At 35.6% G+C, this 144179-nt stretch overlaps 1 protein-coding gene and 1 non-coding gene across 6 annotated transcripts; one reads left to right on the top strand and one right to left on the bottom strand.

The window, feature by feature from the left end:
- Positions 1-43019: 43019 nt before the first annotated feature.
- Positions 43020-123354, bottom strand: PTBP2 (polypyrimidine tract binding protein 2). Of its 5 annotated transcripts, none has more exons than XM_068540383.1 (14): positions 123175-123354; positions 121471-121501; positions 101778-101853; positions 83571-83743; positions 82467-82610; positions 76176-76340; positions 75974-76084; positions 67924-68119; positions 54094-54248; positions 52591-52624; positions 52082-52174; positions 44854-45070; positions 44671-44748; positions 43020-44500 (listed from the first exon to the last, which is right to left on the bottom strand). In XM_068540383.1, the coding sequence occupies exons 1-14, from the start codon at positions 123180-123182 to the stop codon at positions 44368-44370; spliced, it is 1614 nt and encodes a 537-aa protein (XP_068396484.1). In that variant the 5' UTR covers positions 123183-123354; the 3' UTR covers positions 43020-44367. The 5 variants fall into 5 exon arrangements, with proteins under 5 accessions (XP_068396484.1, XP_068396480.1, XP_068396481.1 ...); XM_068540379.1 differs by having other exon boundaries at positions 43020-44497; positions 123175-123274; XM_068540380.1 differs by having other exon boundaries at positions 54094-54233; positions 123175-123274.
- On the top strand, positions 77398-77499 carry LOC137763146 (U6 spliceosomal RNA). Its single transcript, XR_011073710.1, has one exon. It is a non-coding gene; the product is annotated as a U6 spliceosomal RNA (small nuclear RNA).
- Positions 123355-144179: the final 20825 nt, after the last annotated feature.

Raw genomic sequence — 144179 nt, 5'->3', positions numbered from 1 at the left:
ATGGTAATGATGGGCTCAGGCTCACACCCTAATGGAGCACACAGGACCCACATCCCAATCCTGTGATACCCTGATGATAACCACCCCCTTTGTATCCTCTTTGTAAGCCATTCCAATTTATCCACCAACTCTCATTGTTCTCCAGACAATACTTATCTAATCTCTCAGTGAGTTGTGTGTGATCCGGAGTCAAGTGCCCTGGGAAAAAGAGAAAAGCATCAGGACTATTGTAAGCACCAAGGTGGAAAGGGCAAAGTGGAATACAGTGTCCAAACTTTTTTTTAACCTCTCAAATACAGATATTATAAGGATGAACAGCATTTATTTAAGAGCTGAGGCTGCTTTAGCCACCATTTCATGTGTAGGGTGTTTTAACCCTACTCGTCTGTTTTTTAACCCAACAACTGTACTTTCTTTTCTTAGAGTCCCTCATAGGACTTACTTGAAGCTGAATATTATTTATATGTCATTTCCAAATGTGTTTACCTGTTGTCACCACTTTACCTCAGGTTTATTTCAAATTGTTTATTAAATTTTCAAACCCGGCCCAAATGCTCCTCCCCTGTTGTGTTTGGACTCGCCTGTTTGTATTTTCGGAGAGTAGCAGCTGATGTGTGATTCGGAATTCCTTGAATGGGAAGCAGAGCTCTAGTCTGGGGTCAGTGGCCCGAGGGGCTAAAGATAATGGGCTGTGATTATATACTGCTGTGGCCTCAATTCAATTCATCTTTATCCTTACTTCTTCCCTGCCATGGGGACAACTTATGTTATTTGTCATTAAGGTGGATTTTGCAGTATTTTTTACATTTTATTTTTATTTAATTTTATTTTTCCCTTTCTGGCTTATTGAGATATAATTGACATACAGCACTGTATAAGTTTAAGTTGTACAACATAATGAATGACTTGACTTACATATAGGTACAAGAAAATGTTTTTTCTTATGATAAGAACTTTTAGGATTTACTCTCTTAGAAACTTTCAAATATACCATGCAGCAGTGTTAACTAGAGTCATTCTGTTGTTCATCACATCCTCAGTACTTATTTATCTCATAACTGAAAGTTTGTGCATTTTGACCACCTTCATCCAATTTCCTCACCTCCTACCTCTACCTAATGGTAACCACAAATCCGATTGCTTTATCTGTGAGTTTGGGGTTTTTTTTTTTTTTGCCAGGGGGCTGGAGGGTTTTATTTTAGATTTCACATATAAGTGAGATCATACAGTATTTGTCTTTCTCTGTCTGACTTATTTCACTCAGCATAATGCTCTCAAGGTCCATTGATGTTGTCCCAAATGGCAAGATTTCCTTTTTTTATGACTAAATAGTATTCCATGGTGTGTGTGTGTGTGTGTGTGTGTGTGTGTGTGTGTGTGTACACCACATTTTCTTTATGCATTTATCTGTTGATAAACGCTTAGGTTGTTTCCATGCCTTGGCTATTGTTAATAATGCTGCAATGAACATGAGGGGTGCAAATATCTCTTCAACATAGTGATTTCATTTGCTTTGGATATATACATGGAAGTAGAATTTGTAGTTCTATTTTTAACTTTTTGTGCAACTTCCATACTGTTTTCTATAGTGGCTACCCCAATTTACAATCCCACAGGGTTTGTAACACAAGGTTCCCTTTTCTCTACATCCTCATCAGCACTTGTTAATCTCTTGTCTTTATTGATGATAGCCATTCTAATAGGTGTGAGGGTGATGTCTCATTGTGGTTTTGATTTGCATTTCCCAGATGATTAGTGATGTTGAGCACATTTTCACATACCTGTTGTCCATTTGAATATCTTCTTTGGAAAAATGACTATTCAGTTTGTCAGCTCATTTTTTAATTGGATTTTTTTTGTTTTTGCTATACTGACTTTTTAGTACTTTTAGTATTTTGTAGTATTTTAATCTGTATGGATTTTAATATCTTTATAATTTTTGCCAAAAGAAATGAAATGGCTCTTAATTCTATCTTTATTCCCCCTTTAATAACTACCTCTCTGGCATCTCCACAAACACTCTTTTTCTTTAGACATTTTAAAGAACTGTTTTAGATAGAACTGCATCCCCAAGTGAAAGCTATCAGTGTACCCGCTATACCCAGAGAAGTCGAGTAATTTCTCAACAGGTGACATAAAATTTCAATCCCTCCTACTCTGGAAACTGGAACACCTGGAATCAGTGTCAGTTCACTATCAGAAAGTTTTCTGCTCCATTTTAGACCCCAGAAATCACAGGGCTAACAACATCAGTCTACCCTCTGAAGCAGTGGTTCTCAACCATGGGGAATTTTTCTTTCCAGGGGTCGTGTGGCAATGTCTGCAAGCATTTTTGGTTGTCACAGCCTGAGAGAGTGCTAATGGTATCTAGTAGGTAGAGACCAGCAATGCTGCTCAACGTCTTACAACACATACACAGGACAGGCCCACATCTCAAAATGTCAATAATGTCAGGGATGAGAAACCCTGGTTTAATATCTTTACAACACCACACACACAAAAAATACTCCAAAAAGAGAAAGCAGCCAGGAAGACAAGTGAAGTGACTCTACACATCACGGCTTCCTGGGTGTCAGTGCCTCGCAGTAAAGTTGAGGTGTTTTCCCCAATACAAGTTTCCCTCTCCATCCGACTCTAGTCGGTCTATAGACCCCTGTTCTGATCTCAGTGGAAACCACTCTACAGGGTCACAATCCTTTCTTAGCACTACAGCCTCATGAAGAGTCCCTTAATTTCCATTTCTCTAGATGTAGGACCTCTTACGGAAGTCATTTCTTTCCTTCTCTCCCTTCTGGCTCCCATGGAAGGTTTGGGGTTTTTACGTCCTCCTTGGACAAAAGTTCCCTAACCTGTGGCTGCTGTTTGGGGCGGAGGAGGCTGGTTGGTGAGAAAAAGAGGGAGGAGGAAGAGAATGAAGAGAGGGCAGAGGGTGGGGAGAAAAGAAAGAGTAGGACTGCTGGGTCAGACAGAGCATTTCATTTCCTTCTCATCTGGCAATTAATTTACAGAATTTCTTTTTTCTAGCCATGTGCAGCGTGCATCGAGTCACCCCGTTGGTCGTCTCACACCTTCATGGTGGGTCTGTTCCCCGATTAATTTTCAACCTCATGCGGATAGACACTTACCAGGTATCTGATTAGTGGTGGGAGTGTCACTTTCCTTAATGCCGCCGAGCAGTCACAGCCACCGACCTTTCCAGGGAGCCCAGCATCCTGCGCTGATGTCCCAGTGGCACGCCCAGTAGGTAGGGCGACCTGGGATTCAGAGCCAGAAGGCGTGGCTGCTCCCTCCTCATGTGAACAGCAGTCTTCCGTTTCCTTTCTCCTGTAGAAAGAAAACTTTTGCTTCCTGTCGTCTTGTAACAGCCCCTGACATCTCCTACTGTGATATAGCCCTGCGTTTCTCAGTGGTCTCTCTAGGTATTATTTTCAAATGTAACCAAATGCCGTAAAGATAAAGAATTTTGATGGGTGTCTAGATCCATGTGTGGACTGAGTAGCACTGAGAGTAATTGTACATTCACTAAGCTTGAATCAAGGCCAAAATTTGCAATGGTCCAAGAGATGAAGATAATTGATCTCATATTCCGGATAATGGTGTCTGATTTCTTTCTTGTTCCCTGCTGTTCAGATTTGAGGAAGCTTGACAATTAACAAGAGTGATCTCTTCCTCTATTCTGTACCATTACTGCATGAATAGGTTATGTACCACTCTACAAATATAGAAAGAGTGGTATGTAATCTATAAATAAACATATTTCGTATGTGCCAATCTTTTCTATTAACTAGATTGTAGAGCATGGTGCGATTCACTGAGCACATATGAGTGTCTGTTTTGTGCCAGGCACCACCAAACAAAGGTGAACCAGACAAATTAGAATATAATCCATCGAATATTGAGGGCTGTCAATGAATCAGGCACTATGCTGAGCCTTTTATAAACGTGATGTCATCAATCCTTATAATAACCTTGTAAAGAAGGAATTTTTCCTTCTGTTTTTAAAAAGAAAGAGCTCCTCCCTTTCCCAAGGAGAGTTATCATATGTTTCATAAGAGTGATGTCAAAGCTGAGTTAAGGACTTGTATGAGTTGGAATCTCTGTCTGTAAATTCTGATGTGGAATACATCTGATTTGATTTGATTTTTTCATTCAACTTAGTTTTTATCTTGAATGCCCATTCTGCCAGATGGTGAAATCTTCATCTCAGTCAGTTTGGGGTAGCAGCCATCTTTTAGGAATGTTTGTAATGCCTAGGGGTTGTGAGGCTGGGAGTGCTGGCAGCTATAGGGACATCCATTCTCCTATCTGCTCCAAAGGGCTGGTCCATGCAGGTCACACCCAGCTCATCCCTCATATCCAGTAAAAGACCACTTCCCATCTAGCAGATCCCTCCAGCAGCTTTCTTCCTGCTGCTACTGCTGCTATACTTTGGGAAACTATGGTGCTAAAATTCTGTGGCACTTTCATGACATCATTCGAAGATGCCACAGCTCCCTGGACTGGGGCTGCTGCATGGGGCTCCAGGGCTGTCTGCTGACTTGGACGATATCCCACTCTCTCTCTGTGCCTCTCTTCCCAGGGGTGGGGGGGGGGGATATAGCCCCCTGTGCTCTCAGTCACACACACCTCTCAAGATCTTCTTCTCCTGTTCATCTCCCCTGATGCCTTCTCATTCCTCATTTCTGCTCCAACTCCTTCCTCCTCAAATAGTAGAGAATTCATCTCTGGTGGCTTCATCTGTATGGAGGAAAACTGCTTTTATGCTTTATTATTTTCTCAAACCTATGGCCTCTCTTCCCCTGAGGGCCTGAGGCTTTTAAAAATCAAAAGGCAAGGATGGACCTTTTTTGGTCTTTTGTTTTCTGCTTTACCTGAGAAAATAGTGCCTGAGACAACTTATTGCTGAGAATAAATGCCAGCTGACTGAATAAGGAAAAGTCATAGGGTAAAAAGGGGGAGAGGAGAAAGGCTACACTTGCTATTTTAAAAGAATAGGAATTATTCAGGTAGACAAGTTAAGGAAGGGATTCCAGGCCAATGGAACATAATAGAAAATAATTCATCAGAAAAACACATGGCAGGTGGTTTGGAATAGGTGAGGGGCAGCCTGTAAGGTGAGGGATGAAAGCTGGGTTGCGGGGGCAGTGGGGAGGCAGGGAGCGGTGTGTGAAAAGGTTTCTAATTCAAGATGGGAGATACTTCCGAGGACTTTTAAGTGAGGAGGTTGTTATCGACTGAATGTTTGTATCTCCCCAAAATTCTTATCTTGAAGCGCTAAGCCCTTATATGAAGGTATTTAGAGGTGGGGCCTTTGGGAGGTAATTAGGTTTAGATGAGGTCATGAGGGTGGGGACCCCATGAAGGGACTAGTGCCCTTATAGGAAGAGAACAGAGCTTCCTCTCTCTGCCAGGTGAGGATGAGGCAAGAAGGCAGCTGTCTGCAGGCCAGGAAGAGAGCTCTCACCAGAACCAACCAGGCTGGCCCCTCAGACTGCATGACCTCAGACTTCCAGCCCCCAGAACTGCTGTTTAACCCACCCAGTCTGTGGTATTTTATTCTAGCATCCTGAGCTAAGACAGAGGTAATGAATAAATCTATGTTTAGGAAGCTTGTCCTGGCACCATGAGAACAGAAACCAGGCCTCAGCATCTTCTGGGATCCCCACAGGCTCAAGGCTGAAGCGCAGAGAAGGTGGCCCATAACTTCATTAAAGAGAGAAAGAGGAGAGTTTCCAGATTAGAAACACTGCCAGTAAAACAATCCTGATATTTATGTTAATGGGATTGTAACTCGAGCCTGTGGGCTTGAGAGTAACACACCAGAAGGGAAACTTTGATCCCTACTACTTAAAACCATGCTGTGTTTATCGTCTTCGCAAATGTCTGTGGTAGTTTTTAGACTCTTTTATTTTAAATGATGATTATTATCCCCAATTTGACTTTTCAAATTAAAGAAAGTGAAATGTAGCAAATACCTAATCAGAATATGGTTTATTTAAGCTGAATTTGAGGGCCTAAGTGCTTGGATTAGTCAATGGAAGATTTTTCCCAGTATCGTGCCCTAATTTTTAATTAAGAAACAAAACCCTGATTAGTTGCTTACCACATGTACTTAACTAATTTAGAGACGGTGTAGGTAGAATTACAAAAGAATTGCTGAGGAGGGATCCTAAGTCTCTGTATGGGTTATAGTTGATATAAAGCCTTGATTTTCTTTCTCTTTGAGATTTAGTTTTATTATCCAATTTATAATACTCTTATCTGAAAGAGTTAGTCTGTGAAAATGGGCTGAATCAAACTGTTCTTCCTATAAAGAGGGGCAATTTAAAAATTTCAATGAAATGGACCTTATTAAGAGATTGCTGCAGAGCGGAGAGGAATGGCCGATGGAGGCCAGCAAACTCTGAAAACGCCTGGCAGAGGAGGCTGGGAATCAGTGTTGCCTTTCTTGGTAGCTGCCTATTTTCTACGATTTCAAAAAGGGATAACTCCAGACTGAAGCTGCAAACTCTCTGATTTTAAGGCAGGTACTTAAAATGACAACCGTTGAATAGAAGCAATTTTAATTCTACAGTTGAAATAAGGCAGAAAATGCAAACCATATTCCTTTACTGGAAAAACAAAGAACATTGAAATTTATATGACGGTGTTCATGAATTGATGTCTGACCTTTTGATGAGTGTAGATTTTGATAGAAGGAAGGAAAATGGAGCAAAGTTATTGGGTACTTAAAGTAGGATAAGTCCATAGATGAAGGGTTTCGTTGTTTGTTTAAATCTCAAAAACAATTAGCTGAAACATGGAAGACAAAGACTTAACATTTTTCACCAGTCTGCTGGGAACATGTCAATCATTAGAAGCACAAAGGTCTTCAGGAACTGTATTTTCCCCCACATAATAAATCATTTCTGTTGACATTTTAAACTGTTGACTGTATCACTGTCTCTAATCCAGTTCTTAGTCCTAGAGTCACAACTCACTTGTGTGATGCAGTTACGAGCTGTTGTAATTTGTCACCTTTAATAAATACCAAGATATAGGGACAATTGGGTTTTTCATAAACATTAGACAAGAATCAAGATTATACCCCTGTAGGGCTTCCCTGGTGGCGCAGTGGTTAAGAATCCGCCTGCCAATGCAGGAGACAGGGGTTCAAGCCCTGGTCCGGGAAGATCCCACATGCCGTGGAGCAACTAAGCCCGTGTGCCACAACTACTGAGTCTGCACTCTAGAGCCCGTGAGCCACAACTACTGAAGCCCGTGCGCCTAGAGCCCGTGCTCCACAACAAAGAGAAGCCACTGCAATGAGAAGCCTGCGCACCACAATGAAAGAGTAGCCTCCACTCGCCACAACTAGAGAAAGCCCACGCTCAGCAACGAAGACCCAACACAGCCAAAGTAAATAAATAAATAAAAATTAAAAAAAAAAATTATACCACTGTAATAACATGAATTTCCCTCACAACTCAATGTGTTCTCCTGAGTAAAAAAGAAAAAGATGGACTTAGAACTAGGCTGCCAAGAATTGCATGTAAAATGCACCCAGTCTGATCCTTGCCAAACCCTATAATCTGGGGATAACCATGAGAGTGCGGTGCACTTGTAAAAGCCATCTCTAATATGAGACATGGAAAAAATTGGGAAGCCATTGATCTAGTGTCACCCAAATCAAAAACAATCTATACTCAGTCCAGGTTGTTTTTCTCAAGGCAGCCAGGCCCCTATCAAGGTCAAACGGAGACCCTCAGGGGCCATGTCCACTTCCTGACCTAGTTAATAAATGTAGAGACAAAGCAAAAGGTGGCATTATACTTAAAACTTCAAAGACCACTTGGCTTTTCCTCTGGCTTTGATGAATTGCATAGATATTTTCCTTAATCAGTTCCAGGGTCTGAGAAAAGCAACTTAGAGCAAACAGAATCTGAAGACAGGCTAACAGATTAATGGAAAGGTTGAAGAGTTGAAAGAGAGTATAGTATGAGATAAAGTGAATAAATAACTAAAGTACCCGCCAGGCTCTCTCTAATAGCCTCCCTAGGACACTGCAAATACATGGGAATTTAATTACACCTGAAGGATGGGCTCTAATGGGCTCTGTTCTGAGAATTTTTAATGTTCTTGTAAATTCTTTGGAATCATGGTTCTAAAGTCACATATGTTGTTCCCAAATAAATTGGATACACGATGTCTACTGCGTTTTCCTGATGCATCAGTGCTGTGGCTGTATCAAAAAGAGAAGTGGGGGTGAGTTTGGCATGATTCACTCTTCATTAACAAGCTTGATTCCTGTTAATTGTGCTTCCTCTTCTAAGTATTTGTAAGCATGTTTTAAAAAGGGAATTCAGTCTAGAACATTGCCTTCCATTGCCATTACGCTCATCTGCTTGTACAATAGTTTGAAAGACTTAACCCTTCTCCCCCGACCTTTTTTTTGAAAACCAAGACTATTGCTTCAGTTTGGGGTGCCTCTCCAGGACTCCCCATTTCCTCAAAAATCACTAAGCAGCATTTGAGGGTTGTACCCTTAAGTTAAGAGAGTAATCTGAGATGAAGTCCTTCCACACCAGGACACCTCAGCTTTCCCTTCTCTCAGGTCTTAATTCCCTCTTACATATGTCTCATGTAGTATTTTCTGCTAAAGATAATTTTACTTGAGAGGAAAGGAAAATGTGAGTTTAATGGTTCTTCCCTGTATGTCTCTCACAGTTAGACCCAAAGCACTGGCTCCTCTCTTTGCTTTCTTAACCTTTTGAGAGAGAAAGTTGTACAGAACAAGTCAAGGATTTATGTCATCACATTTTCTTTCAATATGTATTTCTTCTTCTAGGCCAGAAGCAACCTAAAGTTTAGACTATACATTGTAATTTCCCTTCCTGTCTCTAAAAGCCATGGTACTTAGCACAGTTCCTGGTACAGAAGAGATTCTCAATAAATGTTAAATTGGTGTATTTTATAGAGTTGAATGTGAGTGCAAAATGTCAAGGGAGATTGTCCTAGTTATTCAGATTCTGATTCCAATTTCTCCCTGACCTTGTCCAGGAGGGTCAAGGATATCACAGGCTACTGAGGATTTCTGGCTCAGAGCGCTGAGGGGAAGAAGGGTAGCTTTTTCCCAGATAAAGTCATCTATTCATGACATGGTTCAGAAAGTATGTGCTTTCTTGATTCTTATTCACACATGAATAAAGTAGGCTCAGAATTAGTGCAGAGAAGGACCTCATAATCCGTAGCACTCTGTATTAGGGGCAGAAGAAATCCTTGTTTGGTCAGTCATTTTTTCTTCTAAGGGTGCACAAAGCTTGCGGCTAAGGTCAGACAAATCTGCAAAATTAGGCTAGATGTTGTTCTCTAAAGGTGCTTCCATTCCTAAAAGTCTATGCATCCATAGGAACCTGAAAAAGTTTGCTGCTGCTCAGGAAATGCTAAGACTCTCTGCTAATGGGAAATTGCCCTGCTAGAGCCTGGCAATTACTCTGTCTGCAGCTGGGTCTGGGGAACACACAGGCGAGGAGGATGTCATTTCTATCTGGGTGACTTACAGGCACCTCAAAGGCGAAACGTCCAAAACCACACTCATTTCCTCCCCAACAAGCCCAATCCCTCTCCTGTATTCCCATCTTGATGACTGGCACCTTCATCCACCAAGACGCTCAGAAGGGAAATTTGACAGCTAGTTCTAATGTTTCCATCTCTCTCGCTACCAACCCCACTTCCTCTCCAAGGCTGTGAGTCATCAGGTCCTGTATATTTTTTCTACTTAATTGCTGTAATCTGTCCACTTGGTTGACTTTCTCACCTGATAACTGTAACAGTCTCCTATGTACAGTCTTACCTGCAGTTACCTTTTATCCTCCAAAACTCAGCTTGAGTATCACTTCCTCCAGGCAGGCTTCCTGAACTCAACAGTCTGATTTTGGTGCCCTTTACGGATATATCTGTCAGGGCCCTCACCTTCTGTATTGTGAGTGTTGGCTACCCATGTCTCCTCTACCACCTCCTGAGTTCCTTTGGTGTAGGCATGGTGGCTTTTTAGTCCCAACATCCATGAGAATATTTTTACACTGAAGAAAGGAGGTGTTTCTTGTTTTGCGATTCTTCTTTCTATAGATTCTTGCCAGTAAAGGAAATCTTTTCTGTTCAAAAACCTCCCCTTCCTTTAACGACAAGAGTCTGTGGCCTTAGGGGATGCTAGAACGCCAGTCTGTGAGTCAGCTCCTGGCCTGCAAACTGGGGGCAGCCTATCCACAAGGCACACACTTGAATTCTCAGTGGGAGCAGCAAGGCCACAAAAAAGAGACTCTCTCAAGTGGGAAAAATGAGAGAGTGCACGAGAGTTGGGGAAAAGCCCAGGCCATAAAGGGGGCCCTCATCCAGCAGTCCTCACAAGAGTTGCCTCAAAGAGGAAAGGAAGCGTCCTGGCGGCACCTTTGCCAGGGAGGGCAGGAGGGAGCAGGAAAGCAAAGTTGTCAGTATTAACCCATGGGAATGCAAAAAAAAAAAAAAGGGCTGGGGAAAAAAAATCACTGGACAGGAAATGGAGTGCACATAGCCTGCCTCTCTGTACTTAACGGAGGTGATGCAGCTAGTTCCTATCTTGACAGAGAAAGAACTGGATGAGGGGGGAAGGCAAAGCTGACCCCCTCCACCCCCGTTCACACACATACACACACACTATCACACTCAACTGGCATCTTGAGGCTACAGTTAAGGTACACAAGACTGCCAGCAGCTATAGAGACCTCACCTGTGGAAGCAGGGAGCAAAGATGGCCCTTTCTGGAGAAACAGTAGAAGCAGGCACTGGGAGGCCCTAGTTGGCACCTGGCCCCCAGACGGTTACTCTTCTTAATTACAAATCCTTTGCTCAGAGTCGTACCGCCATGTCTGGCTGCCATCAGATAAGCATCCAATCCCTACCAGCCAGGGGATGAGTGCTTCCTTAACGCAAAGTTGATCCCCCCCCCACCCCACCCCGGGACAAATCTCTTTGATCAGAAATTTTGTTTTGTTTCAGCTCCCGGAGACAGATCACAGTGAGGCTTCTGAGAGTCAATAAGGAAATGTTAATACTCTCACTGGAGAGGCCCAGACCAGTGTTTTAATCATCTCGTGGCTGCTTAATTAACATTTGTTGGCATTATTTCTGCTACTGTTAGCAAAATGTAAATATTTAAGTGGCATGTATTTCTCATGGAGAGGGAGAGCTGTGAGCAGGGAACCTGAGGCAAAGATCTGGCAGCATCTTAACCTCAGCTCTCATCAAGCACCCTCTCCAGCTTTTGGGGAAATGCCTCAACCTCCTGACTTTTCCACCTGGGTTTCTTCACCCATACTAGAGAGAGAATGCAAACACTTCTAAAGGGGGTTATGTATAGTAATCACCAACCATCCAGAAAAATTCTTTGAAGATGAAAATGGGCAAAGGTAGCATTTCCTCCTCTGAGTGAGACGGCTCAGCAGAGAGAAGACGCGAAGAGACGCGGAATCACACACGGAAATGTTTCTCCGTCCTTTGCATTCACTCCGTTTTAGCTGCTCAGGAAGCCGCATATTAAGGATAAGCGCCCATAGGCCATGATGAGCCACAGGATATTCAAGAGGATAAGATAGATAACTCTAAAAATAAAGTTGTTCACCGAGAAGCTGTTTATTTCAAACCGCAGCAAATGCCCAGATGAATCCATTAAATCTATTCATATCCCAGCTTTTGGGCTTCAACTTCTAGATTCGAACTGTCTATAAGTCAGGTAAAGAGAAACTGCAGAAATAAGGGTTTTAAGTGTCACAGAGCAAGCAGTCCTCAAGGGGAAACGTTATCGTTCATGTCAGCTTATGAGAAGAGAGTTTTTAACGTCTCAGCCGGACTGCATGGAGACTGGTCCATCTTCAGGGGGTGCTGGCCCTTACTCAGAGCTCATATGATGCGGGAGTTTACGTGAGCAGGGCCCCACGACCAAAAGCTGTGGGAAGGTGAAAGGGGGTGGAGAGTGAAGTCTGGAACTTCCTACACTGTCTTTAATAGTGAAAAATTACCTTCATCCTAAGTCCATTTTCATCCTCTCTTCCAGGTTAAACAAAGCAGATTCCTGAGGGCTTCCATTTTGAATTTAGCCAAAAAGTGCTAGGTTTTAAAAGGGAGGTTGTAGGAGGTGGAAAGACCACTAAAATAGGAATTATATTTCTAGCCCCACCACTGAGGTGGAGCCTCTGTTTCCAAACCCGTGAAACAGGGACCCTATAGAGGCTTACAGCAGAGTGGGGAATGTGCAGGCTTCAGATCTTCTGGGGTGAATTCCCATACAGCTAACATACCTGGGATGAGTTACTGAACTTCTCTCTGTGTTTCCTAACCAGTAAAGCAGGAATGTGATCATCACAGGGGATTCTGTGAAGATGAAATGATAACAGATATCAGTCACTTAGAACTGACAGGGACCCATAGTTAGTGGTCCATTAAAGGTTAGCTGCTCTGATCATCACCATCGTCCTCATCCCCTAGACTACCTTGGGCCTGTGTAAAGCGCAAATGATTGAAGAAATTCATTGCAAACTACAGAGAACCACATGAACGTAAGTTGTAATTATTTTAAATAAAAAGTCCTGACCTGAGAATCTGAGGTATCCCTGACAAGGTAAAAGCCATAGTAAACAGCTCTCAGAGCGAGGTAGCACATACCACACACAACTTGGGAGAGATGGGAGCTAGGTGTCAGGAGAGCTCAGCTGCTTATCGCAGCCCTAATGTTGTGTGCTGGGAAATTCTTTCACCAGTCTGTGCCTCGGTCTCCTCTTGTCTCCAGAGTGCCCTGGCTTCAGCTGCCTCGCCCACTGGTCTGCACAGGCAAGGAGGCTACTTGTGCCCTGGGAGAGAGGAGTGTTTCCTGTGTAGAAAGCCTGCAGGAAGTTCAGGAAGTGAAGGAGGAGAGTCAGGCATGGTGAAATGTGAAGGAGAAACACGGGGTCTGCAAGCCCAGAGCTGCTTTTCCAGCAGGAGACCTGAGGCAGGTACGATATACCCAGAAGAAAGATCAACAGTTGAGGCAATACAGAGAATCCCAAGTAGGAAGGGAAGGAAAGAAAGAAATGGCAGGTTGGCTTTTTTATGCTAGAAGAGGTATAAATCTCAGTCTGTCAACTCAGGTGAGGAAGAAATGCAACTGTATTTTTCTCTTGCTGAACTAATTATTGAGCCCCTATTTTGAAAGTGGTAGAGATGCTCTCAAGCCATCCCCAGCCCAGCCTTTGTGACTCTCTCTCACACACACTGCAGGAACTGCTCGAATGAGCCCTTATTAAGGACGCCTCTCCTGATCACATTCTACAGAATAGCACTCACAGCCCTATTCCAATCTCTCTCTACTTTGTTCGGCTTTATTATTTTCTCCATTGCACTTGTCACATTTGATTTATACAGAATTTGTTTATTGTCTGTCTTCCCCAGCCAGAATGGAAGCCCCATGAGGACTTGGTTGAGAATGGAGACCACCTGTGGCTATATGACTTCGATGAGTGTAGCCCACTTACGTCAGCCTGACTTAGTTGTTTGTTACAGAAAACCTTTGCCCAGAAAAGGCATGGCTGTAAGCCAATAAATAACTTCACTGCTTACTTCAGGAAATTCCCTCAGAACAATTTATCAAAGACGATGACCTGCTCCCCTGGACAAACTCTTTGCTCATCAACCATGGTTTACTTAGCAAGACTCATTTCAAGACTCTCACTTGTCTCTGTTGGCCAGTCCTGACAGATTATGTCACATTCTCTGTCCAACTCCATTTGGAAGACCCTCCTTAAACTACTTGAGTTCAGACCCCAAAGTCCTATAACGTTTTACTTTCGGCTTCTTTCTGAGACACTCTTAACACATTTTTGACCTGAGACATATTATGGCCACAGGCCTTAGTTTCTGCAAAAATCCCCTGGTCAATAATGTGTTAAAACTCCTTCAAGGTGGTGTTCTCCCTTACCTCAGCAAGTTCTAATAAATTTACCTTTGCTTTATTAACAGGTTGTCTGGTGATATTTTTGGGAGAATCAACATTGTTGTTTATTTCTGTGTTTCCCAGGCCTAGATCAATAATAGAAAACGAACAGGTACTCTGTGAGAATTTGTGGAATGGATGAATGAACAAAAGAATGGATGTAGGATCTCCATCCTCTGGTTCCTGAAGTTTGTGGAAGGGGATTATGCATTGGCACCTGGTCTGTAGTGCAGGTTCACTGTTCAGACTGACATCTGTTACATCAGTCATCCCTTGGGGTCCTTGGCCATTGGGTCCTGAAGGATGCTAACGGGTCATTTCTTTGTTCTTGTCTGTGCTGGCTCCTCCAAGCCCTGATGGCATTCTTGGTTATTTCTGTATAGTCACCATTCTGCTGCTTCCACACCACACAAAAGTTGCAAAAAACTCACTAGGACTATCTCAGCCTTTTATCCATCTTTTTGCCACTTTGAGTGCATGGGAAACTGTCAGATGCATTTGACTTTTATGTGCCATGCTGGTTGTTTGTTTTAAGCCTATCCGCCTAAGCACGCTAGCCATTCATTGTACTCCCAGACAACACTCCACACTTCTACCTGGGGAACTGGAATTTGCCAATGCCCTAGGCCAAGTGTTGGCAAATGTTTTCTGTGAAGGACAAGGTAGTAAATATTTTTGGCTATGCAAGCCATAAGGTCTCTGTTGCAATGATTCAGCTCTGCCATAATAACATCAAAGCAGCCATAGGCAGTACATAAATGCATGGGTTTGTATTTATAAAAACAGACAGCTGGCACGTGGGACAGTCAGAGTTTGCTGACCCTGCCCTCAGCTTCCCTAGAGAATAAAATATAGACCTTTCCTACTCTTGGATTCATAAATTTATCAAAGTTTAATCAGTTCCCCTCAAGTCTCAGCCCACTTTTGGGGGGCAGGATATATGACTTCTACTCAGCCCTTCCAACATTCTAAGCTCTTTACTTTTCCTTTAATCATTTCTTTCTCCCAAGATAAAGTCTTGAGGACAAGAAAAAGCTGGCTTTGACAAATGACTTTTTCTTCCAAATCTATTACTTTATTTTTATACCTCAGCTTGAAGAAATGCCAGGAATTTGATTCTCTTACCTATTCTTCTTAAGGAAATGATGTGTTATTGGTCCAGTTGGGAGAAAGTAAAAACATAATAGGATATTCCAGGAGGAAATAGTAGCTAATGTTTCAAACGATCATTAGCTTTTTATTATAACATGGTTCCTGGGGAGACAGGGAAGGAAAGGAAAGAAGGCTCAGGCAGCCCATCAGTGGAGTAGCTGGGGGAGTACACTGTGACAGTGGGGTCCCCAGGAGGTCTTGCTTCACCTGGGCTGAAAGCTCTGTGAACCATGACGTGGAGGCCTTTCACTAACTCAGGTTGGGGCCAACTGGTACGTTGCCTGCCATTCAAACTGAAGAAAGAATTTAGGTGTGGACTACAGACCAGAAGAGAAATTTGACTCTTTCTGGGGGTGGTATCAGAAGAAAAGAGGCAGGTAGAAACTCTAAAATGATATCACCTAGACACTCTGCCCATTTTCTTCATGATTGGAAACTGGATAGTGATGAATTAACAGTTCAGTAAAATCAGCAGAGTGTGGTTTAGCCTGGAAAAAATGATTGTGAATTAAACCATGGCAGAGGGAGTCTTGCCACGGTTCTCAGACAGGTATAACCAAAGTTACATTATACATGTGGCTGAAGATATCGCATGAGTTTAATGTTACATATCACAGAGAGTGGCCCCTATTTAGAAATGGGCACAGTAGTTCCTTCTCTAAAAATGATTGGGTTCCTGTCTGGGGGTAAAGAAACTATCTTGCATTTATATAGTGTCTTATTATTTCCAGTGTGCTTCCTTATCTATGCCCCTGCACAAAAGTATCTCAGAATAGGAGACAGAGACACATAAAAATGGGTCAAAGGTCTGGGATGAAAAAAAAAAAAAAGGGACTTCCCTGGTGGTCCAGTGGTTAAGACTTCCACTGCAGGGCGCATGGGTTCAATCCCTGGTCGAGGAACTAAAATGCCTCATGCCAAGCTGTGTGGCCAAAACAAACAAGCAAACAAAAAACCCCAATATTAAATTGGGTAATATTTTCCCAAATGAATGTTACAGAAGCTGCTTTGGACAGTGGGGGACACTGTAAGAAGAGGAAGCTGGAAAGGGGAACTTTAGAAAGAGGTAACAAAGGAGATGGATTTCAGGGGGATGACGACAGCAAAGGCAAAGGAAAAGTTAACTTGACTCAATCAATAGGACAATTAGAAAAGAAAAAGAATACAATTTTAGATTAAGGAATAAATCCAAACCCTAGAGGAGATAGACATGGGGCTTGCATTTTTATGTGTGAGAATTTACGTATGAGAAATGAGATAGTGACACGTAAAATGGACAATGTGGCTTTTAATCCTACTTCTACTTTGTCCTCATCTTTGATTTTATTTTCCTTCACTTTTCCTTATGCTATCTGTCATGTAATATATCTTTATACTCTGCCTTTAAAACTTTCTGGGGCAAGATGTGGCAAAAATAAACAGCATGTGCTCTGTTCTGATAATAACCAACACTCACTGCCTCATTTGCTTTGAATCCTTTTGGAAGTGGGTATACCAGAATTCAGTGCTTCTCACCCTGAGTCCCACAGAGTCCTGGTGGTTATTATAAAAGGTCTGCAAACTTTGATATTATACAAACATTGTATAGGTGTGTTTGTATAGGTGTGAAATTATACAAGCATTGTGAGGTGTACTGAAATATTTTTAGTTACATGTGGTTTAAAAAGTAGCAGATCCATTTAAAATCATAGTTTTCTACTACTACGTACTCTATCAATCAAAAGGTACTAACAGTAAGAGTTTTCATGAAATCATGATTGTTTTTTGACACAATGAAAGGTCCTCAAACACAAAAAGACTGGAGAAATTTTATAGAAATAGATAGCCCTGTTAGAATAGCACAGTTTGTTTGGTTTTTTTTTTTTTTCCTATTTATGGATGTTCAGAGAATAGAATATCGAAATAGATTAGTATATTGAAGGTCCCAGTGGAAATTTCTATAGAAAATAATTTTAGAACTTTAATTTAGTGGGTGGGGTGCTATTTGGTGTATGTGGGACTCAGAAAATAAACGGAGTGACAAAGGCATCAGTTTTATTAGGATCACATGAGTATAAGATCTTTCAAGACAGGATATAAACACTCCTGGTGTGCAAAGACTTTCCAGGGGCTAAGGAGCATGAATGGCCTTAAGGAAATCAGTCTGTGCCCTCATCTTCCATAGTACTCTTTTGCCTAAGGACCTGCCTTAGGTTTGCCTAAGGACCTGCCTGGGTTCATAAAAGACCTTCTTCCCTTTACCAAGTAATGCATACCTCTCCCACACATTAAATATTACTATGATTTATTGCTGGAGGTTTGAAAATCTGTTGCCAAAAGAAGGGGAGACATACCTTTCAATAGTTAATCAAGATGCCATAGGTCCATAAAAATTCTTCTATTTTCCTATCATTATATATTCTACTTGGGATAAGCTTGTGTTAGAAATGTGGAATTTTGGTCCATGTTGGGATATCCTGAATCCAGACATTTGTTTCTTCTGTCTTCCAGTTGTTTTCATAGAAGTGGGGAAGGTCTCAAGGAAGCAAAGCAAAGAGAGTTATTGGTAGAAGTAGTGAAATGTAGATGTGGCAGACAGACCCTAAGGTGAACCCCAATGGTTTTGTTCCTCTTGGTGCCCTGTCCTTTGAGTGTGGGCACCACTTGGGACTACTTCAAACTAACAGATTATGGCACATGTGGTGGCATGTCACTTCCATGACTACTCACTCCTCCTTAGAAGACAGAGAGAGATTCTCTTTGCTAACATGATACAGTAAGCAGGCATATTGAGGAAACCCACATGGCAAGGAAGTGCAAAAGGCCTCTAGAAGCCATAGGCAGCCTCTAGGACATTCCAGAGGACTCCAGCCCACAAGCAGCAGAAAGCTAGACCCTTTAGTCATAAAGCTGCAAGGAAATAAATTCTGCCAATGGTCCGAATGAGCTTGGAAGCAGATTCTTCCTCCGCTGAGCTTTCAGATGAGAACCTGTCTCAACCTCAGTTACATCCTTGTGAGAACCTAAACAGAGAACTCAGCTAGGCCAGGCCTGGATTCTTGGTTCACAGAAACTGAGATAATTAATATGGGTTGTTTTAAGCTGCTAATCTTGTGGTAATTTTTTACACAACAATAAAAAATGAATACTGTTGATATTTTCATTTTTATAAATATTTTGGTTGCATATGATGATGTAAGGATAATCAGTAAAAAGGACAGAAATATTTGGAAAAAGGAATAAAAACTCAAAGTGAGGGAGTAAAAGGAAAATTTTTAATTTTTGAATGTCAATGAAAAGCTGTTACAAATAGATTTTAGGGACTTCCCTGGCAGTCCAGTGGTTAATACTCCGTGCTGCCAATGCAGGGAGCACGGGTTCAATCCCTGGTCGGGGAACTAAGATCATACATGCTGTGCAGTGCGGCCAAAAAATTAAAAAAAAAAAAAAAAGTTTTTAGATGGAAGATGGTGGGTATCAAATGATTATGGGTTTTAAATACCATTAGTATTATTTTAAAGAAGCACACAGTTTTATTCTTAAAAAAACATTTATAATATTCTGGAAATCAAATCATTTATTTAAATTTATTATTCAAATTTATAACAAAAATTTTTGATGTCAGTTTAAGGTATACCAAGGGGTACACACATTTTCAAAATTGTTTTAAGAGGTACATGAGCATAAAATACTAATGACCACAGTTACATGTTATAAGCTCTTTTATAGTAAGGGCTATGTATGTCTTATTTGTATACTGTACTCCTAGGATCTAATGCCATGCCTAAGACATAGCATAAGTTTCATATGTTTTTGGAATTAAGGAATATTATTTTTACAGAGTTTCTGCTACTATTTAAAAGAAAAGCAGAAAATACCTTTTTGGTAGAAAAAAATTCATAGAATACAAAAACCATAACACATAAACATAAAGGTGGTAGAATTTCCTTTAGGAAAGCACCTTTTCCCTATTCTTAGTTTATGTGCTCAAGGACTCCAGGGATGGAGCAAGTGATTCAATCTCAGCCAATCAAAGCATCCAATTCCCCTGGCTACCATGATTGGTTCAGAGGTAGGCACTCAACCCCAACTTGCCTAGTCAGAGAAATTTTGTAGTGATGATCTCATCAATTGGTACGTGACTCAAGCTGATCCTATCAGGCTAACTTTTGAAACTTGAAGAATTATAGGAAGTGGATTTCTTCATCTGCAAAACTGGGATAAGAATATACACTTGATAGGATGTTAGCAAATTAAATGCTGTGACATGTGGAAACTATTTGCTTAGTAAATTGGCAGTTAGAAGGTCATTAATGATGGACATTAATGATTTGATGAGAGAAATTTCTGTGGAATATTGGTGGCAGAAGTCAGACTGCAGTTGACTGGAGTGGATTAAGTCTTGTGAAATAGTAAGTATAGACTACCCCTGTAAAAGTGTGAATGTGAAGGGGAAGTGAGATTAAATAATAGAAGGGGACATGAGATCAGAGGTGTGTGTTTTATGCAATGTGAATATGTTTATAGACTGAGACAGAATCTGTTTTCCCTTATATGTTAAGCTTCAGTTTTAAATCTAAAAATTTTTCATGATAGAATAAACATTTTCTAGATGAAAAAATACAGTTGAACTAAATAAATGTAGTAAATTGGGGGCTACAAACTCTTCACGTTGTATAAATAGACCAGTATAAACAAATGTCTAAATAAATAAATTTTTATTTTTATTTAGGAAGTGTTTATTAACTTATAAGTTCAGTTGATCATTTTGAACTATATCTTATCTAATCAATTGAAAGAAAAGGCTTAGTTTAATACAACTATCTCTGGGAAAAAATGCACTGCATTTTTACTCTAGGTAGGATCCTTCCAGTTCATCCTTTCTTCCACATTGACTTCAGAAATGAAATGTTCAATTTAATCGCTAATATTGTATTATTTCAAACAAGTAGTCTTTTTAGGCCTCAAAAAGTCTTGCTAGATCAAATGTAAATGGAATGGAAATAACCTGTACTTCATAAGGAAAGGTTTAGAATTTAGCAAAAAAACTTAGACATGCCTCTAGGTGCAAAAACAACTCAACATTTAGATGAATATGCAAAAAGAAATCCTATATTATTTGCAATATATTGGTGTATATCTTCTGGAATTTTGAAACATGTTAGATTCCAGCTTCCCCCATTTAAGAATAAAATACTTTAAATGTAACAGATATCAGCACACAAATTGTTTATATAATTATGCTTTTTTTAAAAAAGTAGTTATAGTTTGAGAAATTAAAAGAAATGAAGAGTTTTTGTTCCCACAAAAGGGTATTTTTTGAAACAAAACAGTGTATAAGTATTTGAGCTACATGTGAACAGCTTTAAGAGATATGTATTTGTTCTTGTTTTAGTAAATGATTTGTCCTAACTTTTTCATGGATATATCAAGTATTAGATTTGCATCAGTAAATCATGGTTGTTATGAAAATTACAGCAGCCAAAATTACTTCACAGTAAAGTTAATTCCAAAGTGGAAATGATCTTATATAGCACATAGTACAGTCTCTTATCTCTGTTAAATAGATAGCTGAAAATCAGCCATAATCACAGATTTTTTTAGTTAATATGTATTGTACTCAAATCCTTTTACTATCACTACACATCTAAAATCTGTGCTATGTAGAGCATGGTAAGCTTCCTGATGTATGTATAGTTAAATAAATGAAGATACACACGTGATGAAAGTAGCAATACACAGAGTACTTACCCTCAGAGAATGCTAAATTGAAATTTATATTAAAAAATAAATATAATAGGCAATAAAACTTCTGTGATTGACAGATAGGCATTCCTCAAGAGATATATGAATAAATTTGAACCTCAGAGTCAAAGCAGTATTTTAGCACTGACTTATTTCCTATGATAAAATAGGTTTCCTGAGATTTAACGTGAGAATAAATGAAATTTCTAGCAGCTTCATTACAGCAATGAGACGACTTTAAGACAGTGCTTCTTGAAATTACAATCACGATTGTGAATTTTAAACAAAGCTCAAGTTTGAAATGACTCAATGTCATGACTATATCTTTTCCTTTAAAATACTTTTAAAGAATGGATAAAAACCTGAAAGTCTTGTTTTGGTGCCATAATATATATTTGAAAATATAGCACCCTGGGGAACAAAATAGTGTTGAGTAGGACCAATGCAAAGCTTTCAAATATTTTATAAATCAGATCATTAATAATATCAACTAACACTGTAAGTAGTCAATAGCTATAAGAAATATACAGTTACTGCCCTCTATTACTGGCTTGAAAAGTATAGAGTAATGATGTGAAGTGCTTATTACAGACTTGATAGTTATACAGATTTATATTAAGAACTGGCACAAAAATGATAAACTGAACCGCAGAAAAGAGATTTTGAAGCAATTACTAATCAGGAAAAGATTCTAATAAATCAATCAGCATTAAGGTTGCTCTTCATCAGCTAGATTCATGGTATTGCAAATTATTTACATTTTTAAATGGCTCACCTGGCTTAGCAATGATATTCAAATAATTTCCATAATGTTGCCTGACAAGGACATCTTAGAAAATTGCTTATTTAACTCTGAGAATCTAATGGAACAAGGAAGGGGGGCAGGCAGGAGGGAGTAAAGGAGGAGAGGAAAAAAACCTCACTAAGCCAGGTAAATGAAAATATAAAGAAAAAAAAAAATGCCAAATTTAATGGAGTAAAATTTTATCAAGTATCAACAAATATAGATTCAGCCTATCTACATAGAGTGTATATGTAGACCTAGCATTGTGTAAATATTCTGTGATAGTGTATCTAAAAGTAACTTATATCATTACGGAATAAGCATTGATATTCTAGGCTCTTTTTCATATATTTTGTGAAAACCATACAGTACATAGGCCTATTTGTATGTTGTAGCCTTTCAGATTAGCATATTTTTAAACTTCAAAGCAGAACAATAGAAGTAACAATATATCATTAACATTACTTTCCAAAAAAAAAAATAATAACTTTTCTATGTTCTTAAAAAGCCTCTAAGGTGAAACTGTGTCTGGAGTTATATGGCAAGTTCCACAGAACATTCAAATTTTTCCCTATGGTGGTATTTCATTATATTATACACCTCACCAGAAATTACTTTCCAAATTACTCTCTGTGCTGAATTGAACAGAGAGTGCATAAGCAAAGAAGGAAAAGTGCTTTGAAGATAAGAAAGCATAGAGGGAAAAAAAATTCTTTAGCAAATACTCATTCCTGTTGAAAGTATCATTTTCTTGTGCTGGACTCTTAGAAGCATATAAAATTTGAATCAATCCTAGCCCTCATTGAGCACACAGTCTACTTGGGCAGAGAGGACTGATAGAATAGGAAATAGATAAAAATAAAAATCTTTATCCACTCTCTATAGATGACCTTACCCACTCCTATTGCTTAAACTATTATCTATATGGTATGGCCCAAAGACTCCCTGGACATTATCTCCACTCCCACCTCTTTTACAATCTAATTGAATGTTCCAACAGTCCTTTAAACTGTTGCTCTAAAACTACACTACAAGAGCTACTTCTTTTTCTACCTTAAAAAAAATAATAATAGCATAACACTCTGGTCATCAAATCTTCCTTTTCCTTCACATCCTCTCATTTAATTAGTTTCCCAGCCCATCTCTGAAATAGTCCTCAAATTTTCTCCCTTTCCACTGCCTGAATTCATAGCATTATCTTTGGCTTGCTCTGTTCCAAGAATTTCCCCAACTAATCTTAATTACTCCAGGGTCTCTTCCTGCATGCAGTCCATCCTCATCATTCCTACCAGTTATCTAATACAAATCTGATCACATAGAGCCCTTATTTAAGTATTCACAATTTCTATCTATAGGGAAGACTAAAATCCTCAGCATGACAGACAAGACTTACCAACTTTTTTAGTCTTATCTCTCTGCACTCCCACCTCCCATACTATATTCCATCAATATTGAACTATTCATATGAGCTGAAAATAATGTCTTTCCATTACTCTGTGCCTCTGCACATATCTTTTATTGCATTAAGATACCTTCCTTATCCATTTCTCTTTCTGGCAAGTGCTTACTTAGCCTTTAGTACTCTAGTCAAATCTCACTTCCTCTGTGGCATTAGTTTATCCTTCCCATGTGCTCTCATAGCACAATTTTATATACATCTCTATTATAACCATGGCAATATGGTTGTTTTATGTTTTCTTTGCTAGACTGTGAGTCATTTTTGCAATTTTTTGCTTGAATTGAATGGATTTGGCAAGTGCAGTGATTCAGATAAACAGTTTGTTAAGGGAGGCAATTTACCAAGTCTAGGCTGAGAAATCAGGGAAGGATTCCAGTAACACAATTCACTCTTAAGAATAAGTACAAAACGGCAGGCTAGGAAAGAGAGAAGTAAGAACATTATAGGCAGAAGGACAAACATGTACAAAAAGTAATGTTATGTACATTTATCCCTAAGTATTTGCTAGTGGTAAAGTTGGAAATACGTATATATAGGCTAAGGGAAATATAAAAAGGGAATTGACCTTGGTCCTTAAAATAATTTTAAGATGGTGCAAAGTACTCAGATGAGTTGAGCTAATTTGCAAGGATGTAATTTGCAAGGATGTTCAACTGTACTTAGCAATTCAAGCAAAGAACATGGATTTTGATATTGATCTGGGTTGAGATTTGTTGGCCAGGTGTGGCATAAATGACAGATATAAGGGAAATGAAGATTTTAGTGAGAGTGGTTCAGATGACAATTCTTAGCTCCAGACTAGGTAGAAAAACTGGGAAGAATCAAGGAACATAGGCTCTCTGTTTTCAAAAACCAGATATACTGAGATTGAAACATTGAAAGTTGTAATTTATGGGATCAAACAGGTCTTTATTAAGCACTTACTATGTGCCAAATACTGTTTTAGGAACTGGGGATACAGCAGAAGAAAAAAGACAAAAATCCCCATAACGTTTGTTGAAGTTCAAATTTTCAGGGGTAAAACAGTTCTGGAAGATACAAAGAGCATACGTTGACATGGGAAGGGATGACTGAAGTGTTGTGAAGGTATGGGTCACTGGAGTTTAGAAGACCAAGAAACTCTCAGGAGAATATATTCCATAAGTCATAAACATGGGTAGGAAATCAGTCAAGACATTTGTCAGCACTTGGGTGATAAGACAAAAAGCCAGGTGCAAAAGTCTTCAATGAATGTGAAGGAGTGAACAGGGGGTTGCTATGTTGTAGAGATGAAACTGGGCGAAGGAAGGTGTGGTCAGATGCAAAAGTATCACTGGAGTAGGAATGTTTACTTGAAAGTAGAGGGAGAGAAGCAGTAGTTGAGAGAAAAAAGCTTGCCCTACCTTCTAATCCCATGGGATATATGTAAAATGAGAAGAATCAGGGTTTAGTTAAGGAAGTGGGAAAGGCATTATGTGAACACTCTAAGGGCTTTGTTCACCATGGAGTGATGAGTGAGGGTTCCACAAACAGTGTGAAAAGGTCAAGGAGAAAGAGTAGCAGTGGGGAGTTTGTTCAGAAAGAGAAAGCACAGAAAATTATGAGGATGAGTATATGGCAGACAATAAAGGACTTGAATTACATTTTGGGCAGCAATCAAGGAGTGAATTTAGTCGACTCAAATGTTACAAAAAAGCATGGGTGCAACAGTTGAGTCCAGATTCTAGAAAGACTTCCTAAGTTAGATTTCCAGCTTTACCACTTATAGACTCTACGACTTTGGAAATTATATAAAATACTTCGTGTAGAGCTTGCACATAGCAATTCTTAATTATTAGTTATTATTAATGTGCTGAAGCCCAGGGAAGTGTTGGAAGTTGAATGGAGCTAGTTAGTAAGTATAGGCTGACACGCTGGGAAATCAGAGGTCTGATCTGTTGATGTTGAAGCCAGGGCAAGAATAGGTCCTTGGTGGAAATGGAGGGCCAGTATATTGAGAAACTCAGAGTGGATTGAGATCTCAGTACATTGATGTCAGTAAAAACAGAAATGCCCAACTTAAAGACTCAAGAGCAAAGAATACCATCACCTGGTCTCTGATAACACACTCCCACCAGAAAGTGAACCTAGTTTTGTGTTTATTTGTCCCATCACTTGGCTCTAAACCCTAGAGCCTGAGGAAGGCAGTAAGACAGGATAAAGAATAAATGTGTCAAAAGCAAACTACGCATATTTATGGAGGTGTATGATAAAACGTTATCACTAAAGGTCTGTAGGCTGAGATGATAGTGGAAGGATTGGTGTTTAAAACATGGGCTCAGAGGACCTGCAAGATGGCAGAGGAGTAAGACACGGACATCACCTTCCTCCCCACAAGTACATCAAAAATACATCTACATGTGGAACAACTCCTACAGAACACCTGCTGAACGCTGGCAGAAGACCTCAGACCTCCCAAAAGGCAAGAAACTCCCCACGTACCTGGGTAGGGCCAAAGAAGAAAGAAAAAACAGGGACAAAAGAATAGGGACGGGACCTGCACCAGTGGGAGGGAGCTGTGAAGGAGGAAAGGTTTCCACGCACTAGGAAGCCCCTTCGCGGGCGGAGACTGCGGGTGGCGGAGGGGGGAAGCTTCCGACCACGGAGGAGAGCGCAGCCACAGGGGTGCGGAGGGCAAAGCGGAGAGATTCCCGCACGGAGGATCAGTGCTGACCAGCACTCACCAGCCCGAGAGGCTTGTCTGCTCACCCGCCAGGGCGGGCGGGGGCTGGGAGCTGAGACTCGGGCTTCGGTCGGATCCCAGGGAGAGGACTGGGGTTGGCTGCGTGAACACAGCCTGAAGGGGCTAGTGCGCCACGGCCAGCCGGGAGGGAGTCTGGGAAAAAGTCTGGAGCTGCCAAAGAGGCAAGAGACCATTGTTTCTGGGTGCATTAGGAGAAGAGATTCAGAACACCGCCTAAACGAGCCTCACAGACGGGCGTGAGTTGTGGCTGCTACTGCAGCCACCAAGAATCTTGTGTGCAAGCACAGGTCACTATCCACACCTCCCCTCCCGGGAACCTGTGCAGCTCGTCACTTCCAGGGTCCCGTGATCCAGGGATGACATTCCTGGGAGAACACACGGTGCATCTCAGGCTGTTGCAATGTCACGCCGGCCTCTGCCTCCACAGGCTCGCCCCACTTTCCGTACCCCTCCCTCCCCGCTGCCTGAGTGAGCCAGAGCCCCCGAATCAGCCTCTCCTTTAACCCCCTCCTGTCTGGGTGAAGAACAGACGCCAGAGAGCGACCTACATGCAGAGGCAGGGCCAAAACCAAAGCTGAACCCCGGGAGCTGCGCGAACAAAGAAGAGAAAGGGGAATCTCTCCCAGCAGCCTCAGGAGCAGCGGATTAAATCTCCACAATCAACTTGATAAACCCTGCATCTGTGGAATACCTGAATAGACAATGAATCATCCCAAAATTGAGGCCATGGACTTTGGGAGCAACTGTAGACTAGGGGTTTGCTGTATGCAACAGACTAGTCTCTGATTCTTATGTTTATCTTAGTATAGCTTTTAGCACTTGTTATCATTGGTGGATTTGTTTACTGGTTTGGTTGTCTCTTTTTTTTTATTACTTTTAAAATTTTTTTATTTTAATATTTTAATATTTTTTATTTTAATAGCTTTATTTTTCTTTCTTTTTTTTTCTTTCTTTTTTTTTTCTCCCTTTTCTTCTGAGCTGTGTGGCTGACAGGGTCTCGGTGCTCTGGCCAGGTGTCAGGCCTGAGCCTCTGAGGTGGGAGAGCCGAGTTCAGGACATTGGACCACCAGAGACCTCCCGGATGCATGTAATATCAATGGGCGAGAGCTCTCCCAGAGATCTCCGTCTCAATGCTAAGACCCAGCTCCACTCAATGACCAGCAAGCTCCAGTGTTGGACATCACATGCCAAACAACTAGCAAGATAGGAACAAAACCCCATCCATTAGCAGAGAGGCTGCCTAAAATAATACTAAGTTCACAGACCTCAAAACACACCACCGGACACGGTTCTGCCCACCAGAAAGATAAAATCCAGCCTCATCCACCAGAACACAGGCACCAGTTCCCTCCACCAGGAAGCCTACACAACCCACTGAACCAACCTTACCCACTGGGGGCAGACACCAAGAACAATGGGAACTATGAACCTGCAGCCTATGAAAAGGAGACCCCAAACACAGTAAGTTAAGGAAAATGAGAAGACAGAGAAACACACAGCAGATGAAGAAGCAAGGTAAAAACCCACCAGACCAAACAAATGAAGAGGAAATAGGCAGTCTACCTGAAAAAGAATTCAGAGTAATGACAGGAAAGTTGATCCAAAATCTTGGAAATAGAATGGAGAAAATACAAGAAACATTTAACAAGGACCTAGAAGAACTAAAGAGCAAACAAACAATGATGAACAGCACAATAAATGAAATTAAAAATTCTCTAGAAGGAAGCAATAGCAGAATAACTGAGGCAGAAGAATGTATAAGTGACCTGGAAGATAAAATAATGGAAATAACTACTGCAGAGCAGAAAAAAAGAAAAAGGAATGAAAAGAATTGAGGACAGTCTCAGAGACTTCTGGGACAACATTAAACGTACCAACATTCGAATTATAGGGGTCCCAGAAGAAGAAGAGAAAAAGAAAGGGACTGAGGAAATATTTGAAGAGATTATAGTTGAAAACTTCCCTAATACGGGAAAGGAAATAGTCAATCAAGTCCAGGAAGTGCAGAGAGTCCCATAGAGGATAAATCCAAGGAGAAGCATGCCAAGACACATATTAATCAAACTATCAAAAATTAAATACAAAGAAAACATATTAAAAGCAGCAAGGGAAAAACAACAAATAACATACAAGGGAATCCCCATAAGGTCAACAGCTGATCTCTCAGCAGAAACTCTGCAAGCCAGAAGGGAGTGGACCATTATATTTAAAGTGATGAAAGGGAAGAACCTACAGCCAAGATTATTCTACCTAGCAAGGATCTCATTCAGATTCGACAGAGAAATCAAAAGCTTTACAGACAAGCAAAAGCTAAGAGAATTCAGCACCACCAAACCAGCTCTACAACAAATGCTAAAGGAACTTCTCTAGGGAGGAAACACCAGAGAAGGAAAAGGCCTACAATAATAAACCCAAAACAATTAAGAAAATGGTAATAGGAACATACATATCTATAACTACCTTAAATGTAAATGGATTAAATACTCCAACCAAAAGACACAGACTGGCTGAATGGATACAAACACAACACCTGTATATATGCTGTCTACAAGAGACCCACTTCAGAACTAGGGACACATACAGACTGAAAGTGAGGGGATGGAAAAAGATATTCCATGCAAATGGAAATCAAAAGAAAGCTGGAGTAGCAATTCTCATATCAGACAAAATAGACTTTAAAATAAAGACTATTACAAGAGACAAAGAAGGACACTACATAATGATCAAGGGATCAATCCAAGAAGAAGATATAACAATTGTAAATATTTATGCACCCAACATAGGAGCACCTCAATACATAAGGCAAATGCTAACAGCCATAACAGGGGAAATCAACAGTAACACAATCATAGTAGGGGACTTTAACACCCCACTTTCACCATGGACAGATCAACCAAAATGGAAATAAATAAGGAAACACAAGCTTTAAATGACACATTAAACAAGATGGACTTAGTTGATATTTATAGGACATTCCATCCAAAAACAACAGAATACACTTTCTTCTCAAGTGCTCATGAAACATTCTCCAGGATAGATCATATCTTGGGTCACAAATCAAACCTTGGTAAATTTAAGAAAATTGAAATCATGTCAAGTATCTTTTCCGACGACAATGCTATGAGACTAGATATCAATTACAAGAAAAACGACTGCAAAAAATACAAACACATGGAGGCTAAACAATACACTACTAAATAACCGAGAGATCACTGAAGAAATCAAGAGGAAATCAAAAAATACCTAGATACAAATGACAATGAAAACACGACGACCCAAAGCCTATGGGATGCAGCAAAAGCAGTTCTAAGAGGGAAGTTTATAGCAATATAATCCTACTTCAAGAAACAAGAAAAATCTCAAATAAACAACCTAACCTTACAACGAAAGCAATTAGAGAAAGAAGAACAAAAAAACCCCAAAGTTAGCAGAAGGAAAGAAATCATAAAAATCAGATTAGAAATAAATGGAAAAGAAATGAAGGAAACAACAGCAAAGATCAATAAAACTAAGAGCTGGTTCTTTGAGAAGATAAAAAAATTGATAGACCATTAGCCAGACTCATCAAGAAATAAAGGGAAAAGACTCAAGTCAACAGAATTAGAAATGAAAAAGGAGAAGTAACAACTGACACTGCAGAAATACAAAGGATCATGAGAGATTACTACAAGCAACTGTATGCCAGTAAAATGGACAACCTGGAAGAAATGGAAAAATTCTTAGAAAAGCACAACCTTCAGAGACTGAACCAGGAAGAAATAGAAAATATAAACAGACCAGTCATAAGCACTGAAATTGAAACTGAGATTTAAAATCTTCCAATAAACAAAAGTCCAGGACCAGATGGCTTCACAGGAAAATTCTATCAAACAGTTAGAGAAGAGCTAACACCTATCCTTCTCAAACTCTTCCAAAATATAGCAGCGGGAGGAACACTCCCAAACTCATTCTACGAGGCCACCATCACCCTGATACCAAAACCAGACAAAGATGTCACAAAAAAAGGAAACTACAGACCAATATCACTGATGAACATAGATGCAAAAATCCTCAACAAAATACTAGGAAACAGAATCCAATAGCACATTAAAAGGATCATACACCATGATCAAGTGGGGTTTATCCCAGGAATGCAAGGATTCTTCAATATAAGCAAATCAATCAATGTGATACACCATATTAACAAATTGAAGGAGAAAAACCATATGATAATCTCAACAGATGCAGAAAGAGCTTTCGACAAAATTCAACAACCATTTATCATGAAAACTCTCCAGAAGGTAGGCATAGAGGGAACTTACCTCAACATAATAAAGGCCATATATGACAAACCCACAGCCAACATCGTTCTCAATGGTGAAAAACTGAAACCATTTCCGCTAAGATCAGGAACAAGACAGGGTTGCCCACTCTCATCACTATTATTCAACATAGTTTTGGAAGTTTTAGCCACAGCAATCAGAGTAGAAAAAGAAAATGAATCCAAATTGGAAAAGAAGTAAAACTGTCACTGTTTGCAGATGACATAATACTATACATAGAGAATCATAAAGATGCTACCAGAAAACTATTAGAGCTAATCAATTAATTTGGTAAAGTAGCAGGATACAAAACTAATGCAGAGAAATCTCTTGCATTCCTGTACACTAATGATGAAAAATCTGAAAGAGAAATTAAGGAAATACTCCTATTTGCCATTGCAACAAAAAGAATAAAATACCTAGGAATAAACCTACTTAAGGAGACAAAAGACCTGTATGCAGAAAACTATAAGACACTGATGAAAGAAATTAAAGATGATGCCAACACATGGAGAGATATACCATGTTCCTGGATTGGAAGAATCAACATTGTGAAAATGAGTATACTACCCAAAGCAATCTACAGATTCAGTGCAATCCCTGTCAAACTACCAATGGCATTTTTCACAGAACTAGAACAAAAAATTTCACAACTTGTATGGAAACACAAAAGACCCCAAACAGCCACAGCAATCTTGAGACAGAAAAACGGAGCTGGAGGAATCAGGCTCCCGGACTTCAGACTATACTACAAAGCTACAGTAATCAAGAGAGTATGGTACTGGCACAAAAACAGAAATATAGATCAATGGAACAGGATAGAAAGCCCAGAAATAAACCCACACACATATGGTCACCTTATCTTTGATAAAGGAGGCAAGAATATACAATGGGGAGAAGACAGCCTCTTCAATAAGTGGTGCCGGGAAAACTGGACAGCTGCATGTAAAAGAATGAAATTAGAACACTCCCTAACACCATACACAAAAATAAACTCAAAATGGATTAAAGACCTAAATGTAAGGCCAGACACTATAAAACTCTGAGAGGAAAACATAGGCAGAACACTCTATGACATAAATCACAGCAAGATCCTTTTTGACCCACCTCCTAGAGAAATGGAAATAAAAACAAAAATAAACAAATGGGACCTAATGAAACTTAAAAGCTTTTGCACAGCAAAGGAAACCATAAACAAGATGAAAAGACAACCCTCAGAATGGGAGAGAATATTTGCAAATGAAGCAACTGACAAAGGATTAATCTCCAAAGTATACAAGCAGCTCATGCAGCTCAATATCAAAAAAACAAACAACCCAATCCAAAAATGGGCAGAAGAGCTAAATAGACATTTCTCCAAAGAAGATATACAGATTGCCAACAAACACACGAAAGGATGCTCAACATCACTAATCATTAGAGAAATGCAAATCAAAACTACAATGACGTATCACCTCACACCAGTCAGAATGGCCATCATCAAAAAATCTACAAACAATAAATGCTGGAGAGGGTGTGGAGAAAAGGGAACCCTCTTGCACTGTTGGTGGGAATGTAAATTGATACAGCCACTATGGAGAATAGTATGGAGGTTCCTTAAAAAGTAAAAATAGAACTACCATATGACCCAGCAATCCCACTACTGGGCATATAACCTGAGAAAACCATAATTCAAAAAGAGTCATGTACCACAATATTCACTGCAGCACTATTTACAATAACCAGGACATGGAAGCAACCTAAGTGTCCATTGACAGATGAATGGATAAAGAAGGTGTGGCGCATATATACAATGGAATATTACTCAGCCATAAAAAGAAACGAAATTGAGTTATTTGTAGTGAGGTGGATGGACCTAGAGTCTATCATACAGAGTGAAGTAAGTCAGAAAGAGAAAAACAAATACCATATGCTAACACACATATATGGAGTCTAAAAAAAAAAAGAAGATTCTGAAGAACCTAGGGGCAGGACAGGAATAAAGACACAGAAGTAGGGAATGGACTTGAGGACACGGGGAGGAGGAAGGGTAAGCTGGGACGAAGTGAGAGAGTGGCATTGACATATATACACTACCAAACGTAAAATAGCTAGTGGGAAGCAGCTGCATAGCACAGGGAGATCAGCTGGGTGCTTTGTGACCACCTAGAGGGTGGGAGGGAGATGCAAGAGGGAGGGGATATGGGGATATATGTATATGTATAGCTGACTCACTTTGTTATACAGTAGAAAGTAACACACCATTGTAAAGCAATTATACTCCAATAAAGATGTTTAAAAAACAAAACAAAACATGGGCTCAGTCTTTGTTGTTTACTGTGTGACTTTGGTAGTAACATCTACTGAGCCTCATTTTCTCTAATATGGAAGTAATATATATTTGCCTTATAGTGTTGCCACAGGAATTAAATGTACAAATATATACAGGGTTCAGCATTGTAAGTATTACTATCAAATACTCTTTAAATTCTATCTCTTACCTACTACAGGACCACAACTGCAAATCCAGACCTACAGCACATGAGATTTGTGTTTCCTGTTGCCACTGCTCCAACATGTGTGTCATTTCCTGAAGTTTTATCAAGCCCTCCCCCCCCCCCACCTCCATTATCTGAAAAAGGAAAACAGATGTTTTCATGATCATCCTGTAGGAGAAAAAAGACAGCAAAGAGAAAGTTCTGGCTCTCTAGTGCAAAAATGCACTAAAAAGTAAAGATCTTATGATAAAAATGTACAAGATTTATATCCAAAGGACAGAAGAAATGTTATGTAATGTAAAATTGTGTCAGGGATAAAAGGTATATAGATAAGCAACCAGGACCAAGAAGAATCAGATTCAAAAAAGATCTTTTCTTCATCTTCCTTTGACTGAAGGGCTACCATGTGGATAGTTTGCTTTTAGTGTTGGTTGTATAGACAAATTAAAAGAGTATGTCTCCTTCTGGCACTACAAATCTAACAAAGCTAGATTAGGTCCATGATTGATTTTGATCATCTTTATGATAGCATGTAAAAGTATAAATTTAGGTTCTTAGAGAACACATAATACTTTTTTCCCCCTGAAGGAAGACAGGGAAAGAAAAGGGTACACTGTGACTACAGATCTCCATACAACAAGTGTTCATTGTTGAGTATAAATACAAAAGAGGAAAAGGACACACTTAACCATGTTTGCGTTCTTTCAGAAATCCTGTTAAATGTTATATGACTCTGCTGCTTTCTGTGTCTTGTTTTACCATCTGAATTGTCTCCTATCACTTGCTTCAACAAATCTACAAAGACCCACATACTTAAACTCTCCTACCCTAACAGAAGACAACATCCTAACTACTCTTGAAGAAACAAATCAAACTCTCATGTACTAGTATACTAGTACCTGTGTATATCATGTTCACATTTAGAATTTCGCAAAAATAGGTGACAAATGAAAACAAAATTTGGATTAATTTTGCCAATTATTTTGCATTTATTACTCCATAAGTTAGACCAAGATAGTATGATACTTATGCAGTAAATGTATTAAATACAGAATGAATGAGAGTTCTTTGATCTCCTTAGGTCAAACACTATTAAACTAATTAAAACTAAATTACATCTGTTTAATAACAATTCATTTAATGTGTCAAAAAATTTGACAGTCTTTGGAGTTTCTAAAGTGGGATCTGACCTAAATTATCAACTCCATACATCATCGCAGTTAAGAATGATGAATAAAGAAGAGAGACACAGAAAGAAAATATACTTAAGGGAGACAATATATTGGTAAGGAACTTCTAGAGTTCTAGGTTAGGTATAGTGATTCAGTGATCAGAAAGAAAGCAAATGCTAACAGAAATATTTCTGGCAGTTCTATTTATCTAATATAAAGCACAGTTATTCCCAAAGATATCTTACTTGTCTACTTGATTTCAAGTAATTCTCATTAAACTCGAACACATATGACTTTTGTATACAAAATGATAAGCTAAGGTAGATAGCAAATTTAGAGGCACAGATGGTGAAGAAAAATATGTTGAATTTTCAGTCAAACTGCTTTTGAGTGTGGTTGTAAACTCAAGAATATATTGCATGTATAATTCTGCTTGAATTAGCTGAAAGACAAATCATGGTTAACATACTACTTATTAGCAAGTAATAAAGAGTTAAGCTTACTGTGGGACTTGAAACTTTTTTTAAAGGGGTTTTGCTCAACTACATTGTCTTTTGACTCAACAAAACTGATATTTCAGATTTAAAATTTCTATATTACTTAAAAATAGGGATTCTAGAATTCTCAAGCCAAAACGGCAGCATGAACAGCTTAGGAGGTTGAGGCAATATTCCTATGGGACTTTGAATCACAGCCTAAAATGGTCCTAAAAGTACAGTGGCTAAAATGGCTTTGAAATTTCATTTTAAATCTTCTGTTGTCACTTACGTGCTTTATGTTTTGCATTCTTCTGATATGTCCATGTTTGTTTTCATGGGAAAATATTTTAAAATTACCACAAAAAAAGACAATGCCAAAACCATGCATCATGTTTGTTTCATGGATTTCTCTAATCCTTATCATGTAATTAGAAAAGTATGGTCATGGGGTTTAAGTCGTCAGAGGAATGACGCAGCATTAGAGTAAGGATCTTCCTTTTAATGGCACTCAACGAGATACCTTTGGAAGTCTTAATTTTATATTCTTTAGGAGAATCTAGTATCAAGTTTTATTTGAGGTTCTTGTATACAGATTTAAACAAACTTAATACTTGTGTGATTTTTTTAGAATTAGGAAAAAAAAAATCCTCTATATTTAAAAGGGATATTTTAATGAGCAGGGTTAATTTATCAGTTTTGTCACTCCAACCCTGACCCTTCTCTTAAATCCATTTTACCAATAATTGTGTTTAAAAACACGGATCTTGAATAGAGTCCAAATGTTTTAGCGTGACCCATGATTTGACCTTTTCATACCCGAACACATTTCTCTACTGCTTCCTTGTCTCATAATTGATGACCTAGCCATGTTAAACTTTTAGTTTCTCCAGGGTGCCATAATCTTGACTCAGTACTATTTTTTTTTTTTTAAACGAACTGTTCTGTCTTCAACACTTCCCTTCCTCATCCCTCCGACCCAGCTCTCAACTGTAACTACAGTTGACCCTTGAACAACACAGGTTTGAACTACACGAGTACACCTAAACATGGATTTTTTTTTTCAATAAATACATACGTACTGCAGTACTACAGGATCCTCAGTTGAATCCCCAGATGCAGAACCAAGGGTACAAAGGGAGGACTATAAAGTTATAAGCCCTAACCCCCACGTTGTTCGAGGTTCAACTGTACCTCCAAGAATCCTTTTCTAACGGGTAAAGGTTGAGTATACTACAATAGCGCCCAGTAGTTTCTGCATAAAACTTACCAAACTATACAACTGCTATTATTTCACACCAGACTGAAAGCCCCTTGATAAGAAGGAACTGTGTTTCATGCTGATTCACAGCTTCTACTTAGCATGTAGTAGTATTTGCTGAATGAAGATGTTAGCGAGTAAGTATAGTTTATGTTTCTAGTTCGTAGAAATCCAGTTTGAGGAGTTAGTGGTTCATTTGAAAGCATAATACTGGATGTTTTATACTGACAGTCTTTTAAAACCGAAATCTACCTCTTCATGTGCTCTCCTGTCATTTTTTTTAACATCTTTATTAGCGTATAATTGCTTTACAATGGTTTCTGCTTTATAACAAAGCGAATCAGTTATACATGTACATGTTCCCATTATCTCTTCCCTCTTGCGTCTCCCTCCCTCCCACCCTCCCTATCTCACCCCTCTAGGTGGTCACAAAGCACCAAGTCCATTCTCTAGTAGGTCTGTGTCTTTATTCCCGTCTTGCCTTCTCTGTATCATTCCAATTTTAGTATATGTGCTGCCGAAGCAAGCACTCTCCTGTAATTTTTATAAATAAATTCAATTATTATCTAACAAAACAAAAATGGAAAGGGAAAAAACTAACCACAAATAATTTATATCATTTTGTTATTGTGGTGTAGAGAGAAAAGAGCCATGGGCTTTGAGGTCGAAAAATACCTCCATTCGTTCAGAAAATTGTTAAAATAATCTCACCTTAAAAAATTGGTTCAAAAGGTGATTCTTTTTTCTATCACTACAGACATTCCCAAACTGTATTTCTACAGCAGTTGATATTTTGTGAAGTGCTTGCATATTTTGTTTGAAACTAAATCATTATTTTGAAAATATTTTAATATTTGGCATTTTTTGTTGCCTATGCTATTAATCTATACATTAATTAGCAATAAATATACTATGATTACATAGAGTGCAATATTTTTAGTATTCATGACTGGTTGAAATTAATACTATTATCATCTCAGGAAAGGAATAAATACCATGCCCAGATTACAAACTAATGCTCAAGAGATTATGATAAACAAAAACTAGAAAATAAACATCTTGGGCATTATCTTTTTAAGCATGATTCCTGTAATAGCATAGACAAGATGGAAAGGCCATAGACGAGAAAATGGGCTCAGACTAACATGGCTTGTTCAAGCTGCCATGATCTATAAATGGTGATGCCCAGCCTCAAACCCTGTTTTCTCATGTCCAGCATCACAATTTGCTATATACCGTCTGTCATAATGTGAATTGGCCTAGAAGCTCCTTGAGAGTAGACAACTCTACTATAACAAAGCATAAGCATTTCCAGACACTGCCACATTATGCAAAATCACACAATAAAAACCACAGGGCTTATGGGACACAACACTCAAACACTTCATCACACAAAAACAAACAATAAAAAAAATGGCAGCACAGTTTTGCATGTTAAATGTTTAAGAAATATATAAATACTGCTATAAATATGCCTTATTTTAAAAAAGATTGAAAGCTTGCTTGTGGAAGTGGGTGTTGGAAGTGTTGTAGCTTGTGAGTCATCGTGAAGTGTTGGAAGGATTGTATGAAATTGGACGGCAAGTTGTTAACACCAGATGTGGGTAAGTGTGCCCCCTAACACGTGAAGAGCTGAGGTAGGTAGCTGACAGATGTCTGAGGTGTATACGTGTGCGCACCTGGTGTATTTCTGAACAGCCTGGATTAGCTGGGTGCAGTTTTCTGTTTTCCACGTTTCTCGTGATGAAATCGCACATTAAATGCGAAATGCATGTAACACTTAAATTCTTCCTTAATATATCAAATATGTTGGAACAAATGTGCATTTTCAAAAATCAAAGAAAAGAGCTGAGTGTACTGTGGTTCCATTTATCTTTGAATTCCCTACAATGCAAATAGCAAATTCCAACAAACGTCTTTTGAAAACGTATAAATTAACACTTAGGGGAAAAAAACTTCCATAAACGGAATGCCAAGAATCTTCCCCAAGCAAGAGGAGAAAGAAAAACTACCAATGGAATGAATCTGTATTTCACATAATCCTCACAGTGAACATATGAGGCAGGTATTATCTCTATTTTACAGATGAGAAAATTAAGGCTTTGAAAGGTCTCATCACTACTGGGTAGCAGAATAAGGTCTTTGAATACAGTTCAGTCTAATGTCAATGCCTATACTTTTTCCAGAACAAAAAATATTTATAATTTAAAATATACATTATAAAATTCCAAACTCAGGGAAGAGACAACTACTGCAATGTTACTATGGTCTCCCTGGGGCTGTTTTACTTACATCTTTAAAAAAACAGCAGTAATTATTCCTTTGAACATATATATGTACTTTAACTTCTATGAATCATTACTAAGTGAATTGGAACCACCTTTTACAACTTTATAGGTGTCAGCATAAGGAGCTTTTTAACCACAATTCTTTGACTAATTCTCCACTAGCGTTGAACACACTAGTGATAAATACATTAATACTTCAGGTTTCTGGAGCCTTTTAGTGATTTCTACCGTCTGGAATTGTTACAATACCAGGAATTAAGAAAATTTTTAAAAAGGGAGGATTTTAAGCTAACCAGACAAAAATAGAAAAACATCTGAATATTACAATTTGTACCATCATTCATCAGTTCACTAACCAGTTGAAAGGATTCATCTGACTGGTTGGTTGTGGTTATAAAAATGTAAGTCACAGGAGCAAGAAATTAACTGCAAAGAGAAGATGGATGAAAAGTAAAAACAATTTAAGTGATAGCTAAAGCAGCAACAAGGTTTAGAGACAGCAATGGGAGTGGTAAACAGGAAATACTCAGCAAGACAGGACAACAGAGAAAACTGCTAGCCACAAGAACATGAACAACCATGCTAAGGATATGGGTAATAAGTCACTGAAGGCATAGTATGGCACAGCTAAATCTGTATTTTTATCACAGCTCTAACGCAGAGAGCTATCAGCAGCATCACTAGTAAAGTTTAGGTACTGCAACTTTAGAACTGTGCTGTCCAATTGGAGTTGGGAAAGGAACTGATGCAGCATTCAGTGAATAGGAAAGCTTTCTATCTACCAAAGTGACCCAAGGGTCATTTTATTATAAAGTATGATGTAACAGAGACAGGGCTTAAGACTGTTAATTTCCAGTCATTTAACAATATCAATTCACGTGGAAGTCCTTTCCCTGTCAGGCGAAACTTGATGTTTATTACTAAATAAAACAATCGTATTGATTTCTGTTATTAGCTATTTACCTATTATCTTGTACATTAAATTCCAGTAATTTTAATTTATGAATAACAGCAGGCCTCTACTTCCTTTAATTAGTTTAACACATTGCAGGACTGAACTGGAAAGCCAGGTACCTGTAATCTAATTACAGGTAAGTCAATACAAATATGTTGCTAAACTGTTCATTTGACCCATCTAGAACAGTTTAAAATGAGGTTAAAACTATACATAAGGTCCTTTTCAGCTCTACAGTTATTCCTTAGTGTTAACAGTACATATCTCTCGAATAACTTGAAATTACCAAGAAAATGTAACAATGTTCACACTCAGCAAAAAAATAAGAAAAAACTTCTAAGCCGATTTTCACTGAACTGAAAAAAAAAATTCTACTAGCATAGAACTTGAGTGCCCAAATGGGTCACACCTACCAATCTTGTCAAAATGTAGTTCAGCAGGTCAGAGGCGGAGCTAGAGATTATGAGTTTCTAATAAGCTCCCAGGTGATAACTGCTGTTGGTCTGGGGACTTGACTTTTGAGTAGCAAGGTTCTATGATCTGAACAAACTGTAATGCTGACAAGCTAGGCTAGCCCAGATATCGTTGCAGAATAGTGACTATGACCAGGAATAAAACACTGTAAGGAAAACATTCCAGAAAACCTGATGATGAAATACGTCTGGGAGGTGATAATATGGGAGGAACAAGAAAGATCGTTAAGTTTGTAACTGAAGCGGAATGAGGGAGGTTTGTTATTTTCTAAGCACTAACACCAATTAAGGGGAATACTCTTTCTGTCCACTGAAATGGGAAGGAGGCATTAAGCTGTACGAACAGCGGCTATAATGTGAAGCTGGAAAGGATGTCTTTGTATTTGAGGATCTCACACATAATTTCAGCTTTTAAAATACTAACGATAGCTCCTTGTTTACTTTTTACATCTTTGCCTTAGGAAAAACTTGAGACTCAAACAACTCATACAGTATTTATTGAAAAGGAATTGATTTAATAACCTTAAAATTGGTTAAATGTCATGAGATTTGATAAGGGGATTATTAATGTCCAGACATCCTAATCTTAACAAAATTTTAAAGTGTGTTGAACAAAATATCATACCATTTAATAAACGTCATAAATATTTGCAGTATTTTTTTAGGTACAAAAAGCAACTTAGACTACAGAATACAGACCAAATTCTCTTTGAAAAACCACCACTGAATTTAAAACATACTAAATTCAATGTAACGATTACCTGTGGAGAAGGGATATACAGGGGCTAAGATCAGGGAGAGTACATAAAGGAGATCAGTTCAATCTGCAATGTTTTTTTTTAAGTCATATATTACAATTACACAAAGTATGGGAAGTATTAGGTGGTGAAATAGTAAGTGCATAGCTGTTTATGTTCTTTGTATTTTTCTGCGTATCTGAACACTTCATTTTGTCCTTAATGTGGGCAATCTGACACTTAACTTCATTAATACTTTATTTGCAAAATCTAAAACAAAAAAAGATAAAGGGAATAAGTATACTTAGGAGAATAAAGAGTAACTCCAAAATTAAGGGTTTTGATAACTGGTACACATATCCTAATACTGTGGCTTAAAATTGAGATTTTCTACTGAATTCTTACCAACAGATTTTCTTGAAACAAATATTTAGCCAAAATAGAAACCTATGTATGTTCAATTTCACTGAACAGTTCCATACCCTTTTCTCCTGAATGAAAAAACATTTTCAGATTTTTGCTCTATTTAAAAATATTAAGGCAGTGAGGAAATCTTGTTTGAAGTCCCAAGCTACTCATGAGAACGTCTTTTCTTTTCATATTCTCCAAAGACTGTGTTAAAATTACCTCTCAGTTTCACAGCAACCTTAAAAGGTATATACACAGAAAATCTCATTTTTAAATGGAGTCCATAATTAAATATGTATCTGTGTTGTGTTACTAGGCTATCATCAAATAGTTCAAACAGAAAATACAAGGCTAAATCCAGATTCTCCTTTCATTTGGCTTTGGGATGCATTATAGACTTGCTTTCTACATCTTTTTGCTTTAGCAGATGCTAACACTTAAAAACATAAAAAAAAAATCCTCTGTAGCAAAGCGACATCAGGGTATTATTTATTGTAGGTAACTAAGATCTGGCAGACATGAAACTGGCATTGCAACTTTTCCTCCTACGTAGCAATTTATCAATTGCATAGCGTTTCTGCATTCCTACTATTTGAGTTTCACAGTACCCTGTGAGGTGGGAAGAGCAGTACTGCCTACATTTCCCATACACAAGGGATACTGAGGCTTAGAAACGTTAACTTGTCCTTTTCTGCTAACTATATGTTGATCCAAAAATAGAAATAACCAATTACCACAATTTGATTATACTAACCTTATATTTTGAACTTTAAATTTCTCAAGTGTTAATATATCCCTAATGTAACTAAATATGATTCCTTATCATTCCTGGTTAAGCCAGGGTGTTCTTAGCTGCTTTCAAATATTAAATTAGATTTCTAACATTAAATGTAAACTTTATGAATCCATTCCTTAAGTAGGTATTTTGAAACCCATTTTCCAAAATAAATCTTAATGTCAAAAAATCAGTTTCTCTTCTCAGTTGTAGGAAAAAATACAGTTATCTTTCTTAATATTCAAGGTAAGACCTCTATTAACAAGCAGCTGCATCTTACGAACACTTGAGTTAGCTAGTTCACTTGAGAGATAAGACTGAGGCATATGGTGGTAATAATAATGATGACAAAGCTATTATTTTCACCTAATTAAACAATTTACTATATGCTGAGGACTGGGTTAAAATAATGTATGAAAATTAAAGCACTCCAAAATGTCAAAATTCTCACTTCACTGACTTGTGCTTTGGAGGGAAGGTTGCACTGGAGTGCACTCTAAAAGACTGAGGAATCTGCCACTCCCTAGGCAGGAAAAACTTGGGTTTCTGGTCACTCCCCCATCAGAAATACTGGGAACTCTTCTTAGCTCAGTAATTGGAGCAACCCCAGTTCCCACAGACATCTCAGAACTTCTGTTTCTTCTTCCAAGCCAATCCCACCCACAAGGAACTACCTGAAAAACAGATAGCACCTACTTTCAGATATTTCAACTACCACCCAATACTGAGAAAAACTTCACTTAGAGAAAACTGTTCGATTACTATTCATTCATGTTATGGGTTTTTTACAGACTTTTTAGGCTCATGTGCTGTTGCTAGAGTTCTTCTGTACTACAATGCTATTTTAAGAAAAAAAAAAAAATTTGAGATAACTTTTAGCTTCCAAATCACCCCCATTGTCGACCCAAATGTAAACAATTATTTACTATATTCTTTCTTTCTTGGAAGTGACTGAATTATTAATATAGCACACTTAAATGAATTGCATACCCCTTCATTTGTTTTTAACTTTCCTAATGTATGAGTTTTGCATAATTGTCAGTTATTTTATAACAGAACAAACTTACTTAAGGAACATGTATAACTGCAAAGTTAGTTATCAGACACCCAAAATGCCTGTATAAAAAAAGGTGACCCCCCCCAAAAATATTGAGTACAAATAGCACCCTAATCGAAACCCTTTAAAGAGTGAAAATCGTAACATCACAAATTACCCTTAAACTTTTAAATAAATACCTGAATGTGTATCTTCCTTCCCACCCAAGGCAAAAGCAGATGGTATGATACTGTTTCTTCCCAGTAACATCAAGTACCCTTTGTTAAAACTCACAAGGTAGGAAATCTTTAGCAGACACAAAAGATGAAAGATGAAACTGCAGCAAGAGAGCATGGCAAATCCAAAAGATCTATTAGTGCATAAATCTACTGGAAAAAAAACAACAACAACAAAAGAGATAGAAAGAATTAACAAGATACAATAAAAGTTATGTCTTTAAAGCAGTAGATTATAACAGGGTGGGAAATGTTTAATATGTGTCCTCCTGAAAAGCAGTTACCATCTTTCAAATTAAAAAAAAACCAGCTGGTATATTTTCACAGCATCTAGATTTATTTATGGTATAAAGCCATAGAATTGTAATATTATTATTCCTTTCCCACCCTGGCAGAGAATAAACATGAATTCAGAAGCACAGTGGAGTGAAAACAAAGAAGAGAGAGAAAAGGCAGCAGAGAAAGACAGAAAAGGTGAATACAGAGCTACAGAAGTGTTTATTGAGCATGCTACAGAGGTAAGCAGAGTACACACAAAAGGAAATTAAACAACCATCAAACCTCCCAACTTTGTTAGAAAATTAATTTTTAATTGTGCCGCTTTCAAACTATACTGAATTTTACATTTCTAAAGATGTAAAAACTCAACTAATAGAAAATATACATGACCATTCTGTCTACATAGATAACAGAATCTATGAACCTTGAAACTAAGTACATCAATTTGAAAAAGTATTGGTCATTTAAACAGAATCAACAATTCAGATTGACAAGAACTGTTCAAATTAATTTGACCTGTAGATTCTGAGCCATGTTTTTATTAAAGTCAAAGTCAGATCTATTCCTAAATACAAAATATTTTGAAGATTTATTAAAACTGAATATTACAATGCAAGGTAAATTAAGACTAAAGGCACATAAACTTTGGTCCCACCTGGTTGTCAGTTTTAGAAAACTGCCACAAAATTAATCTTCCTGCAAATTTTCGCAGTACACTTTCTTTTATCTTTGAAAAACACATGCACCAGTTCCTGAACTAGCTAGACCAGTCTGCACATGCTCAGAAATCCACAACCGTATTCCAAATCTTAATTACAAACTAAGGATGGCAATATATATTTAAATGCACATAAATCATGTCAACTTCAAAAACATCTACGAAAAATATTCAGCCACAAACAAGACGTTACTTAGTGCTGACATTTATATGATACGTCCCACAAGAGTGTGTACAAAAAGGTTAAGATTCCACAATGCTTTCCACATAGGGCTCAAACTTACAGAAATCACTTTGTTGTCTTAAGAAATTAATACTCTGCATCTTGTTAATTTTAACTAATGCCTACATTCATAACTGAATCTAGACCAGAATTGTGAGATACAAAAGGCCAATGTTTTTTCCAAAGCAATAAAGCCTAAGGTAGTAAAAACTAAAAAAATGCTGCTTTATTCTTTCAGTATCATGTATCTTATCTGATTAAATATAAAGAAATGTGACAAGCCAATAATTCAAAATAAGTTCCAAGCAGGAGAAACAAAAACTTAACCTTTTTACACACCCCTGCCTAAACATATTGTTAATTCCCATTTAACAATGTGCCCTAGACAACCAATTCCTTTCTTCTAGTAAATGCACAATAGCAACACTAGTTTTCCTTTTTAAGGCACGTATGTCAACTAAGTTGAAAAAGGAAAGTAAAATTAAAATTTTAAACAGACAATAAAAATGGCTTCTCTACAGAACAGATGAAAGAGAGCAGTTAATAACTCTGCCTTTACATATGCCATTTCATTTTATAACCAAGGAATGATAACAGCATGGGAAAAAAGAAGAAAAAAAAAGAAAGAAAACAACAAAAAAAATCAAACTCTGGTCCCCACTTTTCTGAACAGTCAATAGGTGTTGACACCAAACAATGTGATTCACCGCCAATCTTCATCTCCCCTTTTTTAAATTGTTGACTTGGAGAAAGACACTCTCAGATGATGGTTTTCACCAAGGTTATAATTATGAAGATCAATCAAGGCCTGAATAGCTTCTTCCACTGTTGCCATCTGAAGAAGAGCCATTTTGTGATCTCTTCTGAAACAAAATTATGAAATTAGATACTTCATAAAAATTAGGAAGGGCTTAAATACTTAACTTTTGCCCATTCCAGAATCAAAGATGTCTAGAAACAAAAAGAACAACTACTTGAAGAAAACTTTTACTTCTATCAAGTCACTAATTTAAAGACAAGAAAGCTTGCTTACTGAAAAAACTTAAATGCTTTCACAGTGCCCCCAGTGTTAGCAAACAGTGTTCGTAGATCCTCTTCTGCTACTGAAGGACTGGGAAAATTAGACGGAAAAAAAGAGTAACAATTAATAAAAAATGTTTATATTTTATTCCTAAAATGTATATCCTTAATAAACTACTCCAGCTTTAATACTTACGGGATATTGGATAGGTGAAGGGTTGCAGAAGGAGGAAAAATGTTCTGAAAATTTTTGGATCCAGGTTTCTTAAAACGATGCAGTGGGGAATTACCAAAATCTTTTGTTAGCCCTTGATCATCAAGTCCCTCTCGAGGTAGTTGTACAGTCTGATGCTTAGACAGAGTAACACGAATAATTTTTCCATACATCTTCTGTCCATTAAGATGATTCATGGCTATAAAGGGGAAGAATGCCTATTAAAAAACAATATCAAGGTTCAAAGCAAAAATAATTCTCATTTTAGAATAGTTGAAATATCTGAATTCTGTTATGATTTTAAAATAAATCATGAATTTACAATAGCCACTGGTGACAAAACAAGTTCATTTGCACTAGACAAGGCGTTGAGGCAAAAAAGCCAGCTTCTTTCATAGAACGAAAATCCAAAATGTGAGTCTCTCTCTTCCTTGACAGTCCTGCTAAATGCCCAAGAAAGAAACTTAGTACTCATCTGTAACATTTTCTCCCTGCTGATCCATATCCTAACTGCCAAGTCCTACCATACCCATCCTCTTAATTACTCTCAAATTCATCTTCTATTTCTACACTTTTCACTGCCATTATTTTTTTATCTGGATAACTCAATCAGTCTCCTAATTTGTCTTGTTGGATTTTTCTCTACTTTTCTCCAATCCATTCTATACAAATCTATGTCACTACCTGCTTAAAAGCCTTAGGGATAAACTCTAAAATTACTCTTTCTTTAACATGGCTTATGCCTTTCTCAGTCTGACCCTACCATCTCTCTCAAGCCTCCCTGAATAAACATTTATTGATGATATAGAATACTAACCACTTTGCTAATGCTGAGAATCAAGTGGTAAGACAAGAACCATCCTAGCCCTCCTCATGGAACCTACAGTATCTTAGTACCGTACTCCTTGTACTTAATGTTCCAGGTGTACAAAACGTATTTTCTTAAACACTAGTTTTTTTACCTTTAGCCCAGTGTGCATGCTTTTCTATTTATAACAGTTTCCTATCTCCTTCACTATCCCTCCTAATCTATTTATCCTTTAGTGTTACTTCCTCAAGAGGGCCTTTTCTTCATCCTCTAGAAAACGTTCAGAACCTCACTAGATATTCCCCCATGCAGTACCCTTTATTTATTTTTATAAATTCATTACATTTTAATTATTTATATCCTCCTTCAGACTGTAAGATACATGAAAGCAGGAACCAGTGTCTCTCCCCACAGCACACAGCACAGTGCCTAAACACAGAACATCACATAGCTACTTCTTGAGGCAGCAGTTGGGTTACTTTTCAACTAAAAGAACTGGTCTGAGATTAGAGAACAGTTATACGTTTTATGTTTTATTCACTAGTCACAACTGAAGAAAACCATGTCGCAAGTCAAATAGTTTAGCTAAACTGAAGGTCTATTTGACTACTCAAATCAAAGTATTAGAGTATTAAACAGAGATGTAAAGGCAATATGGAAGAGCAGGGAATTGAGAATAAAATCCTTACTCTCAAATGTTTTTAATTTGATTAGTATACTACAGTACACAGTCTGACACAGGAGATACCCAGAATTTGTTAAATCCATGCATCTTGTCATACTTACTTGTATAGAATAAACCAGTTAAATATAAAACAGGTCTGAAAAGGAAAATGCTATAAAAGTATAAGGTACCATTCCAAAAAATCTTTTTCATTTATAGCTTCCCTAATTTGTAAAAATAAGTTTACTATTCCAGCTATAAGATAAATACTAAGGATGTAGCGTACAACATGATAAATATAATTAACACTGCTGTATGTTATACATGAAAGTTGTTAAGAGAGTAAACCCTAGGAGTTCTCATAACACAAAAAATTTTTCTATTTCTTTAATTTTATAACTCTATGAGATGATGGATGTTCACTAAACTTACTGTGATAATCAATTCATGATGTATACAAATCAAATCATTATGCTGTACCTCTTAAACTTACACAGTGCTGTATGTCAATTATATCTCAAAACCGGAAGGAAAAAAAAGTTTACTCTTCCTGATTTACTGCAGTGTTATACATTTGTAATAGTTTTTTCTCAGATTTTCAACTGAGGCTAATAAAAAAAAATAAGCTCTCAGGCCTTAACTTTCTTACACTGTATTTCACATATACTTATAAAACCAACTCAATTATCCATAGTGATGGTATGTAAACTCCTTTTATAATAAAGCTTACTTGAATTATAAAATATTTTTAAGGTTCTATTAATTCTGTTGTTTTAAGTGAACAGAACTGTGCTTATGATAAAGTGCTATTATTACCTCATACAAAATGTGTTGTAAGGAATGAGTTTTGGGAACAAAGTGGCATAAAGAAGTAGACTAAGGTTGTCATAAGAAAAGGTGTTTTAGTGCAGCTTTGAGAAGTTATAAAAATACTGCACAGTTGAGCTTTGAGATACTGAAGGGCACAAATAACAAAACAACAAGAGGTTCTAAGCATAGTAACTGCACCGAAAGGAGATGGATAATAGAGAAATGGGGTTACAAATAAAGCAAAATAACCAAACAGCTAACTCAGAAAGTAACCAGGTAATAAGGGAGATTCTAGTCAGCTGATTGCTGATAAAAGGATGTGAATAAATTTAAAGTGGATGGGGGTTAAGGAGAGGGGTAATTAGAATACCGGGGCTTTTAAGGGTATTAAAAAATAAAAAGCGTGTCAAAAATGGAGGTATATATATTGATTAAACAAAGCAGAAGGAAATGATTAGAATAATTTTAAATGAATCAAGTTTAAATAACAGGACTCTAATATCTTGAAATCTGTTCCAAGAAATATGGCATCAATGAACAAAGCAATCAATGATCAAGAAGAAAAAAGTCAATGCTGCATAGTGGAAACGTCATTTTTGGTTTAGTATTATTTTCTACCTCTCCCTTTATCTCTGAAGATAGTAATGAATAATGAAAAGTTAAAAGATGGTAAAAAAAAAAAAAAAAAAAACATACAGGAGTTTACATAATGTGGAACTGGAGCTATATCAATAATTATCCCCTTTATAATTAAAAATATTGTTGCCTCTCCCATTTAAAAAAAAATGAATCTTGACATCCACTTATTAGTCTTGTCAAAGGACCCAACTTTTAGCTTTTTTTTTTTTCTCTCAACTGTCTTCTATACCATTATTTCTAGATTTCTAGTCTTGTCTTTATTATCTCTTTTCCTTGGGTTTATGCCATATTCTTTTTTTTTTCTAAATTTTATTTATTTACTTATTGGCTGTGTTGGGTCTTCGTTGCCGTGTGCGGGCTTTCTCAAGTTGCGGCAAGCAGGGGGCTACTCTTTGTTGCGGTGTGCAGGCTTCTCATTGTGGTGGCTTCTTGCAGAGCGTGGACTCTAGGCGTGCAGGCTTCAGTTGTGGCACGTGGGCTCAGTAGTTGTGGCACGTGGGCTCAGTAGTTGTGGCTCACGTGCTCTAGAGCGCAGGCTCAGTAGTTGTGGCTCATGGGCTTAGATGCTCCACAGCACGTGGGATCTTCCCGGACCAGGGCCTGAACCTGTGTCTCCGGAATTGGCAGGCAGATTCTTAACCACTGCGCCACCAGGGAAGCCCAGGAAGGCGGATTCTTAACCACTGCGCCAGCAGGGAAGTCCCTATACCATTATTCTTTAACAGTTAAAACATTCTGTAAAACATCACTTTCACTGCACCACACATACTAATATGTATAGTACTTTTATTATCATTTAGTTTTACATATTTTAAAATTCCCATTAAAATAACTTCTTTGAGACATGACATATTGGAATTATTTTTCAATTTCCAGATACCTGGAGATTTTAAATGTATCTTTCTGTTATTAACTCTTTAACTTAATTGCGCAGTAGTCAGAGAATTTGGTCTGTATGATACTTACTCTTTGAAATTTACCGACGCTTGCTTTATAGTTTAGTTTGTGATCAATTTCTGTAAGCATTCCCTGTGTACTTAAAAAGAATGTGTTGGATGTATAACTATTAGATGCCTAATTCTATACATGTGTAATTCTGTTAATGTAATTGTGCTGTATCATTTGCGTCCTGCTGATTTTTTTTTTGGGGGGGTCTGCCTGACATAATTCAGCAAGGTGTATAAAAACCTCCATTATCGTGGTGAATTTGCTCAATTCTCCCTGCAGTTCTATCCATTTATAATTTATGTATTTTGAAGCTATTTCATTAGGCACACATAAACATAAAACTGTTGTCATCTTGGTGAACTAATAAATCTTTTATCACTAATCTTTATCTGAAATGAATACAGCTACCTAAGTTTTCTTTTGCTTATTACCTGTCAATTATCCTTTTTATATCCCTTTACTTTCAATCTTTCTACATCTTTGCACCTCACATCTCTTGTAAACAATAGGTGGCTTTTAAAAAATCAAATCTGTCTTTTAATTGATGAATTTATTCCTTTACATCTGTTGTTATTATTGATACATCTGGACTTGATTCTATCATTACTTTCAAATTTCTATTTTCCCCCATTTTCTCCATATCATTTGCCATTTTTCCCTCTTTTATTTTGACTTTTTTTTTGGGGGGGGAAGGTCTATTGAGAGCTCCCTTCTATCAGACCAGCAATACCTCAAAGTGCAACTCAGAGTTCTCCACTACTCACAGTAATGAAGAAGTGAAAGCCAATATATACACATACTTAAAAATTGCTCGAATATCGCAACACCAGAGTTACATGATTCCTACTCCCTTTACAGCACACTTCGCTAGATATAATTTAGTAGTTAAAGAAGAAGTAAGTTTACTTTTGAGATGGCAGCTACATATTAAATAAAAAGTTGAGGCTTTCTTGTAAGTAGTTCTTGAAAATATGAATTGGAGAAACAAGATAATTATTTTAACAAGGAACTACTCTTTTGACATTTCCTTAGAATTAATTTACTTTAATTGTTGAAGATCAGTATACTACTTCAAAACATAATTTACAAATTATATTATTCCTAAAATATCCAATTTAAGAAAATTCCAGTATCAATTAAATAGGTTATGGTAGAAACTGAAACATCTTAATGTTTGCAAATTTTAAAACTCTGGTCTAAAATGATTTAACATGGCCTCTAAGATTTGCAACAATCCCATTCACACTTGTATACTACTGACTATACCTTGTCGTTTATTTCTCCCATACTACTTCCTAAGCATAAAAACATCTGCCTATATTATAAAACAATGAGTATTTCCAAACAGAGACCCATGAAAACCCAAAAGAATGAGAACAGAGCCCATAAAAAAAGCATACTACATTTTTAAAAATTTCACTTATTTTTTTCAATAGCACACCCTAGTTTTGTATAGGATTTGTGTGTTTGTGTGTGTGCTATAAAGGCATTAAGGGTCCAATTACGTATTGTTACGGACACATACTTCAAGAAAGCAAAATCTAACCTGGCAGCAATGAGAAATAATAAATTATTTGCCACTACATACAGTTTGAAACCTATAAATCATGCTATTAGTAAGTCAAAGCTTTAGTAAAAAAAATCTTATAAAAATTAGGGGTAAAAGATTTATAAATGTACTGTTAGGCACTGAATTGTATTCTCCCAAAAGTGATATACTGAAGCTTTAATCCCTCAATGTGACTACCTGGAGGCAGGGCCTTTAAGGAGGTAATGTAGGTTAAATGAGGTCACATGGGTGAGGCCCTAATCCAGTAAGACTGGTGTCCTTATAAGTACAGGAAGAGAAATCAGAGCCTCAGAGGCTGAGAAAAGGCTCAGAGGAAAGGCCATGTGAGGACATATGGAGAATGGAGCTCTCTGAAAGCCAGGAAGAAAGTCCTCACCAGAAACCAAATCTACTGGCACCTAACTACTGGCCTCCAGAACTATAAGAAAATAAATTTCTGTTGTTTTAGCCACTCAGTCTGTGGTATTTTGTTATGGCAGCCCAAGCAGACTAATACAAGTATAGCAAAAATTAAAGTATCACTTATCTAAACAGTCCTTACATAAAACAAAACCAAAAATATCGTGAAAAATTTGGTTAAATTCTACCTCAGGTACTTCTCAACTGTAATGACTGTGTATCCTTTATTTACATGAGGGTAATGCCACCCACAGCTCACACAATGAGGAAAAAAACCAAACATTTAAGAATGCTTTGTCAACTATGAAACAAAAACTGTAAAATGCTACTTACAAAGTTTATAAAAACAATGGCAATGACTACGCCCACCAAAGTACAGAGGTGTACACAAGCAGAGGAAGAAGAAAAGATTTAATGAGCATCTATGACATAATTAGCACTTTTATATAACTTCCACTAAAGATGGATAATAGCTGATAAGAAACACTGAATTTCAAACTTACTTCTGATTCCAAAGGCTAAAAGGTCTAGTTCATCACGTTCTTAGTTTGTGAGTCTCACTGGATATAACAGCAAAAATACACTAGTTTTTACACCAAAAATGGCAAATTTCAAAATTAATAATGTGAGTACACCCAGTCTGAAGTACCATCATCCCCGAATCTCAACTAACAGAATTATAAGCTAAGAACATATTGACATTTACAGTCAATCACACCGTGCATATGCAGCTACATTCTAGATTTATGTGATTTGGCTTTGTGCATGAAGTCAAACGAGATGTTAATTAAGTCATCAATTATTTAATAGTATAAGTGTAACTTGTCTGAAGTACATTTTAAGATTTCAAAAAGGATTAACAGTGGGGTATTTGGTATAAGTTTTTCATTCTGTAAGAACCTGGTATCTCTGAAATATGTTTCCCATGTGACTCTTTCCTTTACTAAGTTTAGTTAAATACTTGCAAATGACTTTAGAAGAATTAAAATAACACGGCGTTAATCAGGATTCCATGGACTATATGAACTGTTAGCTTTGATTACAAGGACTATCCAGGAATGAAAAACACTAAGGATCTTTAATATGTATGTCATAATTCTTATGTGAAATTGTTATTGTAATTTTGAAGCCAAAACATTTCTTCCTTAGACTCCACACAAGAAATGGTTAAGAGGACAGCAGGAAAATACAAATATGTTCATCATGTACAACTATTCATGTTAAAATATGAAAATTAACATGACATTTTGAACCCTGGCTATTAATAAATGGCTTCTTACTAATATAAAGACTTTGTTTTTATTCACAGGTTTAGATTATATATTTGAAATCAGATTTGAAGATGTATAGATAACATATAATTTAATCTTACCCAGTTGTGATTGGTTTCCATCAGCCATCTGTATTAGAGCACTGTCTTTCTTATTGTACAAAATCTTCACACGCTGCACATCTCCATAAACACCTTTTTTTGGAGCCACAGAGAGGTAATCCAAAAATGGAATTAATTTTACGTGCAAGTCAGCTAAAGATTATCTTTCTGACATATTAATGAAACATTCAGACATCAACATGATCACTCATTCAAACTCATCATTCTCACAAATGAATAAAGAAGATCAAGATTTTGAACAGTGAATTTTGAAAAGAATAATCTCTGATAAACCCTCAAAGCTATGTGAATGATATTAAATTAAAGACCATGCAAAATAAATCAGCATGCATTAAAACAAATTTTGTGTCTATGGAGTTTTAAATAGCAAAGAAAAATAGCAAAAGATTTACTATTCAACTTTAAGCCAAAGTGCTAGCTACAAATAAGAATTAAGGTGAAACAAAAATCAAATCAATAATAAAAGTATAGTGCTAACAATAACATACCGAAGAGGGTAAACAGACTTTGGGGCGTAACCATCTTTAGAAGGAGAGAAGAGCAAGCAGCGTAAGACAAGAAGAGAGAAGAGTCGAGGAAGAGCGGAGATGAACAGATCATCCATAACGAAGGGTGGTTCCCGCAGAATGGTGAGGTGGTCATGGATCATGGTTCAAGGCGGTTAATTGGGGCAAGTTGGTCCGAGGAACATTTGTTCAAGCACAGAAGCATGAACACAGGGAATGGAGACAGGGGATGAAGACAAGGACAAGGAAAATAAAGGATAAGACAGGGAAGGGAATGGGCATTTGGGAAAAGACAAGGAAAGGGAAGGTGAACACACAGGGAAAAGGATGAAATGGGGAAGGGAAACAGCAATGCAGAAGAAAAAAATAAGGAATTGGGGAACAAAAAAAAAATAAAATATAGGTCAGTACATAGGAAATGCAGGATTTGGTCAGAAAATGGTTGGTTTATGTACTGTACAAGAAAAACTGAGTAAAATGTAGTCATCCAAGACAAATATGGGTAAAGTACATCTATATCAAAGAGTAAATTACAGCATTTCATCTCAACATAGGGAAGGAAAGCATGCACAGGAATTTTAAACTTTGAACTTTAACTGCATAAGCATGGCTGGTTATGAAATGCAGGCAAAATTCTTAAGAGAAAAACAAAGGCACTCTGATTCAAACATTTTAGCATGCAGAACTGTGGATGACAATAGTACTAAATGATAAAATAGCTTAATGTTCGTATTAACAGAGGCCAATTAAAAATGAAACAAATATTCAAATTAGACATCATAAACTGATACATTGAGCTTCCCACATTTCATACCAGCTTCCATAGCAATCAAAATAAAATATACCAGACATAAAATGTACAACTAAAGAAAATAACTCAGCAATAAACTTTACTTAACGGGGTGGGAGGGGTTCAGGGAGGGGTAAAGTTGAAAAATATTTTTAGAAGACAATGACTAATAACTGCAAAGAAAAAATTACTAAGAAAGACTGGAAGAGTGCCTCGTCAAGATCTTTGGAAGAACCTTCAAAGAAAAATGTATTAGAGTAGTTCACATAAAATAAGATTTAAAAAAATGCAATGACACATAAGCATGAAATGAACAAGCAAATAATTAGAAAAGGCAAAGAGCAAAATTGTTTTACAGTTACATCTGCAAATTAGATCACATTTGCCTTTTGAGAACAACAAAAAGATAAAAAGCCAAACTACAGTACTTCACCATATTTTTCTTAGGAAAAATAGGTAGTTAGGTTAAAAAATATATATATATATATATATTAAAAGAGATATGACTGTCTACGGAAATAAAGTATTACCTAAACAAGTACATAGATTTTATTCGGAAGTAGAAACACACAGAAAATACTTTGACTAATGAATGTACATAAAAAGAAAGGCAAGTGCAAAACGAAATAAACATGAAAAACTTTCACAAATGAAATGGAGTTAAAAAATAAACACTAGAAAATTATTTTACTAACCTCTTCATTTAAATTGCTAACCAACAGGACTGTATTGCCACCAGCTGAGACTCCAGGCATACCCACTCGGCCAGCAGCAGCTGCAGCAGCTGCTGCAGCAGCGTTTGGAATAGCCAAAGGACTCAGAGCTCCTGGAACAGCTGCAACAGGAAGCCCTAATTTTAAAATAAAGCATATTTTACGAAACACACACAAGTCGTTTACAAAAACCAATTTAAGCACGATGGCTGCACGGCTTAGGGCTGACCGTTCCAAGTGGTTCCTGAAAGTTAATTTTTATAACATTTAGAAACATTAGTTGCTGATAAGTAGTAGATAAAATTAATTGGTTTCAATGAAATCATTAAATATTAGAACTAAGGTACATACCTGTATTATGTTAAAAAAATTAAATATACAACATTCCATTTCCTATGGAAAAGCAAACACAGCATAAAGAATATACTTCCAAGTCAGAGACTTGAAAAATTCACTTCCATGGTTCATAGTGAGGAGCCAAATCTAAAAAAAAATCATCTTCAACATAACAGTAACTCACTTTTTTATAAAGTGCTATCTTCTTTATAAACGTGCTTGAAATTAGACAAATAATTACAGCCTACAAACCATATATAGTAAGTCCTTCACTTTTAGAGACAAAATCACCCTGAACATCATTATTTAATTCATTCAAGTGACCTAAAGAAAATCTTACCAAAATCTGTTTTCCTTAATTCCACACTCAAGTAGGTATTAACACAAGTTTCTCAATTACAACACTTCCCCCATAGAAAGAATGAGAAAAAGTCTCTATATCACACAGGCTTTCTCTTTCAGTATTTTCCTATCCTTTACCTACCAGTTTTAACATTTCCTTCTTATTTCTACTGTTCTACTTTCCAGTCTTACTGTTGTTCTGTCATCTTCAGGATTCTTCATTTATTCCACAGAATTCCCTTTGTCTCAGCATCTTTTATCCATATTTCAATTATCAATAAAATTGGATTCCTTTCATCCCTGAAATTCTTACATACCAGCTTATTTCTCAATAAATATTAGTTCACTAAAGAAATGAGTTATATGTTCTTTTTTTTCCTTCTCATGATAAAGGCGACAAACATTCAACCTACATAAAGTTAATTCATGACATACCTGGGTAGAACTGGCCCAAAGTACTGCTGTCCCACAAGTTCATGTTTTATTTCTTCTTTTCTCTTTCCAGCTTTCTTGTACATGTCATAAGGATGTGCTGTTACCTCTGGTTTCAGATGTTACTCTTTTAGCCAAGTTTATCTTTTTACTTTACAGAAACTACTATGACCTTTCATTGGCAGGGTGAAGGGTTCTTGAAGACTGACAATTCTTAACTTCTTTAGTTTTTGACTTATAAAATTTTTCCCTCCCAATCTCCTTTTATCTTTTCTGAGTATCTCCCCCATCAGTAGAATGGTGTTTCTCATTTACGTTCTTGCTCTGTATGAGTTTATTTTACAGTCCCCCACCACCACTCCACATACCATTTTTGGGGATTCCCTCCCCCCACCTTTTTTTCTTATTTCTCCACTTTCATTTTTTAGATTTTACTTTTTGTTTTGGAAAATTTCCAACATATAAAAAAGTAGAGAGACTAGAATAATGAGCCCCATGTATCCACCACAATTGTTTACCAATTATTAACTCATGGCTAATCGTGTTGTATCTACTCACCAATTTTATTTTTAAAGTAAATCCAGAAATAAGGATCTAATTTTAAAATAGAAACATCTCACGTCTAATAATTAATCATGCATAATAGTCTTTAGTGCCTTTTAGGATCCACCACTTTAACTATCCTATGGTATTACTAACTTCTCAATGTTAAATACCATAGCTCTCATTACATTTGATAGGTTGTTTCCATTTAACAGTCAATGGATATCTTAAAATGCTGCCAATGTAAGATACATTCCTAATTCCTAGGTATGTACTCACAGTCATTTTGATCTTGCACACTCTTATCAGACATGTAGATAGATTCCAAAACTTATAGTTCTACGTTACTTATCATTTGTCTTTCTCTGTTGATATTTCAAGAAAAATTACTAATTCATGAAACACATATAAAACATCAATACATTTGATATATCAGTCTAAACACAACTTCGTTTTTGCAGAAAATGGTTTCTTCTAAAACACACCTCTACCATGCCAATATACAATTAAACAATCATAATACTTCACCAAAATATTCAAAGATGATGAAAAATTTATTCAAAGAAACTTTAAGTCTGGGATTTGTAATGAAGATACCTTGGTAGCACAATATTATTTAAAACATCAAGACATCATGGAAAAATAATCACTGAGAATTAAAATAATTAAAATTAATTTAAAATGGTAATTAAGAATTAAGAGACTAGGCTAAAGCCCTTTTTGAAGTGTGAAAGACTTAAAAAAAAAACAAGAATGCCATATAAACAACATTACACTTCAGTAAAAATAAGACTTAATTTTCTCGTGAAAACATAAGTGAAATTTTGTGGCTCCAAGTAGATTTATCTCCTTCTAGTAAGGAGATAATGGAAAGCTCAGCAAAATGTGGAATGTAAGCTATGAGGTCCCCACTGTTCTTGCTAATATGCAAATGCTACTTCATAATCTCCCTACTTCTCCATTTATTCTCACCATTCTGGGTCACCAGATGATCTATCCTCTTGCCAAATGACCTTTCTTCATTTTAGGCAGCCCAGAGCATGATGCAAAAGTACTTCAAGAGATGAGGGCAGTCACTGTCCTTAGTGCCACTAGCATGTATTTCTCTTCCACTATTTCTTCTCCTAGTCTGGTAACTTAGAAAAACTATTTCAGTCATCTTTCACAGTTCCAAATCACTAGAATAGTCTTGAGGTTTTTATTGGACTTTTAAAGCCTCTAAGGATAGTTTCCACAATTTCCTTCAGTATACTCTTCTCTAAAAAATTATTTTGTCAGTAAGGTAATTTTTTTTTTTTTTTTTTAGGTTTAATCTCAGTTTTGTCTGCTACACAAAAATATAAAAACCTATGAAGTATTTCATGATGTACTATTTATGCCATAATAATGAATTCTGAAAAGGAATTCTGCACTGTATTTTTCATATTAATGTTAACTGCTAGCTGTGAGAGAAAATACATTTACTATCTTCCCTTTGTAAAAAAACATATAAAACACGTTATGCACATTGGCTCTAATGGATTACTTTTAGCTGTAGAAATAACTTTAATTTTAATGATTTACATCTTCAAGCCAGCAGGTATGCTGTAAAAAACACTATATGCATATTGAGATGGGGGATAAAAACGTCTGTTTTACTTCCAGGATTGTTTTAAGAATCAAATAATGTCAAAGAGCTTCATAAACTGCCACATGAAAAGAAAAGGAAGGTGTCACAGGGTTCCCTTCTATGTGAAATGATCTTCATCAGCTGGGCCACCCAGCATTTTGAGTGATTCAGCAATTTTATAAACTTCTTGTATTAGTTCTGACACATTACTAGCCCTTCCTCCCTGAAACTGATGGCCACACTGCCATGTATCTATCTGATAGAGATTCAAAGTCCACAGCGATGAAGTGATGAGAAATTATGCATCTATCTATCCCTCTATCCCTGAGGTCATATTTTGCTGAGGCACACAGACATCCCTAACCTTGTCCATTACAATTGAAGAATTAAACTGTTCTTGATAACTTACCTTAGATCACTGGCAAATTTTATCTATAATTTTTAATAAACTTTTATTTTAGAACAGTTTTAGATTTACAGAAAAATTAAAAATTCTCCAAAGTTCCTATAACCTGGGTACCCTTTTTCCCCCATTATTAATATCTTACTATAGCATGATATAGTTATATATCATATATATTATAAATAGATATATTGTACTATCATACAATAGTATATGTTGCAACTAATCAGCCAGTATTAATATGTTATTATTAATTAAGGTCCATAAAGTATTCAGATTTCCTTAATTTGCATGTAATGTCCTTTTTTTGTTTCAGGATGCCGTTATTAGATTTAGTCATACCTCCTTAGGCTCCTCTTGACTACGACAGTTTTATCCATGCTTTTTAGAGATGCAGAATTTGTTTCATCCTTTCATTTCCTATTCTAAAACGTCTATCCAAAGTCAATTACATCATATCTTTTGGTCTTACACTTCTTTCCCCCGTTTTTGGTCTTACACTTCTTTTCCCTGTTCAAGACATCTGGTGGTTGTTATTCTCACATATGACTGAACAGAGGATTGGTGGTGGGACTTTGAGGCCTGTTATAATTCATGTAGTATAGGGTCCTGGGTGAGGGGGGGCAGTTTTTACAACATTTTATTTCCTGACTTGAAAATAAAAATTTTACCTTTGACAAGAATGACAGCTGCTATTTTTTCCTCAAACAATCCATTCTTCCTCTTCCACCAACCTTCCCTTCAATTTCTATTTTACCCTCCAGAACCCATTTTTCTTTTCTATCATTAACAATTGCATTTTATTCAATGTGTTCCTTAGAGAAAATTTTTAATTAAAATCTTGCTTGGTCCTAATGAAACTTATCTTATAACCCTCTCAAAAAGTCATTTTTACCTCCCTAAACCCTTCCCCAAAGGAAAGTAAAGGGTGCATTTTTCATCCCACTATCCCACCACCCAATGTTATTTTCAGACTGCTGTTCTGCCGTCACCAATTAGAATGTCTTTGAGGTCGTACCATGCAATCATTTCTCATCAAAACAGCCATCAGGTCACTGGGACATTTTCTCTCATTACATTAAGACTTTGGCACCTGGCTTTATTTCTTCCTTCTATCTCAGCTCTTGTCCTCATCCTGTGATCTGTTTGACACACTGGTCTCACTATTTCTTAAAAACTTCTACTTTGATGATTTTTACTATATCAGTCTGTTTTACCAACTTCTTTTGCTACATCTTTGATTTTTTTTCCTTTTTTCGCCATTCATTTCTAACATTACATCCCCTTTCCTGACTTCATTCTTCCATCTTATAGATCCTCCTACTCCCATACCAGCCACTGAACCAACCCATTTTTAGCCTATATGATAACCACTTACTTCCCTTTCTATTCTCCCTTGGCTAGACTATACTATGTCTAGAGCAGTTTGGCTTGCTTGTTCCTAATCCATTAATGCTCTACAATGCCAGACTTGGATAAATCAAATCTTATATTTTGGATATGCTTTCATCTAGGTTTGTAAAATATTAGAGTGAAAACACACACACACACACACACACACACACCCTACAACCCCAAACTGATTCCACAAACATTGTTATTTGATGTTAGCCGCATTTCCTATTCTATTTTCAAGAATTCCCTAAAAATCCACTAGACTTAAGTCCTATACCCTATTCTCAACCTTTATATTCATCAAGTATCTCGTAAGACCGAGATCAGAATTCCCTCAAAATTTTCAATCAACTTCAAAAGTCCTCCCTTCTTTCATCTGTTCCCCTTTCTTCATAAAGATACAAATGGTGAGAAGAAAGAATATGGACTATCAAAAGCTGATGACTTCAGTTCTGGCTCCAGCTCTGCCCCTAAATCTCTAGGTGAGCTTGATAAAACTTCCTTCCAGTTCTCACAATGGTCCTGAAAAGTATCTCTGTATTTCGTAGGCCCCAACATTTCCACTATATTCTTGATCCAATCTACTACAATCAATTCTAGGACTTAAGCTAGCCTTCAAAACAAATACTAGCTAATATGAAATTAGCATTCATTCTATGCCAGACACTGTGAAAAGTTCTCTGTATGTATTAACACATTTAATCCTCACACTAGCCTTAGAACATGGGGATTACTATCATTACATCCATGACAAATGTGAAAGCTGAGACAGTGAAGCTGACCCAGCTTTTGAACTGAGGATGTCTGGATTTGGACCACATACTCTTAATGATTATGCATACTCCTTCACCGTAAACATTTCCTCTTGGGCCCTGATTTGCTCAACTACCATCCCATTTCTCGTTCCTTCCTAAAGCACTTATTCAAAGAGTAGTAAGTACTTTCTTATCAAATTTACATTCCTAATCCATTATAATTTGATTTATACCCATTCTTATAAGAATAAACTTTATGGTAACTACTAAACTGAATAGGCACTTCTAATTTTAACCCTATTTATTTCATCCCTCAATCCCTTACTTCTTTACTTTCCCACAACATAAATGTGTAGTGCTTAAAGTTTCAATTTCAAGTCTTTAGCCCTCTTGCTCTCTTATACCTGAGAATCTTAAGCCAAAGTTTTTTTTTTCTTTCAGTTTTACTGAGATATAATGGACAAACAGCACTGTCTAAGTTTAAGGTGTGCAGCATAATGATTTGACTTACATCATGAAATGATTATCACAGTAAGTTTAGTGATCATCCGTCATCTCATATAGATACAACATTAAAGAAATAGGAAAAAAAAATTTTCTCCTTGTGATGAGAACTCTTAGGATTTACTCTAACAAGTTTCATATATAACATAGAGCGGTGTTCGTTATATGTATCATGTTACATTACATCCCTAGTACTTATTTATCTTATAACTGGAAGTTTGTACCTGTTGACCACCTTTATCCAATTTCTCCCCACCCCCAAGCCCTGTGTCTGGCAACTACAAATCTGATCTCTCTAAACCAAAGTTTTAAATATCACTCCTCTGGCCTTTCAAATTCTCAACCCCACAGAACTCTTGCCTAAGTCCTAGGCTGAATTTCCTACTATCTAGGTAGACTCCTCCACAAGTTTAATTCTTCATGAGTCATCATATCATAACGTGCCAAGTCCTATTACTTTTACATTTCATTTTTCCCATGTTTCTTTCTTTCCATTCTCATTTCTGTCCCTAGTTTAGATTCACAATTTTACCTTACTTAGACTAATAGTCTCCAGTATACTCCTTGGGATAGCATCAGTTCTAAGATCTTCTCTCAAACTAGTTATTTCTGACATCACTGCCTTTCATGTTTTCCCAATTACCCTATGCCTCTTTCACAACTGAATACTTGTCACTTCCTAAACATGCATGATATATTCTTCATCACATTTCTCATGCTGTGTTTTTTAAATCCTTTATTCTTATCCAAATCAAATGCCTTTGGCCCATAAAGCCCTTCCACATTCTCCTTTGGATGATAAATTACTCACTTCATTATGCTCTAATACTACATTAAACTCTATTATATATTTCAGTTTGCCTCACATTAGAGATATTCAGACGTATGCTGTCTCCACCGGAGTATAAACAAGATTACAAGCACAGAAACCTTGTAATTTTTCTGAGCCCCTACAGTACCCAGCACAGTGCTAAAATGACTGCTGAAAAACGCAATTAATGAATAAAGCAGGATGCCACTGAGGTGAGGTAGAATCCTTCTAGGAATGTGAAAAGCTCACAGCAATTACTTACAGAGGATAAGAAAAATTCAGAAAGTGGGGCAAAAAGGAGAGGTAGATTCAGAGACAGAATACCATTTTTAAATTAAAATCAAGATTAACAGGAAAAAGAAAAAATATAGAAATTAAAAGGAAGAGAAATACGAAGTTAGGAAGAACTCAGAAAAAAAAAAACAACACTAAAATTTCCTGTATGTATCTATTGCTTTCTTGGTGCATCTTTAGAGACTGAAAACTTCCTGCATAATTTTTACCTCCTTCAGATAGAGGCACATTTTATACTATGGTCACAAATGCATAGTTTTTCTTCTACTAATTGCAGAGGTAGCAGTAATATACTTCAGAAGGCTTTACTTTTAGCCATACCACATACATAACTGTCAACTAAAAATTTTTCAAGATTAAATCTACAGTATAATTTAATTTAAATCTGTCTTCTACATCCAAAGGCTGAAGTTGATTACCACTGAATCAACTTCTGTTGTTTAGCTGTTTAGCTTTAAAAATATGACCACCAGGATAAATATGAGAAAGGTTTTCAAGTATGTGACAGGGTATCATGGAAAAGGAGGAGGTAAACGTAGGATTAATAAAAGAAATTTCTTAAAGCTATAGCTGAGAACAATAGAATGGATGACCATAACAAATCAGTTTAGGACTATAAAATCAACCATTAAGAACTCTGAATGAAAACGTGTACCCTGGATAGTTAAAAAGCAGCCTACGAATAACATTTTAGCCCTACAGTTATAAGCTTATTCCATTTGAGAAGGCTGGTAAATAAGTAAATATGAACTGATGTAATAATGTATTTCTCCTTATGTTTATGGCACGTTATACCTCCAAAGTATGAAGTATGCAATTACCACCAACTATTTCCTTTGCTGAGAAGACAAAAAAATTTCCAGATTTAAAACATATTAATTCAAATATTATATAAAATGTACTTGGAGTTAAATAAACTCTTTAAAGGTTATTGCTTCAAGTTAATTCATGATTCACAAGTAAAAATGTTATCCAAATTTTAAAATGAACAATTCTACCCCAGCTCTTGCAACTTCCTCTTTAAAAGAGACATTTTAAAGACAGAAAGTGGTTAAGACTCGGTGCTCCCAATGCAGGGGGCCCGGGTTCGATCCCTGGTCAGGGAACTTAGAGCCCGTAGGCCGCAACTAAAGATCCCGCACGCCGCAACTAAGACCCGACACAGCCAAATAAATATTTTTTAAAAATGAATAAATAAATATGAATACACAAGAACACGTGATCTTAAAAAAAAAAAAAAAGATGACACTATAAGGAAATAAATAGCCAGACCAATCCAGATTGTGGCATTTTCTAAAAGAATATAACTAGGTTTCCACAATAAGTCAATGGAACTGAGGGCTGGGGCAGAGGGAGAGGACTTTAACAGAGTAATAGACATTCAGGAGACATAACTACCAAATGCCATGTGTGGCCCCTGAGAAGATCCTATTCTGAACAAATCAATGCTTAAAAAACATTTTTTGAGACAACTGGGGAAATGCAAGATTGACTGGGTATTCAACAACATTAAGAAATCATCATCAATTTTGATAGGTATGATAATCAGGTTTTAATCAATTTTGATCAGGTATGCTTGGTAAGAAAATGTCATTATTTTAGAGAAATTATGGTAATGTTTGAGATGACATGATGTTAAGGATTTGCCTCAAAATACAAAAGAAAAAATGAACAGATAAAACAAGTGTGGGAACTAGTGAATTGAGATAATGGATATGATAACTGAAGTCTTTGATAATAAAAACTTAAAAAAAAACACCATGTAAATAACCCATTCAAAAGTAACAAAAACAAAAGCTTTCAGAAGTCATTTAAAAATAAATTTTAAAATATTAAGTTTAAAGTAAGTTTTAAAAAATATATTTAAAAAAAGTTTACTTGTTAATTTTATGCATCATAAACACATAGAAAAGAAAACCAAATTCAATTTAACAGCTAAACAGTTATCAGTGGAATTGTACCGATACCAAGACAGATTTACATGGCATGAATAAAGAAAAGTATTAGAATACTGGCTCAATAGGTATAAAGTATGTTTTTATGAGAACACTAATAACTTCACTAAAAAACTACAAACTTTCCTCTATAGCAGTAATTCTCAACTCCCACTACATCTTGGAATCCTGGAATCTTAAAAAATTAGAAACCCACTAATCATTAGGGATTCTCAGTCTAGGGTAAGACCTGGTGATTTTGATGTGCAGGAAAGTTTGAGAAACACTGATCTATAAGAACTACATATTTACCCTTATGAATAAATGGTTGTTATATCTGTTCTCAATTACCAATTATTTTCACCTCAGAAGATATCCTATACAAAGTTTGCTTTGCTTTTCTGTTAAAACCTTATGATGAGAACGGCTGCTACTTATTAACTCAAACTACACAGAAGGCTCTAAAGTAAGTATTCTTTGTACATATTATCTGCATTAATTTTTAAAATGTAGACAACATGATCATGAAAAATTAATTACTTCTAGCAGTTTTTCTAAAAGTGACCCACCCCTTAATAAATTAACTACACTTCTTAAACATGATAAAATGGTCATAATGACATCTCAATTTATAATCTCAAGGATTTTTGATCACCTTGTTCTTTGATGTAGAATATGTGAATAACTAATAGTCTGCCAAGTTTGTGATTATGTATTTAAATGTCAGATTTCTAACTAATTACAAAGCACTCAGTCTCCATTCTTGAATAAATTACATTTTTTGGAGACACTGTGGTCCCTAGCACTAAAAAAGGAAGCCGAGAATGCTAGTCTTAAAAAATTACTGTGTAAAATAAACCAATTAAAATTTATAATACTGATTCCAAATTAATTAAATTTAGTCAAGTGCTAGGATATAATATAAAAATCATACAAAGTAAAGTGAATCCCCCTAAATATTTAGCAGAAAAGAATTATCACCTAGTATCTGTGTTCTTACAGAATCTTTGAAATAAAAGGATACCGAGCAATTATTTCATTTTGGACAAGTACTCTTTGAGGAAGACTCAAGCAGGAAATGGATCCTATCAATATTAGTTTGTTGTACTTTGAAGTCACCTGACTTATTAAATATCACTAGAAGCAAATAAACAGAGAAAAAAATGTAGTCACCATTCCAGAAGGCATGACCTCACTAACGCAACAGTGTATGTCACTATTAAGAGTGTTTCATGACTACTTTAAAAAGCAAAACAGTAAGTGGTTCCTCATAAAGATAACAATACCCACCAAAGGTGTGGCGGGTAAAAAAAAGTTACCTTAATGTCCTGTAAATGGAAACGTTTGGATTGTGATGAATTATTTTAAATTTTTTCCCGTAACTAGCCAGTCTAAAATATAAGTATAAAGTTGAATGCTTAGCTCATACCAAATATGAACATAATATCCTTAATATACATTTTACGTTTTGTACATCCTAATAGAAAGAATCCAGACAACCAATTCAGAGACTTGTAAGTACCTAATAAGCATTGAAAAATTATAAACTAGTTCATAAAATAATAACAATTATAATAAGCTGGTAGAGGAAAAAGTACAATAGCCAGCCTCATATACCATTCATGTTAGTTTAAATTAACATCAACATTCTAGAAAGAAATTTGCAACAAGATTCAGAAGGCTTTAACATTTTCTTTGACCCAATGATTCTAGTTCTAGGAATCTAATCTAAGTAAATAAGAGACAAAAAATTATGTACAGGTGTTTGTCACAGCGCCATTTATACTAATGAAAAGTATGAAAGTAGACTAAATGTCCAACATACTTCCAAAAGTATTATATATCCACTAGAATGTTATGAAGCTATTATAATTATCATTTTTCCAAAAAATTCTCAGTAGAATAATTCAAATAAAACACAAAACTGCAAATAGTGTGATTTTAATTTTGTACAAAATATGTATTTACATAGAAAGAAAAAAATATCAAAATATAAGTAATCTCATAAATTATAAATTCCATTATTTGATTTTTAAAACGTGTAACTCACCCACTTTCAAAAACTACTTGCAGACATTTAAAATAAAAAACCCCAGTTTTAAGATGTAAAACCATTATAACAGGTAAACGATGAAGTCATTTAGTAAAGGAAGGTAAATTCACATATTTTCACTACAAAATATTTTCCTTGTTCTTATCAGGCAGAGCACAGAAACAAAAATACAGACATACCTTGGAGATACTGCAGCTTTGGTTCCAGACCACCACAATAAAGCAAGTATTGCAATAAAGTGAGTCACACAAATTTTATGGTTTTCCTGTGCATATAAAAGCTATGTTTACAGTATACCGTAGTCTACTAGGTGTGTAAACATCATTATGTCTAAAAAAAAATGTATATCCCTTAATTACAAAATACTTTATTGCTAAAAAATGCTAACCATCATCTGACAATGCAGGGTTGCCACAAACCTTCAATTTGTTTTTAAAAAAACAAAAACAAAACAGTATCTGTGAAGCACAATGAAACGAGGTATGCCAGCATATTATATTAAAATATTCAAGACAGAGCTGGAAGAAGACACCAGACGAATTTATTTACTAAGAACTGAGCAACTTTACTCATATTCTTTTAATGCAAAAATGTAGAACACTTGAAAAATGATAAAAGCACTGAATAAGACAGAAGTTAGTTATGGCATAACTTCATAATCTTTTATGAGAAAGACATTATTATTACTTTAAAAAAATTCCATCAAAGCCATGAGATTACAAGGAAAATGATGATGAATTCCCTCTAACCATGACTCCACCCAGAATCAAAAACACATACGAACTCATCTAACTACACCCAAATGAGCAAACACACATAGCTCTTAGGGTCCAAGAAAGCGATTATTATGGTCATATGTTTGACGCTAGCTGAAGTTTCTTGGTATTTTACCCTTGTTTCTTTAATGAGTTGCATGTAATATTTTAAATTTCTTAGAAACTACTATAAAAAATCTTGTTGTCATCTTCTACTTTGGTTATTTTAAGGATTAAATAATGTATCTGCTAAGTGACTTGCAGAATGCCTATGACATAGAAGCTCTTCAATAAATGTTGATTTTTGTCTTTTCTATAAAATAATTTCTATCAGTTAAAAAAATGTAAAAAAAAAAAAATGTAAGAATTCACAGTAACAATTACAAGCAAAGGCCATGTATCACTCATTATTGTCTCACTCTTGACTTTAAAAAATGGTACACCATGTAATAGTCAATATTATCTACTTACAAGCCAAGTTGAGGGAATAAAGCCTTAAGTTATCCCCACACAGTGATAGAGATTCTCTCAAGAAAGAATGTTGTCAACCTAAAGAATCTATTATGGTCATGATAAACTGCTATGACTTGTGCTTAGATGTATTAGACAATTAGAATAAAGGGTCAGTTTTGTCTAAAATTACCAGAATTAATTTCACATATCAAATGCTCCTCTTGTGCATTAGTGTGTGTCGGTTCATAGATGTATCACTTATATTACATATTTATAAATGGATAACACATGCTACATATTCACAGTAAGTAAATATTTCCAAAAATTACTTCATTCTAATGCTTTTCCTTTTTTAATTGATGAACATAAACTAAACTGTAAGAACTAGTTTGTGACTCATCAATCTTGGGTTCCATATGTATAGAAACACTCATTTAAAGATAATCTTACAAACTTCAGAAACCAAGAATTTCCTGAATACATCAAATAAAACTGTAAAATTTCATCTTAAATTATAAATCACTTATTTTACTTACAAAATAACATTTTCCTTTATTTTTTCTTCATCTTGACTCTGTCAACTATTAGTTGCAAATTTTTGTTTTGTTTTGTTTTTTGATTAGGTGGGTCAAATCCATTGTAGAATGAGGTGAAATACAATGATTAAGACAAAATGCAAATACTGATAAATACCAAAATAAATTTTATATAAAGTTCTTTCTAGTTAAAATTGTTTAAAAGAGAGAGTATAATATGCTTTGAAAAAATCTATACACCTACTCCCATTATATGTTGCATCTGTTAACTTTTCATTGTTTGCGCAGTGCTAAATTGAAACAATTAGATTGGCCCTAAAGAATATGCACAAGGGCCCCTAGACAGCATGACTTCAATTTAAAGTGTAAATATTTTATTAAGAACTCAACAGTATTTCTTCATTAGAGCTTTTCCTCTTCCATTCTGGGAGAGAAGATGAGAGTGGTGAAAAAGAATATAACTGATATAATTTTCATTATACTTATGAATTTAGGGTTTTCTTCCAACAGCATTCATATGCTTTCTTACCTGATGGGGGGAGAAACCTAATTTCTTAAATTCCAAAATGGGAGATTCATTATACTTACTGGAGTTTAACAGGCACTTTCCCATTTGGCAAAATGGGAGAAAAGTGGTACAGACAATAAAAATCATACCTAAGAGAGATGTCTCCTTGGCAAATGCTGCAGCAATAGCTGGGTCCAATGCAGGTTGTCCATCCCCAGATGGAAGATCAGGTCGAGTATAATCCCTACTTTTATCATTGTTGTATTTTACATTCAAATTCACAAGTTTGGAAAAATCAATCCTTAGGGTACAGCAAGCATTATAAATATTCTGACCATCTAGGGCCTGTAAAAGTGAACAAAATACATCAGCAATCTTAAGAAATAAAAATTAGAAAAAGTATGACTTTGACAATAAAACTCAACAATGAAAAACTGCACATAAAAGCCGCCAGGAAAGGGATCAAATTCCATACCCTGTTCTTTACTATCCCAGCTGTACATATATTGGTTTCCACAAATACTATCTTCTTTAAATAGAAAAGTGTTACCTAAATCTAAAATACAACCAGTTAAACATATGTGCTAATACTTTTAATTTTAAAAATCTGCAGATATTTTAATTTAAAAAAATTAACAAGGGTCACAAATATAGTCAGTCCTGCCAAAGTAGTACCATAACAGTCTGCACAATACTTTAAAGTTAATTTCATTATACACATATCTTTTGCTGGGTGGTAACACTTACAAAAATTGGTATAGGTATAAGGTAACTTCTGTTTGATGCCACATTAAATGAGGTGCCTCAAGACAAATAAATATCACTATGATGCATAATAGCAACTACCATGAAATGAGCAAAAACTCTTGGGTTGGCCAATAAGTTCGTCTGGGTTTTCCATAACATATTAAGGAAAACCCCAACAAACATTTTGGCCAATCCAATATTATCTTCCTTAACCTAGGTTGTTCAACCTGAATCAGAATAACTTGCTGTATAAGCAAATTCAACGTCATCCCAGGAAAGTTCTGGAATAGAAGGAGTACAAACTCTAGAGTTGAAAGGTCATCTTGAACAAGTTATTTAACCTTTCTGAATCTCAGAATCTTTCTGAACCTGGAAAACAGAGATGACAATGGCTGCCATGTTTCCTTGCAGGATTATGAGGATTAGATAAAAGATCACATATGTAAAAGCATATCATGAATTATAAAGGACTGTGCTGCTGTTATGATGATTATGTTTTTTTCTGTTCCTATATAATCACCAATGCTACTCCAGCTGGATAGAAACCTGGAACGAACTAGAGAACAGGGGAACACACTGTTAATTTTTCATTAGAAGAATGAACATTTACTGTATAAAATAACAGTCCAGAAATGAAGAACATGTTTAGCTCTATAATTCACCTCAAAAATGAAAACAATTCTTCTGATAACAATACATAAATAGATCACGCAGACCAAGATCTATTAAGTGTGTAAAACCAGAACTATATTAATAGTAGACCAACATATTTTTCACATTTGATGTTTGAAAGAGAATTTTTGTATTACCTCAGTATGACTATTTTAATTGTCACATTGTTGAAGAAGGAAAGTAACTGAAACAGACTTAAATATAATCAAGAGTGCCCTGTTACGGAAAAAGTAAACCTCTAGAGCTCCTTATGTATATAAAGCTTATAATTAAAATATTCCCACTCTAACAAAAGAAAACCCGTTCCTTTAATATACAAAATTAAGATTTATCCAAGGGGGAAAGTGTTGGGGGGGGTGGTGGTGGTGGGATGAATTGGGAGATTGGGATTGACATGTATACACTATTATGTATAAAACAGATAATAAGAACCTGCTGTATAAAAAAATAAATAAAATAAAATTCAAAAAAAAGTTAAGATTTATGTGAATATTTACCAAGCTAAAAACTAACCTAAAAACACAATTCAACCCAAGTTCACCAATTTCAATACATTACTGGTGAAAACTCACTTAAAGGGACTACATACACATCAGGATTTGAATTATATTTGAATTAGGCAATGTACCTATCATCACATGAGAATGAAAGCCAAGTATCAACTCTCTCAGCCAGAATAATATAAGTATTAATTCAATACTCTGCTGTAAAGGCAAACAAAGCATTGAAAATAGGTCTTCATTTACTCATTCCTATAAGGGAAATGTTGAGCCAAGTAATAGAATCTGTATCTCTCCCCAGTATATGAACGTCAAAAGATGAGCAGCAAAATTCACTCTTAGGTGACTATTTCAATAACATCATACAAAAAAAATCTGATATCTTGTAAGAAAAGACCTGGCTTTGGGTCATATTATCTAAATTAATGCAAAAAGTAATGTACTGACACAAAATCACTAACTTCACAATAAGCAGAGTTTCTTTGGGGCTGAGTTCTTTCAATGAGGTTGACTGCCAAATACCTACAATGAATATGCTAACTGCTAGAAAGCCCTCTAGAAGCCTTTGACATTCTTCCTTTAATTAAAAAAAAAATATCTTTATGTAGATGGAAGATACACAAGTATACCTAAGATACAAAAGCTAGAGAAATCAGGAAACAATATGTAAATTAAAATCACCTGTTAGCAACATACGAGAGGAACAAGAGCTGAGGATTCATGAGAATAGAAATCCAGGCACTTTCAATAGCTGGCTGAGGTAAGATGACTACAAATGAGGTAAGGAGAAAAATCAAATTAAACTATATATGCAAGCTCACTTCAAGCTCATGTGTTTGCAAAATTCCAGGAAATAATGGCAGCACACAAGTCAGTCTGTGTTCAGCAGTCGGGATTGCAGTGATCTTGCTAGAGCAAAGATTTCTGACAGTAAAAGCTCAAGTTAATTTGCAGAAAGGCCTCTCAAATGTGTCTATGCAAAGGGAAGGTTTGGAGTACACAAAAACAATCAGGAAAAAGTATTTTCATATGAAGTATAAGATTTATGGCAAAAACATGGTAAACTCAGTAAAAACGTTAAATACAGAATGTATAATTAACAACACAATAAAACATTGCATATGGATTAAAAACAGGAAAAGCCACCAATGAAACTAATGAAATACACTCTCCTGGAAGGAATCATTAATGAGAAACAATCCACTTGCATATTAAAACAGAGTGACCATATTAAAGGATTTCCAAAAGCCACAGTGTCACTGTCCAGTGTCAACTGTACACATTCCTAATAGAAATAGATAACACACCTGAACAGGTGTCTCTAATAACATAAAAACAAAAACAGCTATTTTCTACCATGTGTGTTATAATTTCAGGGTTGTATAAAACAATTTTTAAAAGTCCAGGTGAAAAGGAGATTACTTCTATTTCTCGAAAATATAGAAATCGAACTAGAAAGCCACAGTAAGTGATATCTTTGCCCAGTACACTGCTTGACAATAAACAAGATTTTTGAAAAATGCATTAGGGCATTTTCTTTAATAAATGTGAAGATCATTTAAAACAATTTACTTTTTACTTGACAATTATGATTGTTACAATGACTTGTGATTACCACCCTAAATGTCAACCCTCAATATACATTACCTTTTCTGTTGACTTAAGAGGTTTTTAAAGCCAACCTCAGGACAAATTTAGGAGATGGTTACATTTTTCCCCTCCAACCCTCACTAATAAAACTCCATTGTTAATATGTTTTTTTCCGAGTTGCTCTTCTCTTGTAAAGCAAAATGCTAGGGGGAAAGAATTCCAATTAACTGAAAATAATTGCCAAAGATCATAACTAATATATGGAAAGTTTGGTTGGCTCTGTCACTCAAGCTGCCTTTACATAGCAGTGATTCCCAGGGCATTCAAAACAAAACAGAGTAGTGGGCTCCCAACCCCAAAGATTAGAACTGTTAGTTCAGGATAGCCAAAGAGTCCCATTTTGTATAAGCAATCTATATGATAAGAATGTATCTGGACCACAGTCTGATAAGAATGGGCTCTGGACCATACTTTAAAGAATATTATAATTCTCTTGCCCCAAACCTAAAAGTACACTATGCCTGCTAAATGAATTCCCAGGGCGTAAGCAATATTTTGTCATTCTCTCATTCATTTGAACAACAATCATTATAGAAGTGGAGAAGCAAGCTTGAGATTCTCTTCCCAAATTCTTATTCCTTACCTATAAATTTTACATGATCTCTACTGTTTTAACAAGCATAAAAATACAGCAACTGAATTACAAAGTTTAGAACCAACTCATTTTATAATACACCGAGATGTACATGGATGGTTGAAAGGTTGGAAGGATCTATAGCACTCCAGATGCTGGGAAAGTTGTGACACGGGTTGAAAAAGCCCTAATACCTGTAATACACCATACACTATGCTAGGTTCTAAAAATGTAGCAGGGAACAAAGTAGACATGATACTCACTCATATATAACTTATAGTCCAACAGATAATACACTTAACAAGTAATTATAAGTTTGGTGTGCAGTGGTGAGAACTAAGAAAGGAAGGGATCCAATCTAGTTGAAAGGTTATGAAAGACCTCTCTGAGAAGAGACTTCTAAACTGATACTTGAAAGAGAGGTAGAAGTTGGGCATAAAGAGATGGAGAGAACAGTTTCAGCAAACAGAACAGCAAGCTGTAAGCCCAGAGATCAGAGAATATATAGCATATGCAAGCATTTAAAGAAGTCCAATATGGTTAAAGAGGTGGAAGATGAGACTGGAGAGGCAAGATTTAGTTTTATAAGCTATGTTAAAGAAGGAGAATTTTATATTAAGGACAAAAATCAGTCACTGAAGGGCACTGAGAAAGGAAGAAATGACTTTGAGATCATTCTTAAAACTCAAAGTGGTGAGTTTTGTCAGAAGGCCAATGAAGCACAGATTTAAGAGATGATGGCTTAGATCAGTGCTACTCAAACTGTGGTTCATGGACTAGCAACCCAAGTCACTCTGCATGAAGAGAAGCTTGTGTCCGAATTTATTATCAACACTGACACTAAACAAACTATAGCTAAAAGGATGCTGATTTGTATTTTGGCACAAGCTCCTTGTAGCATCAAAGACCAACACTTCGAATGACACTAGCTTAGACTATCGTGATGGCAAGAGAATTGGAGACAAAAGGATAGATTCAACAGAAATTTAGGATCTAGAATCAGTACTATTTGGTATTAAGCCGAAAGGAAGAGGAATAAAGGAAGATTCAATGTTTTCTGGCTTGTTTCTTAGATTCATAGTACCTTGACCTTTATTGACATAGAAAATACAGGCTTTCGTATTTTTGGTGGTGGGGGGTGGTGGTGACAGGAGTTAATTGAACACGCTAAGTTTGAAGGTGCCCCATGGTCCATGGGTTCCTAATCTGGGTCTCTTAGAAGAGGTCTGAGCTAGAAAAAGTGATGTGAGTACTGTCAGAATCACAAAAGTGTAACTGAGCTGTGTGTAACAGCTGAAGTCCCTGTGGTGGAAGGGGAGGGATATAACAAGGAAGGGACAGAGAGGTGGGATATATATAGGTGAGAAGTGTCAGAGACCACGAGAAAAGAGGGTTTTAAGAAAGGGAAAGAAAGGTTCAATGTCAAATGTTACCTAAGGTTAGTTAAGATAAGGACTGAATAATTCTGTTGAGATTTAGCTACTCTAGTGATCATTGGTGACACGAGGGAGAAAAATATGGATAAATAGGGGCTGAAACCAAATTACTCTAAGTAGAGAAATAAGAAGAGGATAATAAGTATTAACAGCAAATAAAGACAGCTTATTTAAAAAGTCTAGTTATAAATGAAAAAAGGGAAGAGAGACAAGGTGTTAGATGGACAGATATATGGAATACAGAATTAAGGGGAAATTCATTTAAAAAATGAGAGAACACTTAAGCACACTTGAAACACTGGTGAGAAGTAACCAACAAAGAGAAAAATACAAGAGAAAGAGGGGATGAAAATGCAAAGGCTCTTAAGAGGCAGAAGAGGATGGTATCTGGTGTTTACTGGTCTTAGAAATACCTATGCCTTTTATTTAGAAGAGACAGATATGTGTGGGTATAAGTAGATTTTGTGAGAAATACTGATGGAGTTTCCATCTGATAGTTTCTATTTTTTCTGAGAAGCAGCAGGCAAGGTCGTAAGAAAGAGTGAAGAGAGACTTGGTGGAAAGAGAAATTTCAATCCGATATAGTCATTGTGGAAAATGGGAGAACAGACTGAAGAAATGTGGTAAGATTTTGCAAGCAGAGGGCCTATTTGTAGTTGATGCTGAAGAATTTAAACTGGTACCAATTGGTTAGATTATGTGATATTCTCTAGGTACAGTCCACAGTCCAGATAAAGGCATCAAGAAAAATGACTGGAGTCATCAAAAGTATATGTTTAAACAAGGAATCTGGATTAAAAGAAATTGGGACAAGCAAGTTTAGGAAACAAACTCCTTTTTCCTTCTCCAATAAGTGAAATATAGTTGAGTTCAGATACCAGAATAAAAGCTTAATTATTACCTACTTTCTTAGAATTACAATTGTAGATCTTTGCAGAGAAGAACTGAGTGTATATAAACATTCACAAACACCAAGTGTAATGCTTATTTTCTGTGCACAGAAGACTGGTTAAATGAAAACCTATCAAATACTGAAAGATATATATAAACTACTTTCCCCATTGAGTTGTAGAGCCCAAATGCAGTATTAATTCTGAATCAAATTCCATTTCACTGGTCCTTTACCAAATACTCCTCCTCTGGATCAGAAGGGAATGACAAAGAAAATATTCCATATTAAGAAAAATGCACACTATATTTAAATTTGTTTGAAGCTGTGAAAAGTGCCATTGAGAACATGGCTTCTAGATTGTCTGCTATTCATCAAACCTCATACCACAATGATTTTGGTAACTCTTTAAATATAAAATAGCTCCAAAGTTGGAGGGCTGGGGCATGTTAGGAAAGACAATTATTTTTTTTTAAAGAACTCTAATTGCTGAAAAGGGAAACATAATATGATTAGATCATGCAATTGGGAACCAGTGAGTAACAACACACTGGAGAAAAGTAGACTAAAAAAATGTCAACTTTACAGATAGTGTACATTATAAGTAATTTACTTCTTTAAATCTTAGCATCCCCTTGTAACACAGGAAAAATTCCTGTTCTGTTTATAACACGGAGTAGTCAGAAAAAAATGAGATAACAGCACTTGGTAAACCATTTCAATTATGCTATTATTACTAGTAAAGCCTTTCTGCTACCTGAAGCTATTTTTGCTCCCCAAATGAGATTCTAAGGATGAAATGCAATGAAACAATAATTAAAAATGGCCTGGTTCCATACAAGCTATCTTGATCTGGAGGAAGTATTGAAGTAATAGACCATAATTAGTCTGAAAGTAAAAGTGTGGAAGGGAGAAAAAAGGTAAGACAAATATAAGTAGAGACAGTTGATTTAATGGTTTAATAATAAATATTTAATGTTTTAATAATGGAATAAAAATGAGATACTACAGCACAAGAAGTTAAAGAGACAAAGGTAGATTTAAATAAGATACACAAACAGAAGATTAGGCATTTAGAAACAAAGATATGGTATGCAGTTTTCAGTGGTAGCTATGACAGGGGTAGATTTTACTGCTTTGAACAGTTTCTTACCGTCCATATAAAATAACAACAACAACAACCAAAAGGTAAGTAATGTGAATAAAAGGGAGACTAAGAACTTATTCAAAAAAACCTATCTTTTAAAAAAATACTTAAAAAGAATACTGGAAATAGACTGAGAGCCTATCATAGCATTGAGCCACACGTCTATTGATGTATTTCAGCCAAACTATCTTATAGCTAAATTAATTACTTTGAAACTCCCACTGGAAAATGTAAAATCTTATACAGGTATGCATGCACAATACAATCCTGCTATATCCTCAAGAGCACAAAACTTCTGGACCTAAATCAAACAAAAATGCAAAATATAAGCCTATATTATAGATAACTACAAATATGAGTAATGTTAAAAATAAACATTTTTTTTATCATAAATACTAAGCTTTTCTAATACTATCTTAATGACAATAATGTGTGCCATCTAAAATGCTATATGGTATTGCTAAGTTATGTCAGTATTAATAACATTAGCTACACATATATATGTGTATATACATATACATTATCTGCCACTGAAAATTACAAACACAAAATCTGCCACTCTCTCAAAAAAAAGCTAGACTTACTAGTTTTGCTTGCTGAGCATTTACTGGATCGCCATACTGGAGAAGAGCTTGAAACTGGTTATTTTTTGTAAATGTGATTATCTTCAATACAGCACCAAACTTAGAAAATATCTGTTAAAACATTAAAATCAAAACAAATTTTATCTACTGTATTATTATTTCTCAATTTTATAGATAAACATGCAAATTAAACTAAACTTACTTGGTGAAGAACATCAAGTGTTACAGGGTAATACATATTGTCAATAATTATTCTAAGCACTGGACTCTGGGCTGGAGTCACTGCACTCTCACTAACTGTGGTGCCACTAAGAGGAGTATTTGCTGTCTGGACAGCTGTCACAGCTTGAAGAACTGCTTGAGCACGCTAAAAAATGAAAGATAAGCACTTTAGAAACATTCCTGGTATTTTCACCTATACTTTGCTACACGTTACAATATTAAATTCTTTTCTAGAACACATATAGATTAAATAAAATTTAATACTCAATAAATACTTTTGAGCACCTGCCATGAGCCAGGGATTATAATTCAAGTATTATACTAGTATTTACTTCAAAACAGTTATCTAGGGTTTGGGACCAATGTGGAACAAGAAAGACAGTCAGTGTAATTTATTCTCAAAACAACAAGATGTAGTCTGACAGATTCAGAAAATGTTTTAAACAGAAACTTCTAGAGAACAATGAAACTTTAACATTATTCATTCCATAAAAAAGGCACATAGTAAACCTTAACAAGGGGATTACTAGATTATCCAAAAGAACTCCCATAAACCTTATTATTTCCAATAAATCCGAGAAGAAGAATATTCAGTTACAAATTAAGTCTTTTTTTCATACTAGCATAACTTCTGAAACCAAAATTTTTAGAACAGAAATTGATGTATACCATACTACAAAGCTATAAAATTTTCAGGAATACTTCAAAATAAAATATGAAGAATATTTTCCATACATGTTATGGTATCTAATACACTATTATTTTACATAGGACTAGTAAGATATTGATAATTAAACCATGACAGATCAACTATTATAAGACACATCTTGATTTCTGAGATTTTAAAATGTGAAAAAATATATATATGGAACTGAAAAAATACAGTATTTTTAGAAAATCTGTCAACTAAATCATATGTTAAATGCTCCAAAAAGACTGCCTTTATTACTATTATGCCTTTCCTATTATTACTGACAGATTCACTGATAAGGAATAATTTCTTTCTACCTTATCTGGGGTCAGAAAACCTATATAAAGGCAAATAACTGTTAGATATAATAATGACAAATACCTCTACACTGCTTTATAGTTTGAAAAAGTTGTATTGGCAGATAACAGGAATATAAACAGAGCACAGTGATGAATGAAAAGGAAGGTGGACACAAAAGAATGAGAACACTTATGATAATAAGGAATGATCAGTGTTCCCTTCAGCAGCACATATACTAAAATTGGAACAACACAGAGATTAGCATGGCCCTATGCAAATATGACCTCAAAATCATGAAGTGTCACATTTTTTTCTGGACCTATTAACTAATGTGGTGGTGGTAATCATTTTGCAAAATATAAATATATCACATCACCTTAAAACTCCAACAATGTGTATGTGAATTATATCTCAAAAAAGGTGGGAGGATGGTCATTTCACTGAAATATTATATAACCAGGAAATCATATAGCTTGGTACTCAAAGAGATCACACACTCATCTAGTCAAACTTCATCACCTAAATGCTAATTAAGTAAAATATGACCTATAAATTTATGTTAAAGTGACTTGTTAATTCAAATCCAACATTTTGAAACATACAATAAATATTTAATACAATGGGCACATTTATACTACTATAAAGAATAGTTATAAAAAAAGAGGGATAAAAAGATTTCTAGAACAATGTTTGTTAATTTAAACATCTGAACATATTTAACCCAATATATATTTAACTAAAGTATTTTAAGTAGCTCACTGCAAGTAGCTCACTGTTCACTTTCTTCATTAGTGAACATGTCTTTATATACATTTATTAAAATAAGCATGGAAATATCACAACTTAGAACAACTCTAACATCTGCTATTTTAAACAATGGAACGTCTTCTTAAAATAGGAATCACATGATCATGGTGTACTATCCAAACAGTATAAAAAGTTAAGGTTCCTCTGCAACCCAGTTACCCTGTCTGCTTTCCCTACATACACAAGCATATATGTATATATGTACGCCATACAAACATGTTAAGTACTCATCTACTGCATACTTTTCTTTCCCATACTATTCACTGTTCTCCATCTTCCTTTTTCACTTTAACAATTACATTCTCTATTATCATTAACAAGTAACTTCATACATTTTTTTTTGTCTCATTTATGTGTAGCTTTTTTTTTTTAACATCTTTATTGGAGTATAATTGCTTTACAATGGTGTGTTAGTTTCTGCTTTATAACAAAGTGAATCAGCTATACATATATCCCCACATCTCCTCCCTCTTGCATCTGCCTCCCCCATTTTTTTTAAATAAATAAATTTACTTATTTATTTATTTATTTTTGGCTGCATTGCGTCTTCATTGCTGTGTGCAGGCTTTCTCTAGTTGTGGCGAGTAGGGGCTACTCTTCGTTGCGGTGCGCAGGCTTCTCATTGCGGTGGCTTCTCTTGTTGCAGAGCACGGGCTCTAGGCACGTGGGTTTCAGTAGTTGTGGCATGTGGGCTCAGTAGTTGTGGTTTGCAGGCTCTAGAGAGCAGGCTCAGTAGTGTGGTGCACGGGCTTAGTTGCTCTGCAGCATGTGGGATCTTCCTGGACCAGGGCTCGAACCCGTGTCTCCTGCACTGGCAGGCGGATTCTTAACCACTGCGCCACCAGGGAAGCCTCTTCATACGTTTTTAAAAAAAATTCATGGAGCAGAGTTGGCTTGCCAACCTAGATTTTAATTAAACTTCATATTGAAACAATCATATACACATAAAAGGACACAAATCATAAGTATATACAGCTCAATAAAACTTCACAAATAGAACATATCTGTGAAAGGACTATCTACATAAAAAATAGAACATTACCAACACTCCAGAAGCCACACACATGCTTTCTCCCAGTTATATAAATGGAACCATATAGTATGTGTTCTACTTTGATCTGGCTTCTTCCAATAAACGTAATTTTTATGATGTTCATCCAATTTCTAGAGGCACCAGTAGCTTGTTCGTTCTTTTTGCCAGTCAGTATTCCAACGAATAAATATACCACAACACATTCTACAGCTGCTGAACGTGTGGATCATTTCCAGCTCTGGGCTATTACATACAGTGTGCCATGAACTTTCTTATACGTATCTTTTCATGCACATATGCATGTATTTTCTCAGATACGTGACTAGTAAAAATTACTACGTCAAAGAATATGTATATGCTCAGCTTTAGTAGATATTTCAAGGTTTTAAAAATGATTCTACCAATTTACATTCTCATCACTTATTTACGGAAGTTCAAGCTTCTCTACATTGTTCCAATACTTGGTACTACCGGTCTTAATTTTATCCAGTATGGTATACATGGCAGTATCTCACTGTGAGCTTCATTTGTATTAAGGGTTCTTAACCCAAACCTAATCCACTCTGTGGATCAGAGGATGGCTTTCAAGGAAACTAACTAATGGGAAACCTGAAGATGTCTAACAAGGGGCCATGTGAAGTAAGGGATGGAAAGGTGGTGCAAAGGCAGGCAGGCCACAATATTCCAGGTAAAAGGGACAGCACAGAAACACAATGGCCTCCAAAGACAAAATAAGAGAAAGCATGCCAGGTTATAGGTGCTACACTTACTACTGGGATAGAAGCACAGGAAAATAGGGTGGGAGTAGCCATAAGACAGAAACAGTACTCATCTCAGAAAGGGCCTTTACCCTGAGCATGAAAAGGATTTGCTGTAGGGGAGTAACTTAGTCAGATTTGGCATTTTAGAAAGAGATACACTCATACACACACACACGCGCAGCTGTACTAGGGAGAAAGAATTGAAGATGAAAATGAAGAAAGATAGTAAAAGAAAGCTATTAGGTAATATAGCCAAGAGATGATTGTGTCTGAGCAAATGAAGTAGCAAGAAAGAAGAAAACTGGGCAGATATTGAAAAGAGTGAATTCACAGGACTTACTGATTTGATGAAAGGTTATGGAAGAATTCATGATTGACACACACATTCATTTGTCTCTCTTCTATTATAAAACACTATTAAAATGACTATAAATAAGTACAAAATGGAATAAATGCAGATACTGAAGAGAGAAGGTAATCACTAGCTCAGAATAATTTGATCAAATTCCCAGAACTCAGAAAATGCATGGACAGAAGACATAGTGAACACATAGCAAACAGGGTTTGCACTGGTAGCAGCCATAGGAATCAAATTAGAAACTGGTAGGTACACAGGAGGGAGGAGAATGTGAAAATAAAAGGGTTAACAGAAAGTATGGCTAACAAACATCCTCCTCCTCCTCACCATCAACCAACTTATAATTAAATAATAAAAACAAAAGCAACAACAACTAAACACTCCCTTAAAAGAACAGAAACTCTAAAAGGAGTTTTGAAGGCCAAGAATAAAGACCTCTGGCATTTGGGGGGATCCCAGGTTAGTATCCAAGTCCTCATTACCTTACTCTAGAGGAAAGCATGCAAGTCCAATAAAACCTAAATTGTCCATTCTGAAATATAAACAGACAATGAGGGTGGGTGGGAAGAAGAGAAAAATAGAGAGAACAAGATAAACATAACAGCTAATACTAAAGAAAGTAAAAGATACAGTCAAATATTTTAAAATACCATTAATTAGTAACTGTAAAGAATGACCAATTGCAAGGTAAAAAGGGTATCAAAGAAGAAGAACTTTTGAAAATCAAAAATATGGCTGTCAAAAAAATTTTTTTCAACATAAGGAACATTTCACTGACTGCTCCCTATGTCTGCAATATAACCAAGACTGCAGTAAGTGCCTTATTCTCTAATCACTTTGAAGTTTGTCACTCAAATGTCACTTGTTGGTTGGGCTTCCACTGGTTATCCTATTTGAAATTACAAATCCCCCTCCCCTACATATATATATCTATCTATAGATGCCTTATCTTTATTCTTTCCACATCATTTTCATTTGAATCTTTTTAAATGAGAATGCATTCACTAATTACTGAAAATACTAACATGTAAAATAAAATTGGGATATTAAATGCCATTTTAAACTCTAAGTAAAAAGAATAGAGAATAGATATTTTCCTGTGGCATATTTCCTCATAATCAATTCTGAAAAGTACAACTTCTGGTTCAAAAGAAATGAAAATTATCAAATTAAAAAAACAACTGAAAATTTTAGCCTTATCTCTTAGGCAAAAAGTTTTACAAGCTTATTTTTCATGAACTATCAAAATGATCTTAAATTATTTTTTACAAAGGTTAAAATCTATGAGGAATTGTTTTCCATTTAATTTTTGATGAGACAAGAGCCACAGTTTAGATTTTACTAAAACAGATATAATTAGCTAAAAACTACATTTGAAGGGCTGAAATTTTTAGACCAGTGTTTATTGCAATCCTATGTATTTAGATCTAAAACCATTCTTACACTTTTTCTAAATAAATAATTGTAGATAATTAATATCTTCTACATCACATTTTTAAAAGATCAGCACATTCATATATTCTCAATTGTTACATTTTTCCCCCAGGAAAACCATTAACAGATCCTCAATAGGAGTTTTTCCATAAGAAATTAGGACCTATAAAAAGTCAAATAGGGCTTCCCTGGTGGCGCAGTGGTTGAGAGTCTGCCTGCCAATGCAGGGGGCACGGGTTCGAGCCCTGGTCTGGGAAGATCCCACATGCCGTGGAGCGGCTGGGCCCGTGAGCCACAATTACTGAGCCTGCGCTCCGCAGGAAGAGAGGCCGCGACAGTGAGAGGCCCGCGCACCGCGATGAGGAGTGGCCCCCGCTTGCCACAACTAGAGAAAGCCCTCGCACAGAAACGAAGACCCAACACAGCCAAAAATAAATAAATAAAAATAAATAAATTAAAAAAAAAAAAAAAGTCAAATAACCAAAGGGACTGAACTTCGTACATTGAAGGCTAAGCAGCAGAGTTGCATAAACAGTTTATGCTTAAGTCCTACCTCAGACAGTTTCTATACAAAAACTTCAATTTGCACAAAGAAAAAGAACACTTTGACCAGAACCTTAAAAGCACTGAAAAAATGCTATTTAACTAATTTATCCAGTATTAATTTAAAATATGAAAATAATAGACCACACATACTTTCTGTAAATTAACATAATGGTTAATACTTTAACATGCTACAAGAAAACACCACAAAAAAACCAAAAAACAAAAAACAATGCTCATAGAAAAATCTTCTGAATGGTTAAAAAAATTTTTTTCTGCTAACATGTTTATGATATTCTTAATAGGTTCTAGGCCATTTTATTTATGTACCTACACATACTCACTTGGTTCAATGTATTATCTGTTTTTAGTTCTTTGTGATTGGAGTACTGAATATAAATTGGTTGGTTACGAAGGTGAGGTGTCACAGCAGAATAGTAATTAACCATAGTAATAGCTGCTTCCTCTGTTGCTAGTTCCAAAAATGCCTGAAAATTTAAATAGCAAAAATCTTAATATTATGAATCAAATTCAAATAAATTTCAATATCTGTGTAATCTATTTGGCTCATTAGAAAAATCAGTATCTAGAATATAACCTTTCAAGTTACATTTAGATGCTCTAGTAGGTAGAATTAGAAATCCCTTACTGAAGTTTAGAGATACAATTAAAGCTAAACTCAGAAGAAAGCTCTTAGAATATAAAGTACTTCCACCTCTGATCTTCCATACACTACAAATGTACCCACTCCAACAAAGGCTAGAGAAAATAAAATCTAAACATTTTCCAGCACCAGAATTTTACCACTCCTAACCTAGGAAACGTAAGAGAACTCCAAGTCATTTTAAAAGCATTTACAATTTAACAAAGAAAAAAATTAAATGTTATATTATTAGTGATATTAACTGTATTTAAGAGAACATTAAATTTCTCTAAATTCTTCTAAATGGTATCATTCGAAACTTTAAAACAAAATTTGATTTTTAATATACCTGGACCCTACTGCCACAGGTATAACTATTCAATATAGAATACCTGGGACTAATGACTATCTTTTTCTAATGTTATCAGATAAATATTTCCCTGGGATAAGCCTAAAGGATAAGATGCTGCTAGTGTCCTTACTGATTTCCGATATTACAAAGAGCAAAGCCACAATAAAAGAAGTATTTCATCTGTATTTCCCACAATCTCATTGACCAATAGTTCGATTAGAGTCCTAAAGGGAATTTAAAAGGCAAAATTTGAAAACTACGGTGACTTATTCCTTTTAGCTCCCTAGCATTAGCTTCCCAAACACAGCTACAAGGAAAAGTCAGAGTAAGACTTCTGTCATGTTCTTTAAGAAAAGTAACCTACTATATACCATCCTTTCATCAGGCGACAGCTAATTCACACCTGCTGCATAGCTGGGGCTTAACATTTTGTAAGTCCTGAAAGAAATATACCTGATTTTTTCCTTTCAGCATAAGGATGTTGGTCACCTTACCAAAAGGTAAGCCTAAAGCAATAACTTCAGTTTCTGTCACTTCACCCGGTAATTTTCGAATATGAAGTACACGAGAAGGAGCACCATCCATTTTATCTTCTCCTTTAAATTTTTTACTATCATTACCATTGGCTGAAAGACATTAAAGAAACAGTCTTTAGTATATTGATTTTCCTTATTTGCATAAAAAAATCACAAAACAAACTTTAATAAAGAACTTAAAAACAGAGCTGAGCATACTTGGGATACTTCCTAAAAATTCAAAAACCAGGTTTGCAAAGTAACAGAGAAAATCATATCCACCAATTACTACTAAATGAAATCATCAATTAAGATTACTATTGGGTAAATATATTTCTGGATAGCATATGTAAAGAGTAGCAAGTGATAATCAAAAACATTAAGATGCAATTTCATAAAGAAATGGTCAATGGCTATAGAACACAATTATCTTACAATTCGATCGTCTTATTAGAGACTAATAAGGAGTCTAAGACTTAGTCTAAGACTAAGGAAAATACAAAAAAGTGAAAATTTTGACTCAGCAAAAATTAGATTATAATTTTACCTGAGAAATTCTAAATTGTTCAATTTGAAAAATGTGCTAAAAAATGGAATCAAAGAAGGCAATGCTGTAAAAATTATTATGCAGTCAATCCACACTACGGGTCACATTCCTCTACCTAAATGTTTTGTCACTATCAAAATCTACTATAAATCACTCATGGACTTGATTATCTTATTCTGTTACTCTGAGCTTTAAAGTGATATATTTTAAACAACAAATTAGTTGCCTGCTTTTATTCCAAAGCTTTACCAAAACACAAAAAATAAACAAAAAAACCAAAAACCAAACTTACTAAAGATGCAATAAAATAGGTGTTTTGGTGGTTCTTAATCTTCTAAGAACTCAAGGATATTTCTGAGAATCTAATTAACCTGAAGAATCCTTACACAGTGAGAAATATGCATGTATACTCCATTTTGATACAATTTTTGGTACTTTACAGTACACCCCCAGAAAACATTCAATACTATCTGTAAAATTCTAAGACCATCGGGATCTTCTAAGTGCCTTCAAAATTTATTCAAACATTAATTCTTTAAACAGTTACTGAGTATCAAGAATATGTCTGGCACTTTTTTAGGTTCTGGGGGTACAGCAGTGAACAGTAAGCAGTAAGATCCTTGATGCTCTCCTGTAGTCTAGTGGGAGAGATGTACTACCCAGTACATGAACCAGGTAATTTATTATAGTGATTAAGTGCTATGGAGAAAGTAAAGCACAGTAATGTGATTACAAGTGACTTAGCAGAGGACTGGAAGAGGGTGATGTGGTAGTGATTTTACTGGATGATCAGAGATAATATGTGAATTCACCTGGTAAGTATAACTTAAAGTGTCAATTAAGTCATAGTTTAACAGTTTCACTCAAGTTTATATACATCAACGAACAGCCAATGCATTTAAAAATTCCCTTAAGTTGACTCTGTACAGAAGAGTAGTAAGCTCTGGCTTCTGAATATATTACCAGAAAAATCTTGCTGGTTAGCTCTTCATCATTCCAAAAATAAGAACTACAAAAAGCTCTCCACACTTCCTTCCATAACTAAGGAAAACATGTATGTGCACAGGCACCTGAACCTATCAGAAACAGGCTGAATTTCCTATTTTGCGGCATCTTATTTTAACAAAATCATCATTGGGTCTGTTAAATGATACTTTAAGTTAAAGCAGGGAATCAAAAAATACACATATACCTTAAAACATATAATTGACATACAAATGCATATTCTTCTAAGGCCTTTTCTTGGCAAAGCAATCTGATAGATTGTGTTCTTGTTCATTCATTTGTTTGAATAACAAGAACAAATACTTCACAGTCCAACCTATAGTCCCATGAGTTATAGGTTATGATATCAGGAAACTCAAACAGCAAATTTGTTTTTCCTTTAGGGAAAAAGGCAAGAAAAAAAAAAAATCACAATAAAGATACTACCCATTACTACACATATAGGGAGAAAAAAACGCTTCCCTTTTCAAATGATTCTTAGAATATGATTCCCAAAAGGCAAAAACCTGCCTAAACCTATTATTAAAAGAATAGAAGAGTTTATTGTTTTGAATTTGTGTTGGATGATTTCTTGACAGTGGATGGTGAGTAAAACAACTGAGTGAAAAGGTAGCTGGGACAGTTTTCACAGTTAAAGAAGAAGATAAATAACTTGTTTGTTTGTTTCATATTTATAGAAAAGAAGGTACTTTTCTCTTGCATTGATATTTAACATTCACTGACAGTAACCTACATGCCAGGCACTTTACAACTCTTAAGACTGCTATTATAACCCATCAATCCCATTTATAAATGAGAGGTACTTAAGCTGCCCAAGGTCAGAGTTACTAAGTGGTAAAGACAGGAAATGGCAGGAAAAGGATTAAAACTCAGGAGTATGACTCCATAGTCTGTAGTCTCAACCCACTACTACAGGAGGACCCTAAAGACAAACTTCAGGTAATATATAATGGCCTAGAGAAGATCTGTTCTTTTCTGCCAAATGCCATGTAACTAACAACATTTACACTCTGTCTTTACACTACTTGATACTCCTCTTAGTTAATAGCTTCAGAAAGGGTGGCTATTAGATATTCATATTTTAGTGCTAAATATTATGAAAGTCTCAATTTTAAATAATGACACTATGAGAATGTAAAATTGAGAAATGATGATTTCTTTAAACATAACTAAGCTGACTTTCATATATAAAAATACCCCAACCCTGGAAAAGAGAAAGGACGCTAAATGTGTGGCCTTGGGGCTTTCCTGGTGGCGCAGTGGTTTAGAATCCGCCTGCCAATGCAGGGGACACGGGTTCGAGCCCTGGTCCGGGAGATCCCACATGCCACAGAGCAGCCAAGCCTTGCGTCACAACTACTGAACCTGCACGCTAGAGCTCGCGAGCCACAACTACTGAAGCCCGTGCACCTAGACCCCATGCTCCACAACAAGAGAAGCCGTCCAATGAGAAGCCTGTGTACTGCAACAAAGAGTAGCCCCTGCTCGCCGCAACTAGAGAAAGCCCACGTGCAGCAATGAAGACCCAACGCAGCCAAAAATAAATAAATAAATCAAAGTGTGGCCTCAACTTATGAAACATGTAGGCCATTTATGACCCTATCAGAGAAATAAGGAAGATGGGGTCTCTCTGGGTTACAGATCTATGATTCTTCAGAAGACAAAGTACTATAATTTGGACTTCTTTCCACAATCCTTTCCCTTACACTTCCCAGGTAATTCCAGACAGAAACTTTGGTTTAGGTATGTAAAACTAAAGAATTTTAAAGACTGTTTTTTCAACATCAGATGATCTTATGAAGATGATTTTACTCATGCATGTAAGCTGCATATAGACTGTAGAAATCTTTATACTATTTTCCATATATGTCTTCTTAAAAAAGCCTCTGGCTTACGGAGGATGTTCTTCTACTCACAAATTCAAAACAGGACATAGAAACTGTTTCTAACTGAACATTCCAATACAAACTTAAAAGTTTTCTACCTCAGTTCTAAAGTGAACATCTTCACTTCTGAACAGTCCTAGTCCATCTCTTTTCTCTTTGACTTTTTTCACACAAAACGGTCTCACCAAGATCCTGGGTAATTTGTTAAATCCACCTGTGGCGGAAGAGCTGTGAGCCCTCTCAACCTTACCAAATCTCTCTGTTCTCACAGCATCCTTAATAACTTACTTCTAGTTTCCTTACTTCCCTGACTCATTTGATACCTGCTTCGACCCCTCTGCTAACTCATTTACTTCCCAAAATGGTTGGACTGCCCCAATCTGTTCTGGTCTTAAGTCGTTCCCATCTTTACTTGCTCATACAGACACTCCAGTAAGGGGTTTCAAAAATCAACTTCTATTTTATGAGTCTATTATTTTAGTCCCACTCATTCACCAATACTTCTAGTTCTATACTTTCAACTGTATATACCAACTTGAAGTGCATCATCTCAAAACTTTTTACTTCATCTGTCCAGTGAAAACTTATTTAATAAAATATAAGTACATTCTCATTCTCCAAGTCTTCCAGACTCAAGCATTTATAAAAAGCACTCGTAACTTCCTTTATCGAAATATAACTGAGAGGCAAAGCAGTTTTACTCTCAAGCAGTTTTAGTTAGACTTCAGGGCAAAGCACAGTGTTATACAAGCTGCTGGCTTTAGAAAAACAAAAAAATAAAATAAAGTTAATCTAAGAAAAATGAATGCTCATACTCTTTGCATTCTATATGGGAAAACAAATTTCAAAGAACAGTTAAACCAGAAATGTAGGTATATACAGGTAGAGAATACTTCTGTTATTCTACTAGCTTTAGTTAACTCCAAGAGTCACCGCACAAAAAAAAAATCTTACTAGGTTTACTGTAAAAGCTGCCTGTAACTCTGCATTTCTGAGTAGCTGCATAGCCTAGTTGCCAAAAGTAACTTATGCATGAGCTGGAAAAATATAGAAGGCTACACTAAATTAGAGGAAGGCTCACGTTACCTCTACACCTCTATGCAAGAAAGAGGACATGCTGTTAGGACCCTCATAAACATTCAAACTGAAACAACGTGCTGGAATAGTCTCAAAGTATTACAAAAAAATGAAATAACATATCAAAAATGTCTGTATGTAAAAATTAATTGGAAATCTAAGAGAATTCTGAATAACATGTAACAGAATCTATAAAATGATTTCAGTTCTTTCACACAGAGAAAAAGTCATACTTTCAGCAATAATAAATACTGATATTAAAGAACAGCAGCAGCACTGGCAGAAACATGTATACCTAACTTAAAGAGGTATTCCACTTCCACACCTATAAAAAAAAATGGACTCAGGAGAGACCATATCTTACAATTGTCAAGCCTCCTCCCCACTTCCAAAGAGGTACAAATTCCTTCCAATAAAATCCAATTCCAATACTAGTTAGAGCTAGCTGTGTCTTTGAAATGTTACACTTCTAAAGAAGGAACTAGTTTATTACAAAATAGTTTTGAATAAGATTATTTCCCCAAGACTAAGTTTCTAATAACATTAACTTTTCTCACTTCTAAAATTCTTTTTTTCTTTGACACAAATATACGTGTAGAGAAAGAAGTCTCGACAGGGAAAGGCTGTTGAGATAGATGCTGTTGGAAACAGAATTCTAGTGAAGTCAACTAGAAGAAACATTTTGGGAAAAGCTGGAATGTAAGAATGAAATTCTGTTTTGTATCTGATAATGATAAAAATGTCCTTGTAATATTGTCTGTAAAAGTCCCTTTTTGAGACATCTGGATGACAACTGCGTATTTTTCCAGGTAAGTATAGTCACTGGTTTTTAAAGGTCTTATTATTCAAATTGGGGTCTGTTTGAACATACAGACTCTCATCTTTCTATGTTAGGAAAACCACAGAAAAACTTAAAAACTCAATGTTTCCTTTGTTCAAAAAGGTAAAATAAATTGAATCTATATAAACTTATGTTGAAACAGGCTTTAAGAAATTTTACTCCATCACCACAAAAACACTTGATTCATTCTTTAGTCACAAAGTACATTATCATTCCTAAACATACTTAAAAAAAAAGGATAACAGTAACAGATTGTTCTTTCTTTTCAACAAAAACAAATCACTTTCTCTACTTTGCTCCCTTTGTTAATGGAACTACTATCCATCAACCCAGTGATTCTAGGCCAAAACTCTTAATACTTCTACCAAAGTCTACTTCCAAATAACTCAGAAATTGTCTAATTTCTTCATATATCCTTCTCTCCATATTCTACTTCGGAGACTCTAAAATTCAGGACCTCGGTGTCTCTAAAGCAGATTATTCTAAAGTTTTAAACTGTCCTATGTACAGTAGTAACCCCCCTCTGCCCCCTAAAAAATGCAAATGGAACAAAAATCCTTTCTAAGTGTAAATATCGTGAAGTCCAATCTCCTTAGTACAACAAATCAAATCCTATATCCAGACCCCTGCCCACCAGGACTTTTTTAGTCATTCCCCTTCTCACATTCCACATTGCAGAAAGACAGAACTCTACAAGTAGTTGATGGGTTTCCACAGGTAGCCTACTATTTCAAATAAATTTTGTATTTATTTTACAACTTTGTTCATTGACAAAGAACATGTCCATCACCCCAGAAAACGTCCTAATACTTATTAATCCCCAACACCCACAAGCAACGATTATTTTGGTTTCTATACTGAAAATTAATTATCTGCTCTTTACAGAAAGGTAATCACATAGTATATACTCTTTTGTGTCTGGCTTCTCTTGCTTCATATATTGTTTCTTAATATTCACTCATGTTGCTACATGTATTAATAGTAATTCTTTTGCTCTTAATGAGTAGTAATCCACTGTATGACTAACTTCTTGATCCATTTTCCTGGTGATAGACATTTAGATTGTTTCAAGTTTGGGACCATTATAAATAGTTTTTTATACACACATTTGTACAACTAGAAATGGAAGTACTGGGTCATAGGGCGGGTTTATGTTTAACTTTATAAGAAACTGCCAAACTGTGTTCCAAACTATTTTACACTCTCACCAGCAATGGCATATAGTTTCAGCCGCTCCACAGCCTCATCAACATTTGGCATTACCGATTTGTTTAATTTTAGCCTAGATTCTAGTTGGTCTGAAGTGGTATCTCATATTAGTTATAAATTGTGATTTCCTTATGACTAATGAATCTTTTCATGTGCTTATTAGCCATTCGTGTACCTCCTTTTGTCCATTTAAAAAATTACTCTCTTTGTATTTGACGTGGAAGAATTCTTTACATACTCTGGATATAAGTATTTATATATGTCAGACATGTATTGATATCTGAATGAATATTAATATTTTCTCTCAGCCTGTGCCTTGCCTTTTCACTGTCTTAATAATGTCATTTGATGAGAAGGTTTTCATTTAGATGGACTCTAGTTTGTAAAGTAATGCTTTATGGTTACTGTATTTTTGTACCTTTTCTAAGAAATCTTCATTTACCCCAAGGTTGAGGATACATTCTAGGATTTTTTTAAAAGCTTTGCATATTTAGATTTTAGGTTTAGGTATGTAATTCATCTTTTTCTGTACGGTATGAAGTAAGGTTTGAGTTTCTAATTTTTTTTTTTTTTAATATGTGTATCCAACTGTTCTAACATCACTAGTTAAAAATACTTCCCTTTCACCATTAAATGACCAAGGGACCTTTGTAAATAATCAATTGACCTTAAATGTAGGAGTTTATTTATAAATACTGTTCTGTGACACTAATCATGCTAATACTAAACTGCTGTGATTACTTCACTCTTGAAATCAAATAGTATTCTCTTTTTTTTCTTTTTCAAATGGTTTTAGTTATTCTAGGTCCTTTTTTATTTCCATATATAGTTCAGATCAATTCATCACTTTTAATGTAAATGCCTGTTCAGCTTGACTGACTGATTTATAAATTCCATCCCAATTAGGGGAAAAATGACATCTTTAACACACTGAGACTTCTACTCATGAACATGGTGTATCTATTTATTTAGGTCTTTAATTTCTCTTTGCCATGCCTTACAGTTATTGATGTAGTTATCATGCACATTTTTTGTTAAATTTATTCTTTGATATTTTGTCTTTCTCATGTTTCTATAAACGGATTTTTTTTAATTCCATTTTCCAAAACTTTGCTAATAATATCAGAAAAAAATTATCTTTGTATGGTTAATTGTATCCTGTAACCATTCTAAAATCATTTAGATTCCTTTGGGTTTTCTCTTTTAAAAATCATGTTGACTGTGAATAATACAGTTTTACTTCTTCCCTTCTGATCTTTATGCTTTTTATTTATTTTACTCGCCTTAATGTAAGCAAAAGCTAGAAAAATTGTGGAAACAGACATCCTTACTTCATTCCTCATTTTAAGAAGGAAACATTCACCCCTGCAGGTTTTGTTGTTGTTACTGTTGTTTTAAAGAAATTGATTAAGTAATTACTTAAGTTTACCTGGAAACACAAAAGCTCTAGATTAATCAATTAGTAAAAAAGAGCAAAGTTCCTCAACCTCAGTCATAAAAACGAAAATTAAAACCTTGAGGTACTACTTACACACCCATTAGAAGAGATAACATTAAAAAGACAATACCAAGGTGAGGATGTTGAGCAACTGGAACTCTCATATACTGCTGGTGGGAATGTTAAAATGGTATAAGCACTTTTGAAAACTGTTTGGCATTAAATGTACGTAAGAATTAAACATATACCTACCATACAAAACAGGTGTTCCACTCCTCAGCATTTACTCAAGAGGAGCAACAGTGGATGTTCACGTAAAGACTTGAACATGATTGCTCCTAACAGTTTTACTCATAATAGTCCCCAAAGGGAAATGACTTAAATGTCCATCAATGGCTGAATGAATAAACAAAATGCAAACACTACTCAGCAGTGAAGAGGAAAGGAAGTGAAAGCAGTACGACACAAAAGAGTACACAGTACATGGTTCTGTTTATACAAAATTCTAGAGAATTCAAACTAATTAATAGTGACAAAAAACAGATCAGTGATTGCCTGGGAAGGGGATAAAACAGGAAGGGATGGCTACAAAGGGCTATGAGGAACCTAGTATGTGTGATGGATATACATTTTGACTGTCAGTGATTTCATGGGTGCATACATCTTTCAATACTTATCTGACTGTACAATTTAAATGGATGCAGTTTATTGTATGGAAATTATACCTTAATAAAATTGAATTTAAAGTGGAAAAAAAAAGAAGAAAACATTCAATATTTCACCATTATGAATTAAATTTATTGTAGGCTCTTAGTAGATGCCCCTTGTCTACCCTGTAGAAGTTCCTCTTTTACATATTAGTTTTCTGAGAACTTTTTATCACGAATGGATGCTGTATTTTTGTCAAATGCCTTTTCTGCTTATATTAACATGATCATTTTTTTCCTCCATTATTCTATTGTGATAAATTACACTGAATTCCTTTTCCACTGTTAAACCTTACAATCAAGAGGTAAGCCTCAATTAGTCATCATGAATTACCTTTTACATACTGCTGAAAGTGATTTGCTAATGTCCTGTTAAGAATGTCTGCATTTATGTTAATGAAAAATATTAGTGTGAAATCCTGATTTCTTATATTATCTTTGTTAGATTTTGGTTTTGGTAGCTTCATAAAGTGAATTAGGGAGTATCCCCCTTCTCTTTTTCTAAAAAAGGTTAAATGACGGCTATTATTTCTTACTTTTAAGTTTCATAAAATTCAACAGTGAAACTGCCCATGCCTGAGTAAAACCACCTACAAGTGAAAACCACCTACGAGTGAAATCACCTGTGCCTGAGTAATCTCTGTGAAAAGATGTTTTTTATTATTAAAAATTCAATTTTGATAATAGAGATAAAGGTAATCCATACTTATAATATTATAATATAGAGGTAATCTATTATATCAGTTTTGGTTCACTAGATTTATAAAGGAGTTAGTCTATTTCACTTAAGTTGCTGAATTTATCAGCATTTCCAATGCCTGTGATACTGTCTTTGTCCTATTACACTGTGTAGGATCTGTAGTGATATCTCCACTTTCATTCCTGATTCTGGTAATTTATGTTTTCTTTTTCTTTCTTGACAGAAATTTTAAATCTTTCTTTTTTTCTACGACAGATATTTTCCAATGTAGGTAGATAAGTACTAATATAGGCATAGAACTATTTTCCCCCCATGCACTTCGTGTGGGGAAAATATTTCTATATTTTCTTCTATATTCCAAGAAAATATAGATGTATTTTCATTTGAAGTATGATTAAAATATGATGTATTTTCATTCAAAAATATGCCCTTTATATCTTCTGTGATTCATGTGCTTTTCAGAATTGTGTAAATTTCTAAATACTTGGTAATTTCCTAGATTTCTGTAAATCCCACTACAATCAGGTACTATATGAGCTTCAATCATTTGAAATTTATTGTAAGTTATTTTAACATCATGTTGAATATCCTATGTACATTTAAAAGGCTATTCTGCAGTTATTGGATGTCTTGTAAATGTGAGTTAAGCCAAGCTGACAGCATTGTTCAAATCCTCTACGCATTGTTTTTTTAAGATCAATTTGTCCTATTGATTACTATGAGGAATATGAAAATAGCCAATTGTAAATTTAAAATTGTAGACTTCACTGCTTCTCTTTTAATTTTGTCATTTTTTAAAATGTACTTTGAAACTGTTATTACTAATACACAAATAAAGGAATGTTATATTTTCCAATATATTGACTCTTTCGACCCTAAGAAATATGCCTTTTTATACCCGATAATACTCCTTGTCTTGAACTCTACTTCATCTGATGTTAATACAATCACATCAACTTTCTTGTGCTTACTGTTTGCATGAAATATTATTTTCCATCCCTTTTACTTTCAACTTGTGTCTCTGTATACTTCAACCTGACTACAGCAGTAGACAGCGTAGTTAGGTCTTACTTTTTAATCCAGTATGATATTCTTTGCCTTTTAATTGGACTTCTTAGACTACGAATGTCCAAAAGAAACATACTACAAGCCACATAAATTTTAAGTATTCTAGTAACCACATCAAAAGGTAAAAGGGAGTGAAATTTATTTTTATTTGAATTTTTGAATTTCAGGTTCTTATTAGTTATCTATTTTTATACATATTAGTGTATACATGTCAATCCCAATCTCCCAATTCATCCCACCACCACCACTCCACCACTTTCTCCCCTTGTTGACCATACGTTTGTTCTCTACATCTGTGTCTCTATTTCTGCCCTGCAAATGCGTTAATATACGATATTTGTTTTTCGCTTCCTTACTTACTTCACTCTGCATGACAGTCTCTAGATCCATCCACGTCTCTACAAATGACCCAATTTCGTTCCTTTTTATGGCTGAGTAACATACCATTGTATATATGTACCACTACTTCTTTAACCATTCGTCTGTCGATGGGCATTTAGGTTGCTTCCATGACCTAGTATTGTAAAATAGTGCTGCAGTGAACACTGCAGTGCATGTGTCTTTCTGAATTATGGTTTTCTCTGGATATACGCCCAGTAGTGGGATTGCTGGGTCATATGGTAATTCTGTTTTTAGTTTTTTAAGGAACCTCCATACTGTTCTCCATAGTGGCTGTATCAATTTACATTCCCACCAACAGTGCAAGAGGGTACCCTTTTCTCCACACCCTCTCCAGCATTTGTTGTTTGTAGATTTTCTGATGATGCCCATTCTAACTGGTGTGAGGTGATACCTCACTGTAGTTTTGATTTGCATTTCTCTAATAATTAGTGATGCTGAGCAGCTTTTCATGTGCCTCTTGGCCATCTGTATATCGTCTTTGGAGAAATGTCTATTTAGGTCTTCTGTCCATTTTTTGATTGGGTTGTTTGTTTTTCTAATATTGAGCTGCTTAAGCTGTTCACGTATTTCGGAGATTAATCCTTTGTCCATTGATTCATTTGCAAATATTTTCTCCCATTCTGAGGGTTGTCTTTTCATCTTGTTTGTAGTTTCCTTTGCTTTGCAAAAGCTTTTAAGTTTCATTAGGTCCCATTTGTTTATTCTGGTTTTTATTTCCATTACTCTAGGAGGTGGATCAAAGAAGATCTTGCTTTGATTTATGTCAAAGAGTGTTCTTCCTATGTTTTCCTCTAAGAGTTTTATAGCATCCGGCCTTACATTTAGGTCTCTAATCCATTTTGAGTTTATTTTTTTGTGTATGGTGTTAGGGAGTGTTCTAATTTCATTCTTTTACATGCAGCTGTCCAGTTTTCCCAGCACCACTTATTGAAGAGGCTGTCTTTTCTCCACTGTATATCCTTGCCTCCTTTGTCATAGATTAGCTGACCATAGGTGTGTGGGTTTATCTCTGGGCTTTCTATCTTGTTCCATTGATCTATATTTCTGTTTTTGTGCCAGTACCATATTGTCTTGATTATTGTAGCTTTGTAGTCTAGTCTGAAGTCAGGGAGTCTGATTCCTCCAGCTCCCTTTTGTTCCCTCAAGACTCCTTTGGCTATTCAGGGTCTTCTGTGTCTCCACAGAAATTTTAAGATTTTTTGTTCTAGTTCTGTAAAAAATGCCATTGGTAATTTGATAGGGATTGCATTGAATCTGTAGATTGCTTTGGGCAGTACAGTCATTTTCACAATATTGATTCTTCTAATCCAAGAACATGGTATATCTCTCCATCTGTTTGTCATCTTTGATTTCTTTCATCAGTGTCTTATAGTTTTCTAAGTACAGGTCTTTTACCTCCTTAGATAGGTTTATTCCTAGGTATGTTATTCCTAGGTATGTTTTTGTTACAATGGTGAATGGGATTGTTTCCTTCATTTCTCTTTCTGATGTTTCTTTGTTAGTGCATAGGAATGCAAGAGATTTCTGTGCTTTAATTTTGTATCCTGCAACTTTACCAAATTCATTGATTAGCTCTAGTAGTTTTCTGGTGGCATCTTTAGGATTCTCTATGTATAGTATCATGTCATCTGCAAACAGTGACAGCTTTACTTCTTCTTTTCCAATTAGGATTCCTTCTGTTTCTTTTTCTTCTCTGATTGTCGTGGCTAGGACTTCCAAAACTATGTTGAATAATAGTGGAGAAAGTGGACATCCTTGTCTTGTTCCTGATCTTAGAGGAAACGCTTTCAGTTTTTCACCACTGAGAATGATGTCTGCTGTGGATTTGTGGTATATGGCCTTTATTATATTAGGTTCCCTCTATGCCAACTTTCTGGAGAGTTTTTACCATAAATGGTGTTGAATTTTGTCAAAAGCTTTTTCTGCATCTATTGAGATGATCATATGGTTTTTCTCCTTCAATTTGGTAATATGGTTTATCACATTGATTGATTTGCGTATATTGAAGAATCCCTGCGTCCCTGGCATAAATCCCACTTGATCATGGTGTATGATCCTTTTAATGTGTTGTTGGATTCTATTTGCTAGTATTTTGTTGAGGATTTTTGCATCTACGTTCATCAGTTACATTGGTCTGTAATCTTTTTTTGTAGTATCTTTGTCTGGTTTTGGTATCAGGGTGATGGTGGCCTCATAGAATGAGTTTGGGAGTGTTCCTTCCTCTGCAATTTTTTGGAAGAGTTTGAGAAGGATGGGTGTTAGCTCTTTTCTAAATGTTTGATAAAATTCACCTGTGAAGCCATCTGGTCCTGGATTTCTGTGTGTTGGAAGATTTTTAATCACAGTTTCAATTTCAGTGCTTATGACTAGTCTGTTTATATTTTCTATTTCTTCCTGGTTCAGTCTCAGAAGGTTGTACTTTTTCTAAGAATTTGTCCATTTCTTCCAGGTTGTCCACATTATTGGCATATAGTTGCCAATAAATTAATTTTAATAATATATTTTAACCCAACATATCTGAAATATTACCATATCAACATTTAAATCAGTATTTTTAAAAATGAGATTATGTTGCGTTATTTTTTTGGTACGTCTTTGAACAACACACACACCCATTTACATCTCAATTAGGAGTAGTCACATTCCACATGCTCCACAGTCTCATAAAACTAGTGGTTACTGCACTAAACTATGTTAGTTTAACCAATTTACATTTACTTTTATGACTGGGTTTAACATCTATCTCTCTTTATTTTCTAACTGTCCAGTGCTTTGTTGTTCTTCTCTTGCTGTATTTGATAGTATTCCATTTTAATTCCTCTATGGACTTTTCTTTTTAAATAATAATAATAATTATTATTATAATATTAAATTATAATTATTATTATAATATTAAATAATAATACCTTTTTGAGGTACAATTCACATAAAATAAGCTGCCTATGAAGTTATAATCTAACAAGTTTTGACATATATTTACATCTGTGAAACCTTCAGCATAAGGGAATATACATATCCATCACCCTCAAATTTCCTTATGCCCTTTACAACCCTCTCCCTTGCTCTACCCACCTCTAAATTCCAAGCAACCACCAATTTGCTTTAATATGCATCTCCTAAAGTTTTATATAAATAGACTCATACCGGACATAACTCTTTTTTTTCCCTGTCTTTCACAGAGCATAATTATTTAAGAGATTTATCCCTGCTGCTGCATGTAACATAGGTCACTCTATATGGCCAAGCAGTATTTCACTGTATGCAATGGAATTCAATACCAAAAGAGCTATCTTTTTATATATTCATCTGCTGATGGACACTTGGGTTGTTCTGGATTTTAGATATTACGAATAAAGCTACTATGAACATTCATATGAGAGTTTTAATGAGTATATGCTTTCATTTTCCTTGGGTAAGCACCTAGGAAACAAATAGCTGGATCATACAGTAAATGTTTAGCTAAATTGTTTTCCAAAGTAGTTCTATAATTTTACTTTCCCATCAACAGTATATGAGTGTTACAGTTCCCCCACATCCTTTCCAACACTTAGTATGATCAATCTTTTAAATTTTAGCTGTTGCAGAGATGTGTAATGTTATCTCACTTTGCATTTCTCTAACAACAAATGATGCTGAACATCTTTTTCATGTGCTTACTTGCCATCTGTATATTTTTTTTGCTGACCAATTCAATTACTTTTGCCAATTTATCAAATTGGGTTGTTTGCTGCATTATTGTTGAGTTTTAGAGTTTATATACGTAGTCTGAATTTATATATATTCTGGATAAAAATCCTTTATCAGCTATATATATATATCAGCCATCTTTGTAAAGATGTCTGCCGCTCTATGGCTTATCTTTTCATTCTCTTAACAATGTCTTTTGAATAATGTAAGTTTTTAAAACTAATGAAGTCCCATTTGTTCTTTCATAGATTGTGCTTTTGGGGTCAATCTATGACCCCATTAAAGAAATCTCTGCATAACCCAAGGTCACAAAGATTTTCTACTATGCTTTCTTCTAGAAGTCTTATAATTTTTAGGTTCTACATTTACATCAAAGTCCATTTGGAGCTCATTTTTGTATGAAGTATAGATCCAAGTATCGATAGCTTGTTGCTGCTGTTGTTGGTAGCATATGGATAGCCTATTGTTACAGAATCCTTTGCTGAAAAATCTATTTTTTTCCTCCACTGAATTGCCTTTGTGCCTTTGTCAAAAACCAGTTGTCCATAACTGTGTGGCTTTATTTCCAGACTCTCTATTCTGTTCCATTGATCTATTTATCTTTCTTTATGCTAATACGACTTTGTTTTGGTTAGTGTAAGGTTTACAGTAACTTTTAAAAGCAGGAGTCAGCCCTCCAACTTTCTATTTGCTTTTGAATATGTCTTTCTACCTTTTTAAAGACATTGTTTCAATATGCAACCTTAATTTACCAGTATATTCTTACGTAAGAGTTAATACTCTATCACTTCATGTAAAATATAAAACCTTAAACTGTAAAATTCCATTTATATTCACTTTGTGCTAATCACTGTCATATAAACATCTATGTACAGAATGAACCACATAATTAAAAGGGTTTCTGTATACCTAAACAGTCTTTCAAAGAAGTTTAAAGGAGTAAAAGAGATAGATTTTTTTAATTTTCACACATTTATTTACCAATCCTGGTACTCCTTGTTATCTCCTGCAGATCCAAGTTTTTGTCTAGTGCTATTCCATTCAGCCTAAAGAACTTTCTTTTTTCTTTTAATGTTAGTCTCCCGTGAGATATCTTTTTCTTGCTTGCTTATAAGATTTTCTCTTTATTATTAGTTTTCAATATTTTGATTATTGTGTGCCTTGGTATGTTTTTTACGTATCCTACCTGACAGTTTTCTTCAAATTTTAGAAGTTTTCAACTATTACTGCTTCAATTACATAAGTATTTGGTACCATTCTCTTTACTCCCTCTCTGAAACTGCAATTACACATATGTTAGACTGCTTGATCGCCCCAAAGATATACTTTTACTCTCTCTGGAAGACTGAGTAATTTCTATCAATCTGTATTCAAGTTCATTAACCTTTCTTCAGTTGTCTTCAAACTGCTGTTAGTCTCAACCAGTGAATTTTTCATTCCAAATTTTGTATTTTTCAATTAGAGCATTTCTATATGCTTCCTTTATAGTTCTTTCCTCAACACATTCTTCCATGTTCATTATTTCAATATTTTCTTTTATAGCTTTAAAAATATTTATAGTCCTTGTCTGCTAATTCCAATATCACGGTCATTTTGAGGTCTATTCTTATTGAATGCTTCTTACAAGATTCGTAAAATTTGATGGTATGCAGGATATTGTGGATGATAGCTGTGGGAAGACTGAATCATGTTGTCTTCCTTAGGGCATGTTGTTTTATTTAGGCAGGCAATTCAATTACTGGTGACTCCTTCATGTCTTGTCAGGCTGGACTATCAGAGTTTCTTAACTTAGTCTTACGGCTGTCACTTACTATAGTGTATGATCCTTTCTCTTAAGGCCTGAGCTTTTTGCAGTCTAAACAGAATGTCTGAAGTAATCTGCAAGACATACGCATTCTAACTACCCAGAACTCCAATGTCTCAGAGCACTGCACAACCTATGGAATCACCATTCTAGCTCTGACCCACAGTTGGTCATTTCTGATAGACCAGGAGAGTCTCAACCTGCATATATGCAGCCCAGCCATTATTCAAAATTCTGAATTAAGTAAGAATCCCCACACCAAAATTCTGCCCTCCAACCTATGCCCAAACCCCTGGACAAGTTCCTTTTTCAGGATCCTTCTCCATAAATCCCAAATGTCTCAGCAGCTTTGAATTCCAATCTTAGTCTCTTCAGCACAGTGAGACCTCCATGCTTTACTTCAGCTCCACCTCCATATGCTACAACAGTAGGGTACCCCAAAGCAGAAAAGCCAAAGTATTCATGAGACTCACTTCATATGTTTCCCTTATCTCAGGTTTCATTATCTTGTACTATTTACTCATCAATTCCAGACAACAGGTGTCCCATATATTTTATTCAGTTTTGTAGTTTTTGATTTTGGGGAAAGATGGAAAGAAGGAAAGGCTGCTACCAGTACTCTGTCATAGCCCTACCTATTAATTTAAAAAACATTTCCATTATCAATCATTAAATGTACTACTTCAAAAAACATGAAACTAGCAAAGCAGAGATACAGACATTTGAGCCTATTTGTTCAATTATTTGTACATGGTACCTTGACTATCAAAATCATGGCCTAGTGATTTTGCTTTGTAATCATGACATGGAAAACTCAGTAATGATGATGTGCAGAAAAATTCATCTTAACATCATTATAACTATATTTGAAAAATACTTCATTATAATTTTTACTTAATTGTCAGGGATGTGTACATGTGCACTGAGGTGTACATATACACAAGCATGGCTACCTGAAGGAAATCAAAATGCTTCCATTCTTTTACAATCTTTATATTGCCCAATATCATTCCTCAAACAACTAATTCAGAAAAGGGTTTAGAAAAAAGAAACTTTGGCTTTAGGTAATAATATAAAATGTAGGGTTATAAGGCAAACTAATTCACTCATCATCAGATTCAAATTTGCTCCACTGGCCATAAAACTAAGCTCTAAAAATTAGTCTATATTTATTTATAGACAGACATTACAAACAACCAACAGTAATGTTTCAAACGTATAAAGCTTAAACACCCTAACTATGAAGATTACATAAATCATTTTATATTTCCAAGTAAATAAATAAAGGAAACCAATCCAAAGAGTTAAAAATACTGTTACCACACAGAAAAAAGATTTAAAGCACATAAAAAAAACAGCTATGCAACTGAATCTTATGGTATTTTTTTTTTTTTTTTTTTTACAGTTTGGGCTTTAGGATTTGTGGGATAAAGAAAAAATACTTAAAATAAAAATATTTTATGACACAATAAAAGCTAAGCACAAAAGTACAAAAGGAGTGAGAGTGAGGAAACTTGTAAAATGAAAGAAAAAAAGGTTACATTTTTGTGATTTAAAAAAAAAAAGCAATCAGATTTAGTTACTTGCCCACAAATCACCCACTTCAGGTTTTTGCACTTGACACATACATACTATAGTAAAATTTCTCTAAACTGTTTCAACACAGAGTATTTAAAAATAAAGGCTATTCTGGTAAAACACACTAAACTTTTGTTTTAACATTCTGCTCTGCGAAATGTCAAATAATGAGACTGTTAAGAGAGTTAACACTTACCTGTAACCACCATGCTGCTCATGTTAGAGTTTGGACTACTGAGAACACTGCCTGAGAGTAGTTCGTCAGATCCTCTCTGTTAAAACAAGAACAAATTAGCATAAGACCCCTTTACATTTAAAAATATTAATCTGAAAGTCTGTCACTTATCTGGTAACTTTTCAAACAGTGTCACTGAAAACCAAATGTCAGGTGTTACACTACTGGGAATAAAAAATTTAATCCCTAAAATAATAAGTTAACTCCACTCTCCTATCCATCTCTTCCTTTTCCACAAAGCCAACAGTGTTTCCTTCCTTCCATTCACCCAAGTCCAACAGACAATAAATAGGAAAACTGATTAGGTTTCATAATCAGAAGCCTTGGAGAACTACATCATTTTTTTAAATAAACAAACTAATGCCACAGCAGCTGGACTTTCTCACAGACACTCTGTGAATCCTTCAGCCTCACAGCCCTTTACTCATCCAGATAACTCAGGTCTTTAGAAAATGAGAACTTCACACTGGTGAGCTGGACAACTCATTTACATGAGCTGGACAATTCATTTTCATAATCATTAAAATTAAACAATTAGGTATATATTCCAATGGCTAGAACACTGTAAACAAAGGCAAAAATCTATGGAATGAGAAATTTCCTTCTGCCAATATAAAGAGATTGAATCATGTCTTTAAATCCTTTAAAGAAAAGGTTATAAATCGTATGTTTCCAGAACTGCACAGTTGTTCAAACCAACCAATGTTGTTTCAACTATTTTAAAAATGTGTGTACATACAAAAGTATGTGTGACCAGACTAATATTTAAAAAAGCTAAGTCAACTGTTTTGCATATTTTAAGTATGTGTATACTTACATACATGGGTAATTAATATTTAAAATAACTAAATCAACACGAGCTGATTTAGACAATCAGGACAAAGTTGAATGCAACCACCAAAGTGGAAAAAAATGTACAAAGGAGATAATTTACCAAAGCAATTTAGAAAGTCCAAAACAATCCGAATTAACCATAAAATTTATGTTAATTTGTGTTAAACTCATACTTCAATAAGCTGTATTATAATAAGTATCACAGTGATGAACAAATATTTATATGTCATCCCCTTTTTTAAAAGCTTTCTACTTGTTAGCAGCAAGTTCACAGAAATACAAGCATGAGGAAAATAAAAACATAGTATCAAGTCACATTAATACCATATTTACATCATATTTAATTTTTTAATCAAAGTATGGAAGATTCAGCATGGCATTGTTTTATAAGGACATGATATAATATATAGAATTAGATACTTTAGAGATCCTTAAAGTGTGGTCCCTAGAGCAGCATTAGACCTGGAAATTTCCTTAGCAACATATGTTCTCAGATCCATCCTAGACGTACTGAACAGAACAATGGAGACAGGATCCAACAACCTGAGTTTTAACAAGCCTTTCAGATGCTTCTGAAGCATGCTGAAGTTTAAGAACTGCTGACATCCATCACTGGTTCACTATCAACAACAAAAATGTTTCCTAGTTGTTTTTTTTTTTAATTTTTTCGAACACTTTTAGGTTTAAAATAAAATTGAGAAGGAACAGATTTCCCATATACCCCCTGCCACCAAAGATGCATAGCCTCCCCCATTATCAACATCCTCCACCAGACTGGTACATTTATCACCAAGGATGAACCTATTTTGACACATCATAATCACCCAAAGTTCAGTTTACCTAAGGGTTTAATACTGTACATTTTAATACCTAAGGGTCTGGACAAATGTGTAATGACATATCCGTCATTATAACATCATACACAGTATCTTCACTACCTTAAAAATCCTCTGTGCTCTGCCTATTCATCCAAACTCCTCCCAACCCCTGATCTTGTTTGTTGTCTCCTCAGTTTTGCCTTTTTCAGAATATAGCTGGAATCACATAGTATGTACCATTCTCAATTGGCTTCTTTCATTTAGTAATTTGCATTTATGGTACCATGTACCCCTCATGCCTTTTCATGGCTTGATAACTCATTTTGTTTTACTGCTGATAAATACCCCATTGTTGGGACGTACCACAGTTTATTAATCCATTCACCTACTGAAGGACATCTTGGTTGCTTCCATGTTTTGGCTATTATGAATAAAGCTGCTATTAAGATCCACGTGCAGGTTTCGGTGTATACGTAAGTTTTCAACTCCTTTGAATAAATACCAAGGAGTTGCTGGATCATACGGTACGAGTATGGTCAGTTTTGTAAGAACAGCCAAACTGTTTTCCAAAGTGACTATATAATTTTGCATTTCCACCAGGAATGTATGAATATTCCTGACACTCCACATCCTTGCCAGCATTTATGGTTTCCAGTGTTCCAGACTTTGGCTATTCTGACAGTGTAACAGTATTTCACTGTTATTTCAGTTTGCATTTCCTTAATGACATATGATATGAAGTATCTTTTCATATACTTATTTGCTATCTGTATATCTTCTGTGGTGAGATGTCTGTTAAGTTCTTTGGTCTATTTCCTAATCGAGTTGTTTTCTTATTGCTGAGTTTAAAAGTTTTTTGTATATTTTGGATAACAGCCCTTTATCACATGTATCTTTTGCAAAAGTCCAGCTTATCAATTATTTTTTTCATGGATTATGTCTTTGGTGTGGTACCTAAAAATACATCTTTATACCCAACTCATCTAGAGCTTCTCTTACCTTATCTTCTAAGAGTTTTATAGTTCTGCATTTTATATTTAGGTCTATGATCCATTTTGAGTTAATTTTTGTGAAAAGTGTAGCATCTGTGTCTCAATTCATTCTTCTGTACATGTATGTTCAGCTGTTCCAGTAGCACTTGTTGGAGAGACTACCTTTGCTCCTTTGTCAAAAATAAGTTGACTATATTTATGGGGGGGGGGGCTCTATTCTGGGCTCTCTATTCTGTTTCACTGATCAACCTGTCTGTTCTTTCACCAAAACCACACTGTCGTGATCACTGTAGCTTCATACTAAATCTTGAAGTTGAGTAGCATCAGTCCTCCAACTTTGCTATTCTCCTTCAATACTGTTGGCTATCTGGGTCTTTTGCTTCTCCATATAAATTTCAGAATCAGTTTGTTGACATCCATATAACTACTTGCTGGAATTTTGATAGGGATTGCACTGAATCTATATATCAATTTCAGAAGAACTGACATCTTGACAATACTGAGTCTTCCTATCCATGACCGTGGAATATCTATCCACACTTACTTGGTTCTTTGGTTTCATTTATCAAAGTTTTGTAGTTTTCCTCATGTAGATCTTATATATATTTTGTTAGATTTATACTTAAGATTTTCAATTTGGGGGGTGCTAATGTAAACTGTATTTTATTTTTAATTTCAAATTGCACTTACTCACCATTGGTATATAGGAAAACCATCGACTTTCCTATTAATATATTAACCTTGTACCCTGCAATCCTGCAATAACTACTTATCAGTTCCATGAAATTTTTAGTCAATTCTTTTGGATGTTGTACATAGACTATCTTGTCATCTGCCAACAAGTTTTATACCTTCCTTCTCAATCTGTATACCTTTAATTTCCTTTTCTTGCCTTACTGCATCAGCAAGGAATTCCAGGAGGATGTTGAAAAGAAGTGGTGAGAAGGGACATCCTTGCCTTGCACTTGATCTTCATGAGAAAGTGTTGAGTTTCTCACCATTAATATGATGTTAGCTGTAGGGTTTTTTGGTAGATGTTCTTTGTCAAGTTGAGGAAGTTCCCCTCTGTTCTAGTTTAGTGAGAATTTTTATCATGAATGGGTGCTGAATTCTGTCAAATGTTTTTTCCTCATCTAGTGATATCATATGATTTTTCTTCTTTAGTCGATTGATGTGATGAATTAACCTAGTTCTCTTTGTTTCTATGACAACTATGCCATATGGCATTAAGAAAAAGGATTCTGTAGTTCAGCTTCCACCTACTATGTCACTGGTAAATTACTTACCTGTTCTAAACCTTAACTTCCTCATTTGAGAAACAGAGATAACATCTTATCACAGTCCTTGGGCTCTGACAGGTTTCAGGACTGAGACTAGCCCAACAACTTTCTCCTCTGGAGAAGAGAGAACCATGACAGAAACACGTGACAAGGATGTGAATATCAAGTTCCTGAGGAAAATTAGATTCTCAGAGAGAAAGAAAGGTTCTCACTCATGTATTTCTGGCCTCCACGAACACAAAGGTGCTACAAAGGAGGTGGACTGAGTGCTACCTACCTGCTAAAAGCTGTGAAAGCACAAACTCATACAACCAATAAAAATATAAAATACATATAATAACACACTGAAGAGGATCAATAAAACCAAAATTTGATTTTTTGAAAACAAGACAACAGAATAGACAAACTTTGGATGAGAATTAGGTAAGGAAAACAAAAAAAAGCATAATTATGTATCATTAGGTCATGCAGACAAGAATAAAAGCTCAGGGAAAAACTGAAGCAACCAGATGAAAAAAACTTAGCCCAGTGAATAACCTCATGGAGCATACTGATACCATTTTCTTACAACTGCAGGACTTTCACTTATGAAAAATCAACTTCTAGGTTATTTACACCACTATGTTCTGCATTTCCATTTTGTTATAGTGGCTTAGCCTTTACCCTAAAATATATACATCTGTAATGTGAAAAAAAATGACACTGCATATTTTAACTGGCTATCTGTATAAGAGTAAAAAAGACAAGAAAAATGAAATTGGATCCCCACCTCGTACAATAAATGAATTAAATTTTTTTCTGATGAATTAGAGACAAACGCAACAGATAAGACTTTTACCTTTTTCAGAAGAAAATATTTTTATGTTTATATATGAGTATATAAGTCACAAAAGTGGATCACATACTATGTAATGAATACCTCAGTAAGTTCCATAGAGAAGAAATCGTACAGATCATAATATCTGGTCAAACACAATAAACATTTTAATGAAATTAAGAGAGAAAAGAAAAATAGAACAAAATCCAATTATAGTTTATTCAGATAAAATTTTGAAACTGTTCCTAAAAACCTGAGCCAAAGAGAGAATTTAAACTTCAAATACAGATTCCTATGAAAATTTAGAAAGAAAGACCAGTTACTCATAAAAAAATAGGCAAGAGATAAGATTAGTTTTCAGCACACATGAAATGGAAATTATCCTTAAACAGAAAAGTTGTTTCATCTTGCTCACAGTAAAAACAAATTCAAATTAATACTAGATTTAGATGCCATTTCACCTCTCAGACTGGCAAAACCCCAAGCATTTGACAATATACTATACTATGGCTATGGGGAACTGAGGTACTTGCATACTTTCTATACAGTGGTATAAAGAAATGAGAAGATTTTCCATATATAGCCACGGAATGATTTCCAGAGTGTATTTCTCATTAAGTAAAAAAGGTAAGATATTAAACCCTGTGTATTCTGTGCTACCTTTTCTCTAAGGTGGTGGGAGCGAGCACGTAAAAAGAAATTCACACTTACTTCTATTAAATAAAAGAATAAACCAAAAACTAGTGAAAACAGATACCTATAAGGGGATAGAAAAAACAAAGTAGAGTAGACAGAAGTGAAAGACTAGACATCTGTGAATGTAGCTTGTTTTGTAGTTTTGACTTTGGAAAATTTATTCAACATGAAAAATATTGCCTAAAAATGAAAACCAAAATGTAACAAAAAAACCTAACTATTAGCTTGGTGGTAGAACTGCACACAGAATTATCTCAATAGATTTTAAAATTCTGTGATTATACTATACATTCTTTGCGAAATACACTTTAAGGACAAAAATAACTGCAAACTGTATTACAATGTTAATGTTAACACAGATGTTGCTTTTTAAAGAAACTAGTATATATGCAATTATGTTAACATTAGCAAGCAAGAGTTTACAACATACAAGAGATACAAACAAAAAACTGGAAGAGGAAAAACTGTAAAATTACATACGAATTGTAAATAAATGAGTTCAAATATATGTCTCAAAAAAATTTTGTTAGCTTTGTGAATTGAAAACATCTTGAAACAATAACAACCTAAAAGCAACTGGCACCTCTGCACCCACATTACTGTGGTCTCTAAGGACCAGGTCTCACCAAAGGGCCATTCTTTTTAAAGAAATGGCTAATTGAAGTTTTGGAGAAAGAAATGATACTTTAGGTTAAGTATCAAAATTACCAGTATTATGAGCTGCTGCTGGCCCAAGATGAGAAAATTTAGACATTTTTAAAGGAATGATCATTGCAATAAGACTGGAATAAACATAAAAATCCTTGCCTTCACAACAACCTAACATCAACGCTAAAGAACTCACATTACATTGGAGTTACTGGAGTTACCAGCTCATGAGGAAAAATTTTTTAACTGAAAATCTACCCTGCTTTTTTTAAATAAGGGTGTTTCAGTATGACCAAATATTTGATGAAAAAAGATCTTCCGAACAGAAAAATATATTAAAATATATGCAAGAGAAAAAAAATAATATCACCATTTTTGCAATACCCAATGAAATTACTCAATTATTAGCTACTAAAGCCCGCTAGGTGAAAGGATGATAGAGCACTCTATACTGGATGCATCAAGCTGAGGACACCTGAACCTACTGATAAAACATCACAAAGAGGTAACTAGACATGTTCCTCCCGGTGTGATACATTAGAAATTACGGTTATATACATTTATAAAATACTCTTGCTAAAAATTAAACCTGAATCTGATCAAGCCTGAATCTGAATCTGATCAAGCCTCATCTAACTACAAGTACACAGGAAATACAAGACATGAGAAACACACAAAATGACAACATGGAGGTATAATCAGCAAAATTATATTTGTCTGAAAATTGTACAGAATAGATGACCCAGTTTCTCTAACAAAAAAAATCAAGAAAGAGGGAGGGAGAAGGAAAACTAACTTATAAATAGACTTAAAAGAACCATATCAACATGTTGACTTTCCTTGATCCCTGATTCAAAAAGAAAATATGAAAGACTTCTTTAAAGTGACCGGGAAATTTTGACTACTGTTAGACATTAGATGATATTAAGAAATTATTTTAGTGATGGGGTGGGATTGGGCAAAATAAGTGAAGGGGATTAAGTGATACAAACTTCCAGTTATAAAATAAATAAGTTACTGGGATGTAATGTACAGCTTGGGGAGTATAATTAATAATATTACAATTCTTTACAGTGACAGATGGTTATGGTGATCAATCTGTAATGTATGTAAATTTTGAATCATTATGTTATACACCTGAAACTAACATAATATTGTATGTCAACTATACTTCAATAAAAAAGGAAAAACTTGTTTAAAATTTTATTAGGTGTGATGATATAAATGTCATCTTTAAGAGATTATTATCTATTAGAGATACACATTGAAGTATTTAAGAATGATATAAAATAATCACTGAGATTTGCTTTAATATTCTCCCACAGGAAGACAAAGAAAATATATTATTATACCATTCACCCTACTTTTGTATACCTTGAAGCTTTCACAAAGCTTAAAAAAGTGAAAAAGATACAACACGTTGATGAAACACATTGAAGAAGACACAAATAAGTGGAAAGATATTCCATGCTCATGGACTGGAAGAATACTGTTAAAATGTCCACACTACCCAAAACAATCTACAGATTCAATGCAATCCTTATCAAACTAAGGATTTAGTATAACTAAGCCCCTTGGCATCAGTTTTAGCAATGACTTTTTGGCTTTGACACCAAAAGCAAAGACACCAAAAGCAAAAATAAATTTGGACTATATATCAAACTTTTAGCTTCTGTAGAGTGAAGGAACCCATCAACAAGATGAAAAGGCAACCTACTGAATGGGAGAAAATATTTACAAATCATATATAGAAAATTAGTATCAAAAATAAAGAACTCATACTACTCAGAAAAAATGAACAGTATGATTAAAGAATGAGCAGAAGACGCAAATAGACATTCTTCCAAAGACACACGAACGACCAACAGGAACATGAAAAGGTGCTCAACATCACTAATCATCAGGGAAATGCCAATCAAAACCACAATGAGATATCACCTCACACCTGTTAGAATGGATATTATCAAAAAGATAAGAAATAACAAGCACTGTCGAGGATGTGGAGAAAAAGGAAGACTTGTGCACTGATGATGGGAATGTAAATTGGTGTACCCACTAAGGAAAACAGTATGGAGGTTCCTCAAAAAATTTTAGAAAGTACAACTGTATGATCCAACAATACCACCTGAGTATTTCCCCGAAAGAAATAAAATCACTAACTATAAAAGATATCTGCACCCTGTATTCATTGCACCACTATTTACAAGTCAAGACATGGAAACAACCTAGGTCTCCATCAACGCATGAAAAAAATGTGGTTAATCTATACAATGAAATACTATTCAGCTATAAACAGAAGAAAACCCTACCATTTGCAACAACATGCAAATGAGGTCATTAGGCTAAGTGAAACAAGTCAGAGAAAGACAAACACCATATGATCTCATTTATATGTAAATTCTTAAAAAAACAAACAAAAACCCAAAACACTCAACTCAGATACAGAGAACAGTGGTATACAGAAGCACAGTCAGGCCTTTTGGGGGGGGGACCGAGGGGGGGTAGGAATTAGTGAAGGTGGTGGTCAAAAGGTACAAACTTGGAGTTATGACATAAATGACTCCTGATGGTATAATGTACCGCATGCTAATATAGTTAACAATACTGTATATTTGAAAGTTGCAGAGAATAAATCTTAGAAATTCCCATCACAAGGAAAATAATTTAACTATGTGTGGTGATGGATGTTAACTAAACTTACTCTGGTAATCATTTTGCAATATATACATACATCAAACCATGTTGTGCACCTGAAAATAACATAATGTTTTTACATCAATTACACCTCAATCTTAAAAAAAGAAAAAGAAAAAAGGGAACTCTCAAAGTCAAAGCTTTCTGCCCAAACTATCAATTGATCTTTCTTCATCTTGAATGCATTTTTAAACAAGAAAATAAACATGTTAGTGATGTAATTTAAAGTGGACAAAAAATAATAATACAGTAAAAAACAGATCTAGTGTGGGCAGAAAAAGACAAAAACAAATTAGTGAATCATGAAACAAACCAAAAAAATTAACAAAAGCTGGTACTTTGAAAAGACCAGTAAAATAAGGTCTCTGATAAGAAAAATAAAGAAAAAGGATAAAATAGGAATGTGTAACGTTAATGAAAATTAAAAAAAGGAGAATTAAAAAATGCTATAAAATTCTGAGAAATAGAAAAGTACTGAATAAATCAATAACTTTGGAAGAAATCAAACTGTCAAAGAAGCATCTCTCTTTCCTCATGCCTACACATAAGCTTTTAAAAATCCTTCTAACATGTAGGGAAAACGATGGGAAGTACATACAATGCTGATTAGCTTTGGTAAAATTATCAATGATTTAATTTATTTTCCTTTTTGCCTAAAGCATTAAGTTTCTGCATTAAGCATGTCTTTTATAATTAAAACAGTATGGAGAAGGGGAAAATTGTTCAAAGAAATATCACTGTTCTCTCCAGCTCTGCCATCTTATTTTTTTGATAACACAAATACAATACTCTCTAATTAACTTATAAATTTAGTACAAGTATAACCAAAACCTGAAAAGTCTTCATGGAACTTAGCCAACTGATCTTAAAAATATATATACAGTGAAGAAAATGCCAAGACAATTTTGAAGTTGCAAAATTCACTCTCCAAGATTCCAAGACTTACTGTGACGCCACATTAAATTAAGACATTTGGGTAGTAAGACAGTAATAGACAATGAAACAGAAGAGATAGCCCAGGGAAAGTTTCACACATATATGGAAACCTGACAACTAACACTGCAGATCAGTAGGAAAAACATGAACCATTCAACTGAGTTTGTACCAGATTTGTTAACCATTTACAACACACTACACAAAAATTAAATTACAGGTAAACTGAGGCCCTAAATGTGAAAATCAAAATTTAAAAATTTTCAAAATAAAATCCAGAAGACTATATAGTATAAAACCTTGAATTTAAGATTTCTTAAAACTAAAATGTAAATTTAATGTTAAAATTTCCTATTCTACTCATCAATGCAAAAAAAAAACAAGCCACAGACAGGAAGGAGTTTATCTGTACCATATATAACTAACAAAGCTTTAGTACCCACAATATATAAAAACTCCTAGAAATCAGTGACAAAAAATAAAAACTTCAAAGTTGACTTCTAATAAAGTGCTCCTTCTAAATAGGATTTACAGATTAAAGAACTACAATACCAAGCATCACCATCATTTGAACACTTACTGCCATTCTGGGCTAAATCTTTTACATATTATTCAATCTTCAACATAACTTCTGAGGTAGGTCCTGTTAAACCCATTTTAAAAGTTGTAAAACTGAAACTCAGAGGTTACCTTGTTCAATGTTAGAGGCCAACTCTAGTCTGTTAATTCTAAGTCACGTGCTTTTAATCTGACAAGCCCTTCATTGAAAAAAAAATTTCTTGTCCACCATCAGTAATGCCAATTTATGTTCAACTTTAATACTATATTTCTACTACAGAAAATTTAATTGGACTTTCAAGATATACTTCTTTGTACATATCCTTTAAGAATACTGACAAAGAAATGTTTATTGAGCAAACTATGCTGAGCATAAACAAATTGAAGAAAAAGTTATTACAAAGAATGTTCTTGGAAAAAACATCACAGACATATGCAAAAAAAAATCAGGTATCATATATCTTCTAATGGAAAAACACATCACCACTTATAAAATATTACTAAAAACAGAAGGAGAACCTGATGGTCTGTGGATCCATCTACCAATTGACATATATGGACAACATAATAATTATAACATCAGAATACAATCAGTATATGCAAACTATGGACAACTCTGTAAGACCAACAACCAGTTTTCTTCAAAAATAAAATGTAATTATGAAAAACCTCACAGTGACAAAAGGAGAATTTCTAAATTGAAAGAAATTTAAAAGGCATGTCAATTTATTGAATGTGTTGATCTTATTTGATCCTGATCCCTCCCCACCACGAAAAATGAACTCTGTAAAAATATTATGACTTTCATGAGACAAACAGAAATCTTAACACAAATCTGGCACTTGAGAACATTAAGCAATTGTTGCTATTTTTTTTGGGGGGGGGTACACTAACAGTACTGTGATTGTATTTCTTTAAAACAGAAAGAAAGGGAGAACTGACCCTATCTTTTAAAGAGACACACCAAAACATTTATGGATGAAACAAATAACCTGGAATTTTTCTCAAAATAATACAGGAGGAGAAAAGCAGAGTGTGGATATCCTAAGTTTTAGCAATGGGTTGTTCGTTGATGATTGTTGGGACTGAAGGACATATAAATAATGCTTCATGATACTACTGTGTCTTTTTTTAATGTTTAAAATTCACCACAACAGTTACAAGATGAATCATTGCTCAAAAACACATACCTTTCGTAACTGTTATATGTTATTAATTTTAAAGTAAAAATACTACCTAACCACCTTAACCCTTAATGAAGTATGTCTGAAACTAAATTAAGAAAGCTATTACAGTTTAGGGACACAAATGGACCAAGTTAAGAGATTAGAATAGTTAACAACTATATTCTAATTCATGGTGCTCCGTACAGTACCAAAGCCAACTATTTTGCAGCTCAGTCTCCACATTCTAAAGATAACAGAATAATGAGCTACTTTCATGTATGGAAGCTTACAGATATATGGAATACTACCTACCACATGAAATACTTTAAATTTTCTCCAACCTTTCGGCCATTCTATTTTTTCTCTCCCTCCCATATATTACACAAACCCTTTGCTGTAAAATCCATATCATTCAGCTAAATTGTTCAATGGCTATGAATTTGTGCAAGCCTATTGACAAAACTTTGGCCATGTCTTCCCCTCAACATATACTGCTCACTTCTGCTCCCAAACATTTACAATATACAGGTCACAATCCACTGATTTCATGAAATCTACTCTGATTCTACCAACCAATCTTCCCTAACGTAGCCATAGAGCATTTGCTTAAACCTTGTATATTTATTTCTTCTAGATGAGGTTCTAGAAGATACAGCTCTTTTGGATCTCCAGCAAGAAGGAAGAATGTTGTGCAATAAAATTAATATTTACCTTTTTACTGATAAGTGGCTCATGAGATTATGAGCATGTTGAAGCCAGAGACCCTTCAATAGTCATTAAATATATACTGAGTATGTACTATTTAACAGGCACTACTGATGACACAGAAACAATAAAACAAGAAAGGTCCCTGCCCTCAAGACGCATATATTATATTCTTAATGTCTTTGAATCACCAGTCTTTAACACAGTGCTGTCATTTAGTAGACACACTAATGTCTCTAATTTGAAATTCTAATACAAATACCCTAGCAAGCATTATGTAACATTTTAAGAAAACTCAAAATCTAAAAACCCAAACAACACAGTTTTTGTTAACCTGTTGTAAGTCAGTTACGTTCAACTACTACCAAAAAAGTTTTCTTTAGCATTATTTTACTGTAATTTTCTAGGAAAGCCAATGATGATGAATAAAATAGCCATATCACAACTTAAAACTGTGCATTCAGCAATTTACAACAAGTGCTTTCAAAATTCTAGTGAAATTTAACTTGAAAAAAGCTAACTACTTGGGCCCATCATTCTGCAAGGATTTCAAAGGCAAAATGGTTAAGAGTACAGAAATGAAGCCTCTGAAACAAATTACAAAGAACATAAAAAAACATTTTAAACAAATGCAACAAACTTCATGTTAAAAATTCACAAATTTCCTTTCTTGTTGTACAGTCTCACTGACCTGACCAAATAGAAAGGAGTCTAAAATCACTGAGAACTGAGTTAAGTCTACAGCACATTTATTAGGATAAAGAAAAATGAAATTTCAACATACCCTAAAGCTATAAAAATTGGATATTCTTTATGTAGTATACATTGATAACATTAACAAAGGACCTAATTCATGGAAAATACTTTTTATGCATGATCACTTTTAATCTTCAGAACTTATAATCTCAATTTTAAAGAAACTGAAATTAAAAATGTTTAAGTATCAAAGAGACAAAAAAATTAAATTATACTACTTCACAATTCAAACACACCTAGATGCCCAAAACTGCATGAGGTAAAAAAGTAATAAACTGTAAGAGAAAGTACCTATGATGCATATGAATCAATTTTCTTTTTATACAGAGTTATAACAAAAAAGATAATCATTGAAATAGATCACATATACAAAGAGGCAGTTCACAGAAATAGAAAGCCAAATTTAAAAAATCTCACCCATTTCAAAATACAAATTACAAAACTTTTTTTTACTGTGATATTAGCTAATATTCTAAATTTTTATTAAAACCCAGGATTGGTAAGGGTGTAGAAAAACAGGCACTCCCATACACAACTGTAGAAAACAAATGAGTATGGAAACTTGTGGCATTGTGGTTTTAACAAACTTTTTAACTGTAAATTTCATTTGACACTGCATTTTTACTTCTATTTTTAGTATGCTCAGTTTTTAACTGCAAAGGGAATCAAACCAAAATGTTCATCAATGTGGAACTAAATTGTGGTATGTCAAGCAACTACACTGTGGTGCATCCATAGAACAAAGAATAAGATAAACCTATTACTGCAGAGATATTATGTAATTTTTTTTAAAAAAAGTGAACTTCTACTTTTGGCCAAGAAGGTATAACATGGGCCAGTTTGCCCAACTGAGAAAAAAAATAAAAGAAAAAGAAAATCACACATAATACATAGAACAATGTTTTTCAAGACCACTGGACATCAGACAATGATGAACAATGATCCCCGAGAGTCAGAAAACAACCATGGGGTAAGGCCATAATCATCCCAGCTTACTCACTTGAGAAAAAGCCCAGGTCAAGGCACAGCTCAGATAAGGAAACCAGGTCGAACTTGGAAAACTCCCTGAGAGTTAAGAAAGAGGTAAGAATCCAAGGAGACCAAAGCAACTAGAGTTTGTATGGCAGAGTTCCAAAGACAGTTGCACGGAGAGAACTCTGGAAATCTGCAGAGAATCCGCCCTGAGTATTCAATGCATGTGCATAACTATGTTAAGGGTAAAGTAGAAGATTATTTTTCTTGTTGTTTAAATCTTTTAAAAAGATAAATGGCTGTTTAAACAAATAAAAAGAATGCCATATAGAATTTATAACACATAGAAATAAAATGTTATAATAGTACACAGGCCAAAGGGGGAGAAGTATTCACATAGTATATGTAAAGTAGCATAAATACTACTTGAGTTAAGACTGTGATAAATTAAAGATGTATGCTATAAATCCTAAAACAGCTATCAACATAACAAAACAGCTACAAGCTAATCAGCTAAAGAGATAAAACGGAATTAAAAAAATTACTCAATCCAAAAGAAAGCAGGAAAAAAAAAGGGAACGAAGAACACAAGGGACAAATGGAAAACAAACAACAAAGTGGTACTTTTAAAACTAACCATATTAATATAACAACATTGAACGTGAAGGGTTTCAACAACCAAAAGAAGAGGGTGTAAGACAGGATTTAAAAATCAAGTCTCTATTTTATGCTGTCTACAAGAAATACACTTTAAAATCTAAGGATACAAACAGTCTGAAAGTAAAATAATGGAAAAAGATATACCATGTAAACTGTATTCAAAAGAAAGCCAAGATGGCTGTATTAATATCACAAAAAGTAAAGCAAAGAAATTCAAAAAAAAAGAAAGCAAAGAAATTTTTAAAAATTTTAAATTTTAAAGCAAAGAAGATTACTGGGGATAAAAAAGGTCACTGCATAATAATAAAGGGATCAATGAATCAAGAGGACATAGTAATCCTGAACGTTTATGTACTAATTATAACTTCAAAAACATAAAGCAAAAACTGGGAGAACTGCAAGAAAAAACAAACGAATACACAATATCGGAGATTTCAATATCGTTTTCTCAATAAGTGACAGAACAATAAAAAATCAGGAAAGGCAGATCACTTGAGCAACACTACCAATAAACGTGACCTAATTGACATGTATAGAACACATCACCCAACAATAACAGAATGCACATCCTTATCAAATGCACTTAAAACTAACAGGATATATATTTGAACCATAAAACAATAAAATAATTACAAAGATTCAAGTCTTACAAAATATGTTCTCTAAGCACAATGGAATTAAATTAGAATAACAGAAAAATACATGGAAAATTCCAAATACCTGGAAATTAAATAACATACTTCTCAATAACCCATGGGTCAAAGAAATAAAAAAACATATTGGAATATATTTTGAACTGAATGAAAAGAAGTATAAATGTCAAAATTTGAGGGATGCCATGGAAGCAACATTTGTATGAAAATACACTGCATTAAACCTCTCTGTATTAGAAAAGATATGTCAACTACATCAACTTCAATGTTAAGAAAGAAGAGAGCAAACTAAATACAAAGCAGAAAAACATTAAAACAGCAGAAATCAATAAAATGGGAAAGAGAAAACTCAATGCAACCAAAAGCTGATTTGTTTTATATTAATAACATCAATAAATCTTTAGCCAGACTGATAGGGAAAAGAGAAGACACTAATTATCAATACCAGGAATGAGAGAGGCAACATCACTATAGATTCTACAGATAACTAAAAATATAAAAATGTAATACAACAAACAACCCTATGCAAATAAGTTCAGCAACTTTGATGAAAACAGACTAATTCTATGAAAACAAAATTACCAAAGCTCACTCCAGAATAAATAATGTGAATAGTCCTATATTTATTCAATAAATTGAATGTGTAGTTTAAAACCTTCCCACAAAGAAAACACCAGGCCCACACAGCTTCACTAGTGAACTGTACCAAACACTTAAGAAAAAAATATATCATTTAGGGTATTTACCCTATTATCAGGAAAAAAGTAAGAAGGCCTGCTCTCATCATTTAAATATTGTACTAGATGCCATAGGCAAGAAAAACAAAAGGCATCCAGATAAAAAATATGATGAACAGTGTATATATAAAATCTGACAGTGTCTGCCAAATAGCTGTTCGATCTAATGAGTTTGGCAAAGGTGCTGAATACAAGAGCAATGGGCATAAATAATCTGTATTTCTATATATTAATAACAAATGGACATTTGATTTTTTAAAATATTACTTAAAATAGCACCAAAAAACACAAAATAAGGATAAATCTGACCAAAAAAATACAAAATCTATACAGCGAAAACTAAAACACTACTGAAAGAAATGAAAGACCTAAGTAAATGGAAAGATAAATTGTGTTCATGGATGAGAAAACTCAACATTAAGATGTTAATTTTCCCCAGATTGCTCTACTGATTCAAGTTAATTTCAATTAAATCCCAGCAGGCCTTTTTGTAGAAACTGACTCATAGGAAAATGTTAAGGACCCAGAAGAGCCAAAACAACTTTGAAAAAGAACAAAGTTCTACCTGATTTCAAGATTTAATATAAAACTACAGTAATTAAGACAGCACGTTTTTGGCTACTAGGTAGACAAAAATGGGTCAATGGACAAGAATACAGTACAGAAATAGAATCATACGTACATACATAATTGATTTTTGACACAGGTGCAAAGCCAGTTCAATGAAAAAGATAGTCTTTTCAACGAATGTTGCTAGAAAAATTGAATGTCCGTATCGAAACCCAAAAAACCTTGATTCATACATTGAACCATATTAAAAAAAATTAACTCAAAAAGACTTAAATGCAAAAGTAAAAACTATAAAACTTCTATTAGAAAACAGAGGAGAAAATCCTCGTGACCTTGGGTTACACGAAGATGGCTTAGATATGACCAAAAGCATGAGCCACACCAAACCAAGAAAAAAAAAAAAAAAAAAACACCACAGAACATCTGGTAAACTGAAGTTCATCAGAATTAAAAACTGCTGCACTACTGCTCTTCAAAACACTGTTGAGAGAATGAAAACACAAGTGGCAGAAAATATTTTAAACCATATATCTGATAAAGAACTTGTAACCAGAAATGTAGACTTCTCAAAACTCAAGAAATAAATCAATTTAAAAAGCGGACAAGAGATTTAAAAAGACACTGTACCAAAGATGATACACAGCTTGCAAAAAGCCCATGAAAAGATGTTCAGCACCAAAGACATTAAGAGAAGTGCAAATGAAAACCACAAAGAGATTACGACTTCACATCCACTAGAATCTCTATAATCAAGAAAAACAGACAACAGGCACTGGAGAGGACGTAGATGGACTGGGAATCTCATACCCTGCTGGTGGCAATGTAAAATAGTGTAACCACTTTGGAAAATAGTTTGCAGTTTCTTAAAAAGTTAAACATATGCCTAACCATATGATCTAGCCATTCCAATCATAGGTATTTCCCCAAGAGAAATGAAAGCATACATTCACAAAAAGACCTGCACAGGAATGTTCACAGAAGCTTTACTTATTATAGCCCCAAACTGGAAACAATCCAAATGTCCATCAAGAGTTGAGTGGATAAACAAATTGCTGTATATCCATACAATGCAATACTACAAAGCAATAAAAAGAAGTGAACTATTGATATACAACATGGGTGAAATCCCAAAATAATTATGCTGAGTGGAATAATCCAGGCAAAAAGAAGGTACATACTGTATGACTATTTGTTTAAAATTCTAAAAATTGCAAACTCATCTATAGTGACAGAAAGCAAGCAGATGAGTGGTTGCTTGGGGAAAGAAAGGCAGATGGGAGAGATTACAAAAGGGCAAAATGATACTTCTGGGGTTCATTATCTTGATTGTGGTGATAGTTTCATAGGTGTATACATGTCAAAACACTAGTATACCTTAAATATATGCAGTTTACGTCAAATTGTATCTCAATAAAGCTTTTTTTAAAGACAAGATATGGACCAGTACACACGGCATGAATCCATATGTGTCGCTAAACAAGGATGTTTATATGTGTGCTAATATATAAACTAATAATTTCAGGAAAAAATGCACCAAAAAAAATGTTAAAATAATTATCTACACCTAAGAAACAGGACTGGATATCAGGGAGAAATACTTTTCACTTAAAATTTTTTTTTAACCGTTCACATTACTTTTTTTTTTTTTTTTTTAATTTCATAAAAGCTTAATTACTTGTACCTAAGTCTGACGCCAAAGCAAAAATTCTTAACCATTATCCTAGAAAATGATTTAAAACATAACTTTAGTTATCAAAACTTTTATATTAAACACTGGACAAAAAAATTGGCTAGCAATTACTTTTATATCATTTTCTAATGTTTTCTCTTCAAACTACTAATACAGAAAACTGCCAGTAAACCAAATCTGTACATCCTCTTCCAGGCATCCTCATTTCTCTCTGCTTGTTCGGGGTTCTGTGAGTTCCTTTTCTCCTTATCCAATAACAGTTGACAATTCAGGCTTGAATCATTTATTCTTTTAAAAAATTCACTTCCAGAGGCTGTTTGGATAGTAACTATATCTACATCTTGCACTCTCAACTTAGAAAACAGCATTGCCAAATAAAAGTAAATACACCTTCCCACAAAGAGCTCATCATTTCTCCCCCAATCTACATAATATGAACTTGACAAGCCTAAATATTAAAGCATGGACAAGTACTTAGTTTACTAGATACAGAGGACAGAAAATAAGCAAAACACAAAATATCTCCAAAAGCATTCTGAATAGTATCACACTGTTACGGATGAAATTTTAAGAATTCCAAAAATTATTTGCAACAGTCAGCATTAACTGGACTAAGCACACAGCTTTTCAAGACTACTCACACTTGAAGGAGGGAAATGTCATTGCATCCAACAAGTACCTTAGTACTAGGCTTGGAAGATGTGTCAGGCTTGGAAAATTGAATATTTAAGACAAGAACCATGCCCTAACAGGGCAGAAAGGCTTACAAACAAAAATTTATAATACATCAAGATGTTAAAATATGCAAGGATTCAAGGAAATGAAAGGCCTAAGCACTAGAACTAAGGTTTAAAGTATGAGTAGTTTTCCTGGCCATAGTGAGTGAGGAAAGATTCCAAACAATCTCTACTATAAGGCCTATCTTTCTTTAACAGACACACAAACCAGCTTTGTAACTTCTGACTCAAATTTGAAGCTAACTGCCTAAACAAGTTTCTTTTCTCTTTAAAGATCAGAGTAACTGACTTCTAACGAGGCTTATCACTGGCGAAAATATTTTGGTCTTCGTAAGACAAAAGCAGAGCGAAAAAAACCTTAGATTACTAAAATTATATGATTTAGGTCAAATCACGTATCTGTCCATTTAAAACCATCACTTCCTCTCAGAAAATTGGGTTATTTTCTATTCACAAGAAGCCGTGTCCGAAAACTTTAATTCCTTGAACAGCATTCATAACTATTTTAAAATGTTATTCTCACAGACTGCCTTTCTAAAAAAATTTATGGTTGTTGTCTACTTAGGTTAAAACTATTTATATAAACCAACTTTAAAAATTCAACAAAACACTTTACACTTGAATTCTGTAAGCTGTATTAGAGTTTTCAAAAGCCAACAGAAAGTTTCCACTAATGATGATAATAGACTCAGTTGATTGAGGAATCCAGTTTTCATTAGTTTTAAACTTTTTTCCTACCTTCACGCCAACTGCAACTTCAGTGACAATTCTGTAATGAAAAAAAACAAGTTTCAACCTCTTGTTCTTCAAATGGTCATTGTCTGACTGAAACTTTTTAGGGTAGTTCATCATCCATGAATTTTCCACTTACAGTGCAGACAGAAAAAACAAAGATGGTCAGTGGCACATTATCAACTTGGCTTTCTAGAAATGACTTTCAAAGGTGTGACGAAACCCACCACACTTTTGGTATTTTTCAACACTTCAAATAGCAAACTGAACAAAACCCCAAAGCCTATAATGCCCCTTTACCCTTTGATTAGTAATTTAAAACTTAACTCTTTAGTAATCTTTATAGAAACAGGAAACATGAATTCCAGGGCAAGTTTTGCCATCTATTTCCATATTGATCTGGGGGAAAGAGTGAACTTCTCTGGATTTGTTTCATCTGGAAAATAATCTCCAGAGAACCTCTAGGAAGATTCAAATTTTGTTAATCTGTTAACTTTTATGTGACCTGCACTTAGTTTCTTCACAAAATACCGAACTCCAGATGCTTAAAATAAACTCACATTTTACTTCTGACCCTTCAAATACTGTCAATGATTCCAATAAACGTACTTTTTAAGTGATACTGTTTTCCTATGCCCCCAAACGGGCTGAATACGGCTGTATTTCGCCCTAAAGGGTGCCTCCTTTCTAACAATGAGTTAAATTATTAAATCGTCTTTTCAGATGTGGAGCGTTAAGTACCAGGGAGACCCTGGTCCGTATCATTTCCCGAAGCCCTTGCCTCACCTCACTCAGCACTCTATCGCCAGCCTCAAAGATGCAGCACGGTTCTGGCTTTTTGGAGTTGTTTTTGTTTTTCCAGAAACTGGTCAAAGTAGCTGAAAAGAGGGCCCTGTGTTGACTATCTACTCTTGTTTCTGCCATGGCTCTTGGCCTTTGCCCATGTGACTGATGTCGACCACAAACACTTCGTTTTTGAGATGATTTAATTGCTGGGCCCTTCTGCCAAGCTTGGAACGATCTTAGGCCACACAGAAAGGCGTTTTTTCAGCCTCCCGCCCCCACTAGCGGACTCCAGTGAAAACAAAGGAGTGTGACATCTGCCCTCCCCCTTCCTCCCGCCGCCGCACGCCTCCCCGCCCCCCCTTCCCCCGCGGCTCCCACTCAGCCTTCCCCGGAGCTCCCGCCACCGGCATCTCCCCCAGCCGGGGCGGAGCGGGGCGGGCCGGGCGAGACCGGGGAGGCTTGGGACGGCTGGGGGGGCCTAGGTGGGGGGGGGGGGGCTCTCTCCTCTCCGCGGGGAGCCTCCCACGCAGGCCTCGCTCCCAGCCGAGCCGCTCGCCCGCGGTCCAGGTCCCAGGTTACGGATCGAAATGGCTCCTAGAGGGGGCAGGGCAGGGCGAGACGTTCTGGGACCCCCCCAGAGCCCATCCCCCGCCGCCCCGCCGGGGCCCGCTGCCTCTCCGGGGTCGTCGCCCCGCCGTCTCCCCAACGCCTGCTGTGTCCACGAGCCCGCTTTCTTCCCGTTTTCTCGACCAGAGCCCGCCACGGGGAAGCCCAAGGAGGGGTGTGTGCGATGGGGCGGGGGTTGGGTAACGGCAGCCCAGCCCTAGGGAGGGACCGCCGGGGGATTTCGGCCCGACCCCGGACCGGGCCGAAGGCGGGCCCCACTCCCCTCCCGCACACCTCCTCGCCGGCCTCGTTACCTACCCGTCCATTGCCGAACCGGACAAAGCTTCGCTCACAAGAACCGAGCCACGCAGCCGGCGAGACACACAAGCGGAGAGAAAATGGCGGCCAGGGCCCGACGGAAATTGCCGAAGGTGCCGGAGCGCACGGGGCAGCGCGCGGCAGCGGCGGCGGCGGAAAGAGCCGAGCGCGCCGGCGCCCGGCTGCGGGCGGCGAGCGGCGGGGCGAGAGGAAGAGGGGGAGTGGGCGCAGCCGCCGTCGCTTCCTACGCGAGGCCGCGCGCATGAGGCCCTCCGCCCTCCGCGCTCTGGGCCGGGGCGTGCTGCTGTGCAGCGTGGCGTGCTCGGTTTCTTTTGAACGTTCCTCTCCGAAGTCCCTGTTGCCCTCCTAGGGCGCTGTGGGTGCGACACCGCCCAACCCTCCACACCCACTGCCTTGGACCTCGGGAGCGTGGTCAGTGGACCGCAGGACTGCCCCCAGGCAGCCTCCACTTTTCCCTCCAAATCAGGCTCCAAGTTGGCTCCCCTTGACCTAGGCGGGCCAAGGAAAAACTATTTTATAGCTTTTTTTTCTATGCCATCTTTTATTTGCAGACCTCTCCATCCTCTTAAAAAAAGAAACAAAAAACACTTTACCCCGTTAACCAAGACCACTGCTTAGTAAAAATAGTATTTCCAAAGTAGGCGTCATCAGATTGAAACATACGCTTTTGCTTCCAGACACTTGAAGTTCCAAGTGGAGAAGGATGTGATTCTCACCTCACTCAGTTGATGATTAGTGGGGACCCGTAGGAAATATTCACAATGCCTGGATGGAAAAGAACACAGGTTGAGCGATGTATTAAAGAGTTGGTACAAAAACTGGTACCAAGGGTAGGATCTACCATTTGGGGGCTTGAAAGAGCAAGTGGGGATGGGAGTGGTAGCTCCATCTTCACCACTGATTAGAGATGGAAGAAGCATTAAGAAAGGCTACTCAAATTGACTCCCTTTTCTATACAGTATCTCTCACGGTCTCCGTCTTATTTTTAATAGCATATTGGAAATTTCCTTTAAAATGTTTTTATCAGAGGCTCTACAACGTTTGAAAAGGCATCCATTTTTGAAAAATTTGCTCAGTGGGTAACTGCTTTGCCAGCGATTTTCTCTCTCCTCCACCCTTCCCCCCCCAACCACAACACACACACACACACACACACACACACACACACACACTCACACACACACACACACACACACAAATATCCCTTGTCTCTACAGTTACTCTCAATGCCTATTATGGGCTTTCCTGTATCTCCTGCATACAAACCTCTTATCCTTTTACTATTTGGAATTTCACTGTACTAAATGGTACTTTCTGTTTGATTCATAAAATTATATTATTTTTAACTTGGGCAAACCTTATAGAGCATCTTGTCCAAATAGAACTTTTCAAAGCACTCAAATGTTAAAAATTCTTGATTTGGTTCAGGGATTGGGATTCCTTAAAAAAAACAAAAACACCTATTTCCTACAATGCCTTCTTTGCCTTAATCATTGACTTACGATACATAAAGGGCCCCTTATCAGTGCCATTAATAATCACTTTTCACATGTTTGGGGTTTTGTACATGTATTTTCACTCAACAATTAAATACGTAAGCTCCCAAAGGGCAGGAACTCTAGCATAATTCTTTGTATTCCCCACATTGACTCAATCGATGTTGATTGATTAGCTCTTGCTTTATCCTGGCAAAAACAAACTGTTCCATGGGGGGAAACCTGGCCTTAGGAGGCAAAAGAAAATATAATAGTCACAAAACCATATTTTTCTTTTTTTTTTCTCCTAATAAAGCACAAGACTACAAACAAACAGTAGTCAATATGCTTGCTTATTTAAACCCCATCACTTTCTAGAAAAGATTTAAGGTTCTTTACAAGTCAAGACACGAAAAGTGAAATATGAAAAGTGAAATAAATAAAACAAAAGGACAAAATACAACATGGAGTCAGGAGTGAGGCTAATGCAACAATGTATGTCACAAAAGCATGCTGATTAAAGACTGGGTTCAAATTTGAGCTCTTTTCATTTAGTAGCTGTGTGACACCAGACATGTTCATTAACCTCCAGGAATAAATTTCATTTACTGAAAATAATGGGATTTCCTTTACTGAAGATGAAAATGGGATTAAAAATAGGGCCTTCATCCTAGATGATTGTGAAACCTAAAAGCCATAATGTACGTAAAGCACTTCTCTAGCTCAGTGATGGGTTACAGTAAATACTCAATAAAGGCTGCTATCATCATCCTTATTATTTTTGTTATTAAGTATTATTATTCACTTGAGAAGGAACAGGTCACAAATTTGGCCCTTGGATTTTTTAACAGCAACAATATTCATATAAATAAATCTATACAGAGACTTTCACAAAGGTTAAACATGTCACCACTAACATAATTAGATTGGCTGGTATCTAGTGGAATAAATCTGGGAAAATATCATAGATAAATTTCTAAAACCTCATCCAAATCTAAATTTGTGTGATTTTATGAGTTAACCATGGGGTAGATTATTAATCTCAACATTAGCAGATGGTCAACCTTTGTAATATATGACAAGATTATATTAGTGTTTATGGCTTCCTAACAAAATAAGGCAATAAAAAGTGAAGTGCCTGTACAGCATTATTTTCATACCCATATCTTTTTTCAGTATAATGATTTGTTCTTTCCCTTCTGCGTGGTAAATGTTTTGACCTTTTACAGAGATTTACACTTATGTGAACAATGATTAAACCTAAATTTCAGTGTATGCTAAGCCAAAATGAGGTCTAATACTGATGCAATAAAAATAGGAGATAGGATCGTGTTCATAATGTTCTGATTTTATTCCTAGCCTCACTTCTTGTCTGTTTATATTACTAAAGACTTCTTTTAACTTTTTTATGCTGCATTTTCTTCTTATGAGAAAAGGAAATAATCATAAGGTCAATTAGATAATTCTGAGGGGTATGTATTTTTGAATAATAGGTATAAATTCACAATGGAAAATATAAACTCAAAAAGTATAAAAGCATATACAATATGCCTGGAAATGGCAAACATAGAGAGACAGAAAGTAGATTAGTGGTTGCCTAGGGCTGGGAGTGGGGATGGGGAATAACTAAATGGACATAATTTTCTTTTTAGGCTAATGGAAATGTTCTAAAACTAAATTGTGGTGATAGTTGTAAATATGCTAAATATGACAAATTCATTGAATTATACACTTAATACTGGTGATTTTCATAGCATGTAACTTGTATACCAATAAAGCTGTTTCAAAAAGAAGAAGCACATATTTTTAACTCCTGCTCTCCAGCTACCGAGGACCAGTTTACTGTACATTCTTCCACATATATTCTAATGCATAAATTGATTACATACATACTTAGTTTTTATTACAAAGTAGTAACCACAGTGCACACTGTCCTGTAACTTATTTTTTAACTTAAAAATATATCTTAGAGATCTGTCCTTATCAGTAAGTACATTTAGAAATATCTTATTCTTTATATATAGCTGCAAAATATTCCACCAAATAAGAGTCATGATTTATTTAACTAGATCTTATTGATGGACACTTAGGTTGCCTCCAATCTTGCTATTTACAAACAAATCTTTGATGAATATCCCTGTTTCTAAGTCATTTTTCACATGTGTGAATATATCTGCTGGATAGATACTATAAATTAAATTTCTGGGTAGAATGAATTTTTTATTTTAAAAGATGCTATCAAATTACCCTCCGGGTCCTTGAGTCCTTGCAGGAAAATATTACCAATTCTTATCATAAAAAAGCGCTGATTTCTTTAATACACAAGGAGTTCCTAAAAATAAAAAAGTCAAAGGCCAACAACCAAATTTTTAAAATTGGGTAAAACATATGAATAAAATATGAACAGACATTATAGAAAAGTAAAAACAAAAATGTTCAGCCTCACTTATAATAAGAGACATCCAAAGTAAAATTGTACTAAGATTCTCTTTTTCACCTGTCAATGCCTACCTCCCCCCTCCACCTTAGGCAAACTGCACAAATCTTCCTGAGTACTGAGAAGAAGGATTCCTTTCCAAATTATCAATATGCAAAAATAGAATAAAGATACTTCTAGATACACTAAATGTAGAAAAGTTTGTTCCCTATGTACTTTTCTTTGAGATCTTCTGGAAGATGTATGTCCCAATGAAGGAATACATCAGTAAAGAAGATGTGCTACCCAGGAAACCGGAGATCAAACATATAAGATAAGTAAATTAGATATCAATGAATTAAGGCCTAGGCCAACAGCTATACAGCCATATATCAGTCCTTGGGTTCCAATGCAATATGAGACCAGAGGGCTCCAGGAAACATGTCTCCAAGGAAAAACATGGAACTTATAGACCAAAAATGTCTGAATATATTGAGCAGAATTTTATAGTACTGTTGGCAAACTTAGGGGAAAAAAATAATAAAAGATACATGGAAACTTTTAAAAAATTAACTTCAAGGTAAATAAAGTTTTAAGGAGATATAATCATGTACACTCTGTGGATCAGTTATAAAAATAGTTACATCTTCATAAAAATGTAAGCACTGAATATTAATAAACTTAAGATGTGAAACAATTTCATGGGAGGATGGAAAGAAAGCAGGGATGTGTGCATATGTCTGTGTGATGGGAATACAAATTCTCATATTCCTAAGTAGGAAGCCAATAGATAATGTCTAGAATTGATAGGTGAGAAAATGGCAGATGAACATATTAATCAGAAGTATGGAGGTAAATACTAGGAAAATCAGGAAGAAGAGTTTAAAGTTGTTGTTTCTGGGATATAATACTTAGGGATAAGAAAAGGGTGAGACAGAGAGTATAGTTTGGGTTTGTTTATTTCATGATAAATCTTCCAGAACTATTTATTTTTTAAGCTTTGTGCATGTGTTACTTTGGTAAAAATAAATTTTACATTAAAAAAGAAAGGATTAGATGGCAGCGAACAAAGGACTGTCTTAGCACAAATACTGCTCTTTTGTATTCTGCAAAAGTGACTGCTTATCTACTTGCTCACTGAAAAAAGCTCAGCATAGCTGGCTGTCCTTCCTATACTGTGCATTTAATAAAGATTATTCTTGGAAGAGAACACAATAGTTTGAGTGGATCAGCAGTTTTTAGAATGATCAAGCATAAAGAACTAAACTAGGATAACGAATGGAGAAAAGTAAAGAAAAAAGTAAAAGATAAAAAATACGCTAAATACAAAAGAAACAACATCATTTTGCTTTATAATATCATCAGTTATGAAATGCTATAAATGTTTTATAAAATCCACATTATAATTTATTTGACTTTATGCAAATAATCACACAAATGATAACTGACAAGTGTTCTGCAAATAAAAATACAGATTTTAAGCTCATTCCTGGAATAAGTAACTCTTCCAAACTAAATTCTTCTTTGATAACTTCACACAGAAAGGAACCAAGTAACAAATGGAAACCATCAGCATTTTCAAAATATATTTTAATATTTCTAGAGTATTCAAAGTAATTTGAATACATTTGCTCCTTAACACCGGCAATGAAAAACTGAGAAATGAGAGCTGAAAATCGTTCAGGTTTGGTTAAAACTCTTAATTATTTTGCAAATAGATATTTCTGTTGGAACATTGTCACTTCAGTCTATAATTCCCTCACCCCCATACCCATTTTCTACTAGAGAAATAAAGTATCTTTTTAAGAAAGGGGAAATGAATATGATTTTGTCCTTATTTAATATTTATGATGAAGTATTTTTACCAAATTTGCAAATGACAGATAACTTATATTAGGAAGATAGAATCAGCATTCAAAATGATACTGAAAGGAATGCAACAGGAATATAAATGTAAAGTCTCCTATTTAGGTTTTTAAAGATCAGCTGCCAAATGCTCTACATATTAGGGGATACATGGTTTGATGATACACCCTATAAAGAAATCATGAAGCATTGACCCAAAGCAATTACAGTATTAGGATTTGTTAATGAAATAAAAGTATTCAATTAACCATATAATAGTTCCATTGTGTCCTACTCAAATTTTCCCCACAGATTATGTTTAGTTAGAATATGTTAAAAAAAACAGCAGTTATACCAGGATAATTGTGGAGAGCAATATCGTTAGCAGCTCTATTCTCTTGTGGGGTAGCCATGCAATTTGGTCAGGGGTAAACCAATCAAAGTAATCATCCCCCACTTCCATAGTGATAATTTCAGGTAATCCAGACCTAAGGCCAATCAGAGCATGGCATTCCCTTGAACCCAGGGGTTGGTTCAAGGGTGGGTCTGTCAGCATGAAATTTACCATCATTTGATGATGGTAGTAATCATCACCCCTCTCTTGATGGACGCAAACATGGAAGCATGGAGTTCTGATCATTGCTGGCAACCACACTAAAATCACAACAGGAGGCTACCTAAACATAAAGTCTGCAGGAAGACAGAAAGAAACTCTTGCCTCCCAACAATCTATTTTTAATAGGAGCCAGGGAGATTCCTTTAAAATGTAAGCAAAACCATGTCACGCCTCTGCTCAGAAACCTGAAATGGAGCTTGATTTCATTTTGAGTAAAAGGCAACGTCCTTACAAAGGTTTATAAATCCTACATGATCTGGTCCCCTGCCCTCTCTCCGTCCTCATCCGAGATAACTCTCTTTTTTTTTATATTCATTTCTTGCTGACATACTGGCCTTTGCTGTTCCTAGGATATTCCAGGCACTGTCTCGCCTTAGGGTCTTCTCTTTAGCTGTTTCTCGGCTCTTCCCTCAAATATCCCCTTTCCCACTTCCTATGTACACCCCCAATAAAGTCTTCATCTTTAAGTCTTTATTGAAGTCTCCGTGAAAGGTACCCTGATACAGCCACCTGCTACCCCACCCCCAATCTCAGCCCCCTTTCCTTGTTCTACTTTTTTTATTAAAAGCACTTACCACGTTCTAACCTTCTATATAATTTGGGTTTTTTTAAACATTTATTGTTTACCATCTGTCTCTCTCCATTGGAATATAAGCTCTAGAAGGGTAGTTTGTTTGGGTCCTGACATACCTCGAATGCCTAGTACAAATGTCTGGCACATAGTAGGTGCTCCCTAAGCGTTTGTTGAGGGATGAATGTGTAACTGAGCTGCTGGACCACCCGCTTGCTGAAGACTGACTTTGGACTTGCCGGTGATGTGAGCAAAGGTGGTTCCTTTACTGCTTTATGCTTTGGAGTAAAAATACCTTTTTTAGACAGCTGAAAGCAAACTAATTATTAAAATAGTGAAGGATGGGGGATTCTTACCAGAGAAAGAACGTTTGAAGGAGTTGGAGATGTTTACACTGGGGAAAACCAGTGAAGAACATGTTAGTTATAGTCTAATAAATAAAGGGCTTTCAAGTAAAAAGAGGAATTAGGCATATTATTTATTGTTCCACAAAGTATAATGGATTGAAGTTACAGAGATTTCAGCTCAATGTAAGAATGGACCTTCTAACAATAAAACTGCCTCACCCATGAATGAGCTGCCTCATGCTTTAGTCAGCTCTCTGTTATTATGAGTGTTTAAGCAGAGGCTGAATATAGCCATCGGTCAGAGAGCAGACAGAAGAGATCACTGCATTTGGCAGTGGATTGAATTCAGCGATTTTTTGAGTTCTTTTCTACTCTAGAATCAGGTCTGAAGTATTCTGATGTGCCATATTTGTATTGTGAGGGCCCAGTCCCTTTGGCCATAGCTGATTAGACCAGGAATGGGCAGCTTAGCAAACGGTATCAATTGGATCCTTCCACCTAGAAATTTAGAGATAGGAGAAAAGACTCTCAGCTGGTCTTCTTACGTGATTAGAAAGGTAACCTCTGAACCCAGAAGTAATGGACAACCATATTCTACCATATGAGCTAACGAGCGGAGATAAATGGTCTGTAGAGGGAATAAAAGAATGAAGCTGATGCAAAAAGAGAGCAAAACTTAATGAGAGTCTATACTGCCTGGCTATCAGGCTTTCCAGCTTCTATTCCAGTCATTCCTAAGGCCCAGTGGTTTTCCTACCCTTGAGCCTCTCTCCCTCCCTCTCTCTCTCCCTCCTTAAGCTAGTAAGCTAGTCAAGTTCTTTCTGTTACTTACACCCAATAAACATTTATTTTAACCACTTTTAACCACTGTTTATCTGCATTTATAGGTTCTGGGGTAATAAAGGAAATCTACCGTTTATATATAAAGGGTAAAGGTAATATTCTTTCTACGCATTAATTGGAACTACATACACTGTCAATAAAAAAAAAGTTGTATGACATTTTTTGCAGTGCATTAGTTGCTTTACCTTTATCACCATCATATTAGTGCTTGACATAAAGTTCTTAAAAATGTGATAACAGTTCTAGAATGAGTATTTTGGAACTTTACAAATGTGCTATGTATCTCAATTTGGGAACCTTAAAGCCATTCTTATGTCCTACTTACTTTGGGTGGTATTATCAATAGCATTTTCTGTTCCTGTCCTCAACTTAGCTTTTTTATTCTTTCAGATTTAGTTGTTGGTGGTACTGTGAAAATGATAAAATAGGTGTTAAAGACTAAACATTTTTAAAAAGCAGGAGTGGCACATAAGTGCAAGGGTGGAACAAAGGGAATTTTCATTGACACCGCCTGCCAATTACAAGGAACAGTAACTGCAAGGGATACTCTCTCCACCTCAGGGGCTGAGGTTGGGGGAGACTGTAGGGCTACATAAGAAAACAAGCATAACTTTTTTGCCAGGTCTCCACCATGTGAACCAGTCTCATAGAAGTCAGATCTGCCCCCTGAGATGATCTCACCACTACTACTCTCCCCTGCCTCAGTGCATGGGAACAGAGTCAGAATACTGGCAAATGTTTCACAACTGGGAGAAAAGCTCTCACTGGTCATGTTTGTTGATTTGCATGACTTAAATTCTTCCTCCATGGCTGATTTCAAGCTACAAGCATGACTAAACATGGATTTGGGAAGAGGTAAGCAGAGTTGGCTCTTGAGGGTATGTACAAGTGTCTCCAACACACCACTGATACAGGCCACCTTGCTGTATCTAGAATACACTGCCAAGCACATCAACCTCGGGCTGGGCTCACTGCTTTGAACACTCTTCTCTTGCACCTTTGCATGGTTTTCTCCCTTCAAGTCTTGCTCAGAAGTGACCCCCTCCCTCAGAAAGGCAAAATAGCAACTCTCTCCCATCACTCTATTCCCTTTCTTACTTCTTTTTTTCTTCTTAGGAATTAACAGTGTAACATTATACTGTATATCTAAATGTTTAATTGATTATTATTTGTCTCATCTCTCAAAATGCAAACTATATGAGGGTAATAAATTTGCATTTTTTTGTCCTTTGCTGCTCTTCCAACACTTAGAACAATACCTGGCACAAAGCAAATAGTCAATAAATCATTATGTAATGAATTAATGAATAGATTTTGTTAAATCAAGTGGTAATCATCTCTCTATTTTACGTGCTTAGCGCAGTGCCTGGACCAGAATTGACACTCAATAAAAATGTTTGAATATATGAATAAGTGATTAGATATACAAGACAAATGAGCTAAAGTGGGAAGTTAGAAGAAAGTTTACTTAGGAACATTATTATTTCTAGTAATCTGCTTGCACAACAGATGGCAAATCTTTTCTTCCTTATCCTGTTTCATAGTTTAGAAGACTGAAATACAGAAAAACAATTTGACTTTACCTACCGATATAAAGTGTGTTGCATTTTTACAGGCTAGTAGTTCGATTCAGAATGAACATTTGGATTTGAACCAGGCTGAGATAATGGAAAGAATACTGGATCTGTAGTTCAGGAGAGCTGGCTCTTGTGTCAGTTGCCTAAACTGGGTGGGACATATCACTTAACTTCTTTTCACTAAAAGAAATGTTGGCGAAATGACATAACTAGAGGTGTACAGATTCTATGATCCAACTCAAAGATTCTAATCAGGTTATCTTATTTAAGAATATAGATTTTTCAGTTCATTTTTGCATGAGGTGAAATATCCAGCTCAAACAAAAATAAGTTTCCATTCTAGAAGTTACCATTCATGTTGCTGGTGGTGAGCCAAAGTTATTTAACTAATGCAAGTTTAAATATAAATAAAATAGCTGACCACATGGAATAAGAGATATTCATTCATTCATTAAACAAGTATGTATTCACACAATACATATTTATTTATTCATAAATATTTGTTTGACCATCCTATTTACTATTGTAAATTGTCCCCTAAGCACACCTGATCCTCTTCACCCTACTTTCATTTTTCATAACATCTTCCAATATAGTAAATGATTTCCTTATGTATTATGTTTATTTTTTATTGTCTTTCTTCCTCCCTCAACAGTCTCTCACTCTGGACACTCACAAGGGGAAGCTCTTACTTTGCTCATCAATATATCCCAAGCATTTAGGACAGTACCTGGCTCTATAAAATATTAATCTTATTAACAATAAATATTTGTTAAATGAATTTACACTTTCTACGTTTCAGACACTGTTTTAGGGACTGGGAATACAGTAGAGAACAAAACAAAGACTACTCTCAAGGAACTTACATTCCAGAGGAAGTGACAGTAAAAAAAAAAAATATATATATATATATATATACACATACATGTATACACATACACATATATACATGTATGCATACACATGTATACATACATATATATGTCAGGAGATGATAACTGCTGTATAGAAAAATAGCAAGGCAGGGTACAAAGAGGGTAATAAATGAGAATTGAGTGATATATTTCAAAAGGGAGGTTAGGGAAGGCCATTCTGATAAAGTAAGATTTAAGTAGAGACTTAAAAGAAGATAAAACAGTATGAGACTGCAGGTATAATACTCCATATGTAAATATATGGAAATATGTTGACTGTGGCTGTTCAAAATTTTTGAAAATTAAGTTATTTAACATATAACTTATCAAAAATTTACCGTGTCTCAATCTCTGTGTGAGGTATTGAAGCCATAAGAATGAAAGCAAGCAAAGAAACAACACAACCTAACTGTCCTCAACCTCAAGTAATTTGACTTCTGGTAGAGAGAAGAGATGGGAAAATTAGTTATTAAAATTCAGTGCAAAAAAATAAAAGAAAATTCAGTGTAGCTCTAGTATAACCAGAAACATAAAGGAGGCCCCCTACACATTTCTGGGGGGAATGTGAGTTGGAGAGGTTGGTGATCAGGGTCTCTGGGTGGTTGAAGCTTCAATCCTCAGGTTGCCAATAGATGAGACAGGGAAGGGCATTACAGATAGAGGAAACAGCATGTGCAAAACAGGGCCTCAGGAGAGAGCATGAAGTGCTTGGAACCTGTACACAGAGAGGTAACAATGGTGTTGAAGATTTTGTTGTAAGGAATGGAGAGTAAAGAGGGAACCTGTTACTGAAATGTCTGTATATGCCAAGCTAAGGAGTTTGAACCTTTATCCCAAAGGCAATGCAACAGGAAACTGTTGGAAGGTTTTAAGCAGCAGAGGACATGAGGTTCCTACAAGATGTTTGGGCAGAAACTCAGGGTAGACATTTACAATTTTAACTTTTTGGAATTTACAAGACTGTTTCATAAAACTGTTGCCCGCTTGAGACTCGTGTTATCTCAGAAGAGGGGGGAAAAGCCAATATAATGAATTCATCGTTTCTCTTTAATACTGAAATACATAAAGCTTCAAGATATTTATGTCAGTAGCTCTTTCATGACACTTGGTATAGCCTGGAAACTGTTTTTGATTTGAAGCTTCTATAATCAGCCAATTGGATATTTGCCCACTGCTATTGAAAGCAGCTCATTTGCCCCTTTCCTGTTTGCCCATTTCTACTCCTCTCTGACCTTAAAAGAACCTAATTATAGGAATGAGATCACTAAGCAATTGAAACTAACTCCTGACTTATGCTCTCCTTATGCACACCATGCCTTGTCTAACCTGTTGATTCTTTCCCTAGATACAAAGAAGAATGAAGAATTAAGTAGTTAAAGAATGATTAGCTCTCTACTCCCAACAGCTCCCTAAGGAATCCTGCAGGCAGATAACTCAGACAAGATAACATCTGGAGAGAGTCACCCAGTCTGCACTCAATGGAGAATGATCAGAACCCATCCTCCTGCCTTGATGATTTACTGAGATTCTTCCCCCTTTTTCCCATTTAAAAACTGTCATGGCTGAGCAGAACCTTCAGAGTTGGTCTTTGGACGCCAGGCCACCATCTCCCCAGATTGCAGGCCTTTCTGATTAAAGCACCTTTCCTTTCTGCTGACACTTGCCTCTCGAATTATTGACTTTTGAGTGGTGAACAGCTTAACCTGAGTTTAGTAACAATATTAATGCTAATAATATGATATTATTTTGATTTTACCTTGGTTAATGCAATGGACAAATACTTTCTTCTGATATTAACAAGAAGCATAGCTTATTTATATCTCATCAAAAGCTATCCCTTTTTCATATTTTCTACCAATACAGAGAGATTTCAGCAGCAAACAAAATCTTGTCCCTGAAGAGTAAAAGATTTTGCCACCCCAAATATGCCACTTTGGCATAAGGATGATTTTGAGCTGAAGACAACTGAGAAGAAGCAGATACAAGAAAAGTTCTTTGTTCTTTCCCTATTTGTTTAAAAGCCAGACAACAGTTTACAAAGATGTCCCCATTGGAGACAAATTTAGACCCTTATCAGCCTGGAGGCAGCACGTGAGGAATCAGCATAACAAAGTTTACTGACTAGCCTTTATTTACCATTAGCTACCCAGATATTTACTGTCTAGCAATTTGAGACCTAGAGACTCGAGGTCCTTTTCCTTTGTCTTGTTACTTCCCTAAAAATTTATTATTCTTTTGTTAAAATACTGTATAAACCCAAGGTCTAGCCACCCCTTTGAGCTCCTAATCCCTGAGTTTCCCTGTGCATGTGTGGGATATACACGTTAATAAACTTCTGTTTGTTTTTCTCTTGTTCGTCTATCTTTTGTCAGTCTAATTTACAGGCCCTAGGTGGGAAACCTAAAATAGGCAGAGGAAGAGATTATTCCTTCCCTACATTCCATCGGACACATGGATATAGTTAAGTAGAAGATGCCAGCCTGGCCACTCTGATGTTATATGTGCTTTGGAATGCAAAGTGACCAATTAGGGTATATTTTAAGCTAAGGTTTTAACAATTTATAAAATATATCTTTGGACCTTTTTTTATACTTACCAAGTGTAGGCATATCTTCTGGATCTCCTTCCCAAAATCTCTAAAAAAAGAAAAAAGAGAGGATTTAAAAGCTACAATAAAACATTTTTAAAAAAACTCCACAATATTCAGATTTTGTGGATTTTAGAACTTCTGAGGTTGAGCCAGACTTGAATAACGTTCCTCTTCCCTGAAAGAATTCCTTACTTACAAACAGTACAACTTAGTTGTCTAAGTGTAAGCAGAATGTTTAAAGTAACATTAACTGTAAACTATTTCTAAGTTTACAGTTTTCTAAACTATTTCTTCGACACCCTCAAGTATTTCAAAAGTAGTTAATTTACATACAATTGATATGCTAATTATGGTTGATTTATGAATAATTCTTATCTATTCATTCAGTCAGTCCCCTAAGGATTTTTATTAGTCAACATGTTGTTAGCTGGAAGAGTTTGAGTTACTTAAGACTTGACAGCTGAATGAATAGGGGGAAATAGTGAAATATTTTCTGCTTTTCATCTTTGTCAAATGAACTTGGACATTTCCCCTTTCTTCAGTGACTATTCCTTCTTGTTTAGTACCTTTTTGCTTAGGACCCAACAACATTATGTCTGCTGAAAATATCCACTAAATAGGCCACAGAGTGATTTTTTGAAGGCATAATTATTTACAAAATTATGGTTTCCATTTCATGGGGTTCAAGGCACACTAACTCAAAATCTGTGACCTTGGCATATCGAATATCTTAAGCTGAAGGATTTCGAGAAAAGGGCAGAAGCAGGTAGGTCACTCTGAAGTCCCACCACCCCCTCACCCTTCTCTGAAACTCCCACCTGAAAGGTACTTTCTTTGTACCAGAAAGAAGGACAACTTCTTGTTATCAGAGATGGGGAATTTGGGGTCAAGAAATCTGTACAAGCTTTGTTAAACTCACCCTTACCTTCCTAGTTATTTCTTCACCACTTCCTACCTCTAGCCCAAACCGCTTTGGTCAATTCTTCACAAACTTACTGTTTCTTTGTCTAAAAGGAATAACAGCTTCCCGCTCTAGTCACTTCTTCAGGTCTTCGTTCTCTTGTGAAGGCTCCCTGTAAATGTAAAAATCCAGTAAAATTTGTATGCTTTTCTCCTGTTGATCTGTCTTTGTCAGTTTGGTTTTCAGACCCATCCAGAGACCCTAAGAGGGCTGAGGAAAACTTTTTCCAGCTCCCAAATTAATACAAAATTTAGGGAAAAAAAACACCTAAACCTTGTCCAATACATTTTCCTCTAGTAACTATTTGGAAGCCTTTCACTGAAAAAAACCGTGGTGCTCCTACCTTGCTTTTATCCAAGGCATGAAGTTAGCCTGATTATTGGTCAATCCAGTACTAGCCACTATAGTAACCAACCTGACAAGCTTTTTGCAGATAATGTCCTGGACCAGCCAAAGGAGAGCAGAGAGCCAGCACTTAACCTTTAGGAATAGATGCCTAAGGCTTTTGGTGCAGGGTTGTTATAAGGGTGGCTTTACCTGCGGCCCAGCCACAAAAATTTACACTAGATACTGAATGCAAGTATGTTTCTGGTTATCCAGTCTCTCTTAGAAAATTTACTCGTGCTAGCCTAGTACTCTGATGTTTGAAAATGTCATGCCCTTGTTATATGAAAATGACAGCGCTGAGCTGTGCTTTGAGTTGTTTATTTGAAGGCAGTGAAAGGTCAGAGATCCAGTCACTCTTTTCTCTCCTGTTCCTCTTATAAAAGGTAGAGTGCATCCTTGAGACGGATGACTCAGAATAGAGTTTAGCTATTGAATGCTCCTCATGTGTAACGCGTATGCCAAGGCAGTCAGGAGATACAGAGGGATCAGTTTGAATTCTGCCCTTGAGAAGCCATTGTGGGGTCTTTCCTGCCACTAAAGGTAAAGTTGGTGTGAATCACCAATGTTCACTCCTGGGAGCTTAGATTCTCACGATCTACTCTGCCTCCAGTTCCTCTGTCTATATTTCCTTCATCGGTACACCTTGCACTAACATTCATGTGAAATTCAGTCCCTTGTTTAGTTAACATAATAAATCAGTTTCCACCAAGTGTTCATGAGATTGATCCTGAATATTTGGAGGTGACAATGAAGAGTTATATTGTGCAGGGGTTAGACTTCTGCAACAACTTTCTTTTTCTTCTCTCTTTCTTCTTGATTTTGTATTCTCTCTTCTCTCTGTTGAAGCAAAACAAAGTGTCCTTCCTCTCTCAGGCGTGTAGTTTTAGTGAGCACCATTTATTGCTTCAACATGCCTTTGGGGGGGTCTCATTCGAAATGCCAAGAAATAATTCTTCCAATAATACTGTACTTTGTTCTTCCCAAGAGGAATTCTGATGAATACATTTTTCTCCTCTTCATTATAGGAGTATGAGAGAGAAGTTTTAAAAGGTCGATTTTGATTATTTAAAGAAAGCTTTTAATCGCTACTCAAAAAACTCTGAAGCCCTATACTCCCAACTCAGCCCAACAAAACCCCAATCAAGGCTTCAGTCTATCATCTTCCCTTTCCTACACCTGAACAGCTCTGAGTGTCACAAGTGAAAAAAATCTCCCAGTCTTATAGATGTTGTCACCATAAAATCATATTTTCAAAACAGTTGGATCCTCAGCTTCTCCTATTAATCCCTATTATACTTAGGAGTAATTCTGCTTAGCCTCCTCTCCCTCAATTACTACTCCAAATTGGCACAAGTCTTATCAAGTTCTCCATTCACTCTCAGACCACTTTTATTGAGAAAACTGAGGCCATAATATACAATCTCTCTTAACTTGCAGGTCTCTCACCTATGAAATAATTTAGATAAACCATTCACGCTTACTCCTTTCCTCTAGTTCTGAGGATGAAGGGTGCCTCTTGCAGTTCCTTGTTGCTATACCATCCAGGTCCTTGATTTCTCAATGACTCCCTCCTCCTCTATCACTAAATTTTGTTCAGGGGAAGGTATCTTCTCTTAACTCAATTACTGTAATAACCTTTCGACTCTTCTAACCACTGTTCTTATTCATATTAACTCTACACTCCACAGGATCTTTGTAAAAACAGATCTGAATATGGAACCAACCTTCTTAAAATTCTTTAATGGCTCCCTTTCACTGTAGGTAAAGTCTAGGCTTATTCACATGGTATGCAAACTCTTCATGGTGTCGAACTTCATTTTCAGACACTCCCAGTCTCCCACTTTATGCTCCAGACAAATAGGACACCAATAGTTCCTGCACCTAGCGTGCCATTCTTGCCTCAGTGCCCTTGTTTACACCTGTTTATGACCTCCCCAACTTTCCCACACTACACCACACTACCTCACACATGTCCTTTGCCTAATTAATTTCTGTTTACTTTATTGGAGTCATTTAATATGTCACTTACACTAAAAAAATCTTTCCCTTTTTGCTGTAATAATATCCTGTGGCTCTCCATCACCCATTTTTATCTATTATTTTCTAAATATCTCTGTAAGCCTGGGTGTCCCAACTACAACACCACACATACCTTATAGGTCCTTGAGGATAGAAACTACATTTTTTTTCACCTTGATCTACCAAGTCTTTTACTGTATTGCAATATGAAACTCTGATTTTTTATTGTGAAATATTTCATCCATACCATACACAAATGTTCATAAATAGTTTAAAGAACATTAATGAAATTAATACCACCTGAGTTAAGAAATAATGGCCAAGATCCTGAGTCCCTGGTAGCAATAAAGTTCACCAGTCTGGACCTCTGGCCCAGCTGTAATATGGACAAGGTACTTGAGCTACAGCAGAATTAATGTCCACAGGGAGTAGGCCACTCTTTATATTTTTTCTTCTAAGATTGCTATGTTATATCTCTAGCTCTCAGGAGTAATCAAACTGAACATACTTCTATATAGTGAAATCAGGGTTCTTGGCTAATACAGCAGGGGAAAACAGAAACTTCACTTGTAAATAGTCAAGACAAGTCAATCACAGATAAGAATATGGGCTAGGCTCATTAGTGTCCTTAGCCATAAAAAGTAACTGGGAACTGACTTGCTCTCCTGCCATCAAAAAAAAAAAAAATTAGAAAACTTGAAAAAATATAAATAAACAACTGTTTTCATACACTGGACAACAAACAGTGCAGGACTGAGAAAAGGGAAAAAATGAGGTGAGCCCTATGATCTCTCCAACTTGTGTCTGAAGGCACTTTCTGAAATACGGTGAGGAGAGAGTTAAGCAAAGCACAATATGACAGTCTCACTAAGTTGAGGTGACAGATATCAAATTTAGGAGAGGTTAAATAACTTGAAATTTGAACTGATGGGAAACTGGAGAGGCAGGAGAGCAGAGAAAGAGCTCCAGAAGTCTGCAAGTGTTACCCTAGAGTCTGCTGGTGAATACTGAGCTGCACATGCATAGAATAAAACTCCATAAAGCTGGTCAAGGAATAACTGAAGACCTGTAAGCTGAGTAATGATCATTGCTCTCACAGGGCTGGGAGATATTTGAGTTCCAATAAGCCATAGTAGAGAGTCGTCATTGAATTTCCTGGATGTTCAATCGAGACCCCAGAAATGTCATCCTTTAGTAGTAGGGCTAGACAAGCCTTAGTGTTAAGATTGCTGTTGACCATCCTTGACCAAGCTATAAAAAAAATCATGAAAGAGTCAAATTGATCCAAAAGTAACTTAAATGTCTACCAAACAGAATTCAGCTCTCTTTAAAAGACAACAAAACACAGACATGCAACAACATAAAATTTGCTATGTCCAGAACTCAATACAAAATTACAAGACATGAAAACAGGCAGAAAACTGCGACTCATAGCCAAGAGAGATGTCAATCAGTAGGAATATACCTCAAAATTATAGATATGATGGGTATTAGCAGATATTTACTTAGACAGTGATTATAAATATGCTCAAGTATTTAAAGAAAAAACAAATATAATGAAATGGAAATAAAAGATATAAAAAGATTACTTTATATAAAATTATTTTTATATAACATATGTGACTAAGAAATAAAAAAATCACATGGAACTTCTAGAGCTGAAAAAGATAATAGCTGAAATAAAACTTTTTGTGGATGGGCTTAATGGAGTTTTTAGACACTGCAGAAGAAAAGATAAATGAACTTGAAGACATAAAAATTGATAGAAACTATCCAAACTGATATATAAGAAGGAAGAAAAGACTGAAAAAAATGAACAGGGCTTCAATGACCCATGGTACAATAGTAAACAGTCTAAAACATGTGTAATTGAAGTTCTGAGTTGGAAGGGAAGACTGAAAATATTTGAAAAAATTAATGACTGAAAAATTCCCAAATTTGATCAAAACTATTAGCCCACAGATTCAAGAACTCAAACACCAGGCATGATAAACACACACACACAAACCCACATGAAGCCACATCATAATCAAGTAGTGGAAAATCAATGATAAAGAGAAAAATCTTAAAACCAGCCAGAGGAAATACAGAATGATTATAGACTTCTTACCAGAAAAAATTGCAATCCAGGTGATTTGCAATGACACCTTTAAAGTGTTGAAAAATTTTCCTTTCAAACTGAATTCTATGTCCAGAGAAAATCTCTTTCAAAAGTTAAGGAAGATGAAACTCTTTTCTGGACAAATAAAGCTGAGGAAATTATCAGCATATCTGTGCCACGAAAAAAGTGTTCCTCAGATAAAAGGAAAATTATTCTAGATAGGAAATTGGATCTTGAAAAGGGAATGAAAAGTGCTGGAAAAGGTAAATATGTGTTATATTTAAATCTTTTTTTCATTTAAAAAATTTCTTCAAAATATAATTGACTATTTAAAGCAAAAATGAATAAGAATTTATCAGGGCCAGGAAACTGAGGAGGGTACACAAGGCAGTCTTCACACAGCATAACACTTAGCCTAGAGGAGAGCTGCTAAACAATCACCATAAGATGGGATGAGTGTCGTGATAGGCAAGGCACAGGTGCCATGGTTGATTCATCTTGCACAGAAACAAAAGGAGACTTTAGAATATCTCTCTGCATTTTCAAGTGGGGGGAAAAAAGAGAAACTGCTATTATCTTCCCCTGATCTCAAATTTAGCTCTTTGACCTTTGAAGCCCAAACCTGAATTACCTGATATTTACAGTGAATAGTTCCTTAGCAACCATCTCATATATATGGAGAATAGTACAAAATTGCTTTAATAGAGCTGAAAATTAAACAAATGTCAGCTATATCAAAATATTATTATATAAACATATTTAAAAGATTTTAAAGTTAAATTTATAGTCACCACACATCATTTCAAAATGACCAATGATGTATCAGTGATTATAAATTTTTCAAAATAATAAAAAAGAATTCAACTTATGCTAGCAAATATTTACTATAATTGCTTACTGAACGTACTGTAGTGGGTTATTGCCCCAGTACACAGTAGTAGTTGGGAAGAAGGCTTTGGTAGGGATCTATGGTCAGACAATGTGTCAGGGGTTCAGGAAATTCAGCCAAGCTAGAAGACACAGGTGGCCGGCTCTGGAAGGACTGGGGTGATAAGCTCCAGAGTCCAGAAAATGCGGAAGGTATGATTGCTGTAAGCAGCAGCGTTCAGGGACAGAAGAAGGGAATGAGTTTTTTGAAAGCTTCTTTTGGAGGTCGTGTTGTCCTCTGACACCCCCCCCCCCCACTCCTTATGCTTCTTGCAGAAAATACAAAGATGTTGGGTTATAGATAGGCAACAGCAAGAATCATAGCTCTAGCCTGCAAAGTGCTGGAATTGGAGCAAAGCTTGAAAGGCTATATGAGGATTACAGGGTAGTCTTTATGTCAGTACTCTAATAGGATACTCTAATAAAAACACATATATTCAGCCTTAAAAAGAAGGAAATTCTGGTACATAATACAACATAGATGAACCTTGAAAACATTATGCTAAGTAAAATAAGCCAGGCACAAAAGGACAAATATTGTATGATTCCAGTTATATGAGGGACCTTAAATAGACAAATTCATAGAGACAGAAGGTAGAATCATGCTTGTCAGGACTTGAGGGAAGGGGGGAATGGAGAGTTATTATTTAATGGGTACAGAGTTTCAGTTTGGGATAGTGAAAAAGTCTGGAGGTGGATCATGGTGATGGTAGCAGAATATGAATGTACTAAATGCCACTGAATTGTACATTTAAAGTGGTTCAAATTATAAATTTTATATTATGTATATTTTACCACAATAAAAATAACCCGTATATAAGCATTCACTTATTTATTTAACATTAGTGAACACCTACTATCAGGGTTGCCAGATAAAATACAGTACGCAGTGAAATTTGAACTTCAGAAAAACACTGAATAGTTTTCTTTAGTGTAAATATGTATCTTGGAATATTTGGGACCTAACTTATATTAAAAAAAGTGTTTTCTGAAATGCGACATATTTATACCAAAAAAATTCATCGTTTACATGAAATTCAAATTTCACTGGGAATCCTGTAGTTTTATATGCCAAATATAGAAAAATTACCTACTATTCATCAGACATTGTGCTAGGAGCTGAAATATATGAGGCATAAGGTGTGATTCTGGCCTTTGAGTAGTTTTCTTAAGTTATGGTGATGCCTAGCCATATTAGCAATATGAATTCTATCTTTATATAAAAGTTACTAAATATAACTGATATATCTTCAAAAAAAGTCTTGGAGTTTTAATTTTTAAATGATTAGGAAGAAGAAGGCCTAATGCTAATAATAATAAAAAAAGAAAAGAAGAAAAGACCTACGAATTCATTCCCAGTTTTTGCAGTGTTTACATGTAGCATTGTCACAGTGT

Source organism: Eschrichtius robustus, chromosome 3, assembly GCF_028021215.1.
Source record: "Eschrichtius robustus isolate mEscRob2 chromosome 3, mEscRob2.pri, whole genome shotgun sequence".
NCBI lineage: Eukaryota > Metazoa > Chordata > Mammalia > Artiodactyla > Eschrichtiidae > Eschrichtius > Eschrichtius robustus.
This window is presented reverse-complemented; position numbering and strand designations above follow the sequence as displayed.

Coding starts and splice junctions, on each gene's coding strand:
- PTBP2 (XM_068540383.1), bottom strand. Junction 68,120..75,973: donor ATGCTCAGCAAGCAAAACTA/GTAAGTCTAGCT, acceptor TCACTTTTACAG/GCCCTAGATGGTCAGAATAT. Junction 52,175..52,590: donor AAGTCTGTTTACCCTCTTCG/GTATGTTATTGT, acceptor CTCCAAAAAAAG/GTGTTTATGGAGATGTGCAG.